General features: G+C 41.6%; 3 long non-coding RNA genes across 4 annotated transcripts; all 3 read right to left on the bottom strand.

Annotated features, from left to right (window-relative positions):
* Positions 1 to 22,919: 22,919 nt before the first annotated feature.
* On the bottom strand, positions 22,920 to 79,904 carry LOC122456254. Its single transcript, XR_006275041.1, has 2 exons — positions 79,010 to 79,904; positions 22,920 to 23,183 (listed from the first exon to the last, which is right to left on the bottom strand). It is a non-coding gene; the product is annotated as an uncharacterized LOC122456254 (long non-coding RNA).
* Positions 79,905 to 86,592: 6,688 nt separating this feature from the next.
* Positions 86,593 to 130,171, bottom strand: LOC122456263. Of its 2 annotated transcripts, XR_006275057.1 has the most exons (4): positions 129,954 to 130,171; positions 129,764 to 129,894; positions 125,392 to 125,509; positions 86,593 to 86,635 (listed from the first exon to the last, which is right to left on the bottom strand). It is a non-coding gene; the product is annotated as an uncharacterized LOC122456263 (long non-coding RNA). The 2 variants fall into 2 exon arrangements; XR_006275056.1 differs by having other exon boundaries at positions 129,764 to 130,171.
* Positions 130,172 to 130,191: 20 nt separating this feature from the next.
* Positions 130,192 to 140,908, bottom strand: LOC119841417. The gene is made up of 3 exons (XR_005288538.2): positions 140,785 to 140,908; positions 139,465 to 139,606; positions 130,192 to 130,871 (listed from the first exon to the last, which is right to left on the bottom strand). It is a non-coding gene; the product is annotated as an uncharacterized LOC119841417 (long non-coding RNA).
* Positions 140,909 to 144,179: the final 3,271 nt, after the last annotated feature.

Here is a 144,179-nt window from a genome sequence, read left to right as displayed (position 1 = left end):
TGGTCTAATAATGTTTGGACTATGGATGGAGAGCCTTCCTTGAGCACTGTCCCCCAGCAAACTCGGACTGCCTGAGCCTCAGAATCAGGGCACTGCTCACTCCAATACTCACTATTAGTTATTTCTTATTCAGTATGTGATTGGTCATATTTTAATGTTTCTGATCCTTGATTGGATGACAAAGTTTTTAACAGGAGAATAGAATTTAGTGAGTGACAGAGTATGAAAAATGAATTAATGAAACTCTTTTCACCCAAAGTGATTTTGTATTCAAGGGAAAATCCACGGTATTTCATAGGATTTTTACAAATTTGGGCTATTTTTCTTTCCAGTTACAGCACTCTAGCACAATGCTGCAATGTTTAAGTCGCAAATTCCGTGGGAAAATATTTATTTATTTGAAGAAAATATGGGATTAGATAGTCAACTTTTGTATATTTGCCTAATTACATGGACTTCACTAGAACTAGCCCAATTGATAAGAACTGAGACTCTGTCCCCATGTTTCCACTAGAATTCTTAGAGTGAATTTGATGAAAATATTCATATTGGATATAGGTTTTTAAAGCAATTATAAAAATAATGTGATTGAGTCATAGATCTCCCATCCATGGCTGTCACTTTTGGCAATCTCAAAATTAGCTTGAGCCAACAATAGCCTAACAAATTTTGTAAACTTTCATTACTAAAATCATCAGAAAAGTAGTGAATGGGGCCTACATTTTGAATTTTGGGCTCAGATATAATTTATACAGCTGTAATGAGCTTGGTGCTATAGTTTCTGACTCTGAACAAGCTCCAAGGTTTACAAGATTATTACTTCCTCTGCATTTTGCAACTGAGACTGCCATTTGATTTCAGGATTAGAAAAAAAAAAGGGGGGGGGTATTGAAGAAGGAAAAAGAGAGGAAAAAAGGAACTCAGTGAAAACAAAAGTTCTCCCAAACCGTTTGGTTTGTTCCCAGAACTCAGACAACAGCATAGCTAAGAAATAGTTGTAAGCTGGAGGAGCACTTTGGGTATTTACATGCAAATGAGCTCACCAAGCACACTCAAAAGAAAAAAGAAAAGGAGAACTTGTGGCACCTTAGAGACTAACAAATTTATCTGAGCATAAGCTTTCGTGAGCTACAGCTCACTTCATCGGATGCATTTGGTGGAACTCAAAAGAAAGCTGGAGATCACAGAGCAATGATATCAGATACAGAAGCATGTGTCTGAATTTGTGCTATTTCCAAGATATTGAAAGTTTATTCTTTCAGAAATTTCAGAAACAGCTCATGAACGTATCCAAAGGCAGCTGCAGAAACAGCAAAAACATCTGTAAAATAGATTAGCCTGTCAAAATTTTCCAATTACTGTATATACCAAATAAAAAAAAAGATACCTGTGTGCATAAGTTTTACAACTACTAGGCACTGAAGTGGACAATGTGCTTTTTACAAAGGGAAACCAGGGGTTGAAAAAGTCTGGTCAATAGAAAAACAGCTATCCTGTTTTCTGTCCTTAATAATAATTAACCCAGTTACAGATCTGAAATGAGCAGCACTATAACCTCATTCAAGCCATTGTCTTCTGAAGAGCTTACCATACCTTCAATAAAAGGTTATTTATTCATACAGTCCTCTTTACAGGTACACTGTAACACTCATTGATTTTAATAACTTCCCTGAGTCAAATGTGGCCTGGGGCATGCAAGGAACCCACCACAGGAGTCGAGCTCTCCTTTTCATTTTATTACTGACCTGTTTAATCTTTATAGTGTATATCCTATTCCTAGGGGATTTCTGTGGAAACCACAATTACAACCCAGATACAATACCTCAAATTAAGTGATATCGAAGTTTAAATTCCTGAAAACCAGAGGCTGAACGTTTTTAAACACAATTTTTTAAAGTAAAAAAAAAGTAGCAGTTCCAAGGACTTCCATCTTTTCATTTTTTGCTGTTGTCTGTCTCAATTCCTATATTGATCTTCAATTACTTCCCAGCAGGTTGCATTATGTAGTAGTGACACACATATATATTTGACAATGCTGTAAACAAACAGGAAAGACATCTTATAAAACACTTTCAAGCACATCCACAGTTAAGGAGGTTTATTTTCAGATCTAGCAAGCTGGTATTGTCTCTTCTCACTGCTGATTTAAAGCTTTCAGATATGTAATGATTCCCTTATGCTACCTTGCAGCATTTACTTTAGCAATGGATAGGGAGTCATTTTTGTTATTTTTTAATATAAAAACAGGAAAGAGAGACAGCAAAAAAACACTCTGCCTTTTGATTCCTTCTGGAAATGTCTACAAATTAAAATAGTATCCCTTATTCCAGCATATGCTGCTTCTATATCATCCTACTGATAAAAAAAAATTGTTACTGACATTTCATTCTATTTAATATTGTTTACAGTACATGTACACAAAAGCTGGGGCTAAATGTAATTTATGCACCCAGGCATAAATTTATGCACAAGATGATGCTTTTAGTTGCCTGAAAAACACTATATTGTTTTCTCTCCCCCGCCATACCTCTCCAAATCTCTGTCCTTTGCTACTCATTCACTGTAGACATTTGTCTGCTGAGAAAATAGAGGCTGACAGGGAAGGTCATTGTGACCAATTGTAAGTCCCAGCATACAAATGTGCCTTTTAGCTATTGGCTCCACAAATAGTGACCGTGTCCCATTATTGATAAATCCTTGAAGACCCTAATGTATCTTCATTCCAGAAAACAACTGCTTCCAAGGCTGCTCCGTGGAAATAAGCAGCCAGAATGTTGAAAAATTCTAAAAGTTGGCATTCTCCTGAAGATTAAAAGATAATAACACTTCTATTAGAATCACTCTGCTACGCTGTATTGATCTCATCAGGGAGGCCACTGCAGGTCTAATATGAACAGAGCAGTTTTAGAATTAATCACAAGGGGGTTTATTACGGTTCATAGGGCTCCTCATTCAAATTGCATCATTTGCAATATTTATGGCCTAGATTGGTTGCCATTATTAAGTGCAAGTGTGCCACATGGCGCCTGGCCTGCTGTGTTAAAACACAAAGTCATTCTTCAAAAGTAAATCTTATCTAAACTAAAAAATCCAATTACTTTTTAATTTACATTTTAATTTCACATTCTACTTTCCCCTTATATACAGAAACCTTACTCAATCTTTGTTTTGGGTTAACCAGCATAGGCATACAACCTACACATCTCAGTTTTAAGCAAACCATTAGAGCATGTTAATGCTCTCTGCTCTGAAAGATATATATTTGGTCAGCTCTGAGCTACAATTTCTCTATGGGAAAAGCAAAGAAAGAAAAGGAAGAAACACAATACCCTGGAAAGGCTATCAACTGACCACTGAGCCTGAAGATAAAACTGCATCATTAAGGTTCACATCTTTGCTTCTACACTGGAAAATGAAATAGGCATTTGGCCACGACACTGCAATCCCTCATGGATCACCTGCGGAAATAATTTAAAGTATTGCTGTTTAATTTCTGCTTGAATATTTTTAGCCACTTTGTTTATGCTCAAATCTATCCGCCTCCCTCTTAATACCTCTAAACACTATTTCCTTGCATGGCAGCAACACAAGCTCTGGTCAGAGAAGAGGTGAGCAATTACATGAACCCCTGCTATTGAGTTCAGTTAATAAACTGTTTACAGTCCTGGCAAAAGTTTGTTTTCTAAACCACTAAGAGCTTTATAAAGCATTCTTATTTCCCAGACCATAAATGCCAGCACAGTCAGAAGAGTTCCAGGAGCCTGCAAATAGGAATAAAGGTTGAGCCCTGCCAGAACTAAATTGGGGTAGATGGATGGATGTTTTCAGTCATGCCACAGTCTAGCTATGTTATTGTCAAATTATATAGAAAACATCCCCAAAAACATCACAAACAGGAACAAGAGGAAGCATGGCAATACAATGCATAGTTCACTGGACTGTGAATCAGGGAACCTGGGTTCTCTTCCTGGTTTTGGACTGACTCACTGTAAGGCCTTGGGAAAGTCACTTAACATCTGTGATTCAGTTTCCCCATATATCAAATGTGGAAAATGACACTTATTCTCCCTTTGTAAAGAGCTAAGTAAGTATTACTAAGCTGGCATAACTTCATATTCTTCCCCCACAGACTATGTGAAACAAGCTACGCACATGCTCAAGTACTTTGCTGGGCAGGGGTCTAAGAAAGAAAATTATAGATAATTAGATGTACAGTACAAAAAAAGGTGTAATGTATTCACATTTTTTCTACTGGAAACTAGTACAGGGCAATGCATTGTGAAACTTGTCTGGAAAAAAAAAAAAGAAATGAACCAGCAAATCTCCCCAAAGGATTAGTGAGATATAATGATAGGCACAAGTTCCCCCTCCTGGAGTGAATGTAAGAGGAAAGTTATGATTAGATATTTTCATACACTGGTCTTACAAAGTAAAATGGCTCCAAAATTCACAGCTAAATGCTGGAGGTAATGCAATGGGATAAGGAATCCCCATCATGTCTTCTGGGATTGTCCCATATCGAAAGGTTTCTCATCAGAGGTTAGAAGGATGAAGCAAGAGTTATTTCAGACATATATTCACCAATTTTCTATTATCCTAATTTTAGGGAAATGTCCTGATTTTCTGAAATTAAGTAAAGACAATATCTGTTTAGAATCCTGTATAACTGCAGCCTGTGCATGTGTGTGTATTTATAGTTGTAAAAATTAAAAAAAAATCCTTGCTCTAGAAATAAGTTTAACAAGAAGAAAAAAATTAAGAGAAATGGAACAACTCACTGGTCGTCTTCATCAATAACTGATCTGGGTGAGGAAAAATGGATCAACTGGGATGAAGTGAAAATCAAAACAATATACATGATTTTTATAATAATACATATACACACACAAACTCCATAACCTATACTGTCTCAGCCTTGCTGTAATGTCTTATCCACCAAATCTAAGACATTCTCATCTCATATTTATGTATGTAAGAAAACAATGTTCTGTAAATAAAAATAAATAATTGATTAGAAATAAATTAGTAATTAAAACTCAAGATAGCTAACCTGCAGCCCCCTTGCCCTACCATAGAGAGGGCTAACACACAACAGCAAGCAACAACAGCTACACATAATACAGGGCAAGACAACATGAATACAGAAGGAATACAAAAAAGAAAGGGAAAAAAAAAGAGTAAATGGCCCATTCATACCACTGCTGTGCCGCTGTATTGTTGAGGGCTGAGAACAAAACCACATGTTCAGCTTTGCATAGCTGATACCACAGAGACCTTATTCACGCACAATGGAAGTGTACTGAGAGGGGGTAGAGTCCCCTGAAATGTGTTGTCCACTTCTCTTTTCAAATCATCTCTGTAACAGATACCTCTGTTTGGTTCATGCCACGTATGTTCCCATGCAATAGTGGCTGACACAGACATGAATTGTCCCTCCTGTTCCTCTGTGTCAGCCTCTTACTCTAGCTACTGGTAGTGATACCCACCTCTCAAGGGAGTGCCACCACTTGGACACTTAAGTCTTCTCTTCTTTCCTTTGCCATGGCTACAAACAGAAAGAAACAAAGCCAAGCCAAGCCAGAAATGGCAGTAACACCTCTTCTTGGCCCAATCACAGTCTTGAGATGCCAAGAGTAAATGTACTTCTCACGTTTTCACATTCAGTTACTTAGTTAATAGGGGATTGGATCTAATGCTACCTTTCTCAATACTGGAGGATATGGTCTTTAGTTGCCTGATGGATTTTTTTTTTATAATGTAAATAGGAGAGTCGCAAAAGTGTTCTCTTTTATTGAGCAGTGTTCTGGTCAGAATAGGACTCCAAGGAGTCTGTTTGGTGGGTCTTTTGTGCACCACTCATTTATGGCTCAGTCAAATTTCATGGATCCTTTGAAAGCCCACTGGAGTATTTTAAGTATTTCTCCACACATGTTGCACTCACTGCCTCTTCTCTCTACTACTATGGTGCTGTTACTATAATTCTCTGCCCAGTGCCATCACAAAGACTCAATATGGTTATGGACCAAAACTTTAGATCCAAATGAGAGTAAAACTTCCAAAGTTTGAGATTTGAACCTATGTTTAACCAAAAGCCATACATTCGTCTCAACCGGAGGGGGGGGGAGGGAAGACGGAGAAGAGGGTATCCCTTTGAAATCAGTACACATGACCAGAGTGACATTCTTAGGGATGACTTGGCTCAATTATACAGCCTTGTCACAGGTACTGCATGTGACATCTCCAGTCTCCTTTCTTTTCTATTGCACTTTTCTGACCAAGCCAAAATATTTTCCAAATAAGAGGACTTCTGAACACAGGTATCATCTGAATCACAGCATCCTCTTGTTTGTTCATTCCTACAAGTTGGCCTACTAATATATCATATTGACTGCCGTTGTCATCTGTGACAGGTTTGAACTTGCATATCCGGAGGAAAGATTAGGTTATTAATCCATTCTGAAACATTGCTCCAAGATATTCAGACTTTTTAAAAAGTGATGGATGAATATCATTCAGGATAAAGAAAAGTATATTCATGCTGAGAAGCCAAGAAATTTTCAGTTCCCAATAACAGACTATAAGCAAAAATCTTAAAAATATGGGCATCAAGTTTGCATTAAAATTTAAATTCAGTCACATATTACTAGCTAGTGTCTGATTTAAGAATATATTTTAATATTAAGAATGCAAAGTCAGTCTATCACATGGCTTATAGAAATGTATTGCCTAATAGACTATGATTTTTGAGAGACAGCTGAGGATAAGAGCAAAACTTTCAACAGGTTTCTCTGGTAGTGCCTACAATATTTGCAGGTCCATCTATGTATGTTCAGAAAACCTCACACTTGTCTACACAAATCAAGTATCTGCATTCCTTATTAACCATCTTCCATGCACAGATGTGGAGTTTTCTGTATGCAGATATAGGTATCTGAAAATACAGACAGAGCAATTTAGAAGGTCCATTCAAAATTTGAACCTGTGTCCAAAGCCATGTATCCAACCTATATTGGTTGTATGTATTTTGCTAGTGATGTCACAACCATGCATTTCCAACTTTGCACAGCAAAGGCCTCATCACTGAAAAGATTTTACATCAAACTGGAAATCACTAGTGTAACTTCAACCCTTGCTATACTTTTCAGTCACATTTGGTAGAGTATGCATGGCAAGGAGAAGTTAAAAGTCCATCAGTTACTTATGTTTTATTTAGTGGAGAAAACACACACACACACACACACACTGCATTGCATAGGACCACTTTCTTATAAGAGATTATTATTTATTTATTTATTTTCTTTTCTGCGAAATAATACTCTTTTGCTCCATGATGTTAGGTAGACACCGAACACAGTCATAGCAAATAACTGTTCAGACAGAAGTAATTTTTCTCTTTTATTTATGTGTCACAGGGACAACTGGTCCTTTAAGGGGATTCGGTACATAGCAAGACAGAATGTGACTAGAAACCTGGCCTGCTGGGAAATATAAGGGCAGAGACTTAAGGGAGAACAAACCTAGGAGGAGATGCTCCATTAAAGAGTAGGAGAACAGTCAGGAAAGGATAAGTGAGGAAGCCATGCTGAGCACAGAGAAAGAGCCATTGGAAGAAAAGACAAGGCAGTTAGCATTATGGTGGCAGATAGCCCAATTGTTTAGAGGCTCAAAGCTGGGAGGCCATAGTAAAGGATGGGTGTAGGTTCCCCCTGTGCTGCCACACACATTTATGGGATTCCATCACAATAGTATCTGGGAGCTATTTACATGGCTTGTATTGGAAACTATAAAATTTACAGATATTCCTGTCTTGTGGCTTTTCAACGATATTAAGAAAAGCAAACAGCCAGTAGTGGACAAAGAAACCCTGCACCCTGACCCCGTTCTAGACGTGGCCACACTAGGGCTTAGATAGATCTTAAAAGTATGAAATTTCAAAGGGATTGGGTCTGTTGCCAGGAGTGTCCAGGCTCCAACTCACAGGAGTTGGGACAGATAGCTCAAGTATATCCAGTGAACAACTCAGATGATATGCTAGGTTGCAGACTGCATTTCTGCAAAGGAAATCTTAATAGCCCAAGTTACTTAAAATACTTTCTAGGCTATTTAAACCTTTGCAGATAGTGACCAGCACCATTAATTTTACCATTTAGCTCTCAACACATCAAAGTATGCCCCAATGGCTCAGTAATGCACAACAGTTGAAACATACTGCTTGAGTGTGAATTGTAATCCCTTGCTAATCTACTTGAATGTGTTATACATCTGAGATCCTCATTAGTGCCAAAACCATTAAACATGAACTGCAGGGGTGTTTTAATAAAATTGTGTTATGGAAAATAGCTATCAGATATGGCAATTTTGCATTTGCTTGGTTGCAGAGCCCTGTACTATAACAATATGGAACCGATGAATGTTCCATTTCGCAGTACCAATCAGAATAAATTTGTTCTTTCAAAGTGTTTATTTAATAGATGTTAAGAGTGGATTTTACAAAGGAATTCAGATTAGCCAGGTCTGACTGCACTGCATATGTTTTTCTTTCAAATGTTAAGAGAGTGGCTGAACAAGAGAATATTTAGGATTCTACATGTGGGAGGAGAGAAACAGTGAGTGATATTTTAACACTGCAAATCCATTTTTCTTTCAGAAAACAGATAAATAATAAAGATAACAGATAACTATTTTAATAAAGATTAAAGTATGGTAAAATGATTGGTTCCTTTGGTGAAAACGTATATGGTACCACTTTCTTTTTAATCATGTTCGGTAATTTTACATAAAACAATGACTGCAGAATAATTATAAAGGTACCCCCCACACACACAAGATAGTCTCTTGATATTTCATCCATACTGTCTTCACCTAAAATTTTGAGCCACTTTCTCATCTGGTATAAATCCATATAGCTCCACTGCTTTTAAAGGTTTACAGATCATCAACCAAAAATTACTGTCAGTCAGTACTTGGCAAAGTCAATAATGCATATAGATTTGTTACTTTATTGTCATCAAAAATAAAAAAGTGATTTAACTATTTTAATATTCAGAGGAAACAAAAAAATATAAAATTTCTCTGGTTTCTGATACCTTTTTGTGTGCTGATGCCATCTAAGACAGATTTATTATTATTTTGTTTGAATTATGGTAGCACCAGAAAGTTCCAAACTAACATGGGCTAGGCAATGTAGAAACATACAATGAAGAGACAGACTAAAGCCCTTTGGGGCAGTAACTATGTATATGATGAAAGATAATAGTTGGATACAATACCAGCCAAGAACTTAATCATTTGTGTAAATTCAACCACCCACATAGTCTTGTTGCATCAGTTGAAATACTCACATGCTTAAAGTTACGCATATACTTACAAGAATTGAATACAGATCTTCTGAGCCTCAAACCAAGACCTTAGCCATAAGACTTCCTTCCTATCAGAATACTCTCTTATGTGGGATACTTCAAGATCCCTTTATTTCTTCCTTCCCATTCAATGTTTACATGAAGGGAAAATGGGTAGTTTATTTAGGAAAATGTAGGAGTGGCTTGGGGCTACCGTGCCACCAGTACATGAATCAAAAAGTCAGACACACCTGTATGACATGACACCATCACACTATAAACAGCTCTAATTACAATATGAGAATCTAATCTATGTAGTCCAGTCCCAAATCATAGCCCCAGGATTCCAGTGATGAAGCACGGGGATGGTCTAAGGCAGTGGTTCCCAAACTTGTTCTGCCGCTTGTGCACGGAAAGCCCCTGCTGGGCCGGGCTGGTTTGTTTACCTGCCATGTCCACAGGTTTGGGCAATCATGGCTCCCACTGGCCGCGGTTCGCTGCTCCAGGCCAATGGGAGCTGCTGGAAGTGGCACAGGCCGAGGGACTTACTGGCCACAGCCCCCATTGGCCTGGAGCAGCGAACCACGACCAGTGGAAGCCGTGATCGGCTGAACCTGCGGATGCGGCAGGTAAACAAACTGGCCCGGCCCACCAGGGGCTTTCCCTGCACAAGCGTGGAACAAGTTTGGGAACCACTGGTCTAAGGATCTCACCTGAGGATAATCCTTCCCCAGAAAGACCAGGGTAATCCGGGCTCAAAGCAGTCTTTACAAGCCCAAGTTTGATGTACTTTAGTGCACAAGACCAAAGTTCAGGATACAGTCCTATATATGCTTACTTCCCAGTCTCTTTCTGCATTTTTAACATTGTATCAGGTAAAGGCAGAACTATAAAACGTCCCATTAAAAAGAATCACATGCATATACCACCATTCACATACTATTTAATTTAGGATAAATTTTTGACCATGCCCTATCTAATGAATGCTGAGCATTGGCCACTATGCTATAGATTATTTATAGATTAGAGATTATTTATCATGCCGTTATTTATCTCATGACATCCTGGTGATTTGAGGCTCGATTACTGTCATTCCCTGTATGCTGGTTTATCAGGGAGCTGATCTGCAGCTTGCGGCTGGTTCAGCGGACCTGCATGATTGTTTATGGGATTGAGCTATGGTGATCATATTCAGAGGTTTTGTGTTCTTTACATAGCCATCTGCTTTTTGCTCTTTACATTGGTTGCCTACGAAGTGGCAGCTTCACTTTAAATTAGCTTTAATGGTTTATAAAGCTGTAAATCGGACTGGCCCTGGCTATATTTGAGATCTCTTCCAAGAGTCTCCGACCTGACAGGTTTTTGTGCTCACATGGCACCCCTGTTGTGCTGGAAGCCAGAAGACGATGGAGCTTTTGCTGTGGCTGCCCTGCCAGGTGGAACTCATAGACTTTAGGTCAGAAGGGACATTATGATCATCTTGTCTGACCTCCTTCATAATTCAGGACACAGAATCTCACCCACCCATTCCTGTAACAAACCCCTAACCTATGTCTGAGCTACTGAAGTCCTCAAATTGTGGTTTAAACACTTCAAGATGCAGAGAATCCTCCAGCAAGTGACCTCTGCCCCACGCTGCAGAGGAAGGCAAAAATCCCAGGGCCTCTGCCAATCTTCCCTGGAGGAAAATTCCTTCCCAACTCCAAATATGGCGATCAGCTAAACCCTGAGCATGTGGGCAAGGCTCACCAGCCAGACACCCAGGAAAGAATTCTCTGTAGTAACTCAGATCCCACCCCATCTAACATCCCATCACAGGCCATTGGGCATATTTACCACTAATAGTCAAAGATCAATTAATTGCCAAAATTAGGCTATCCCATCATACTATCCCCTCCATGAACTTATCAAGCTTAGTCTTGAAGCCAGATATGTCTTTTGCCCCCACTGCTCCAGAACTTCACTCCTCTGATGGTTAGAAACCTTCATCTAATTTCAAGTCTAAACTTCCTGGTGGCCAGTTTATATCCATTTGTTCCTGTGTCCACATTGGTGCTGAGCTGAAATAATTCCTCTCCATCCCTGGTATTTATCCCTCCAATATATTTATAGAGAGCAATCATATCTCCCCTCAGCCTTCTTTTGGTTAGGCTAAACAAGCCAAGCTCTTTAAGTCTCCTTTCATAAGACAGGTTTTCCATTCCTAGGATCATCATTGTAGCCCTTCTCTGTACCTGTTCCAGTTTGAATTCATCTTTCTTAAACATGGGAGACCAAAACTGCACACAATATCCCAGATGAGATCTCACCAGTGCCTTGTATAATGGTACTAACACCTCCTTATCTCTACTGGAAATACCTTGTCTGATGCATCCAAAGACCGCATTAGCTTTCTTCATGGCCATATCACATTGGCGGCTCAGTCATCCTGTGATCAACCAATACTCAAGGTCCTTCTTCTCCTCTCGTACTTCCAAGTGATGTGTCCCCACTTATTACAAATTTTTTTGCTATTAATCCCCTTGCACTTTTCACTATTAAATTTCATCCTATTACTATTACTTCAGTTTACAAGGTCATCCGGATCTTCCTGTATGATATCCCAGTCCTTCTCTGTATTGGCAATGCCTCCCAGCTTTCTGTCATCCGCAAACTTTATTAGCACATTCCCGCTTTTTGTGCCAAGGTCAGTAATAAAAAGATTAAATAAGATTGATCCCAAAACTGATCCCTGAGGAACTCCACTAGTAACCTCCTTCCAGTCTGACAGTTCACCTTTCAGTGTGACCCGTTGTAGTCTCCCCTTTAACCAGTTCCTTATCCACCTTTCAATTTTCATGTTGATCCCCATCTTTTCCAATTTAGCTAATAATTCCCCATGTGGAACTGTATCAAATGCCTTACTGAAATCAACCCACTGTGTTTCCTTTGTCTTTAAAAAAAAATCTGTTACCTTCTCAAAGAAGGAGATCAGGTTGGTTTGGCACGATCTACCTTTTGTAAAACCATGTTGTATTTTGTCCCATTTACCACTGACCTCAAATGTCCTTAACTTTCTTCTTCAAAATTTTTTCCAAGACCTTGCATACTACAGATGTCAAACTAACAGGCCTGTAGTTACCCAGATCACTTTTTTCCCCCTTTCTTAAAAATAGGAACTATATTAGAAATTCTCCAGTCATATGGTACAAATCCTGAGTTTACAGATTCATTAAAAATTCTCGCTAATGGGCTTGCAATTTCAGGTGCCAATTCCTTTAACATTCTTGGATGAGGATTATCTGTGCCCCCCGATTTAGTACCATTAAGCTATTAGAGTTTGGTTTTTCCCTCAGATGTGGTAATATCTACCTCCATATCCTCATTCTCATTTGTCATCCTACCATTATCCCTAAGCTCCTCATTAGCCTCATTAAAGACTGAGGAAAAGTAATTGTTTAGATATTGGGCCATGCTTAGATTATCCTTAACCTCCACTCCATCCTCAATGTTTAGCGGTCCCACTTCTTTCTTTCTTTGCTTCTTATTTATATGACTATAGAACCTTTAACTATTGGTTTTAATTCCCTTTGCAAGGTCCAACTCTACATGGCTTTTGGCCTTTCTCACTTTATCCCTACATGTTCTGACCTCAATAAGGTAGCTTTCCTTACTAATCCCTCCCATTTTCCACTCCTTGTAGATTTCTGCTTTTTCTTAATCACCTCTCTGAGATGCTTGCTCATCCACCTTGGTCTACAACTCCTGCCCATGAATTTTTTCCCCTTTCTTGGGATGCAGGCTTCTGAAAGTTTCTGCAACTTTGACTTGAAGTAATCCAGACCTCCTATGCCTTTAGATCCACAAGTTCTTCAGTCCAATCCATTTCTCTAACTCATTTCCTTAATTTTTTAAAGTTAGCCCTTTTGAAATCAAAAACCCTCATCACAGATCTATTTTTGTTTATCCTTCCATTTAGTTTGAACTGAATTAGCTCATGATCGCTCGAACCAAGGTTGTCCCCTACAATCATTTCTTCTATGAGGTCCTCACTACTCACCAAAAACAAATCTAAAATGGCATCCCCTCTTGTTGGTTCAGCAACTACTTGGTGAAGAAATCCATCAGCTATCACATCCAGGAAAATCTGAGCCCTATTATTACTACTAGCACTTGTCATTCAGTCTATATCTGGGAAGTTAAAGTCTCCCATGATCACACAATTCCCATTAGTATTTACTTCATGAAAAATATTAAAAAGAGGTCTCTATCCATATCCAAATCGGATCCCGGTGGTCTACAGCACACCCCAAGCACTGTCCCAGGGGAGGCTTTTGTATCTTTCTTCCCCAGTGTAATTTTTGCCCAGACGGACTCTGTCTTATCCATTCCATCGCTTCTTATTTCTTTACCGTCTACCTCATCATTGATATACAGTGCTACGCCATCACCTTTGCTTTTATTTCAGTCTTTCCTAAACAGCACCCACTTCAATAACTGTACTCCAGTCATGACTACTATTCCACCATTTTTCTGTTATCCCTATAATATGAAGTTTCACTTCCTGCACCAGTAGCTTTAGTTCCTCCATTTTGTTACCTAGGCTCCTCGAATTGGTGTACAGACATCTTAATTTTTGCTGTTTGGCTTCGCTCACATTCTTTACCTGATTGGGCACAGACATTCTACCATCAGTATCACCTATTAGACTGGTATCTACACTACCCTTCCTCCTTACGTCCATTCTCCTACCCTCGGCTGTATCCTTTCTTACTTCGTATTCTTCCCCCTCAATGTTAAAATCTGGCATGGAGATTACCTGACATCTCCCAACCATCTCCCCAAAATTCCTAATTTAAAGCTCTCTTAATCAGTTGTGCCAGCCTTCATCCTAGAAGTCTATTTCCCTCTCTGCTCAGGTGAAGTCCATCCCAAGCAAACAGTTCTCTATCCATAAATGCTTCCCAGTGACTATACATCCCAAAACCCTTATAGCACCACTGCCTGAGCCATCTGTTGATCATCATAATCTTGTCACACCTTTGTTGCCCTTCTCTTGGAACAGGCAGAATCCCACTGAAGATCACCTGAGCCTCGATTTCCTTAAGCATCTTCCCCAGCCTGGTATAGTCTCCCTTGGTATGTTCCAATTCACTCCTTCCTTAGATCTGGCTCATTGTTTTAGTCTTTGTTTTCCCAACCCCCCTTGTTTGTAATTTTGTCAAAGCTGGGGTTTTTCTTATGCAATGAGAAATTGTTTTTGTGATTGTTGTTCAGCACCCTGAGCATTTGTGTGCATGCGCGGGAGGTGCTTTACAAATAAAAATATTATGTGAAAAGTAACACTAAAATATTTACTAGATATGGACTTTAGACCTGAGGGCGGCTTTAGACATTGGCAAGATGAAAGAAATCCAGAATGAGCTGTCCCCAATCTGACAATATATCATTTAAAGAAAAAAAGTTTTAAATTGTTAGCTCTACTTATTATATGCTTGACTAATTCCTTGAACAGAAGAAAGCCATGCATGACTATATAGGAGATATAGAAAGCAGATGAGATACTGACTTACCCTTGGTGGAATCTGATTGCTAGTTTCTATAAAAATGAAAACTTATTTGAATGATAAAGGCAAAGATGAAAAGCCAGTTAACCTCCTAATTTATTAGAAAATGAAAAGATGTATACAATGAGAAAGGACCTGAACTGTGCTTTGGATGTAATTATAAACTGTCTCCATTCCCTACAATATGAATCAGAAAGGTGAGCACGATTATACATTTCCTTGTTTTAAGTTCTGTTCGGGGGTTGAGGTTGGCAGAAGTTGCTTGGGAATACATGAACTGAGATTGATTTTCATCTCTCCACTGGGAGATGTTCACAAAAGGTGTACTTCTTTGGGGTGTTGTAATCTGCTATTGTCCTTAATTATTTCTGACTCCCTCTGCCCCATTAAGCTGTGATCTTCATCTAGGGACTACATTTAAAAAGCCAGTCTTCTTTATCTTTTAGAAGAAAGTTTGGACTGAACACATTCAAAATCTCTTCAGCAGTATTACTGCAAAGGGATTTATTTTTAAAAAATGTCAACAACAAATATGTTGTTGTACTAGAACCCCTTCATTCATAAGATGATCTAAAAGCCCTTTAGATCCATATGCTACCCTAGGGGAACTGAAGCACAGAGAGGTCAAGTGATTTGATCTATATCATATAAATCACCAACAGAATATATGTCTTCCCTGCAGAGTTAACTTATGCTCTTACTATGGTGTTGTCCCCCTCCCATCTACATACAAAACCCTCTCACCTGAGTTTGGTAGTGCTTTAAACCCTGGCCCAGATGGAGGTCTAGGCAAGCACTTGAATGCTGCTTTCACTTGGGCTAGTAACCCATCCAATTTGCAGTGAGGATGCAAGCTAAATCACTTGAGTGCAGATAGTCCTCCAATGCCTTCCAACAAAACGGCCTTGTGATCACGAGAGCAAACAAGTTCTCCTACAATTCACTGGGATAGGAACAGAGAGCAGCTCAGCTTACCAAAGCACAAAGAACCACAGGATATACCCCCAGAAGTCCTAGAAACAGACAGGTGAGTGCAGCACCAGTGAGGACACAGTTACTTGGGTACGGCTATCCAGTGTGGCTGATCACACTGGAGCTAAGCTAACTCAGGTGCCAATCACCCAAGTTTACTGATCTGCGAAGAAATAACGAGGGTGGGAAATAGGATCCCAGAGTCAGATGGTGTAAACTTATGTAGCTTCCAGTGATTTCTGTGGAGCTATACTATGGATACCAACTGAGAATTTAGGCCCCAGCGGTCCAGCTGTAATCCTAGACAGCACCCTTGATTCATGCTTGATCTACTGTCAACTGAGACACTAAGCCTTGTAATCAAGCATTTTCTAGAAAGTTTGATAAGCTAATTATCTGAGGTAGACAAGTTGTTATTCTAAATCCATTGTTTTGTGATAACAGTACAATTACCAAGTTATTTACGCTTACTGTTATTTATCTGGTATCATGCAAAAAATCCACACTCTACATATGTATTACCTGTCTGCATATGTCAAATTATCAATTGCCAATTTATATCGGTAGTACTCCTTTCATCAATGGTAATGAATCATTAATGCTAGCATATGGGCACACACCATGTGTGTGATTATACTTTTGCCCTTAATAAATAAATCTTCAGATATTTATCAAAAATGTTAGATAAAGAGATTCAACCTCAAACTTTATGCCGACCATTATGTGTTCATATACATCATCTGCATCTTGGGTATGGAACGTTCAGCTGGCGGGGTGAGGGGTGGATTATATTTTTTAAAATTATTTTTTTATTATTAATTGAACCAGTTGAAGCTGCTGGAAGCAGAGCTCCTGTCATAAGTGCTAATGCAAAAAGCATTAGGAAAAATTCCCCACAGTGGAGGAGTGTAAAAACGTTCATACATAAAATGGTGACTTTTCATTTTTCATCAGTTTCATGGGTAGGTAAAAAGCCTCATTTAGGCTCAGGTCAGCTAGATTAGTGGTTCTCAAAGCCAGTCTGCCGCTTGTTCAGGGAAAGCCCCTGGTGGGCCAGACCAGTTTGTTTACCTGCCACGTCCACAGGTTCAGCCGATCGCGGCTCCCACTGGCCGCGGTTTGCCACTCCAGGCCAATGGGAGCTGTGGGAAGCGGCATATGCCAAGGGACGTGCTGGCGGCCCTTCCCACAGCTCCCATTGGCCTGGAGCAGCGAACCGCGGCCAGTGGGACCCACGATTGGCTGAACCTGAGGACACAGCAAGCAAACAAACTGGTCCATTCGGGGCTTTTCCTGAACAAGCAGCGGACTGGCTTTGAGAACCACTGAGCTAGATAACAAACATGAGAGGGGAAAAGGCAGCCTTCTATTTTTACTCATTTGATTTCCATTTAAATTCTATCTAATGACCAGGTTCTGCCACCCAGGACTGACTCTAGGCACCAGCAAAGCAAGCACGTTCTTGGAGCAGCATTCTGGCCATCCTTTTTTTTCTTGGGCAGTTGTTCTCTCAGAGCTTGGAGTGGCAAATGTTTTGCTTGGGGTGGCAAAACACCTAGAGCCAGCCCTGCTGCCACCTTCACTCATTCTGAGTAGCACCTGATTCCACAAATAGTCCCAGTGAAGTGACTAGGGCTGCTTGCAGAGTAAGAGGCCATTCAATGAGAGGAAGAGTATCAATCTGGTTGTGTGATCAGCAAACCCACTACCTCAAGAGTGAAGGAAGGAAAGAAGGAGCCCAGTCAAAGAAGAAAACGGAGGGGGAGGGGGGGAGAGAAAGTGCAGAGAAGGGGAAAATATTCCACACACTGTTACCCCAGAATAAATATAGAGCAACTAAACTAAGACCTAGAATTAAGCCCAAATCCTTTAAAGTGTAGAAACATTATCCTAATTTTTTGGTCTAGTTCCTCAGGTTTACTTTTGTAGAAGTTCTAAAGGGTGAACAATAAAACTACAGACCATGCAAGTGGATAGAAGAATTAGAAAGCTAAAAAAAATGAATAAAATTTAAATGAGAAATATTAATGATCCTTACAATGGGTAAGAAGGGTAATTTTAAGGCACTCATGTAATTCATCCAGGGAAAAGGAAAGGATGCATTTCAGGAAGTCATACTTCAGAAAAGGATGACCACCTATACAACTAGAATTATTGCGAGCTTTGCAATAGCTAAGGTAGGTGTTTGGCACACTAAGGCTTGGACTACACAGTTTTTGTCCTGGCATAAATATGGGGTATGATTTTTAACCAACATAGTTAATATCAGTACAACCCTCTAGTGTGGATGCAGTTATACTAGCACAAGTGTGCTTAGGCCATGTCTACACTACAAACTTTGGTTGACAAGTTACATCCATATAAGGCCTCTGCAGGTAGTATATTGCTTGTGTGCACACATAGTTGGCTCCTTGGGTCGGCACAGCATGTACACATCAGAAGTGCTTGTGTCAACGTACAGAGTGGGGCACCATGTGTAGCTGTCCCAGTGTTCAATCTGCCACTGTTTATAGTGCATTGTCTTTTGGGAAAGTATGCCAGTGCACGATGGGGCAGAAATGAGTCACACAGGGATGACTGGGAAGAGAAGGTCAACTTCCCAACATGCAACTGTTTCCATCCCATGATGTCATCTTCACCCCACAATTTTCTCCTTTTTTTAAAAAATCCCACAAACCCACCTTCCCCTCCTTGCTTGTTACCCTCTCTGACAGAAGGATACAGCCTGCACAGCTCTGTGCTATTGTCATAAATGTTGCAAACACAGGACGCACAATCCTCCACTATTTACAGAGTTGTAAGAGGAACCCAATAAGTGGGGAACACAATGATTTCTTGGAGGACATATTGGGTGTGGGACATAGTGAAAATCAATTCAAGGATGTCGGTAGTATTCAAGGAGCAGCTGCAGATGGCGGAGTGCTTCTGGGCCCAAGATAAAAAACAATGACTGATGGGATTGCATTGTAACACAGGCTTTGGATGAGCAGTGGCTGCAGAACTTTTGGACGTGCAAGGCCACATTTCTGGATCTGTGTACCAAGCTCACCCCAGCACTCCAGCACATGGACACCAAAATGAGAACTGCTCCGACAATGGAGAAGTGAGCGGTGATCACACTGTAGAAACTGGCAATGCTGTCAGTGGGAAATCATTTTGGAGTTGTAAAATCCACTGTGGGGGCTGCTGTCATTTAAGTGTGCAGGTCCATTAATTGTCTCCTGCTATGCAGGACTGTATCTAAGCAATGTCAGGACATAATGGATGGATTTGCAGTAATGGGGTTACCGAACTGTGGTGGAGCAATAGATGTCACGCATATCTCTATTTTGGCACCAGACCACTTCAACAGAAAGGGCTACTTTTCTATGGTTTTGCAAGCATTGGTGGATCATCAGGGCTGCTTCACCAACATTATGATGCTCACTTATTTAAGAACACAGGACTGTTCAGGAAGCAGGGACCTTCTTTCCTGACTGATGAATTACCACAGGCAATATTGATATGCTAATAGTGATCCTGGGGCACCCAGACCCTTGACTCATGAAGCTGTACACCAGCCACTTCAGCAGAACAAAGGAAAGATTCAACTACCGGCTCAGCAGGTGCAGAATGACACCTGAACGTGCTTTTGGTAGATGGAAGGGAGACTGGTGTTGTTTACTCATAAAATTGAATCTCAGTGAAAAAAACATCCCAATGGTTATAGCTGCCTGCTGTGTCCTGCATAATATCGGTGAAGTTAAGGGGGGAAAGCAGCACCAGGGAGGAGGGCAAAGGGAGAGTGGCTGTCTGCTGAGTTTGAAAAGCCAGATGCATGGGTGATTAAAGGAGCTTAACTCAAAGCTACATAACTCAGGAAGGCTTTGAAAGAGCACTTTAACAGTGAGCCATAATAATGTATTGTGGTGTCCTCTGCTCTATCTGTGTTGGGGGCTGTTAGGAATTGTGTGGTGCTTGCTGTATATCTATGAATCATAGAATCAATCATAGAATATAAGGGTTGGAAGGGACTTAAGGAGGTCATAGAATTCAACCCCCTGCTCAAAGCAGGACCAATCCCCAATTTTTGCCCCAATGCCTAAATGGCCCCCTCAAGGATTGAACTCACAACCCTGGGCTCAATGCTCAAACCACTGAGCTATCCCTCCCTCTGCCCCATGTATATAATTTTGTGGTGCTTGCTATACATTTAGGATTATTATATTGTGTCACACTGTACAGTAACAAGTCAGTCAGTGCTTTCAGAACTTAATAAATTAAGAACTTAAAGTGAAAGAACAATCACGTCCATTTTACCTACAGCTTTACCTACGTGGCTTTCACAGGTCAGTGTATGTGAAGCTGTGCTTGTCCTTACTGTTCCCCGGATGCCACATGGAATGTTGGGGGAAGGTGTAGTGATGTAATGCAGTTCTCCATTGACTGAAAAGGAAGTTGAGCCCAGGCCTGTTCAGCTTGTATGTCACAAGAGTCTACAGTATCTGTGTTTGCCACTGGAGAAGGCCCATTATGTCCTGGTGCATCTCCCTCTTCTTTTCCTGCTTGACTAATGGGCCTCTCACCTGTCTTCCCTTTCCTTCTCCATGCTGTCTACAGTGTCCACCCTCCAAGTTCTTTGTTCATGATTTGATGCAACACTGGCTTGCAGGATCTCATTGAACATGTCATCCCAAGTCCTCTTCTTTCTTCTCCTTATGTGGCTCAGGCATTACTAGGGTGTGGAGGGGGAACCCCTTAAGGTTGCTACTGCAGCAGCTACAGATAAAACACAGACTTACCCGTCAGTACAGTCACAACAGAAAGTGAGAGGTAAGATTCAGAACTCCCTTCATCTTGCTCCCCTAAAGTTTTAAGCAAGACATGCTTAGTGACACTTCTGCTTTGAAGTGCTTGTGCATGACACCCCTCACAGTGTCAGCCCTGGTGGGGAGTGAGGAAAATGAGGAGGGAATTTCTTGGTTGCACAACACTTTGAATATAGGGGAATGACACTGAATATTGGCATCATCTTCCACAGGTGGTGGCCACATTAGCTGGTATCTCACTCCTAAGGTTAACCAGGGCACAGCTCTTGCTGGCATCCTGAAGCTGCCCAGGCTTATATGGTGCTAGCCTGTTTACTGCAATAGTGCCTGCTGAAGTTTTTGTCAACTGGCATGGAGCAACGTCCTACTGTGGAGGGAGAAATAAAGCTGCCATCCCTAGATGCCAGGAGGATTCCAGGGACACCACTGTGTACATGAACAAACTGTTCTACATGGCCCTCCCCTTACCTAACTCTACAGGGGAATGAAAAGCAGATAACTGTACCTCTTTGTTGTACCCCCTGCTCTTCTAGTAAGTAATTAAATGAAAAGTCAGTAGTTGTGTCCTGTTAAGTCGGGGACATCATCAATACATCATTGTAATGGGAATGCAATTACATACTCACCCAAGGTTCCCTCCCCTGCATTGGGCTCACCTGTGTCTGGTTGCCAGACTGACTGGACTGTGATGGAGTCTCATACAGGTCCTGGTTTGTGGCGTAGCTAGACCCCCTCACATGTCTCCCATCCTCCTCCTCCACTTTCTCCTCCTTCTCCTTCCCCCTTCAAACCAGGGGCTTGTGACTCGATCGGAGATGTATCCACGGTCTCCAGGAAGCATGGTATGCAGCTCTTTGTAAAAGCAGCAGGTCTGTGGCTTGGCACCAGATGGACTGTTTGCCTCCCTGGCCTTCTGATACGCTTGATGCATGTAGTTCCTTCACTTTCTTGTGGCCCTGCTGCTGGTCCCTGTCATGCCCCTGTTCCTGCATCAACCCTATGCAATCTGCTTATAGATGGCTATGTTTCTACAGCAGGTCCAGGTCCTTCAGAGCCTCTTCTCCCCACAGGCCCAGAGGATCCAATATCTCCTGTCTATTCTAAGCCAGAGCATGTCTGGAACATGTAGCTGGCATGCTCAGCTGGGCACAAAAATGGCAAATTGCTAAGTGTGCTCAGCAAGCTGGACAAATCAGGAAATGGCATTTTTAAAATGTGCAGGGCTTTAAAGGGGAGTGGTGCCTTCCAGTCTCCATGAAACCTGAGCAGCGTTGTTCAACATGGACCACTCTGGTCACAGCTGTAGGCATTGCAGGACAGCTGCTGGAGGACTGTTAGGATCTGTGTCTACACTCTCACTTCCTTAACCTCAATACATCAATCATGGCTCAACGCTGCAGCTTGGGGAGGTGGTGTTTCTTGGTCAGTGTAACAGGGCGCTTACATCAGTGGGAGACAAATTTAAGTGTAGACACATGCACAGCTAGGTCGATGCAAGGTGACTTACGTCAATCTAACTAGACCAGGCCTTAGTCCCCTCCTCTTGAAAGACTAAGCTATAACAGTACAAGGCACCTTGATACTGGTATAGTTGCATCCACTCTAGGGAGATTGTAGCACTTCAATTACATCAGTTATAGCAGCAACCTCTCCCAGGTAGTCGTTGCTATACCAGACCTGATACTGTAGCCAAAATTGTCAAAAGCTCAGCAACCTACAGCTGCCAATTAGGCACCTAAAAACATAGCTAGATTTTCAAAAATATTAGCTCCCATTACGAGCCTAAATGAAATGCTCAGCACCTAACACTTCCTACTGAGAACAGTGGGAACTGCTGAACACTTCTGAAGATCTGGCCACTTTCCTAAATAAGACCCGTGTTTGAAAATCTGGTTCTTGGACTATAGACCATAGGACTGGGCTCACCAGCTAACAAATTTCCTTTGAAATGCAAAAAACCATAATGCCTATGTTTGGGGAAAGAGCAATGTTAGTGGTTTCTTTTTTTAAAAAAAGTTCTCAATATTTCAATTCTCAGTCCTTATAAATGGCTAATGAATTATTTTCTGAATTAAATTATTTTAGAATGAATGAACAAACTGACTATAGCTTTGTGAACTAGATAATAGGATTTGGGGAGGCAAAGGGATTCCTTTCAGAATTGTCTACACATCAAACTTAATTTGAATTGAGGTAGGGTATGAATTTAGGGCACAGTGGCTATTCCTGAATAACTCCACATGTGGACACAATAAGAATGTCTCGTTCCTGTTTAACTTAATCCATGAAATATTATACACACACCCACATACATATATATGCAATAACTCCATGCATAGACAAGCCTTTAGAAAAGTTCAGGCAAGAGAACATTGCCAGTCTGTAGTCTTACTGATGAACTGGTGTATTGATTCTTGATAATCTTTTAGACTGCAGTGCTCAACAAAGGTTCAATCTCCTGTGGGCTACAAGCCTCAGGATTATCATCATCATCATCAGTGTCTTGAAAATGAGAGACCCTAGAAGCACAAGAGAAACAATTGCAATTTATCACAGGTCACTTAATTTACACATTTACTATGCAGATAAACAACCCCACAAACACTAAAATACAATAGCAGAGAGAGAAAGAGTACAAAGCGGTTAGTCCTATGATTGGCATCACCTTACAACTCACATTTCATATCTACTGCTGAGGGACTCGAGTGTTAGTCATTATCTCGGTCATCATCATCATCATCCATGGTTATCATCCTGGCATGTCCCCATGCATTCTCCCCAGCACACAGGCTGACCAACACCTTTTATCCAGTATTACACTTATGCCTACTAAGGTTCACACATACATATGGGTATTAACCCCTTTTTCTGTAATAGCACTTGCACACCCCATGAATTTTAGGGTGCCCCATTTCTCATAGGCTGCCCTAGTTTTCCATATTCTCAATAGCATCTATGTTAATGAGTTACCAGAGCAATTTGGAGGTCCCCCAAAATATTACTATCAGGCATTTTGTGGTATGAACTGGTACATTGCAGCACATTTTCTAGTCTATTGTTGCACAGTTTGCAGAACATCAACACTTAAACATATCTTTTACTGTGATCTTACACTTTACTGGTACAAGAGTCTCTCTCGGTCAACTAGTCATGCCAACCTTGTTCAGGTCAGAGGCCTTTTATGGACAAACTACATATCTTATGGGGACATCATCCCCAAGCCTGTAGACCTTGTATTACAGCCTTATTTTACTTAGATATCTAATACACACTCATCAGTGATACCTATTTAATAGTCCTATCTCCTTGTGGTGTAATCCTATTTGTAATTTACCACTTAAACCAACAATTCTAATCTAATCTATTGCCCATGCATTAGTTACATAATTATATGATTTTCTATATATAATTAGTTACAAATTGCAGCAAATGAAAAAGGTCCATCCTTGAATGCATCCATTTTCATATCAATTGACCTAGATTCCCAATGATTCTTCCACTGTGCAGACAAAATATTAACACCTTCCTTCCACGAATCATCTTAATTTGTTGCATGGACAAAGCTGAGTTCTTGACTCTGCTATAGCTGATGACTCAGAAGTGCAACACACTGGACAAGTCAAGTCTGAAAACAGAATTTGAGCAAGTGAGCAAACTACTAAAAAAAAAGCTGACAGTAAAACCAGAGACATTTCACCTGTACAAATTTAGAGAAAAGTCATTTCTGACTTGTAAATATAAAAGAAGAAGAAGAAAAGAAGAAGACTTGGCCTATAACTATGATTAAATATGTTTGTTATGTTCTGTGACAAAGCCCTGTCCTTGCCTCCATGGATCACGCATTTCCTGGCGGATTTCGCTAGCCTCAGAGGCTGTGACCCTCCATGTAACCCTTCTTTCTCTAGAGACAAAGGTCACAGTCTACTGAGCCATTTTCATCATAAGCCAGGGAAGGAGGTGAGAAGTTATCCTTCCTTGCACAGTCTCTGATGTCTCCCAGTCTCAGCGATTAATCAGAGGGGCAAAGGGGGAGGGGGAAGGGAGCCCAGACCCACCCTCTACTCCAGGCTCAAGCCCAGGGACCCTAATACTATCAGCTATGGTAGCTGACCTTTTAGAAACATGACATGTACAATTACTTGGGCTACTTCCCCCACAGCAGCCCTCACTTCCTCAAGCTCCACTTCACTCTTACCTCCGGGCTTCCTTCCTTGTGCCTGATATGGTGTGTACTACTCAGCCTCTCCAACAGCGCAACTTCCTCCCACAGCTCCTGACATGCACCCCCACCTGACTAACTGGGAGGCTTTTAACTAGTTTCAGCCAGCCCCTGACTGGTTTCAGGTGCCCCAATCAACCTAGCCTTCTCCCTGCCTTCTGAAAAGTTCTTAATTGGCCCCAGGTGTCTTAATTGACCTTAATTGACCTGGAGCAGCTGCCATTTCACTGATCCTGGTACCAGGGATTTGTTTAGCTTGGAGCGAATCTCTCTCTCCCCCACGACTCTCCCATAGCCTTCTAGCTTGGAGGGAGGTGGGAAGCTGCTACTCCTGCTGCTAGGCCCTAAGCTCTCCCTGCTGCTCCAGCTGCTCCCCTGGTTGGGCCAGACACCCCCGCCCCCCGTTCTCTGCTATCTGGTTGCTGGACTCCCCACTCTTGGGTGCTGCTGCTGCTCCAATGCATCCCCGAGGCGGGGGGGGGCTGCTAGCCCATTCCCCAGAGAGGAGGAGTGAGGGACCCCAACCACTGCTGTTGTGGACACCACCACCATCACCACCACCTGAGAGGGGTCCTTTCTGCCTGCCTGGACCACCACCTGGAGTTCCTGGAGCTGCTGCTGCTGTGGAGACTGTTGTCTGGAGCTGCTGAAGCCCTGAGGAGGAGAAGAGGACCATCTGCCAGTGGGGCAGCACCTAGAGACTTTGCAGACCACCATGGAGGGGCCCTAAGACTGAGTAATTTTCAAACTGTTCTCTTGTGGTGGGGTTTTGACTGTGTTTGTAGGGACACAGGGGTGTGGCGTGGAGCTGCCCCCCGATCCATCTGTGTGTCCCCCCCCCACCCCCACCACTACTACCACCACCGCTGCCCCCTCCACCACTCCCACTGGCTGTATACCATCTGCCTCAGCTCCTGCCTCTGGACTCAGCTGCTTGCTTGGCTTGCCACACCCTATTTCCACCCTTTGGGCCAAAAGCAGCAGCCAGCTTAAAAAAACACTTGTGCAAGTGCACGTGGGCATATGTGCCCCCCCAGACTGCCTACCCCCCAACTTTGCCCTTTACTACCTGCCCCATTTGCCACTTGTAGCTTTGCCCCCTCTTTTGCCCCAGCCCCTCTTACTAGCTTCAGTTTGTTTGCCTGCCCCGCCCATTTCCTTCTGCAGCCTTTGTTTGTTTGCCCCGCCCCAGCCTCTGAAGCTAGCCCCTTGGTTTCCCTATTCTACCTCCAGACCGCTTAGCCCCTTGCTCCATGTGCCTATGCCCCCTCCCATGCACTTGTGCAACTCCCATTTTAGTTTCAACCCCTTTCACTGCACCCCGAATGTTGTTGTATCCCCCACTACCCTAGTGCACCAAGAAGAGCCGGAATTCCACCTTGTGTCGGTGACTGACCCCAACCCCTGATTGCCCCCCGTCCAGCCCACCACTTTTGGCGCCCTCCTCCCCTGCCTGCAGCCTAGCAGGGAGGAGTGGTCGACCTGCTTCCCCTCTCCCCTCCTCCTTCTGGTGTCTCTCCTTTCTTCCCTGCTCATGATGGAGGGGGATGAGACGGGTGGGGCTCCTCCAGCAGCCCCAGCTACCTCTCTCCCACCTGCCCCTCTGTCACCCCCCAAGCCTCTACCTCCGCCGCCGAACCATCTGCCATCACTCCCGCTGGGGCACCAGCAGCGACGGGCACCGGGGTGACCTCCACTGCTGCCACATCTCTTGCCCCCTCAGATTCGGGGGGAGTCCCCCAAGCTGGCGGGAAGGGCCAAGGGAAGAAGGGGAAGGGCCCCGCTAAAAAGACCAGGCCCTCCATGGCAGGGGCTGCCCCCAATGCCCCAGCCCCATCTCCAACTGGGGCGCCCCTCCCCGCTGTTCCCTCCACCAGCTCTGCAGGTGTCCCTCCCCCAACCCCCAGAGCATACGCCCAGGTGGTGGCAGCCCCCCCGCCTGCCGCTACGTCATTTCTCAAGCCCACCGCCTCCGCTACCATCTACAGCGGCCGGGGCCCCGTTCCCACCATGACCAGGAAGCACGGCGTCCGTTGCCTCCTGGTGCCCGCCTTGCCCCACGTGGAGACCTATGCGAAGGCGTTGGCAAGGGTGGTGGGGCCCACGGCCATTGTGGCAGCCTCCAAAATGTATGGCAAGGTCGTCTTCTTCTTAACATCGGAGGCCGCTGCCCAGGAGGCGGTGGAGAAGGGCCTGGCGGTGGGGGGCGTTTTTGTCCCCTTAGAGCCGCTAGAGGACCTGGGCGTCTGCCTGGTCCTGACCTCTGTCCCTCCCTTTCTTCACAATGCTGCCCTGTTACCCACCCTCTCTACCCTGGGGAAGCCCATCTCTGTCATCAGCCCTCTCCCTTTGGGCTGCAAAGACCCCACCCTCCGTCACGTCCTCTCGTTCTGCCGGCAAGTGCAGCTTCACCTGCCGCCGGCGGCGCGTGACAGAGAGACGCTGGAGGGGTCATTCCTAGTCCCCCACCAGGGGGCCCGTTACTGGGTGCATTATTCCAGGGGGGAAGCACAGTGCTACCTCTGTCGGGCGATGGGGCACGTCCGGAGGGACTGCCCCTTGGCCCGGCAAGGAGGGGCATCCGGGACCCCTGAGCCCCGGCAGGGCACCGGCCCCATCATCGCTGGCACCCCTGGCTGTCCGGCACCCGAAACCACCCCTTCTCCTTCCCAGTCCACCCAGTCCCCGCTCGGGCCCAAAGGTGACCTCCCCAACTATGCCCAGATGAGCAAGAGAGCCCTGCCCCCGCTGCTTGCAATCTGGTGGGGCCTGTGGAGGAGGGTGCGGCAGGGACACTGCCGGGCATGGGAGAGGGCCCGCCCCAAGTGGAATCTTCCCTCCCTTGTGCTGCCCCACCGTTACCCCCTCGAGTCCCTGAGCCATCGCTTCTGCCCCGACACAATCCCTGCTAGCCAGCCCCCAGATGATGCCATGGAGAGCTGGGCCCTAGTCCAGGGGAAGCGGAGCAAGCGGAAGGCTCGAGCTCCGCTCCTCCCATCTGATGCGGAGGCCCCCCGGAAGACCAGAAAGGGGGGCACTGATGCCGAGCCTTCCGCTCTACCCACGGGTGCGTTCCATCCACCGGCACCGGCTGGGGAAGACGTGGCAGCACTGGAAGGTGGTATCTCCCCTCCACGGGAGTCCCTGTACTCCAAGGCCCCCGAGGCTCCATCTGAAACCTCAGTGTGCCCCGAGGCAACAGTCGCGTCAGGTGGCAGCAGGGAGAATCCTGGGGTGGCGGAAACTGATCTTTCATCAATATACGAGGAGATCGAGGCCCTGGGTCTGACCCCGGTCACCCAGGGGGAGGACGACCCTATGCCAGCGGGCCTCGATATAGGCGACTTCACTCCAGACCCCCTTTCCCCATGCTCCCTCCCCCTAACCGTTGCTTCCGCTCCCACCGCCGAGGGGCCCCTGGACTCCTCCATCAACCTGGCTGCAGATGGCACCCCACTGAGGGCCGCCGAACCTGTTGAGGCGACGGCCAGTGCCACACGGCCGGGACCTAAGCTACCAGGAGCACCCGTTGTTGGTGAGGAGCATTCGACCTCTTTCCGGGAGAGGGTCCTACAGGAGAGAGTCCACCCCCTGATGCCATGGCTGCCAAATCCACCATAGAGCCTGCGCCCAGAATCACTGAGAGCCCTCTCCCCGCCCAGAATCTCACCTCTAACCTTGCCCCTGCCCCTGTCCCTATCCCGTCCACATCCCAAGCTGTTATTGCCGCCCTTGGGGCTGTCTCCTTCCCCTTGCCAACAGATGACCCCCAGGGAGCGGCCTTTGTGTTTCCCCATCCCGACCTATCAGGGGCTGCTATCCTCCCTCCGCCACCCCCTATCGCCTCAGCATTTAAGCCAACTTATCAGGAGCCCCGTCTCGGTGGACCATGGGGCTGTACCAAGGGCCCTGTCGGGGAGTAACCAGACCATAACCCCAGCCCCCCATGCACTGCGAGAGGAGTTGCGGGAGTTTCTAGAAGACATCCATGGCTCCCACAACAAAGTCCAGCTTGCCCTCCAGCGATGGGGGGACTTTCATCAAATCCTCCGGGCCGCAATGGCCCTCATGGGGAAGGGGAAAAGGACTGGGAGGAAGGGCGCTGCGGCCTACCAGCGGGTCCGCCTCATCCGTGACTCCTTACTCACCTATGGGGTGGGTCACGGACTGCTGCGCGGTCAGCCGGGAGCCACGAGCATCCCTGCCGGCGAGGATCCCCCCCCAGCCCTCCTCATGGCACCCTTTACCATCGCAACATTGAACACCCATGGCTGTAGGATGAGTCTCCGCAGGTCCCAGGTGCTCTCCTTCCTTCGAGAGGGGAGGTACTCTTTGGTTTTCCTGCAGGAGACCCATACGGATCCATCGCCGAAGACAGCTGGCGGCTGGATTGGGGGGCAGGGTCTACTTTAGCCACCTCACAGTTCGTACAGCTGGAGTGGCGACCCTGTTCTCCCCCGACCTACGGTCCGAGGTGCTGGGGGTCACCGAGGCTGTGCCGGGTCGCCTGCTGCACCTCCGGGTCCGCATGGAGGGGCTCGTAGTCAACCTCATCAACATCTATGCCCCAGCAGTGAGCCCGGAGTGGCTGCAATTCTATCAGCAGGCGTCCGCCTTCCTCGGCACCTTGGATCCTCAGGAGTGCCTGGTCCTGGGAGGGGACTTTAACATCACCCTTGAGGAGCGGGACCGCTCGGGGACCCAGCAGAGACCGGCCACCGTCGCCGTCCTCCAGGAGATAGTCGACCACCACCCGGATGACACTTCCACGTTCACCTTTGTCCGGGTGGAGGCCCATCGGTCACGCCACTCCCGGTTGGACCGCATTTATTTATCACGCTTTCATCTTTCACAAGTCCACTCCTCCAGCATCTGGCCGGCCCCATTTTCTGACCATCATATAGCCACCGTGACAGCCTCCCTCTGCGCGGAGAGGCCGGGGCCGGCCTATTGGCATTTTAACAACAGCTTGCTGGAGGATGCGGGCTTCGTGGCGTCCTTCTGGTAGTTCTGGCTGGCCTGGCGAGGGCAGCGGCGTGCCTTTCCCTCGGCGCGGCAGTGGTGGGACCTAGGGAAGGTGCGCGCCCGGCTCTTCTGCCGTGACTACACCCAGGGCGCCAGCCGACGGAGGGATGCGGTGATAGAGCAGTTGGAACGGGAGGTCTTAGAGCTGGAGAGGCATCTGGCTGCCAGCCCCGAGGATCCACCCCTCTGCGGAGCATGCCCGGAGAAGCGGGAGGAGCTCCGGACCCGCGAGAACCATCGGGCCCGGGGTGCCTTTGTTCGATCCCGCATCCGTCTCCTTCGGGAGATGGATCGTGGCTCCCGCTTCTTCTACGCCCTGGAGAAAAAGAGGAGGGGCTAAGAAACATATCATCTGCCTACTGGCAGAAGATGGCACCCCCCGCACGGATCCGGTGGAGGTGTGCGGGAGGGCGAGAGCCTTCTACGCAAGCCTTTTCTCCCCAGATCCGACCGATCCTAACGCTTGCAGAGTGCTTTGGGAGGAGCTCCCGACGATCAGCGTGGGCGACCGAGACCGGCTAGAACTGCCTCTCACTCTGGCCGAGTTCTCGGAAGCCCTCCATCGCATGCCCACCAATAAATCTCCGGGCATGGACGGCCTGACCATGGAGTTCTACCGCATGTTCTGGGATGTCCTGGGCCCAGACCTAGTCACCATCTGGCCCGAGTCTTTGCAGAGCGGGGTCCTCCCTCTTTCGTGCAGGTGAGCCATGCTCGCCTTATTGCCGAAGAAGGGGGACCTCCGCGATTTACGAAACAGGCGTCCCATCTCGCTCCTCAGCACGGACTACGAAGTCGTGGCAAAAGCCATCTCGCTGCGGCTAGGGTCCGTGCTGGCGGACGTGGTCCACCCACACCAGACCTACGCCGTCCCGGGCCGCAGCATCTTCGACAACCTATATCTGGTCCGGGACCTATTGGAACTTGGGTGTAGGGATGGTCTGTCATTCGCCCTCCTGTCCTTAGATCAGGAGAAGGCGTTCGACAGGGTGGATCACGGGTATCTCCTGAGCACTCTGCAGGCGTTTGGCTTTGGACCGAGGTTTGTGAATTTTCTCCGGGTGCTGTACGCTTCCGTAGAGTGTCTGGTCAGGCTCAACTGGACCCTGACCGAACCGGTCAGCTTTGGGCGAGGAGTATGGCAGGGGTGCCCCCTCTCGGGCCAGCTGTACGCTCTGGTGATCGAGCCCTTCCTCTGTCTCCTCCGAAGGAGGTTGACAGGGTTGGTGCTGCGGGAGCCGGAGCTGCGGCTGGTCCTGTCGGCGTACGCTGATGACGTGCTCCTCATGGTCCAGGACCCGGGCGACTTGGCGCGGGTGGAGGCTTGCCGGGCCATCTATTCGGCAGCCTCCTCCGCGCGGGTCAACTGGGTCAAGAGCTCTGGCTTGGTGGTAGGGGACTGGCGGCAGGCGAGCTCCCTCCCACCCACGCTTCAGGCCATCCGGTGGAGCACAGGTCCGCTGCTCTATCTGGGCGTTTACCTTTCTGCCACGCATCCCTCTCCACCGGACAACTGGCAGAATTTAGAGGGCGGGGTGATAGAGGGGCTCCGGAAATGGACAGGACTACTCCGGTGCCTCTCCCTTCGATTAAGCTGGTGCTTAATCAACTAGTCCTGTCCATGCTCTGGTACCGGCTCAACACCCTGGTCCCAGCCCCGGGTTTCCTGGCCAACCTCCGGACATCGATTCCGGATTTCTTTTGGTCATGACTGCACTGGGTCCCTGCAGGGGTTCTCCATCTAGCTCTGGAGGAGGGAGGGCATGGCCTAAAATGTCTGCTCACTCAGGTCCATGTCTTCCGCCTCCAGACCCTGCAGAGGCTCCTTTATGGTGCAGGTAGTCCGGTGTGGAGCATACTGGCGCACGCCTTCCTGAGCCGCTTCCGAGGGCTCCGATACGACCGGCAGCTCCTTTATCTCCATCCGAGAGGTCTTCCGCGAGACCTCTCCGGGCTGCCACTCTTCTATCAGGACCTCCTCCGAACCTGGAAACTCTTTACAATGACCAGGTCCGTGGCGGCCACCGAGGGGGCAGATCTCCTCACGGAGCCCCTGCTATACAACCCCCAGCTCCGTGTGCAGGTGGCGGAGTCCCGCTCGGTGCGCCAGAGGTTGGTCCTGGCAGAGGTCACAAGAGTCGGAGACCTCCTGGACTATGACCGGGGAGACTAGCTGGATCCCCTGACCTTTGATCAGCGCATGGGGCTTTCCAGACCTTGTACTCCCCGGCGCATACTTCAGGAGGTGAAGGCCGCTTTGCCGCCCGCTGCTCGGGTTTATCTCTACCTGGTCCTGCACGAGGGCACGCCCCGCCCACTCCTTACCCCAGGCCCGCCGGACCTTTTAATTGGACCCCTGCCCCATGGACCCAACCGACCCCTTCACCCCTTCACTAGACGCCGGCTGCACAAGACACAGCCGGTCTGCTTTCAAACCGCGCCAAGAAGACATTTCTACACACTCGTGCTCCACCCCCGATACAAAATGGCGGGACCTCCTGCCACCTTTGGAGGGTGAGGAGCCCCGGTGGGCCAGCCTATATTCCACCTTAGTCCCAAGGCCCGCCGGGGATGTCAGTTGGCGGCTCCTTCACGGAGCTGTGAGCACGGGCATGTACTTGGCGCGGTTCACTTCAATCCCAGACACCTGCCCCTTTTGCGGCGTGAGGGATACCCTGGCACATGTATACCTGGAGTGTGCCAGGCTGCAGCCCCTATTCCGGCTCCTCACCAATATTTTAGTACGTTTTTGGTTGCACTTCTCCCCTCACCTTCTCATTTATGCACTCCCTATCCGTGGCCCCACAAAGTCACGGGATCTCCTGGTCAACCTCCTCCTGGCCCTAGCTAAAATGGCCATCTACAAAACCAGAGTGAGGAGGTTGGCCGATGGAGTCTCCTGTGACCATGGGGCCTATTTCCGATCCTCTGTCCGTTCACGTATCCGGGCAGAGTTCCTCTGGGCGGCGTCCTCTGACTCCCTTGATGCCTTTGAGGAGCAGTGGGTGCTGTCCGGGGTTCTCTGCTTGGTGTCCCCGTCTGGTTCCCTTCATTTGACCCTCTGACCGCACTCCTGTCCCTGTTATTTCATTAGTTGTCCCCCGGAATTATTTGGAATCTAGGTTCTGTGGATCCCCCTTTTAGGCTGCGGGGGATCCTTTAGCTTCGCCCGCCCACTTCCCGGTTCCCAATAAGACTACTCTTCCATAGCCATCTGGCCTTGCCCCGTCACAGCTCTTACAAGTAATTCTGTGCACTGCGGTTAAAAGCACTGATACACCATTTCAACTAGTTCACCATTGCCTAAATATTATGGCATTGTTTATTCCATCATTATTAAGCTAGTTGAAACCAGAAGCATTTCATTATCTTATAGATTCTTTTCATCATGCTATGAAAATCAGGAAGGGGGGCACTGAAACAGGCTGTCTTTTTATTAAATGTTGATTTTCTATTCTGGTCACATCTACTGAATTCCTCTGACAAATTATCTGGTCATATAATGAACCACTGATGTGTTTTTTGGATTTGTTTTTTTGCTACCCAGTTGGCCTCTCTATGGTTCCTATTCATATTGATATAAAATGTGTCCATTGCTGCTTTCAAATATGTATCTGAAGAGCAGTGAATTTGAGCAGAATGATTTTTATTCAAATGCGACATGGATCAATGGCAAGAAAAAATAAAATTAGCTGAAGAGTAATTGAGATAATTGAACAAATTTGGCTACCAACCAGAGAATTTATTAACTATTAAACTGAACATTGGCCTTTACAGATCTGAAAATCTAGGGGTAGAGCACCAAACAAACACAAAAGTATCTGTTTATATGCAATACTTCAATGTTGCTGATTGGAAAATACTGCTCCTGAAAGGCATTATGCCCTAGATTTATTGCAAAGGATGGTGATCATAACAGAATACCCACTGAACCCATGGTTCTATGAGTATGCCAGTGTTTGATAATCTTATTGATTTTCTACTCCAGCCAGCAGAAATTTTTTATAGGATATACCCCCATAGATGTTCTCTGACACAATCTGATCCTCAGTTACTAAAGTTGCTAAATATGATTATAGCAAGAGGAGCAAGGAGTAAACAGAAATATGATAATTAAACATGCTAATTCAAGGTGATCCTTGCCTTTTTCCAACAAAAGTGCCAAGATGAGGTACTAACATTCAAAATAAGACCTTTAACTAAAAAAAAGTGAGTTAAGAAAGCAGTTAATGAGTGAAAAAGGCTGTCTATTTACTTATTTATACCTTAAGATACAAATTACTAACCATTAGCATACAGAAGATCTTCTGTTATGCCCTTCCTCAAAGACAATGCTTTCTTTTTAAAAATTCATGAGGGCTATCGGTATTTAACAACCCAAATTTTGAAATCAAATTGGTTGCATTGGAATAAAGGAGGACAGAACTCTTGTTAGGGACCAAACTCTGATTTCTGTTAATACTGTACATTTATTAATTTTATGCACTTGATATTTTTAGTGGAATCCCTCCGTTCAACATTTACCGTGTATGCAGCTGATGAAGAATTTGTCCCAATCATGTAAACATAATTATTCCCTTCCTTTTCTGCTTCATCCTCCAAGGGGTACTTCAGTCAGAAGTATAGTGCTGCCTTCCCCCCCCCCAGATTATTTTTCATAAAATTTGAGGCATTTATTGTCTTTTATAGAGCAGGTCTATTAGTCAGTGATAATTCTACTAACAGCACTAACCAGCATTCTTTCATTAGCAAATGTTACCAAACCTAGCAACACTCAGACAACTTCTCATTTCCAAGCATATTAAAGGGTTACATCTTAGACCAATTTTACCATTATAGATTTAGACTGAATCTGCCTTGATAGTGCTGTCCCATTCTGGGCTGACGACAAAAGCTAAGCTATCCATATGCACTAACAGTTTGTAGTAGTGATGGTGTTACAGTTGCTGTTTATGGAATCATTCCCTTATTCCTCTTTTGTAAATTGAAATATTTTTTCCTAGAACTTGCACGTATTCTGATTGAGAATGGTATTTTTCATGAAATGTACTTGGCCTGCAAACAGAAGCAGAAGGGAAATGGAAGAAAAGGTAACTTTATGCTACATATTGGAGAAAAACATCCTAATTGTGGGCTCAGTTGTGGCTTTGCCCAAATTCCATGCAAGGAAGTGTTTGCCACAAGTGTTCCATGCACTACGACATGCCAAGAGCAGCCCAGGAAGCAGGATGTGACCTAGAATCACAATTTGACTCTTGGTATCCCTCTGCTCCAGGGAGAGACATCCTATGCCATTCCTACACCTGACACAACATACATACACCAGTGTGCCAGCGCAACTGTTCTACTCTGAGTGCTCTGGGACAGAGTGAAGGCTCTACCCAATCCCCAACTCCACCTCACAGGAGCACCTTACTGTCCTGGATGAGCATGGAGATGGGCCACCAACTGAAAACTAAATAGAACCTAGCTCTTGAGAAGATACCATAGAAAGCAATCCCACAATGGTCTAGGGGGGACCAAGTGACCTGATACATCTAATCTCTATGATTTTATGAGTAGAGGGAAAGAAGTAGATGATATAATAAACTTTATTTATACCACCACCATTCTTCTAGGGGGTAACATAGCCAACCTGAGGGTCAAATGTGGAACTATATGACATCAATGTTTGTATATTATATATTTAGTACCTTTCCCAGAACTTAGTTTAATGTTAATCTCTCCTGATTTATTGCCTACTCTTGCACACTCCTCCCCATATCCATGCATGAATTCATCCTTAATCTCTCTCTCACACACACATACACCTTTTTTAAAATCATTCTGCAAAGTATAGTTTTTGGAATAAGAGATATCTGGAAAACCTGTTTTACACTATTCTGACACTCCAAAGTTTTTTGCTAAAGTCCTTTGAAGAAGGATGGTCGACAAATGTGGTCATGAAATTACTATAAAGTAGGTGCACAACTGTTTGAAAAAACAACTTACTCAAAGAGTAGTGATTAATGGTTCATTGACAAACTGGGAGGATATATATAATAGGAACCCCCAGAAGGTGTCGTCCTTGATCTGGTATTAAATATTTTCATTAACACTTGGATAATGGAGTGGAGGGTACACTAATAAGATGTGGGATGACATGACGCTGGGTGCAGTTGCATGTACTTTGGAAGAAAAGATCAGCACTAAAAAGAACCCTGATAAATAGGAGATTTGGTCTGAATCAACATGATGAAATTCAAGCAAGATAAGTACTACAATCAGGAAGGGGAAAAAAAATCAAACTGGGTAGGTAGTGATACTACTGAAAAGGATCTGGAGGTTACAGAGGAGCACAGTTTGAATATGAATCAACAAGGCTAAGGTTCTGTGGTGTCCTATGTAACACATGACTGGAGGTAATTAATCTACTCTACTTGGCCGAGGTGAGACCTCAGTTGAAGTACTTGTCTAGTTTTGGATGCCACACTTTAAGGAAGATGTGGAGAAATTGGGGAGAATTCAGAGGAGAGCAACAACAATGATACAAGGTTTAGAAAACCTGATTTATGAGGGAAAAACAACAGGGCATGTTTAGTCTTGAGAAAATAAGACTGAAGGGAGACCCCATACTAGTGTTCAGACCAAATATGTTAAGGGCTATTATGGAAAACAACAGTGAATCAACTGTTGCCCAGGTCCCCTGACGGTGGGGAAAATAGTAATGAGCTTAATTTTCAGCAAGGGAGATTTAGGTTAAATATTAGGAAAACCTTTAAAACTAACATTTCTGAAGGTGTTGGCAGCAAAAAGGGACCGGTTCAATTTTCTAGGGGTCCTTCTAAAGACACTGGCTCAAGCCTCCATCCAGAAACCTGGGAAACCCTATATGCTGTCCTGGGCACCCTTGATGGGCAATACTTTCCCCACTTGGCAAACACTGAATCCAGGGGTGAAAACAAAGAGAATGCTATTGGGGAGGGAGAAAGGGGGGACAAGAGAATGAATTTGGAAAAAACAGTGATGAATCCATTAAAGTATTTGATATAAGACTCCCAACCCACATGGGGACATAATAGTCCCAGCCTCAGTACTCTTGGAAATTGAGAGTAGCTGGTACATTATAGCCACTTTCCTCCTCCCTACTAGCTGTCCTGCATTGGAGACATCCAAGGACGCTGATTGGCCAGTGCTGACTAGGATGCTGTGGGCACTCTACCTTCTGGGTCAGCCAGGATAATTTCAGCTTTAATTGCTGGGTAGGGTGGCCTACACCAGAGTCTCTTAGGTAAGCTGCTGATCTCTCTGTGGCTTCAGCCTAGGCTGCCTAGCTCTGCATCAGCCACTGCCACTCTGTCACTGCTCCTCTATGCTGTCCATCGCCTCAGAGTTGCTACCATTGTGCACGATTTGCTGTTTTGCAGTAGTCTCAGCTCAGCTCTTTACAGTGAACTCAGTAGCAGCAAATCGCTTAACTGAGACTTCACCTCCAGAGAGGCCCTAGAAGATATTTACCTCTTTCCCCTCTTAGCTCTGCCCACATTCCTTTACCCAACTGTGCCTGACAGCAGCCTCTGTCAGGGCGATCCCAGGTATATTCCATGTCAGTGTCTTGCTTTTGTATTTCCCAACAACGGTCAACAGCAATTTATTGCCCCCAACCTCAAAAATTCAACTGCCTTTTAACAAAAAAGTGCCCCAAACGGTCAACTATCTAAAATGCAAATGATGCCTCAGCCAGTCCATCAATTCCCTTTGCACTCCAAAATACGCTGACAGAGTTCCGTCCGCACTGGAGCCTCTTCCATCTGCGGTTCTCAAGCAGCTCTGGCCAATCTTCTCACTTCACCAACAGGGGACAATAGAAGTCTCCCTACATGCTAAGATTTCAGACCACAGTGTTTATGTAACTCTAAGGATAGGTAAGTATAGGAATGGGTTACCAAGGGAGGTCATTCCCATCCTTGGAGTTTTTTAAGAAAAGATTAGGCAGACACCCATCAGGTATGGTATACTTGGTGCCACCTGTGCATGGAAAGATGGACTGGGTGCCCTCCTGAGGTCCCTTCCAGCCATACATTTCTGTGGTTCTAGGATATTCATTGTTTAACAGAAATTCTGAACTGAACACAATATGATGAGGATTCTTTTCTTTCAGACAATTATATTATTTTTCCTCATTGTAAAACGGCATAGCAAGCAAGGATTACACCTATCAGCCTATAATTATAGTTATTTCAGGTGATGAATCCAAGCCAGTGTTAATGTTAATTGTGAATGGTCCCAAAGTAATAGCAATGACATTTTATGTCCTATGATGCACTTGATTCAGTATCACATCTCACAGTAAGCAAGCCAATTAGTGGTGATTGGCCAAGGTTATCTTACATATACAAACAAAGTTATATTAAAGTTTCATTTTTCCATTATGAAGCAGCATAACTGATGGGAGGCCATTTGATATTTACCCATCTCAAAGTATTCCACCCTGTCAATACAACTGTGAACTGTCAAATGGATATCATGGTAGATACATTGTGGCATACCTGAGGTCTAAGTGTTTTAATTATTTATAAACTGGGGTTTTAAAGCACTCCGACATGAATTAAACTATGTCTAAAACAGAGCTTGAAGTCAATTTTTAATTGATTCTGTCTAGTAAGTGCTGCTTAAGTAAAAAATGTACAGTGTCTTTTCTTTTCTTTTTTTCTTACCCAGAATGCAGCAGTTACCTAGTAGCATATAGCCAATACACAAACTCTATATTATATTCCCCAAAATGATTATACTATTCCCATAACCAATTTTTCATACTTGCCACATTACTAAAGTAACCTACATGTAAAAATTAGCTTACTAAAAAGAGCTAAGATTTATTTCTGTACAACTACCATATTTGCACCAACCAGTTTAATTCCTTATCAACATTTCACTTAAGTATATTTTTCATTTCTCAGACTTAAGGCATATCTGTTAATGAGGAATAGGTTGGTGAGAATCAAACAGATTATTATATGTAAAGAAAAAATCTGTCTATATTCTGAAAGATTGCAGTCTTATTTATTTGAATGTTTTTCACAAGTGTAATATCAATTCCTTCTAATTATTATACTTTACTAATGAGCTCATTACAAGCCAGAAAGACAAAGTTAGTTTATGGTATGACACATTTGTGGTTCATTTATCAATACCAATAAAACATCATATGTTTTAAGGTATAATTTTTATTTCATTTAGATATGATTGTAGTTCATATGCATATTACTTTATTGATACAATTGATATAGCTGCTGTAGATGGTAGAATCATACCGTACATGTAAAATACATATTTCCGTAACCATTTTAAAACCAATAGGGCAAGCTATATTAAACATACCTGTGAATTCAACAGAACTAGGAGAGGTACTGTGCCTAATGGCTAAATGCCAGTCTATTTGCCCAAACGCTGTCCAACCTAATATAGGGACAATAGTGTTCAAAACCAAAGCCAAAGCTTTTAGAGCAGTCACCTAGATTGCCAACTCTTGTGGCAGGAATCCCAAGATTGTTATCAGTACATACATGCATAGGACTTCAGAAGATGCACAAGATGAAATCCTATAACAACTACATATCTATCATATCGATAAAAATGACTCAATATAATGTTTTCTTAGGGAAAGTTGGACAAATTGAACATAACTGTACTGCCACATCATAATCTGAATAAATAGGCTTGATGCGCTTCACTTTTGAAAGTTTGGGCACATACAGCGTCCATTTCACTTGCATGTTACAGATCTTACAGAAGACAAACCCATACTGCTACTCCACAATGTACTTCAATGTAATTCAAAATACCACACACAAGGGAGGGGTTTTTTGTCATATTGGACTCAAATATATTTCAATAAATCATAAATTGCATATAGAACCAATTTCAGATATCCTTTAAAAAGTGGTACTTATTTGACAGTTATTTGTAGTCCAAAAAAACCTTGCAATTCATTTCAACTCCATGGCCCTGATCCTGCAACAAGATATGTTCACATGCATTCCTGCACAGATCTTATTACAAGATAATGGCCCATATTACTATGATCTATTCTAACTAGCTATGCTTTTTGAATTATATATAAATAAAAGAATAGGATATATATAAGGACTGATTCAACCAGTACAGATAGTTGGAGGAATTTCAAGTCAGTTCTGTTAAAGATTTTTTAAAAAAATATATGGATTACCATTTCCTTTCCTTTCCCTTCCTTTTTTATTATTTCATGTGAACTCACTTTTCCTATTTCCATCCTGAGTTGAAGAGGAAAAAAAAACAAACACAAAACTGTCAATTTTTTTTAAATCGATTTTGCATTGTCAGGAAGGTTCAAATAGTTCAGCTAAGGTTCAGACAACCATTGTGACTCTGGAAATAAGTCTAAATATCACTAGTAATATCTTAAAGTAAGTCAGCAAATGTAAAAGCTAAAGAGTAATTGTTAGGTCACTGGGCCATTTCTTGATAAATTCTTAATAGATACCTACCCATACTAAGAAATACTATAGTAGTTTATTTTAAGGATCTGAAACTTTACAGGTCACAATAAATGGATAGCTATATTCGACCATTACAATAGAGTAGTATATTTTTTTTTTAAATTTGAATTTCCTTATTGAGATTACAATCTGGTCATTTTACTAGATAGCACATATGCAAACTTGCCTCAACAAGTGGGGGAACTTGATGAAGCCAGCAATGACCGGAAACAGTCCCAGCAGCAAGGGAGGGAGACACTTGCTAAAGGGAAACTAGTTAGCTGCTTCCCCCAGGAGTCTCTGGCTCCCAGGGGCCAGCTGGGGGAGGAGAGTGCTGACTGGCAAGCATTCCCCAGCTCCCAGCATTTAACATGGAGCGGGGGCCATGTGGAGTTTCTTATGGTGCCATTTCAGAAGCCCAGCCCCACCCACCCCAAACTAGGAATGGGAATCCAGCCTGACAGATGCTTCAGGTCTAGCTGTTCACACATCAGAAAGGAATTTCTTCTCCAATTAGCCAATTGGCAGAAGACCAGGGGATTTTTTTGACTTCAAGACACATCGCCTTCAAGCCACAGTGGCTTAAGTAGGAATGCATTTAGTACCTAACTGAGGTACTTGAGTTGGGCTGTTTATTCACTGCAGGTTGCAGCTGGTTTCCAGTGTGGTTAAGAGAATAAAATGAATGGGACTCCGAAGTAAAAGACCTGGGATTTTGGTGATGGGCCTTGGGGTCATGGGATAGGATGAGACCTTGTGGTCCTCATAGGCTGAGATTCCCACCCTTCTGAACCCTCTGTCCCCTCAGGGGGAAGATGCTAAAACTCAAAGCTGAGTCCTGGGCATAGGCTGAAAAGAGCCTACCCCAAGTTAGGATTACATGATAAGGAGCCCTATAACCCCAGTACTGGAACCAGTTAAATGCCTGGTATAGGAGTATGGGAGATGGGCAGCTAGTGCCCCTCACCAGAGTTTAATAAGAGCTGTGGCCTGCCACTTAATTTCATGCGTCTGTCCTCATTTTGTTGTCCTGTCCACATCAGTGGGTATTTGTATACTCAAATGTTTCATCTGCTTTATTACTCTCCCATCTTTAGTGCCCGTATATTACAAAAAAATGTGAGGGTAATGGATGAAAACTCACACAGTCGTAATTCTATTGGGGAGCAGACATGCCATCCATTTCAGACTTTCTAATATTTGTGTCTGTTGTGAAGGATGATTTGCCCCTAAAATGAAATGCTTATCCTGGATAGTCTACATCACAGCAGTATCTCTTCACTACACTCCTCAAAAATACTTTCATATGCGATTTCATACTTATTCCTTCCTATTCCTTCTTTCCCTCCCCTACTAGATTCTAGTCAGCAATATTCTATCTTTTTTGTGTTTGGTATGGATAGACTGCTGATGTGAAAAATTCCTGATCTGCACATTATACAGTGCAAGAGGCTCCCTGATGAGTCCTAACATCGAATTCCATTCAGCACCGCAGCACCTGACAGGCTAGCTACAATACTGCTGCTTAACCAAAAAAAGAAAGTAGGTAATAGTTAGCCTTAAACTCATTTGTGTTCTATATTATATGGCATAGGCACCCAGCAAACCATCTAACAAAGTCTAATATATTATTGCTCTTTACCTACCTTAACAAAAACTGCACTTTTATCCTTTCACATAACTTAAAAATATAAGTCAATGCATAAAAATATACTTCAAATGTTATTCATATTGTTTCAGACACCTCCGCCTATGAAGAGCTGAAATATAAAATTCACCATGTAAACACAGTGCTATTCACCAAGTGCCCATCCCAGTGAGTTTTAAAAAAGGGCCCACATTATGACCTCACTTACCTACAGTGCAAAACATTGGTTTTCCTCCAGCACAGGTTCCTGGCGCCCAAATGTGTAGTTTTCTATATTTTAACTAAATGGTTGTCCCCTCTCCCTCTTTCTTCCCTACCCCTACTTTCACTTTTAGCCTTTTAAGCACATATCTGTCTTGGGGGATATTAATTATGGCTCCATTGATCTTGCAATCTGCCGCTTGAGACCATATTAGTATTATCTATCTTAGGCTTTTTGTATGGTACCTATCACTGCCACACCATATTATGTATCCAGAAATTATGGAATATGTAATCAATACATATAGGGACCAGATAAAGATCCCTATCTCCATTCTCTGTTTAATAGAAATTGCATACTCCTTGAGGCAGGGTCTATTTACTCTCTACACCGTCAATAAAAAAGTGGACAAGGAAGAAGAAAAGAAAAGAGGTGTTTTGTGCCGAGATGATTTACTTATTGATACAGCAATTGTGAGTAAACAATCATGAGCAAGCATGAAAGTGATCAGTACAGTCTGTGACAAATGTATAGTGACTTGCCCAAGGTGATATAGAAAGTCTGTGGTAGAGCTGAGAACAGAACACAGGCTTCTTGACTCCCAGGCCAGTTTTTTATCTGTTGGACCATGCTCCATCCCAATGGAGTAGTATGTTCTAAACCAAGGAAACCACTGTAAATGATTAAATATGCCATCATGTCGCGAAGTCTTATATACAATTCACATATACATGTGGTTAGTATTATCCACTTCCTCCCAACATAAATAAAATGGGAGGTCTAAGATATAAGTCCGAACCATTCGGCATCTCTTATTTTTGTGATACATATTCTTTATTTCAGAGATTAAACATGAAAAGGCCACTAATATGATCTTCTTATTAAATCCCTTGATGGAATTAAGTATTACTCTTTCCCTTTGTTTATGTGCCATTGTAAGAATGTAGATGAACACTTAAACTGTGAAAAAAAATCCTGTTTAATGCTCTAAAGAAAAATCTACTGAAAGTGACATGAGAAGTCAAGAGTTGGTGCAAGTTACTGAAGATGACAAATGACAACAATGGTCCAAATTGTGTCTTCATTTAATCAGTGCCCTTTGAGGCATCAATACAATTTCACCACTGGATTCAGTGAAGAATTTGGCACCGTCTCTTTGGCTTAAGTGTTACCGAGAACTTTTCTTTTTTGGGGGGGGGGGCGGAGGGAGTGTCCACAGTCTACTCAGTGGCAGATATAAGCCATATTTGCACCTCATATCGAATATTACATACATTGTCAGTGGTACACAGGTGACATTTATATAGGCCAAGACTGAACAAGTTCACTATGTATGTTCATTAAACAAAAGGCTACTAGCAGTATGAGAACTGATCAGTTGGCATTGATTGAAATTCTTGACAAAAATGAAGCATGAGTTGTTTGAAAAATAATTGAATGTATTTATGAAATCCATGAATTATCCCTAGAATGCACATTTATTAAATCAGAATTCACAACAAAGGTATTTTGTCTAGCAGGTTTTTGTACATTTTGGAGCCTCTACTGGTGGATAAAAAAAGCCAGATGTTCCTTCAGTTAAACTGAAAAGAACAGGCATCAAATAAATATAACATGTAGCAACATAATATGATTTAGAGTCTTAATATATGAACTTATTTTGAAATGACAAACTCAAAGGAATATTTATAACAAGGAGAGATCTGAAAACTCAACATATTTGGATAGTTTTCTGAATAAAGAGAGAACATTGACTCTTGGGATTATTTAGGAAAGTAGAATATATCATTTCTTGTACTAGGTTAATTGGCATTACAAAGGCCTGAAAGAGGTAAAACCAAAATAAATATAGAGTTAGGTTTTTCATTCCGCTAGAACAGAAAGTATTAGTATTAGAACTGAGTTAATATCCATTTAGGTCTCGCCTCTCACGTGCGTGTTCCTATACTTTTTTCCTGGAACAATACATAAACACATCAGTGTCACAATTCTAAATCATTGTCATAAGTATTCCTTTGTACAGTGAGTACTGATTTAGACCTGTATGAAGTTCTTTAATTCTTTCATCTATCAATGACTGTACATTGATGGACCAAGATGACTAAGTCTCCCAGTATTCAAAATTGCTTTAGATCTTATGAAATATTTATAAAAAGTTAGACTGTATACATTAAAGATAACCTCATTTTCTGAAGATAATGCAGATAGTTCTTTTAAGCTATTTAGATTTTTAGAGGCTAGAACACAATGCAGTAATTCTGTGAATTTCTCTAAGTTCTTTTTAAAAGTCCTAAATGGTATTTAGTACAGCCATTAGTTTGCATTTTATTATTTATGTCCCACCACTTATGTCATATTGATCAATAGTCAACTTACTACCAACTTTGTCCTGATATAACCAACAGGTCCCATTACTTGTATTACTGGAAATATTGCGACAATAAGTACCAATCCCAAGTGCTAAATTAGACACAATCACATACTTGGGAAAAATAACTGGATCTGAAACAATCTGTATACTTTAATGGTTTAAGGGCATTTCAACAATTGTATGCTTCTCTTCTTATTTAAGAATAAAATATTTATGAATCTAAGTATTTGGTTGAAATAAAAAGTGTGATAATATCTGAATGATGCAAATAAATGTGTCTTATAAGGTGCTGCTCAACTTGTTACTTCACAGCCCATCATAAATCAGCACATACAAAGTGCACAAATATTTCAGTTTTCAGAGCAGCAGCCATGTTAGTCTGTATCAGCAAAAAGAAAAGGAGTACTTGTGGCACCTTAGAGACTAACAAATTTATTTGAGCATAAGCTTTTGTGAGCTACAGCTCACTTCATCGGATGCATGCAGTGGAAAATACAGTGGGGAGATTTTATATACACAGAGAACATGAAACAATGGGTGTTACATTACACACTGTAATGAGAGTGATCAGGTAAGGTGAGCTATTACCAGCAGGAGAGATAAAAAAAAAAAAAAAACCATTTGTAGCGATAATCAAGGTGGGGCCATTTCCAGCAGTTGACAAGAACATGTGATGAATGGCGGAGGGGGAGGAAATAAACATGGGGAAATAGTTTAGTATGTGTAATGACACATCCACTCCCAGTCTTTATTCAAGCCTAATGTAATGGTGTCCAGTTTACAAATTAATTCCAATTCAGCAGTCTCTCATTGGAGTCTGTTTTTGAAGTTTTTTTGTTGAAGAATTGCAACTTTTAGGTCTGTAATCGAGTGATCAGAGAGATTGAATATTTCAGTGGCAAGGAAGCATGAATATCAGCAAATCTTTTTAATATACTTGCTCAGATTTAATATTTCCATGTCTGCATATAGTGGAGTAGTTTAACAAAATCACAGGAACAATTCTCTTTTCAAACAACACACAGTCACTATGTGAAACGAGATTAGGCTTACAGAAAGACAGTGACTGGAGGACTACTTCAATTTTTCTTGGAAGTGGCATTGTTTTGGTTGCGACACCAACTCATTTATTCACTACAACTAGTGCTTTCATTCACTAAATCATTCTCACTTATCTGTGGCCTGTCTGTAGGGCCCTACCAAATTCACAGTCTATTTTGACCAATTTCATAGCCATAGAGTTTTTAACTTGGTCAATTTCACGTTTGCATCTGTTTACGTCTGAAATTTCATGGTTTTGTAACTATGGGGGTCCCAAATCAAGAGGTACCCGGAAGTGGGTCTGACCTCTTTCCTGCCCCCGTCCCCACAAATGCCATGCAAGGGAAAGACCCTCATTCAGCTGTCTCCAGCCCAACAGGCACTCACAGCTAGGAGCCCCCGGCTGGAGCACTCCCAGCAACAAGAGGGAAAATCAGATTTTGCAGGGAAGGGCTTATTTCATGGTCCGTGACACATTTTTCACAGCCATGAAATTGGTAGGGCCTTACCTATCTGATCAGAAAGACTGAAATATGCAGTGGGTTTTTTTATACCTACAAACTTATTCCAGTACCCACTGCATTTAAGATTGAAAGCAATGCAGTTCACTGTAAAATCTCAGTGCTCGATTCTGCTTTACCTACGCTGAACCTTGTCTTGCAGAAGCCACTGAGTTAAGTTTTAAAAGGGTCCGACTGCCATCCTTGCTGCTGAGACCAAAATGATGTGCTAAAGTTATTCGATGGGGATTCAGCTGCTCTATTCAGCATCACCAAGCGGCGGAAAGTGGGGGGGGGGCGCAGAGTAGAGAGGAGAAAAGGATGTTTTGCAAAGTGTTTACACCAGCTGATGATTCAAAGCTCTTCTTCTTTCCTTGTTATAGAATATCATCTATACTGGGGGATCAGCATTGTTCTAAAGACATTCATCAAGGGTCTATTGGATAATGCAACAAAGGCACAATGCAGCTGGTGTTATTGTTCTACTTTCAGCCTCCTTTTCTTTGTAGAACTTTGTTCTCTGACAGTAGTACTTATAGCAGGAAGTGCTGAGCTTAGTTGGTACAAATGAAAACAAGAGGAATAGTTGTCAGTGATTATATTAAATATAAAAGGATTACGTCACAATATGTTCACTTTAAAAATCTGAAACCCCACTAGGGGGTAAAAAAAACAATACAAAAAACAAAAACCCACCACTAAACCAAACAAGAATGAAAATAATGCCTAACCAACTAGCAAAAAGGCAATGGGGTAGATTTACTACCCAGCTTTTATGTTGGCGGTGCAAAGACTGGGTGCATTCTTCCTCTCATAGGCTACACCTACACTGCAATTGAGAGTGTCATTTGCAGCTCTTGTAGATGTAACCTTACTCTAGCTTGCTCGCTAAAATAGCCATGAGGACACATACCCTGTGTCAGAAGCAGGCAGAAGAAGATCAGGATGTGGAGCCTATGTGGTCAGAGCCAGGGGTGCCCTGAGTTTAATCAAGTCGCTGATAGCACATTATTAGAGCTGCTCCTGAGGACAGGAAGAGAATTAAAGAGCCATGAGAAGTTACCTGACACACCCCTCAGCCCCATACTTATGCCATGTGTGTGCCTGATTGTCAAAGTCCTTTTGGCCCACACCTCTCGTTACAGGAGAAGAATATAAGGTGAGAAGGAGTAAATCTATTTTAGGTATAGCTAATTAACATTTGTACTGTTCTCTGAACTCTTGCCTACTCTAAACTTCTTTTGGAAATTCCCCACTCTTGCCCCATCAGCATGGTGACAGCAATGGCAGGTGGGCGATGTAGACAGTATGTCTAGACCTGCTCAGAGCAGGGGTACCTGACTATTAAAGACACTAGCAGTCTGTTTACACTAACACTCCTACCGTTGCTATGATTGGTGGATTGATGTCAAGGATAATAAAATGGTGCAAATTTCCTCCTAAAGGCTAGTGTAGACCCGACTCATGATTTCCAAATGAAATGCAGCACTGCATAATCACTAAGAAATATTCTTTTGTGGAAGTTCATCAAATAGATGGATTTCTGTGTATTATCTATGTCTGCATTTCAGCAAAAGGGTCTAATCAAAATTAATTAGAGCTTTTGTACTGTATATTTGTAGATCACTGCATATGCACTGTTTTGAAATAGCTTTATACAGTAAGTTCCAACTTTGTATAGACAGAGATATTCAATAATTATAACTAGAATGATTTATGCAGATAATAGCAAATAGACACTGTTCACTTGTTTAAATCTTACAAACACACAATTTCTTTCATTAATCTGGCTCTGAGTAATGAATGTGGATCTTTATTTTGATTCTGTCTGTTATTGTTTCTAGTTTATTCCATTGACTTTAGAGATGGAGTGTTATGTAGCATTAGAGAACAATGAAATAGTTCGGAAATTAAAAATAAACTTTTGAGGGTGCTTCTGGATTCAGAAATCATGAGGATTTAATGAAAAGTCCTCAAAGACTTTTGAAATAGTGTGATAATGCCAATTATCCCTTTACCTCCTCATTGATACTCTCTCCTGTCCTTCAATTGTCACTTCATTCTTATGTTTGTATGGTTCAAGTTTGAGCCCAACCCTGTAAATGCACATGGCCCTCATCCAGCACAGCACTTAAATACATGTTGAAAGTACTCCTCTGCTTGAAGTTAATCATGAGCTTAAATGCTGTGTTGGATCAGGGCCAGAGTACTCAGCATCTTGCAATGTCAAGTCCTTACACATCTGAGCTGCCCGACAGCCATCAGCAATGCTGCTCAGGTGAGTAAGGGATTACGAAATAAAGTTTGCAGGGTCCACCTGTTATACAGTGCAACTCCCACCTAATGTCAATAGCGATTGTGTCCTTGTAACGGAGGAAAGAATTGGCCCCTAAACCTTAGTGCTGTGAGGAATGACCCAAGTTAAAATGAGGGTCAGTGGCATGGTTGTCTTCTTACTGCATCTACTGACAGGGTTTAGAATTCGCCTCTGCACTTTTGTGGAGACAAGTGGACTTTGGTGCCATGGACTACAGGAATTATTTTCAGGATTTGGAGTACTTGATAACAAATTCTTGATCTTGGTTTGCTGTGGCACATGAAAACTTTTTCCTAAATGGTACAAAGTCTTGAGATGGCCATTAAGGAGAGGACACAAAATCAGACAAAGACAAAAGAAAATATACACTGACTTCCTTCAGAGACCTGGACAAATATAGCCTTTGCTATGGCTCTGTTTATATTAATGTTTACACAGTATGGGTCAGATCTTCAGTTTGATGGTGCTTGCTCTCCAGAGCAGGGAACAGAGAGGAAATGTACCAGGGGCAGAGCTTCTCAATTCTTAACTGGAATGGAACCACATCAGTCAGTGTAACTTGGAGTTGTCCTTAGAACCTATTCTACTCTAAATAATGCTCAGGGCTGCACTGAATCCCAATGGCTACAGGGAGTGGAAAGATGGCCTAGAGATCTTTCTCTCTCTTATATTCAGCCATACCAAGTGTGAACTTGACTATTAGTCAATGTCTGGGCCTCTGCCTAATACTGGCCCAGACAAACAAAGAACCAAGCTGAATTCAAAGGAAGAAACTCAAGATTAAGGCACTGGAAATTTAACTGATGAGAAATAAAGGGGGGGGGGGGGAAGGAGTTGTGTTATAGTGCATTTTGTGTTATAGCATAATCCATTGCATTGTGTAGCAATCTGGCCCTCATGTAGTGTATTATAATGGAGTTATACTCTAGCTATCCAATAGTCAAAATATTTTTAAAATGGGAATTTAAATAAAATTACCACCATACATTTTTCTTGATTTGTTTTTCCCTTCCTATCCTTAAATCATATCTTTCCTAATATGAGAATCAGCAGAAGGTGTTTGATGGTCCATATGTAGAATATAAATAACCATAAGGAAAATTTATTGCAGGATTCTAAACACTGGTGTCTGTTTTCATAGAACAACATCCTCCTACATTATTGTCCTTTAAATTGCAGTCAGCATAAAACATGTCTAGTAAGGTCATATCAAATAGGGCCAAATCTGTGCTGAGTTACACCTTATGAAATCAGATCAAGAAAACACAAAACAATTCATATACTGTTGGATTTTGCAGATTCCTTTCAAACATATTGGGCTAAAAACCATGCCAATTTACATCCCATGCATCACAACTGATTTCATATAGTGCCACTTTATGTAGCACAGCTAAGGATCCCTTAGGTGACTGAGTAGCCGCCTCCTCTTTCTTTATTAAAACTGGGAAGAAGATGTTGGAGATACTGCTTTAAATTAACTGTCTACAGGGGGCAGACACTTAGGGCAGCGTTCAAGTGTTCTGTCAGGGATGGCACTTTCCTGCAAGTTGAAACTAGATGACAGGTGGCAATGGAAAGAGAAGATGCAAGGGGGAATCTGGGATAAGCTTAGCAAAGTGAAGAGAAATAAGAGCCCAGCAGTGAGAGGAAGAAAGAGGAGAATAGGTAATTCTGCTGTAGGATGTTCAGACAGTACATATGGAGCTCAAGATGTTTTAAAAAGGAACCTGTAAGACAGGTATTATTGGAATTATTCTGTGTGCTTTTTCTTCTAAGATCTTTGACAAAAATATTAAAGGTAAATGGGGTTCTGAGGCTTTAGAAATAAAAACCCGCCATTTCCAGGAGACAGCTGTTGGTTTTTTGTCTTGTAATATTCAAATGACAAAAGAGCCACTGAATGTTTAGAACACCTGAGAGTGGACATCTACTACCTATTCCAAGTGTCCCCTTTTGCATTTCAAGGCAAGGGTTCCATTTACTCTCCTTCCCTGCCCATATAATCTGTCCCCTACATAATGGGCATTTCAGTTCTCACTGTCACTCTGACAATGCCTTCAGGCTGATCACAAGCCAAGAAGTGCTGTTTCCATAACCAATGCATTATTCTCTGCTACCTTGGGGTGAGGGGCGGGGGGGGGGGGTAAGGGGGAGGATGGGATGCTGTGCTAAACAGAGCTACCGTAATGTCATATATAAAGTAGGAACCTGACACGAGTAAAACAGGAATGGAAAAACCTGGTGTATTTGGCACTTAACTCCAAGATTGGCTCTCCCTTAGGCTAGATTCCCTCCCGCCTACTTTAGGAGCCCTGGCCTTCTTTGCTTTTGGGTTAACCCAGACTGTATTATAATCCTACATCAGCCATACAAAGCAACAAGGAAACATGACCTACCATACATCTCTAATATTTGTATTTAGATTAGTAACAAATGTTACAATAAGTATAGATACCACATATCTCAAAAGAGACTATTGTGGCAAGTACAGAATATGCAGTTCATATTTAAAATGTTGTCTATAAACAGCTGGGGATCACAGCAGGAAATTATAATGTTTTCCCCCCTCTGCTAAAGATAAACGTTCTCCTCTTGAAAACTTCAGGGGGGAATGACATTTTGTCAGTTTCATATGCCAGATTGTTATGTGTAATGTAGTCTAACTACAAGCACATAACACTCCTAAATGAAGAACATCGGGGCTAAGCTAAAATTGTGAAACAAAAAACAAAAGTTACTTACCATATAGTAAAATGTATGTACTTTACAAAAACAAAACAACCCCTAAAACTCACCAAGAAATATCCTAAACCACAACTTGCAGACGTGGGGAGAGAAAAGCCTTCTTCCCAGGTCTAAGTATGGTTCTTTAGGGCTAATCCTACTGCTGAACTCAGCCACAACTCTTTCACTTAAAGGGAACTGTGCATTGGTAAGAAGGGTAGGATTGTGGCATTTATAGTTATTGCTTTAGCGAGTTTCCTCATACATTTCATTTTCCCATAGATGATTGGCTGTGAAATCATTCAAGGTGGGAAGTCCTCCTGACTACCTGCCAGTAAAGAGGTATTGCTCACAAAATTGCTACCTCAGCTGTCTTTGGTTGGCCCTGAACTTTCACCAACAGAACACGTATAGAAACTCTCTCCTGTTGTTGAATCTGTTTAATGCACTCCCAGTTGTTTCAAAGTTCCTCTAATAGAGTCATTACAGTTCTCTTCCATACTCACCAAAATAGAGTTTAATGAACCCAGTTCTGTTTATTGTTAAAAAATAGGCAATCCCTTTGAGTACAATAAAGGTTGCATAGATGCAATTGATAGTAGAATTTGTCCCACTGTATATAAAGCACAGCTGCCACATTTAGATTTTTTTAACCAGTTTCAAACACAGGTGAGGGAAGCCCTGTCATGCTTCTACAGTTTTGTTGTTGTTGTTTTGTGTGCAGAGGGAGGGTTGTTGGTTTGTTTGGTTTCAGAGTAGCAGCCGTGTTAGTCTGTATTCGCAAAAAGAAAAGGAGTACCCGTGGCACCTTAGAGACTAACAAATTTATTAGAGCATAAGCTTTCGTGAGCTACAGCTCACTTCATCGGATGCATTTGGTGGAAAAAGCAGAGGACAGATTTATATATATACACACACACACACACACACACACACACACACACACAGAACATGAAACAATGGGTTTATCATACACACTGTAAGGAGAGTGATCACTTAAGATAAGCCATCACCAGCAGCAGGGGGGGGAAAGGAGGAAAACCTTTCATGGTGACAAGCAAGGTAGGCTAATTCCAGCAGTTAACAAGAATATCAGAGGAACAGTGGGGGGTGGGGGGGGTGGGAGGGAGAAATACCATGGGGAAATAGTTTTACTTTGTGTAATGACTCATCCATTCCTAGTCTCTATTCAAGCCTAAGTTAATTGTATCCAGTTTGCAAATTAATTCCAATTCAGCAGTCTCTCGTTGGAGTCTGTTTTTGAAGCTTTTTTGTTGAAGTATAGCCACTCTCAGGTCTGTGATCGAGTGACCAGAGAGATTGAAGTGTTCTCCAACTGGTTTTTGAATGTTATAATTCTTGACGTCTGATTTGTGTCCATTCATTCTTTTACGTAGAGACTGTCCAGTTTGGCCAATGTACATGGCAGAGGGGCATTGCTGGCACACGATGGCATATATCACATTGGTAGATGCGCAGGTGAACGAGCCTCTGATAGTGTGGCTGATGTGATTAGGCCCTATGATGGGATCCCCTGAATAGATATGTGGACAGAGTTGGCAACGGGCTTTGTTGCAAGGATAGGTTCCTGGGTTAGTGGTTCTGTTGTGTGGTGTGTGGTTGCTGGTGAGTATTTGCTTCAGATTGGGGGGCTGTCTGTAAGCAAGGACTGGTCTGTCTCCCAAGATCTGTGAGAGTGATGGCTCGTCCTTCAGGATAGGTTGTAGATCCTTGATGATGCGTTGGAGAGGTTTTAGTTGGGGGCTGAAGGTGATGGCTAGTGGCGTTCTGTTGTTTTCTTTGTTGGGCCTGTCCTGTAGTAGGTGACTTCTGGGTATTCTTCTGGCTCTGTCAATCTGTTTCTTCACTTCAGCAGGTGGGTATTGTAGTTGTAGGAATGCATGATAGAGATCTTGTAGGTGTTTGTCTCTGTCTGAGGGGTTGGAGCAAATGCGGTTATATCGTAGCGCTTGGCTGTAGACAATGGATCGAGCGGTATGATCTGGATGAAAGCTAGAGGCATGTAGGTAGGAATAGCGGTCAGTAGGTTTCCGATATAGGGTGGTGGTTATGTGACCATCGCTTATTAGCACCGTAGTGTCCAGGAAGTGGATCTCTTGTGTGGACTGGTCCAGGCTGAGGTTGATGGTGGGATGGAAATTGTTGAAATCATGGTGGAATTCCTCAAGAGCTTCTTTTCCATGGGTCCAGATGATGAAGATGTCATCAATGTAGCGCAAATAGAGTAGGGGCATTAGGGGACGAGAGCTGAGGAAGCGTTGTTCTAAGTCAGCCATAAAAATGTTGGCATACTGTGGGGCCATGCGGGTACCCATCGCAGTGCCGCTGATTTGAAGGTATACATTGTCACCAAATGTGAAATAGTTATGGGTCAGGACAAAGTCACAAAGTTCAGCCACCAGGTTAGCCGTGAACGTATCGGGGATACTGTTCCTGACGGCTTGTAGTCCATCTTTGTGTGGAATGTTGGTGTAGAGGGCTTCTACATCCATAGTGGCTAGGATGGTGTTTTTAGGAAGATCACCAATGGACTGTAGTTTCCTCAGGAAGTCAGTGGTGTCTCGAAGATAGCTGGGAGTGCTGGTAACGAAGTGCCTGAGGAGGGAGTCTACATAGCCAGACAATCCTGCTGTCAGGGTGCCAATGCCTGAGATGATGGGGCGTCCAGGATTTCCAGGTTTATGGATCTTGGGTAGCAGATAGAATACCCCAGGTCGGGGCTCCAGGGGTGTGTCTGTGCGGATTTGTTCTTGTGCTTTTTCAGGGAGTTTCTTGAGCAAATGCTGTAGTTTCTTTTGGTAACTCTCAGTGGGATCAGAGGGTAATGGCTTGTAGAAAGTGGTGTTGGAGAGCTGCCTAGTAGCCTCTTGTTCATACTCCGACCTATTCATGATGACGACAGCACCTCCTTTGTCAGCCTTTTTGATTATGATGTCAGAGTTGTTTCTGAGGCTGTGGATGGCACTGTGTTCTGCATGGCTGAGGTTATGGGGTAAGCGATGCTGCCCAGGAACCTATCCTTGCAACAAAGCCCGTTGCCAACTCTGTCCACATATCTATTCAGGGGATCCCATCATAGGGCCTAATCACATCAGCCACACTATCAGAGGCTCGTTCACCTGCGCATCTACCAATGTGATATATGCCATCATGTGCCAGCAATGCCCCTCTGCCATGTACATTGGCCAAACTGGACAGTCTCTACGTAAAAGAATGAATGGACACAAATCAGACGTCAAGAATTATAACATTCAAAAACCAGTTGGAGAACACTTCAATCTCTCTGGTCACTCGATCACAGACCTAAGAGTGGCTATACTTCAACAAAAAAGCTTCAAAAACAGACTCCAACGAGAGACTGCTGAATCGGAATTAATTTGCAAACTGGATACAATTAACTTAGGCTTGAATAGAGACTGGGAATGGATGAGTCATTACACAAAGTAAAACTATTTCCCCATGGTATTTCTCCCTCCCACCCCCCCACTGTTCCTCTGATATTCTTGTTAACTGCTGGAATTAGCCTACCTTGCTTGTCACCATGAAAGGTTTTCCTCCTTTCCCCCCCCCCCCCCGCTGCTGGTGATGGCTTATCTTAAGTGATCACTCTCCTTACAGTGTATATGATAAACCCATTGTTTCATGTTCTCTCTCTGTGTGTGTGTGTGTGTGTGTGTATATAAATCTCTCCTCTGCTTTTTCCACCAAATGCATCCGATGAAGTGAGCTGTAGCTCACGAAAGCTTATGCTCTAATAAATTTGTTAGTCTCTAAGGTGCCACAGGTACTCCTTTTCTTTTTGGTGTGTTTTGGTTTTTCGGTTTTGTTTGGCATATTTCCGTCATGGGCAGAGAGTACAGGTAGGTACAAATTTTGGGCCAAAATGTTTGATGACATCTCAATCTTGCACAGTTCCTCAGATTTGTCACCTAAAAAGAGTGACGCAGGTGTGGTAATCTCCCTCACATCCTCTGTAGTGAAGACCGATGCAAAGAATTCATTTAGCTTCTTTGCAACAGCCTTGTCTTCCTTGTTCCTGGTGTATCTCAATCATTCAGTGGCCCCATGCTTGTTTAGCAGGCTTCTTAACATTTTTTGCTGTTAGTTTATGTTTTTAAGCTAGTTGCTCTTGAAATTCTTTTTGGCCTGCCTAATTATACTTTTACATTTGACTTGCCAGAGTCTAGGCGCCTCTCTATTTTCCTCAGTAGGATTTGACCTCAATTTTTAAAAGATTTTTTTTTATTTCTAACCACCTTTACTCTGTCCTTTTTTTTTTTTTAATTTAGGGTTTACGTAGAGTTTGAGCCTCTATTGTGGTGTTTTTAAAAGTTTCCATGCAGTGGGCAAATATTTTACTCTTAACTGTCCCTTTTAATTTCAGTTTAACTCGGCTTATTTTGTGTAGCTCCCCTTTTTGAAGTTACATATTGCTGTCATGGGTTTCTTTGGAATTTTACCCCTACAAGGATGTTAAGTTTATTACATTATGGTCACTATTACCAAGAAGTTCAGCTATATTTATCTCTTGGACCAGATCCTGTATGCCACTGAGGACTAAAGCAACCATTGCCTCTCCCTTTGTGGGCTCCAGGACTAGGTGTTCCAAGAAGCAGTCATTAATGTGGTCTAGAATTTTTATCTCCACAGCCCCTCCTCAGGTGACATGTACTCAGTCTATATGGGGATAGAAAATCCAATAGTAAGGGATTTCAGCTATTTTTCTGTAGCCTCTCTAATCTCCACAAGCCTTTTCCATTCACCATCCATGTTAAGGTGATGAATAGTACATTCCTACTGCTATACCAGGGATCAGCAACCTTTGGCATGCGGCCCACCAGGGTAATCCCCCTGGTGGGCCTGGCCCGTTCATTAACTTGCTGTGTCCACAAGTTTAGCTGATCGTGGCTCCCACTGGCCGCAGTTCACCGCTCCAGGCCAACAGGGGCTGTGGGAAGCGGCGGCCAGCACATCCTTACCCTGGCGGGCTGCATGCCAAAGGTTGCTGATCCCTGTGCTATACTCATATTCAAGCACAGAATTTCATCCATAGACACTATATAGTACTATTTGGTTCATTTAAGATTTTTACTTTATTTAACTTTGCTTTCTTTCATATACAATGACACTCCCTCATCAGCATAATCTGTCATTTCTATATATTTTGTACCCAGGTATTACCATGTCCTATTGATGGTCATCATTCCACCAAGTTTCTGAGATACCTCTTATATTATCTTCATTTAACACTAGGCACTCAATTTCACCCATCTTAGCATTTAGACATCTTGCATTTGTATTGACAAATTGATAAAAATTGGTCAATTTTTAGTTGTCTGCCTTCATGAGATGTAATTGAACTCTTTCATCTGACTGTTTCTTTTCATCTGTTGATACTTTATCATCCTCTCCTCCTTACTAGGAGATAGCATATCCCTTTAATAAATCTTCCCGAGGGACGTTTGTCCAAACGATTTGTTCCTGCCCCCATTGGCTTTCCCCCAGCCTTAATTTAAAAACTCTACCATCTTCTTAATTTTACATGCTAGCAATCTGGTTCAGTTTTCGTTTAGGTGGAGCACATCCTTCCTGTACAAGCTCCTCCTTTCCAAAAAGGTTCCCTAGCTTCCTCAACCTCAATGAACAATGTAGCTATTAAGTATTATTTTGGTTTATAATTATTTTGACCATGTTGTTCATATATATTGGAGGGCAACACTAAATTCCGATGAAAAGGTGGTGGGAATCTTACATGCACAATCAGGGACAATGGCTGTATAGTGGGAGAGGTTCAACATAGATTCATAGATACTAAGGTCAGAAGGGACCATTCTGATCATCTAGTCCGACCTCCTGCACAGCGCAGGCCACAAAATCTCACCCACCCACTCCTATGAAAAACCTCACCCATGTCTGAGCTATTGAAGTCCTTAAATCATGGTTCAAAGACTTCAAGGAGCAGAGAAGCCTCCCTCAAGTCAACCATGCCCCATGCTACAGAGGAAGGCGAAAAACCTCCAGGGCCTCTCCAATCTGCCCTGGAGGAAAATTCCTTCCCGACCCCAAATATGGCAATCAGCTAAACCCTGAGCATATGGGCAAGATTCACCAGCCAGATACCCAGGAAAGAATTTTCTATCGTAACTCAGATCCCATCCATCTAATATCCCATCTCAGGGGATTTGGCCTATTTACCCTGAATATTTAAAGATCAATTACTTACCAAAATCCCATTATCCCATCATACCATCTCCTCCATAAACTTATCAAGTAGAATCTTAAAACCAGATAGATCTTTTGCCCCCACTGCTTCCCTTGGAAGGTTATTCCAAAACTTCACTCCTCTGATGGTTAAAAACCTTCGTCTGATTTCAAGTCTAAATTTCCTGGTGGCCAGTTTATACCCATTTGTTCTTGTGTCCACATTGGTGCTGAGCTTAAATAATTCCTCTCCCTCTCCTGTATTTATCCCTCTGATATATTTATAGAGAGCAATCATATCTCCCCTCAACCTTCTTTTAGTTAGGCTAAACAAGCCAAGCTCCTTAAGTCTCCTTTCATAAGACAAGTTTTCCATTCCTCGGATCATTCTAGTAGCCCTTCTCTGTACCTGCTCCAGTTTGAATTCATCCTTTTTAAACATGGGAGACCAGAACTGCTCTTCCATTTCATTTTGGTTTCAGATATATATTCCCTCTGTCTCCCAGTGCATGCATATTTGGTTCTCAATCTCCTGGGAAGGTAGATGTTTAGGGGGAGTACTTGTGAACATTTCATGAATTCAAAAATTACATTTCACTCCCACTAAGTTTTCTCCCCTTTTCATTTGCTTTACTGTAAATATTAGTGTAGGCAGGTTTTGCTGGAATGAATATTTGCGGAGCTTCTATCCTTGCAAATATGTAAGTGTATACCGTTTTTTGTCTGGCGATCTTGTGTGTTTTGGTTTTAAGAGCTAATAAAGAAAGGTCTGCTGTTACAGCTAATAAATCTTGCTTTCAGGAGTTTGTGTCTTTGTAGCCCTCAGCAGGAAGAAACCCAAGTAATTTACAATCTGGGGTCCATGTACTTTGCCACAATATAGTACTATGGAAAAGAAGAGTTTCAAATATCCTGCAAAATTGCCTAGGCCTGCTTATCTACTTCCTGACTATTGTAGAAGTGCAAACTCCTCCTTTCCCCATAGAGAGAGTCATAGCCCACCCCACCCCACCCCGAGTTATTTAGACATGCCTGCTAATTAAAAGTTAGAACCTCCATTCAGGGAGCAAACACAAACTCACATAATGATTCACCAAACTTGAGCAATTTTGAATACTCTCAAATACTCACAGGGAAATTTCCTAGCAGTCCATAGGCTGAAATGTATTTCTCCAATATATTCAAAGAATACCAAATATGTACAAATAGTAATGATTGTGGGAAACTAGGTTAAAAAAGAAGATCAGAACATCAAATGCTTTACTGCACATAAATTCCACTTCATCAGGGACATTCCATTTTAATAGTTCTCAGCTATTACCACAGTGACTCATGTTATCTTCCCCAGTGTTACAATATAGGAGCTTATTCTCATAACAGTGTAGGAGTTAACTCTCCCCACTTGTCAGTTCTCTGTGGGTTAACATCTGGAACCAAGCACCGTGACTGCTGAATGCTTTTTTTGCTACCATTAACTGCAGTGTTTTAAACTCTTCTCCGTTCAACTCCACTGCAGTGACAGCCACAGTATAAAATAAAACCTTTATATTCTCTTAGTGCCATCTATATATTGCACTTGTAAATATTGCTAGCAAAGGACTTCAGCTTGCCTCAAATTGTCATTGTGTATTCTGCTATGCAAGACTGTATATACATACACATTGGCAGACATGCAACATCAATTCTAAATAAATATGAGGTCACAAAGCTCACATTCTCAAAGCTATTATAGAAAATTGCAGGGTTCATCCAATTCCAAAGCTCAATTTAAAAGCTCTAGCTATATGATTAAATGTGGGTCATCTTAAAAGTGGACAATTCTTGTCAGGTTTTGTATAACACTCCTTAGCAAAGCCTTCAAACAGCCATGTCCTTTTATCTTGGCTGGCGGACAGAATGTGGTCAAATTCAGGGTCTTCCTAGTAAGGAGTCCTAACATGCAGAAAAGGTACAATGTAGGAATTGATTCCTGAAAGCGGACAAATCTCTGGATTTCTTTCTTCAAAGCTGGAGTTTTTCCCTTGTTGGGTTAAACTCATCCCTGGTATAATACCACATGAGTCAAGGGATTTACACAAAAAGATTTTCATCTAAAGTCTGAGCTATCTTTGGGGGGGGGGAAAAGTCTCTCCCCCTGCCAATCCTGCTATACAGAAGAAATTTTGTGTGTCACTCCTTTTGGCTCTCTTTTCTTGAGTTTTGTCTAAAAACTGACTTTCTTCACCCCCAAGAGTCATTTTTCAGGGGGCCTAATTATCTTATTATTCACTCCAGTTTTGCTTCAGGATAACTCCACCAACTTGAATATTTTTTACTCAGACACCAGTGTTGGGATGTACACGTTTGTTAATATAAAGACAGTAGTATAAAATAATGTAAGAATGAGAGAATTATTGGTATTACAGTAGCAACTAGGAGCACCAATCATGGACCAGGATCCCATGCTGCTAAGTGCTATACAAACACAGAACGAAGAGATGGTCCCTGCTCCAAAGAAATCCTTCTATTAAGATTTCTAGCCCAGTTTTGAATACCCAAGAAGTATAGATAGTTCCATTAATTTCTGAGGCTCAACTGTTTATATGTTCCAAAATGAAGAAAAAAAATCACTTTGTGAAGCTAAGTTTTGCTATTGGCTTGTTGATCTGAAAATTTATAAAATGAAAAGCAGCATCATTTCCAGTCTATACAACATGCGCACACAAAGTTGTCACAGGCAAGAACTGTAACCGAAGACAATAGGAGTTTCACCTACAAGAAGGAGCTAAAAATAAGAGATGTCCACATACAGTTATTTTAATTTAAAATACATGAAGATAGAGCACCATCACTGAACCTCACTAGTTAAACTAACCATGATGATTTGGTTATAGATCTCTAAAAGCATCTAACCTAACATTGCAAACACCTGGACTGGGCAAGTCACTGACCTCTGTGTGTGCATGAAGGATGCCCAACCCAATTGTTGTGGGAGGTTTTGATTGATTATTTTTTATATAACCACAGCTCTGCAAAGATGATTGTTTCATTATCTATGATAAAACAATGCATCACAATGCTTTGTTATCAGACCTTACCTATCATTTGGTACTAGTTTTTAGTGCTAAACAATGCTGCATTTAAGAAATATAGTATCGCATTGTTGTACATACAGTATAAAATATATTTCATACATACGCATGTATGTCATATACACATAAACATACAATTAGAAAGAAAAAATAGCTTAAAACATACATGCTATTGGAAACCAAATCATATTGGAAAGTTCTGAAGTTATAGGTATAATTCATTTGAAATTCAGGTTTTTGGATGACATGCTTCAGAAGGTTAAACCAATTATTTTATCTCAGTATTAAGAAGTACCTTTGATGAGAAAAAACAATGGCTTGTAAAAAGTAAAGCTTCACCTGTCTTTCCCGTATATATCCAGGTAAATTAATGGTAATCCAAGTTTCTGAATCTGGAAATTAAAGTTAATTTGAATTGTATCCTCAGCCTGAAGTTAATGATTTAAAATTGGGTTTTTGTCTGCTTGGCTTCTTTATTTGCATTTAAACAGGAATCTGTCCTCTCTTTGGGCCTAATTCTCCACGAGATGCTACATTAGGAAACCTAAGCTTTTTCTAAACAGAAATAGAGTCATTCCTCATTTTTGCCAAATTGCATACTAGCTTTTGTTAATGCACAAATGTCCACAAGATTTTTAGATAGAGGCCAGATTTTTAGACGTGCAAGCTCGTATTTTTGAGCGCAAAACTGTCTGAGCTAATTTTCCATGTACAGCTACTGCAATTGCACATACAATTTCAATGAAGGCATGCACAAAGAAATGGACATCTAAGTACCACCTGTGCATGTAATTGGTATAGCCACACAATCAGGGCTATAATCAATTCATATGTTTGAATCCAGTCATGGAAAGTTAGTGTATTTATCTACTGCCCCAGTTCTGATGTTAAATGAATTAAGTGAAACAGCTAACAGACAAAAGAATGGTATTCATTTCCCCCCCCCCCCCCCGTAACGTTTCTGCATGTGAATCTAAGTAGCCTGTATTGTAAGACCTTAAGCTACTCTGATTTCATGTTTCAACACAAAATCAGTGGGTGTTTTTAAATTTCTTCTCTTATTAGCCCATACTTTTAGTGACCATTTTAGGATGACAATATAAATTACTAAATCTCTTTATTCACACATATTCATTATAAACTTATTTTTAAGGAATTGCAGTTGCAGTCTTTTCTTATGCAAAGATTTCACATTTAAGATTACTGAAAATTAAAGACTGTTTAGTCTAACTGCAGCATAAGGCATGAAGATTGCTAAATAAGAATTAGTTTGTATCTTCTTATGTGTAAGTACTAAACCACTGATTTATTAGATTCTAGGAAAATCCCAAGCTGAGACGACTCAGCTATGTACTTCAAATCAAAACAACTGAAGCCCATGTAAGTTGGGACCCTTAATAAGCTTTCTTTAGAAATTCAGTTTCAGAATGTTGTATCACTGTACAGTACATAATGATAGCTCTTGCCCAGCTCAGTAGGTAGAAATTATTTTACCTAACACAAAACAAGATCATTTGTGCTGGAGAGCTTCCATTTCCATGTATAATTCTACTGTTATGGAATCTTACTAGACTTTTGAAGTTTGCAGTGTGGTTATAACAATGTTAGTTCCAGAATATTAAGACTCATAGAAACCATCCTCAAAACCACTCAACACACAAAGAGCCAGCTTCCCCCAGGGGATAGCCTATTTTCTCCAGAAACTGCACAACTTTAAAACCTCCCTCAGAACAACATCCTTTCCACCATGGGATATAGGGAGGTGACATCCCACATCCCCCACAATGATGGCATCACTGTCTGCCTCAAATATTTAAAAAGACAGGGACTACACTCAAGATATCCACCCCCAAACCCATTGCCAAACTCATACATTCAATCCTTAGCCAGAACAATTTTACATTTTCCAAACACTTTGTCCAAACCATGGGAACAGCCAGGGGTACTAGGATGGCTCCCCAACCTCTTTGTGGGCCCGCTTGAGGAAGAATTTCTGGGCAAATGTACCACAAAAGCAATTGATTATATTGTCATCCTTTGGACAGATGACCTCAATGCCATCATCAATTAAATTCTCTCCAGAATACTCCAGCACCAGCATCAGAGCCCTGGACACTTTGTAGGGTTCTATTGTCAAAGCTGATCAGACAATGATAGACATGAAACCCATAGATCACCACACCTACCTTCACATAGCCAGCAACCACTCCACACACATCAATAAATCTGTTATCTACAGGCAGGCCCTCATATACCACAGAATATGCTCCAACGAGAAAGTCCAGGATATAAACCTTAACACACTTTCAACTGCCTTCATCAAATAAAGGACACTCCACCAAAGAAGTAGCTACCCAAAATTAGCTACCCAAATACCCTGAGAAAACCTGCTTCAAGACAGTAAAAATCCCTCTGGGTACACATCCCTAGTTGTCACATACCACCTGGAATCCTATGAGGTATCATTGACTAGTTAAAACTCAAGCTCAATGCGGTCCACATACTGAATAATCTTGCCCAAAAGCCCTCTTCTGGCTTTCAAGCATTCCCCCAACCCTGTGAAGCTCATCATCATAAGCAAGCTTCCCACTGGCCAGAACCCAGTAACTCAAACCAGGATCAGACCCTGCCAAAACAGATTCAAAACCTGCAGACTTATCTCCACTGCTACAATGATCAGTGCCCTCCCTGCCCCACATGCCAAACACACCTTTCAAGATCCATGGGTCCTGCACATGCCTATCACAACATGTGGTGTACCTCATCCAGTGTACTGAACATCCCAACAACTATGTCTTTTTCACCCAAAGTCACCACTCTTTCAAATGAACTCAAAACAGAAAAGTGATGAAAGACAAAAGCCATCATTTCTCCTAGGAACAAGCTTCCCCCTCCACTCCCCCCACAAAATGATCACTCCATATCGGACCTCTCTGTCCTCATCCTCAAAGGAAATCTGCACAACTACTTCAAAATGAGAACTTAAATTCATAACTTTGCTAGGCACCAAAAATCATGGTCTTAAGACACTAGATTTATGGCTTATTACAACAATCTGTAACCCACTAACCCCTCCCCCCATCCTCTGACCACAGGCATGTTAACAGGCCACATCACCTTAGATGGTCCCTTAGAATGTGCGTTAACTATTTATTCTAAACTATCTGTTCCACCTAGTATTTAGCTGTGACACGGAGTACTTTTCCCAGACCTGAGCTCTGTGTAGCTCAAAAGTTTGTCTCTCTTACCAGCAGAAGTTGGTCCAGTAAAAGATATTACTTCACTCAGAGGTGCCAATTTTGTGGTTTCCCCGAGGGGTGCTGGACCTCCACTCTACCCCAGGCCCCGCCCCCACTCCACCCTTTTCCCCCAAACCCCTCCCCCCTCTTCCTGCCCACTCTACCCCTCTTCCTGCTTCCAGTCCTCCTTCCCCCCGCCCTGCATTCCACTGGATAGCTGATCGCTGCAGACATGAGGCACCGGAAGGCAGAGGGAGGAGCTGATTGGTTGGGCCCACTGGCAGGTGGGAGGTGTCGGGGGGAATGGGGAGGATCTGATCTGCTGAGAACCCACTATTTTTTCTGGGGGAGTGTTCAGCCCCAGAACACCCACAGAGGCAGCACCTATGACCTCACCTACCTTGTCTCTAAGACTTTTAAAGACAATGGAGTTATTCTAGATTTACAACCAAAAAGAGAATTTGATCTGGTGTTGTTCTCTCTCTCTCAAACATACCAACTCATACATACCAGAATACCCTACCTCAACTAATCCTCGTTTCACTCAAAGACTACTGAATGAATGGAAATTTTTCCATTTAATACAATAGGCATTGAGTCAAAGTCCAAGTTATCTGTACTGGAGTGACTATGCAAATAATATTATGTTAACAGACATGCTAATAATTCTGTTAAGCCTCTCAGCATGCCAACTGATTGGTTCTTAATGTCTTGCGCACATGCTTTCTCGAGTGAGGAGAATGCAGTTCCTAGTTGATATGAAAAACTGGATTACTAGAAGGACCAAAAGAACCCTCATCATTTTCAATATTAATTTTAACTAACCAGTAGAAAATAAGTTTATATACCTTGCTGAGCCTGGGAATTGTTCATTGAAAAGTCTTCTCTGTTCACTTCAATGGCTGCTTCTGTTTCTTATTCCTTCCCTGCTTTTCAAAAACCACTCAAATAAGGCTGTCTCCTTGGTCTATGCTCTGCCTCCATCTAAAAATCTCTACTAAAGCCCCAGGCTGGAATGAACATTAGCGGTGAGATAGGGAAAAGGCAGCATAGATTGACAGAGAACTAATGGGAGGCAAAAAGAGGGGATCAGATGGAGAACGCATCAGATGTAGTCTCTCTCGCTACCATTTACTGAACAATATCAGCCTCCTCACACAGCCATGAATGTGGCTCTCCTTCTGGATCACAATGTCTGACAATGAAGTTGCCTTAAAGTATTTTGATTTGTTTAAAAAAAAAAAAACCCACCACACACAGAAATAAGTTACATCTGTGTGCATAGTGGCAGCCCAGGAAAGTGAAAACTTCTGAAGTTTTTGCTTCAAGAATGTCCTTGCAGTGCAGGGTAGCTATGCTAATGGAAATTAGTTTTAGTAACTGAAACTTGTTACAAGAATTTAAAATATATATATATATATATATATATATATATATATATATATATATATATATTGGCTCTTTGAGACTCCATTCAAAAACAGAGCAGCTCCAACTATAAAAACATTGAATAGCAGCACAGGGCTGCACCTAAGTCCCTAGCCTTGCTAGTGGTATTACGGTTGATTAACTACAGAGTTCTCTCCATCTGCTGCTATATCTCACTGGAATTTTCTTGTGACCACCAGGAACTTCAGAACATTAGATATTTGGCTTAACATTAAGTCTCAAAAAAAAAAAAAAGGACAAGATGTGAGTTTATATTTCTTTGTGTATTACATTGCAACCAATTTCAATTTCGTCTCTTCATGCTTTTTACAATGAAGACACCACACATTCTGTTGTCTGCATGTCTGAATCAGCTGGACTGATTACAAGTTATACCACACATGTTCGAAGAGGGGGAGAAGTACTTGGCCTCCTGTTGGGGGAAGCTTCCCACTTTTATTAGAGGATGATTCACTAACTAGAGTCCATTGTCGGTATTAAATTCTGTGAAGTCCAGTAATCTCCACAATTTTATGACAGAGAATGGAGAAAGCCTTACTAAATGGCCAAAGATTGGTTATTTTGGTACAATAGCTGACCCAATTTAAAATTATAAGACTTTGGGGATGGAATTCTTTATTGATATACTGTATTTTTAAAAACCCTCTAGAATACTCAGTAAGGGCCATATTCTGTAGACCTCATTGGCAGTTTTGCCTGACTAATGAGTAAGTTAGAAGTGCTAACAAAGCTTGATGAGATGAAAGAGGTGAAATCCTGCTCCCCACTGATCTCAAACAATGGGCCAGACGGACTCTGTTCTGAAACCTGACTTTATTCCAGATGTGCACTTCTGAAATTGAGAGCAGAATTTGACCTATTGAATTCATTTATACCAATTTTATTCAGATGAGACAACCTTTTGCAACTATTACTAGCCAGTTACTCTTCCAACCACAAAATAAATGCAGTACACCTTTACAGGAACAGGATTCCAAGACAAAATTATCACCTCTGATTAGAGTACTAGACTCCAGAACCACGGCATGCAACACTACCAAAACAAAAAACAAAACAAAAACGAGTCACCTCACTTAATCTCTACATTCCCTACAACACACAATAAAAACAAAGAAAAATTCCTTGTTATTCTATTTTCCTAGAAAATATATATTGTAAATTGCCTTCATCTGATTTTAACCCTTAACTTTCAACATAGGCACCATATCTACTTCTATAAATAGTAAGGATATAATGATTATGGGTAACAGTGTCACTGCAAATAAAATTTGGCCTAAGGTGTTGAGTCTAACTTTTCGTTACTCCTTGTCCTGGTTTCAACATTTGATACAAGCATGACTGACTTTTCCATTTCTGTGGCATCAAGTCTATAACACAATTTAAACATTCAAAGTGAGGAATATTACATTTTCACAGAATATTATTAATATGAAAGACAGATGCAATGTTTGAGTCACTGCTGGCTTTGCATTTCTCAACGTGTCATTCAGTAATATGAAATCTGGAGTTCCACCTGATCAGAACCACCTGTTTGAATAGATACAAAGTGTAAACATTGAAGGTCAGATTTTCAAAAGAGCTCAGCTCCCATTTAGCCATCTGTGTAAAGTGGCCAGATTTTCCAAGTGTTTTGCACCCAGCAACTACAATTGTACTCAGTGAGAACTGCTGGGTGCTGAGGACTTCTGAAAATCTGGTCTTAAAGACACCTATAAAGGGCCTTTACTGCAATTACTCTGGCTGGTAACATACAAAGAATCCCTTTGTCAATGGAAGTCAATGTAACTACTTGCACGAGTAAGTGCAAATGTGAATAAGGGTTCCAGTACTCAAACTCTGAGTGGCCATGGGCTTTGCGTGATGTGGCCAGTAGTTTCTAGATTAGGAAATCATAAATAACCACTTGCAAACCCAGTGTGAAGTAGAAATGAGCAAGTATTGCAAGAGATAGTTTCTGCAACTGAGTTTTTAATTGAGTTCTTTTGGTTTCCATTATCATGGGAAACTCAGTTTTATTGGTGAAAGTGTTCACAGAAAACAAGTTTTAAGCTATAAAAGAGAATTTTAAATTCTTGCATACAAGTATCCAACTCAGAAGTGCTTGCCCTTCCTCTCCTCATGTGCATTATATAATCTGGTCAACTCCACTATTCAGAAAAAAGAAAAGGAGTACCCGTGGCACCTTAGAGACTAACAAATTTATTAGAGCATAAGCTTTCGTGAGCTACAGCTCACTTCATCGGATGCAGTGAGCTGTAGCTCACGAAAGCTTATGCTCTAATAAATTTGTTAGTCTCTAAGGTGCCATGGGTACTCCTTTTCTTTTTGCGAATACAGACTAACACGGCTGCTACTCTGAAACCATCCACTATTCAGTTATGTTAAGTACTAGAGTCAGTTGGGAAATTTTCAATTAGACATTTTCCTGTAAAAATAGGTCAATCAAAATCAAAACTGTAGACGACAAAGTCATTTCAAAATAATTTCTGGCCCCAAAGAGAAAAAAAAGTTGAAAAAAGTTCCAAAGTTGCCAAAACATCTTGTTTTGACAGTTTTGAAACCAAAAAAATTAGTTTTTCTATTTCTAAACAACTTTTCAGAATTTAAGGAAGTAAAAAGGTCAGAAATGAAACAAAGTGTTTGAAAATTATCCAGATGAAATATTTTTGATTAACCAGAACTGAAGGGTTTTTTTCATTTTGTCAGTTGCAAAAAATCTTGCAATTGCTTTATAATCCTAATTTTGGACAGGAAAAAGTTGATACCTCAAATACTTTTCTGGGATGGAAAAATAGTTACCTTCCTAATGCTAGTACACACTACTTGCTTTGTACTTGCTTACACCTGTGTGAATTTTGGCCCAATACATGTAGTTAAAAGAGGCTCCAAATATTTGGAGCAGAATTTGACCCAGTAACTTTATAACATGTGTGACAGGGCAAGGCCAGATGGCTATAGAAAAGTAGTGGGAGATAGATATATTAGCTCCAGGCTAAACAAATCACTGGTACCAAGTTAAGTGAAATAGAAGCTGCTCCAGGTCAACTAAGACACTTGGGGACAATTAAGAACTTTCCAGAAGGTAGGGAGAATGTTATGTTGATTGGGACACCTGAAGCCAATCAGGGGCTGGCTGAAACTAGTTAAAAGCCTCCCAGTCAGTCAGGTGGGGGTGTATGTCAAGAGCTGTGGGAGGAAGTTGCACTGTTGGAGAAGCTGAGTAGTACTCACCATATCAGGCACAAGGAAGGAGGCCCTGAGGTAAGGGTGAAGTGGAGCTTGAGGACGTGAGGGCTGCTGTGGTGGGGGGGTGGAAGTAGCCCAGGGAATTGTACATGTCATGTTTCTAAAGGTCAGCTACCATAGCTGATACTTTTAGGGTCCCTGGGCTGGAGCCCGGAGTAGAGGGTGGGCCCGGGCTCCCCACCCCACCTTTGCCCCCTGTTTAATCACTGAGACTGGGAGACAACAGAGACTCTGCAAGGAAGGATAACTTCTCCTCACCCCCCTCGCTGGCTTATGATGAAAATGGCTCAGTAGACTGTGACCCTTATCTCTAGAAAAAGAAGGGTTACATGGAGGGTCACAGTGAGCCTCTGAAGCTAGTGAAATCCGCCAGGAAACATGGGACCCACGAAGGCAAGGACAGAGCTTTGTCACACATGCTTTTCTGTAGGATCCCTATGCCCTCGGTCTTGATCATGGCTCTCTTTGCTCTTTCCTCTTATTGCTTGGATTTTGATGTTCTGAGTTATAAATTATGCAGAAGGATCTCCCATTCTGTTTACATAGTTATATATCAAGTGTTTCCTATGACAGATGTTCCCTCAAAATCTCATATGTTTACACTCCTTTTCCCTAGGGAGCCTCTCCTTATAGTTTTCCTGCTGTTTTCCTTTAGAAACAGAGGAAAACTGTTACTTACTGTAACTGTTGTTCTTTGATATGTTAATTCCATGTAGGTGTGCATGCATCCAGTGCGCCAGAGCCAGAGAATTTTGCCTAACAGTACCCATAGAGACAGCACTCACATCTCATGACCTTAGCCCCCACTTGTATAAGGATGGTGTTGCCTTAACCCTCTTCCCCTCCACCCCATCAGCTCCTTTGCACCAAACATCAGAAGCAGAGATGCCCATGGAGAGGGGATGGATGGTGCGTTGTGGAATACATGTCTGTATCACATCTTGAAGAACAGTTACTTAAGTAATTGTGTTTCCTTCAAGTTCATGCAGCTGTGCCTTCCCAGAAGGTGACTGGAGGTGGGGCTCTGAGTCTATGTAAACAAGGACTGCAAGATTGCCTTCCCAACATTTGCATCTGAGCGACAGTAGTAGTAATGAGAGGGGTTTATAAATGTATATATCTGATGGACCAAGGAGTAGCCTTGCAAATGTCTAAAGTGTGAACGTCACTTAGAAACACAATTAACATTGCTTGGGCTTTTGCAGAATGAGTTTGTGCCCTGGGGATGGAGCGTAGTTTGAGCTACTATATATGCTGTCATAATGCAGGAAATTATCCACCTGGAGATTTGGGATGAAGCTGCTCGACACTTCATTCTATCTGGCTGTGACAAAACAGATGAAGTGAGGAACAAACAGTTTAGTCTTATCCACATAGAAAGCTAGACACTGCCAGACAACCAACGTGTCAAGACACTGCTCCGCCAGTTTTAAATGTGGCTTATGAAAAAACAAAAAAACCCACCTCGTATAGATATAGCACTTAGATCAAGTGAAACTGAGAACCCACTTTAGGCAAAAATTTTAGGGTGTCTTTGGAAAACTGCATTTAAGGAGAGTCTGTCATCTCTTCACATACTCTTTCAGAGGTTATTGCTACCAAATTTCTGACACAGAAGGCAGGTTTATGATACAGAGAGGGAAGAAGTTGCCCGAGGCTGCCAGGATAAGATTAAGGTCCCACAAAAGGAACCAGTTCTTTCTCTGGCAGTTAGAGACAAGAGACTCCTTTCAAGGATCTCACTCCCATGGCATTTGAGAACACTGACTTCCCCTGAATGGATGGATGGATGGATGAAATGATGACATTGCTGCCAGGTGCACTCTCAATTAATTTAGTATGAGTCCAGAAGATTGAAAGTGTAACAGATACTCCTAGACGTCCTGGATATAAGCCTAGCCCAATGATCACATCAAAATCTGCTTTCACTTAGCCAAATAGATCACTCTGGTGGAGGGTTTCCAACTAATGAATAGGACTTGTCAGACTGCCTCTGAACATTGTTCCTCCTCTTCATCTAGCCATCTGTGCTGTAGGATGCATGGAGCTAGATGCAAAACCTGATCATGGTGCAAGTCAGGAGGCTGGGATGAAGAGGAAGGAATATGGGAGGTCAGAAAGAACCAACATTGGATTATTTCAAGTTCATGCTGGGGCATTCAGAATGACTGAGACAATGTCTACTTGAGAATGACTCGGGTGGGGCAGGGGCGGGGTAGAAACAGGGATGATTGTGATAGGAGGCAGTGCATACAGGAGTGCTGATTCCAAGCTTAGGTGAAAAGCATCAGTCAGGGAAGCCAGATTCAGACCCTCATAGGAGCAAAACAGCTGGAATTTCTTGTCACCTCTTGTGGTAAATAGGTCAAACATTGGTATGTCCCAAACCTCAGAAGTGGAAAACAGGATGCTGGGCTTCAGAGAGCACTTGTTGTTCAGGGAAAACTTTCCACTGAGGTCATCCCAGGAAGAGATTACCCATGGGGGCAATGTTCTCCCCAATGTAAAACTGCCAGAGCCTGATCACAACACAGTGCAATGTCCTCTCCTCATTTGTTCATATAATTTATGGAGATATCGGTCAGTGAGTATGAGAACTGCTGAGTCCCTGATGTGATCTTGAAAGGTCTGATGGGCATTGTAAATGGTACAAGGCTCCAGGATATTGATATGCAGAGAAGCTTCCTGTTCAGACTACAGGCCTTCAACTTTCAGCGACCCCAGGTGCTCTCCTCAATCCAGTAAGGAGGAATCAGTGACAATAGTCCTGGTCAGTGGAGACTACGTGAAAGGAATGTCCTGGCACACATTGTCCTGTGCCATCCATGGTCATAAGGAGTTCAGGATCAGTAGGCTATATCAGACCAGTAGATTTATATGATAGACTGAGTTAGCCATATCTGAGGAAGACGTATGTGCAGCCTGGCAAATTGGACTACCTGTGTCGAGGCAGCCATATGACTTAGCCCAAGTATGCCTGAGATGAGGGTTAAGACTCCAGTTTCAGTAGCCTAGAATTGGTCAGTCGGCAGAAATGCTGTCTGTCTATCAGGGCCCCAGTGAGCTCGGTTCTTTAAGTTGGCATCAGTGTTGACCTTCTGCTGCTCAGGATGAGGCCCAGATGATTGAGAAAGCATAACATAAACTGAACACAAGAGAGAATTTCTTCTGTGGACTTGCCTCTCATCATCCAGATATGAAAAGATATGAATTCCATTCTTCCTGAGGTACACTGTTAGATATCCCTCTGAAACAGGTCGAGGAATAGGACTACAGGGACTAAGGAGCATCCCAAGGAGGCAACTGGGTTTACAGTAAGGTACTAGTGGCCAGTAGGCACCAGGCCAAGAGCCCCTGCCCCAGCTGTGAGCAAGGTGCCAATCTCAGTAACCATACTGATCCAGCTATGGCCTCCTGACAATTATGAGGGAAAGCGTGATCCTGGCCTGGATCTTGAAGAGTCTGAGAGGTTCCCCAGTGACAACAGGGGAGCCAGCCCCAAATTTTTGATCAGCGCTACTCTCAACCTTCAAACCTGCCAATGTGCAAGAGAAACCATTGGAATATGTGATGTGACAAACTGCCAAAGAGCGTGGACCACCCAAGTTTTGTTGCACATCAAGATACAGCTGGCTTCTTCACTACAGAACCTGTTTTTAAGGCTGGTTCCCCACTGTGTGAGTTAAACAAGTTATTTAATCCATTACATGCCCCCAGCCACTCTCAGTCTTTGCCCAGGCTGCTCCTGCCCGCATTACGATTAATTCACTCATATTCTCTCTCACACACACACACACACACCTACCTTTCTCCCACCCTTCTTCAGCAAGGTCTCCACAGCATCTTCCCTCAAGAAAGTCCTGACTGCTGCTCCTTTTCCCTCCCCTCTGTGGAGCAGACAGGGGAGGTACCAGAGCTGCTGCTGCAATTGCCTAATCCTCCTAGGGGACAGCAGCTGCAGAACCTTGCAGAGGAGCACAGTGTGGGAAGCTTAATTATTGTACTGACCCTCTGCCAAAGCCCACCATTCCCTGAGTAGGACGCTTCTCCCATTATGTGAATGTAGAGCTCCGTGAGAGCCCCATACTGAATACAGGCAGAAAGGAGAGGAGAGTTTTCCCTGCTTACAGGCAACCAGGCTGAACACACTCCTGCTCAGCTGGAAAAACTGCCAGTTGTGGAGGCACTTACCCACAGCTGTGACCTATAAAGAAAACAAGCCCAACTATAATAGAGACAGGATAGAGAAAGAAGAGGAGACAAAGTCTGGGATAGCAGAGGGGCAACAGTCTCATGCCAGGCTGCCCTAAGAAACTGACCAGGAGACAAGAAGACTGCAACCCCTAGAATTTAAGTGCTGATAGACTCAATTTAAGTTAAGAATTTGTAGACTGGTCTATTTGTAGGCACATTGGGACCCCTAGAGAGATTTCCCCCAAGAGCAGCTGACAGGCTCAAAGGCAGTACTCTGATGTGCAATACATGAAATTTATGCATAACAACAACTCCCATTTACTTAAAAAGGAAACTGCGTGCACCAACTCACTGTGCATTGAAAGGAGCTTACAATGGTATTTCATTCTATACAAAAGACTTCTTTGGGGGGAAAAATATTTTTTCATTGTATACCTTTGTGTTCATTAGCTTTGGCTCTATTCCCCTCTTCCTCCCCCCCCCCCCAACCCACACACTCAGTGGTTTCCTTCTCATATTACAAAAGCACTGTTGACATTTACTAAAATTATAGATATCCTTGTTATTAAGAACAGTATAGGAAGTGATTTTTCCATTCCTTGTTGTTTAAGCCATATTAACAAACAGAATTTAGATGCACTTTTAATGTTAATAAACTGTAAAAGCTGACGCAGGAGACTGCAGTAATTATTTTCTGTAAAGAGATAGAGCTGTGTTATATTTTTACAAGGTTCACTTATACATGCATTATGGACTCATTAGTATTTGTCCTTTCTCCTGAATAGTTTTGCGTCCTATACCTGCATGTGTCAAATGCTTTTATTTGATATAGTCTATTAATATGTTCTAACAGTACGGCAATCTAGGAAGTGTTTGGAACTTAAGACCTGATTTTTCAAAAGTTTAAGTACGCAAATACATGCATATTTGTGTGCCTACTGTTGTGCACATAAAAGAGTTGTGTCCCTAGCTAATCATGTACATAGCCCGTCATAGTAGCTGCACACACTCCGTAGGTGCATGGTTTTTGTGTTTGCATCTAAATGTTTGAAAACCAGGCACTAGATGTAATTATTTACTACAGTATATGAAGTTTCCCCATCTATTCAAGTGTTTCTTGCTCTAATGATAGTTCCAGCGAGCAACATACTCAAACATTTTATGGAAGCTCTTATCTTTATGGCCATCAGCTATCCATCGATATGAGGATAATGTCTGCCAGGGGGAAAAGTCATTGATGAGTCTTAAAATGGCTGATGAGTCCAATCCATGCTCTACAGATTTTTCCACATACGAGACAGGTAGTTGCTTGGGGAGAGCACAACTGCTGGTCAGAATGCTATACACTTTCCTTCCTCCACTGCCATTTCTCAGCCTCTTGAGCAAGGCGATTCTCCTCAAAATGGGCTGATGGGTCATGTATGAAACTGCAATTGCAGTTTATTGCCAGCCAGCTCTTCCCAATTTGTGGGGTTAATGCCTCCCTTAGTAAGATATACTTTCAGAGTATCCTTGTAGCATTTCCTGGGTCCTCTTCCCATGATTAAGTTGAGAAAAGAGGATTTGCTTTGGAAGATGAGTATCAGCTACACACACACACACACACACACACACACACAATGGCCAGCCCAGCAAAGTTGATGTTTCATAATCTTCGCCTCAACACTGGTGATGTTAGCTACAGAGAGAATGCTGGCATTGGTGCAATGGCCTTGCCATCTGATATGGAGAATCTTTCTAATGCAGCACTGTTGGGACCATACCAGACTGTTAAGATGGCTTCAGTATGTCACCAATGTCCAATGTCTCATACCCATAAAGAGGAGTGGGAATGACTACTGCATTGTAAACTATGATCTTCATTTCCATCTGCAGATCTCTGTAAACAAAGATATGACGAAGCAACTTTCCAAAGGATGCACTGGCACAATGGATCCTATGTTCGATCTCCACCTCAAGGTTGGCTGTCTGGGAGAGGTGGCTACCCAAGGTAAGGGAAATGCTTAAAGTTTTCCAGGAGTTCATCACTGATGACGAATCTTAGAGTTGCCAGCCCTCCAGGATTGTCCTGGAGTCTCCAGGAATTAAAGATTAATCTTTAATGAAAAATTATGTCATGCAATGAAACCTCCAGGGATATGTCCAACCAAAATTGGCAACTTTAATGACAATTTGTGGGAAAAGGGGGACAACTTGTGCTGGGGCAGGCTGATGGAGCACCTTAGTCTTCCTGATGTTGAGGAAAAGTCCCAGGCTACGATAGGTGCCTGAGAAAAGATCTAAGGTCAGCCTCAGTGTGCACAAAGATAGCACAATTGTCAGCATACTGAAGGTCAGTAAAACAGTCCTGGTGACTTTAGTTTTTGAATGAAGACACCGCAGGTTCAAGAGCCAGCTATCCACGCAATACTAAATCCCAATTTCAGGAGAAAGGCGGTCACGAATAAGAATCGAGATCACATCAAGATAGATGGAAAAAAGGGTTGGGATGATAACGGAACCATGCTCGACACCAGTACAGATGGTGAACAGGTCCATCTCCAACCCATTACAGAGGACGGTGGCAGTCATCCCATCATGAAATAGCCTCAGAACGCAAATGAACTTCAATGGATAACCGAACCTAGACAGCATCTTCCATAATGCTTCACGATTGATGGAATGAAAGGCCTTATTTAAATCAATAAATGCCATAAACAATGGCTGCTGTTGTTCTCTACACTTCTCTTGGATCTGTTGTGCAACAGAAATCATGTCGGTGGTGCCCAAGACAGTTTTTGAAGCTACACTGGGATTCTGGAAGGGAAGAGATGGTTCAAAAGGATGCGAGCAAGAACCTTCCCAGCAACGGAGAGGAGAGAAATGCCTCAGTAATTCTCACACACTGACTTGTCCCCTTTCTTAAAAATGATCACAATATTAGCATGCTATCTTTATGGTATTACAATGGCGTGTCTCAACCCTTTACAGTTGAGGAGTGAACCCTCCTGAGCTACCCCATTCCAGGAACAATACTCTAGGGATAGAGCACAACAAGACTACACCTCCCCACAGAACAAGGCAGACAGGCAGATGTAGTACCCAGGGCAACTGGAAGTCTGGGACTCTGGCAAGACCTTCTGGGAAAGGGAGTTGGGTATATAAAAAGCTCCCTTCCCTCATTACAGGAGCCCTGGAACTGCTGAAAGATTTCTCTGTATTTTGTTCCTACATAAACTCAGTTGCATATGGATGAGAATCCGAGATCGATCCCTCGGAGATGTAGATCAGGTAGTAGGCTCTGAAATTAAATAGGGACAAGATTTTTCAAGTGGGAATGAAACAGAGGTGAGGGAAGACAAGGGTGGCAGGAAGAAGAAATAGGAAGTTGATTGTACACAGTCAGAAAGCTTCATTTTTAATTTAACAAGATATATTAATGCATCACTAACAAGCAACCTGCCCTTTCATGACACCCAAGTAACCTGTCAGGTGATGGACAATGCCTTTTTAATAAAGAAACAAACAAAGCCTGTAATGCACTGTGAAGGAAATACCTACTAAGTGATGCAAACTGGCTTCTTGTTTTTATGTGTTTGAATTTTGCATATTTTTTTTAAATGGGCAGTTTTTCAGGTGTCAATTCCACTCAAATGCCTCTCACTTCTTCAGACTATAGAAGGGACTGGATAGCCGAGGGCTTACTGTAACAATATATTTTCCAAGACTGTTCAAACAACTATCCTGTAGGGCAGGAGTAATACTGTTTCCTTTAAAAGTTAGCCTCCCTTACACATACAAAAGGGGTCTGATCATGCATGGTGTTGAGCACCGTCAAATACCATTGACTTCAATTGTAAATACACACAAGAGCCCTTTTTAAAAATACCTTTAGAGGATTGTTCTTCTGCCCCCATATATTTTCATTCTCACTCTATCTTTGTCTGTAATACTGCTTGTCATTCAACATCAAATAAGCTGTCTCAACCATTTGACAGCTGCAAGGGGCTCTAAAACATATTTTTCCTTCCTAGAACATTTTAAGAGAAACATTAAAATATTAGCTTACTTACTGCTTGCAAAGTGACTGAAGGGACATCATGAGCACAATTTACAAAAGTAACTTATAAAAGCTTTATGTCAACAAAACCGAAGATGTTTGCAAGCTATAAAAAATAGACAATCATGATTGATGACTTCATTCCAGAGAAAAATTAGAAATTGCCTCAGAAGTCTGAGTGACTTTATTCTAATCTGGTCTTGTCTGGTAATGTAATGTGAAGTAATGCAGTTTCTTCTACTTCAAAGAAGGACAGCTTGCATCCCCATAGTACTTGTTATCTAAGGATCTCAAAGCATTTTGGAAATATTAAGATTTATAGCATTTTATGAGTTATTCAGGGATTATAATTAGAGCTGGCTGGAAAATCTTGTTGCATGAAAAAGTTAACATCTTTGGGGAAAAAAATCCTAAATCAGGATGAATAGTCAAATGCAAAGAGTTATGTGGGAAAGAATTTCCAGAAAGATGGTGTTTCGGGAGAACCAAAATGGAATTTTTCAGTTTGCTAGCTGTCTGCCAGGAAGGGTCTTGGTAAATTTCACTTTATGCCTCCCTCCAATAGCTCTTCAACTCTCCACCGGCCCCCAGCCCAGCTGCCAGAGAGACAATCAAGCTACAAGAAAAGCAGAGTGCCAATCTGCTCAGCCTCTGGCAGTACACCAGGAAGGTTCTTGTCCCCTTCACTTTCAGCATAGAAGTGAAATCATCAAGAGCTTTCAAAGCAGGCGACCAGAGAACAGTTATTTCGACTTTGTCAGGCAAGTTCTTTGGCCAAATTGAAATTTTCCTTTGCAAAATTTTGGTTTTGTGAAGAGGACATTTTCCATTAGAAAGTCATTCTCTCAGAAGATTCTCAATCAGCTCTAATTAGAATATCCATGTTATAATTAGGTAAAGTGAGGCATTATGATTAAGGCCCAGATTTTTAAAGGTATTTAAAGATGTGGTAGCCAAATCCCATTCACAGTCAATGGGATTCTGGCTTTTAAGTGCCTAAATCACTTTTTGAAAATGAGGCTTAAGCTTTACTATGCTGAATGCAGCAATGCTTAAATACCTTTAAAAATCTGGGCCTAAGTGACTTGCTCAAAGCCACAGGGAAATGGGGAACAATCTCACTAACTTCCTACAGGCAATAGAACATAGGAAGCTGACACAAAGTCCTTTTCATAACTACTGGAAGTGAGCTGTAGCTCACGAAAGCTTATGCTCAAATAAATTTGTTAGTCTCTAAGGTGCCACAAGTACTCCTTTTCTTTTTGCGAATACAGACTAACACAGCTGCTATTCTGAAACCAGTCCCTGCATAGCTATTTGCCTACCTTCTAGTTTCCTACCTACATAACCCCACTCTCATCACTGTAGTATTTGAGTTCCTTGGTTCTGTAATTTTCATCCCCCTAATGCATGAACATTGTCAAACACATAATTCTATGAGTTTGCACAAACAACTATACAAAATGCTTCAACTTCAATAATTTAAACACGCTGTCCATGTCGGGCCTCTTTTTCCTTTTAGTTGTTTAGGGTTCTGTAGTGATTAGTGACTAGCTTATGAAAGATCACAACAGAACCTTATGCATTAAATATTTCTCAACAGTTCTTCTGGCAGGTAGGCTGCCAAATTTTTAGCCACCAAGATGCCCAGTAATGTCTTTCTGTATTGTCTTAATTCCACAGTAACCCATGGACCTCTGCATCTTAGTCACCCCTACCACCTTCACTCCTCATCTGTATACAAAGCTTTCAAGCTGTTTCAGAGAGAAAATAAATTCTAGGAGAAAAGCTTCATGCAGCTTAAAATGTGACATGCAATTTCTACCCTGCCACTCCTCTTTACATTGTGAAAATAACTTTGCTAAGTGGGGGTCTTAAATTTCCAAATGTGTCTGGAAAAAAGAATTAGCTAATGTTGTTCAGTTATGAGGAATACAGCTATTCTCACAGCTGAATTTTATTTCTTTCTGCCAAAGGAACTTGAACAAACACCCCTAGCAAGCACACTTCTGCAAAGCCAGCCTTTGAATATCTGAATACTGTAGTATTGTATAGTGATATTTCATTACTATCAACAGCTCACTACAGTTCAAAGACTATATTCAAACATTTTTTCTTTTCAACATGTGGAAAAATACATTGTAGGAAGTAGGGGAGAAAAGGTGCATCTAAAGACATAATACTCCAAGCAAAGTGTTCATTTTCCTGGCAGCATTAGGTGTAGAGTCAAATACTACATATCAGTTGGACAGCTTAAAAGGAATGTCAACAACACTAAAGAAGTTACTATGACAGGACCCATGTCAGTGGTGCTTCACTGCATCCCAAGGGGCACTACTCACCTTGTCACAGGGTCTCCACTTCTCACAGGTCCAGTATAGTGATGCTTTGGCCCTCTGAACAAGGCACACTTAAGTTCCACCTCTTCCAGAGTTTTAAAAAATCCAAAAATAAAGGAATACTGTAAACTCAAAATGGGGGTTGTCTGGGGATTCTTTGACAGAACCCTGCCCTACTACTCAGAGCTTGTTTCCATGAAGCCAGCCCTTTCAGCCAGTCTTCCTCGGTCAGGTTGTCCTGTACACCAGGAGGCTCATCATGGCAGCAAGCTGTTGGACACTTCTTGGCTGCAGCCCTCCTTCCCTCACCAAGGGAGAAGCTGAGCTCTGCTCTCCTTCCTGACTAGCCGTAAACTGAGCAGGCCCATCTCTTTTTAACTCCCCACCTGCCATCTGCTACAGGCACAGAAGGGTGGGGACAGCTGGGTCCTGAGGCCCTCATTAACCCTCCTTATCAATGTGGGGTCTGTTGCCCTCCCATCAGATATTTATTTTGAAAAAATAATGAAGGGGTGTCACAGGGTTCTCTATTCACTGATGTGATGTGGCTGCATCTGGGGAAGAAGCTCTCAACCAGTCCAGTTCCCTCTTCTACCATTCATTTCCCCTGCAGCCTTTCTCTGTGACTCAGCCCTCCAGGTAGGTCATTATGTATCCCCCTGCTTCCAGAGTATCAGAGCAGTTTGGCATCTCCTGCAGTACTACGGCACTTCCCCGGGTCTGATAGGAGAACCTGGGGCCCATCCACTATCCTGGGGCCTACCCACTATCCAATAATCAGCGGCCAAGTTCTGCACAACCTCAGTGCTCTTTCCCTGGTCTGCTTCCTACTCTGCCTCCCACAGACTTTCTCTTCCAGACTTGTGGGTGAACACTTCCTTCATGGCTAGAGAATGACTTCCACACTGCAGCCCCTTTTTACTGGGAATGTAATGGCTTTATATTTTAAGCCAGTTTCTCCCCCAGCTGAGCTTTATCAACTATTTCCACAACAGCCAGACTCTCCACCAGGTGTGGCCTATAAGGTTAATGGGCCCTATTTGCTCCTTAAACACTTCAGGGCTGGGCTGGGCTGAGCGTCCCATCACAAGAAGTATTATGATTGTCTGTTTCAAAGGGCCACATCTTCAGCTGCTGTAAATCAGTCTAGTTCCAGTTGATTTATGTCAGCTGAGGATCTGGCCGTAAATGGTTATGTACATTTATAGCTAAATGGGGAGGATTTTTGCAAGATACAAAAGATACCAGTTCAATGCTCATTTACCATCCCATATAATCTTGTTTATGTTAATGGATTGGAGGGGAGGGGGTATCAGCACAAATTTGGCCTGAGATTTGTGTGTAACCATTTAAATATGAAATCAGTTAAAGCTTTACAAATGCACAGTAAATCCTTACTAAGTACAAATAAATGTTATCTGCATTGGGAAAAAAGTTGTTCCCTAAGTCCTCCAACTTCTAAGCTAACGATCACTACTAAGGAGTGACATTGTCTTTTACCATTCATAGCACACAGCTGCCCATAATAGCATTCTTTTATGAATTGTAGCCATGACTTAAGGAGGATTAAACTTTTGACATGGAAAGTATTCAGTGAGATCAGAGTTTTCTAAAGAGAGAGATACCTGAGGTAGAGGAAAGAAAAATTTCAGACTTCAGACTCAAATGGGTACATGCCTAATTTAGGCATGTAAATCCTCCAGAGAACATGTGCAAATAGAGGCTCTGCCTGTGGCCATGGGATCTAAATATCCCAAACAAAGCCAAATGGTAAGAAACAGAGACCCAGAAAAAGGCTCTTTCATGAGATAACTTGTCCCTGTGCATTCAAGGGAGTAGCAGCAGTTTTAGAAATTTACTAGGAAAGAAGGTTTAAAAAGCTTCTCTCTTCAGGGTTCAAAAAGATGATGTCCTCATTTCAAATGAACTCCTAGTTTAAACAAGTATCAACAAATTCCTATTACCTAACAGGTAAATAAGATCAGATAACATTCTAAACCCTATAACTGACATATTTGTCAATGAACTAGACTAGCATGATAAACTCTTTAATTATGGCTAGCTCAGTGCTGCACACACAGTGAGTTACATAACAGGCAGTTATACTAATTCTCATAACTGTTCATCTGAACTGGCAGAGTTCAGTTCACAATAGTTCAGATGTTTTCCTTCATCTTTTTAGTCACATAGGTTCTTATCTGTTGGTTGTCAGTTGGCACAAGTGTGCTTAAGTTCATTTAGAAGCACACAAACCATGGTAACCTTTCACTAAATCTGGACAGAGTTTAAAATTTGTAATCAAACCTAAAACCAAATAAGTTACAGATGGTTTTCAGTTTCATAGACAAAGTTTCACACAACTCTAGAATTCAATGTGATTCCGTTTGACTGTTGTATGGCATTCAGTTTTAATGTTTCATTGGCAAGGAAAAATATGAGTAATTCCAATAGACTAATTTTATTTCATTGATTTTCTTATTCCATTATTCTATATTTCACACCTATATCTTGCATATACAATCATCTGGGACATCCCTCTGTAGCTATCATTGAAAAACATGCAGTTGCTAACCTGAATAAAGCAAAAGGAGTGTTAGGCATCCAACTCCTACTGAAAGTCAAAGATGAAAGTCAACGGAACTGGGCTATTGCTTTGGAAATCTCAGAACCTGGCTAGATGGGAAGCCATCGAATAGAATGGTAGATCTACCACAACAGCAATCTTGCCTAAAGCAAAAAACCAATCCTCACACAATTCCTATTCAATATAATTTTTAAAACACCCACCTTCCATATGGCCATGCAGTAAATTTCATATATTTTAGAACTGCTCCAGCCTTATGCTACAGTGACTAAATACCTGTAATTGTATTTAATTGTATGTAATTGTACAGAAGACAGAATATATGGCAATCAGGCTGCATAGATTAGCAGCTCCACTCCAGTAAGTGTGGCAGAACAAAATCTCTAAGGTAGAGTTCTGCATCCCCCGAGGACTGGGAAAATGAGCAGAATCATGAATGGCCTGTACTACTGCAGAGCCCTCAAAAGCTCATGAAAGCTGCTGTGGCCTAGCAGCTGTGGAGGATATTTATCTTATTGAAATGAGCCCCATGCAAGCATGTTTAAGTCCCCAAAGTTAACACCATTAGAAGACACATTTCCTTGATGATTAAACATTAAATGCATAAGTATTTCAAAGCATTTGAAATAATTCAGAATTAATGACGAATTAATTGATTCTGTGTTTCTTCAAATAATGATGTATAAAAATAGTGTGTCAACTCTGTCTCGTGTCAACTATTGCATCAATTACACATTTCCCAACAGCTATCTCTAGTCGTGTTTAAAATGTATGAAAATATCATAATTAGTTTTCAGTTTCAAATAAATAGATAATTGAAGCCAAGAAGTAAGTGTGAAAATTTATAGAATTTTTTTTATTAAAGTCTGTACAATAATTACAGTGTCATTGGAAATCATGTCCCTGGCTAGTTGGGTTATAGTTACACTTTGGGGACTTGATTCATCACTTCATTACTCCTGTTTTATGCTGATGTAACTCGACTGATTTCAATTAGGTCTTTGCTATTTTTTAAATTCCACATGCAGCATCAATCACGTGAGGTGTGCTGTCATTGTAGCGCTAAATACTGTAGTATCTCTTATTAGCTGATTAAGGGCTCTGGACTTGAAGTTGCTACACTTCCTTCACTCACATTGGTCCCATAGGAGTTAAGGATGGTCAGAACTACACAAAAAGTTCACAACCCCTTCTCTTACAAGGAAAAGATGCATTTCCAGGCAGATCAGGGGGTTGGCTGGGTTGGGACGTGCTGTGTGTGGTGGACATGAAGCTGATATGTAATAATAATATGAATATTGTATGTGACCTTGTCAATGAAAAAGTCACTGTAAAGCTATATTAGATTATTAGGGTTTCTTGTATGAATGTATTGATTTACCTTAATAGGAGGCTATTGAAAAAGAAGCAGGAAGGCAAGACAAGAGGTAAGCAGGCTCCTAAACAAACTCTAGAGAGCTATTACAAGTCAATGACCAAGTTATGAGCAGTGAAGATGCTCCTGCTAAATTCCAGCCAAACATTACACCACTATTTTGCCAAGAATGGGATCCCAGAGTTCAACTAGATACTAAACTGTTGTAAAGACTCTCTGGAGCAAGGAGGAGGAAGTTGTCAATTATCTGTTTGCTGGGGAACAGACTACCACAGAAACAGGCCCTGTGGGAATGTCTGAAGCGGTGGAGGCCTCCCCAAACTTCCAGGAAATGGTAAGCCTTAGGGACAGCAGGCATAGCACAGGCTATTGATTATTTTGAAAATCTCTCGATCTGAAATGCTTTAGTTCAAATAAACTATGTTTGGCTCGAAGAAGGCTGTTTGGTCACTGGATGCTACTGGTGATAGCTCCTGGAGGAGCAGATTCGAACTCAGGCCTGCTGAAGTAATAACAGTTAGATACTACGGCCCAAAGCCCAGGCAGAGAGTGGGAGAATCACATGATTCCACCCTGAGGGTGGTGACAGCTTGAAAGACTCAAAGAGAGCAGTAGGAGTAAGAGGTGCAGTCAGTCTGGTTATTGTGTGCAATCTTTTGGGGTTTACTACACTACTGTATGTTTTGGGGACCACCCAGACCAGTAAAGGGTTCTGTAAGCAACTGCCCTGTAACTTTATGCTGTATAGCTATGGTTCAGTTCTCTGACACCAGCAGCATGCCCACCATAAGGTCTTACCAGGGCTTTCACCAGCCTAGCTACACCTTGCAGAGTACCACCAATGGCCCTTCCAGTCCAGAGTCTCCCCAAATACATCCTCCCAACATTCTTAATTACCAGACACTCGGACTAGTCCATTCTGGTCTGTCACCCTCAGAAGGCATAAAGCTAGCCTTCCAGATAGCAGATTACTTTGGCATATGCATTCCACACAACTTACACACCAAATACTTGCTCGGGATGAAAATAAACAAAAGTTTAACAGAAAAACCACAGATTCAAAAATGAAATAGCAAGGAAAAGCAAACATTGACAAGTTACACAGGAAATAAACATAAGGACACAACTTCAGGCTTCACACATTCATATTAGATAAAATCCCTGTTCCAATTAGAGTTATCTATAGCCTTAAAAGAGTTCCCCAGCATACCCCCTAGCTATAGGAAGGATCCAGTATTCCCAGACAGCTTTCTTTCTCAAGATTGTCCCCAAGTTCTGCATGAAAAACCTTAGTTCCAAGCATGCTTTTAAAAGGCTTTTTCCTTCCCCCCTCCCCGCCCCCGCCCCCGCCCTTTGCACTCCATGGTGACTCATGGTTATTCAGAGTGGGGAAATTCCCCCCTGACTTGATGTTTGGTAGCCTGGATGTTCTTTTCAGTTTCCAGTTGTCTTAATGTCTTTGCATTAAGTCTAGTGGCCCACCATTGTCCTTTGCTGGGCTGGACAATGGATAGTTACTTGCAGCTAGCTTTGTGTAAACAACTGGTTCAGGAGGTGCCCCTGCCTGTATAACTGCTTACTATACTGCTATGAAGTGGAAATGTGCTTATTAACTGAAGGTAATGAGCACTATTTTCCATATACACAAATACATACATTCATAGCCATGCTGTATACACATATCTCATAGTGACCATCAAGTTCAGAACAGTACAAGCTTTTATAAAAGACCTTACTCAATATATTTTTATAGTACAATGACACTGTATCCAATGTTGGTTTAATTGGTTGTTTATGGGGGTTAAATCTTCTGTTCTCCCCTTGGGTTTGCTGGACCCTGATTGTCACACTTTAGCAGATTACTTTAGGAGCAAGTTCAGTCCCTGGATGTTCCTAGGATTAGAGCCACATTTCCACTCTGCAACTCAAGTCCTGCACCAAACACAGCATACCTAGGCCCTGCAATCTGTCTCACAAACTGCATATGCATTTGTTTCATTACTCATTTGAATGGCTAAAAAGTACTCAAAATCGCAAAAGTAATTATGTGATTGTATCTGTATATGTGTTTCTTTCCTGTTGTTGCTCTTGTTGTTAAAAGTTCTGATTTTAAAAAAAGTAAAATCATTGGAAGAAGAGGAGATGTGTACCTAAAAAAACAAACAAACAAAAAACCCAGCCCTGAACTAATATTTTACTTTTACAAAAACATGCTAATTTTGAGGCACATAGGAACTTTCTTCTAAATCCCTGAAAATTAAGGGTTAGAGTTTAAGACCTGATGTACTATATGCATTGGCAAATCAATCAAAGAACAGACCTACTATTAGCACCTAGTGTTTCAAATGAAACATTGTACTTCTCTAACAATTAAACCCATCTGATCCCTTTGTTAGCCTGCGCAAGTGCTGAAAAGTATTAATGATGGGGGACGGGGACACCTGTCTCTGCAGAATTGCTCTCTCCCCTTTCAGAGCTTTTAAAAAATACTGCTCTGAATTCTTAAGAATTTAACCTTTTCAAATGCAGTTTAGTTCCACTGAAAGAACTTGAACAATGATGGACACAAACAGGAATAATAAATGAAATGAATATTGTGTAGCTATCGAAAGGAATTTGTAGGGACAGAATCCTGACTCTCTCTCGTGCTCTCTCTGTATCCTCCTTTTCACATTTGATGTTGAAGAATGGTTCTTCTGGATGGGACACACTCCAGAAGACCACCGCTAGCCCATTTCTCTATTCTGTTTACCAACTCTTGTCTTCCAGAATATGCCCTTGTCCTCTCTCAGAGAAACAGAGCTTCTCTTGGTATAATGTTACAATAGAGGAGCTGCCCTCTTCGGGATGACTCCAATTATTTTTGATGAATTTGCCAGCAGAAGCCACTCTTGAGGCAAACACTCCATATTCCACCCTTCATTCCTCCAATCATGAGTGCTAGTTATTAATAACAAAACAATAAATTATTACAACCATTCAACACTCACTACTCCAGTCCACAGCTGTTACTTTTGTGATGGGCTGGAAACTCATTAGAAGTGGAACATGAAGTTCAGGACTCCAAGGGAAAAAGTAGCATTGCTGCAAAGTCAAGCACCGGAGAATCCTTGCATTCTTTAAATAGGCACTCGCTGCTATTGCTATAGACATCCACTGTGCCACCCAGAGAGTTGTACTGTGATTTTTAATGTTAATGTAACAAGAAATGCCCAATAGGTATAGAACAAAACAGTCTCTATTAGTCTTTCATAAACTGAGACAACAGACCCTGTTTAGGGACATGAACTTTCCTGCATATGGTAGATTACCACATTGAAGTTCTGGAAATTTCAATTTAAATGGCATTTCCGTCTTACTAAATCATAATCAATACCTGCCATTTCTAATGGGTAAATAATCATTCTATCCAATACAAGCAAATGTTATCCTAAACTATAAATTAAAGGAGTAGAATACTTACAAATTAATTTTAACCAAATGTATATTTCCCTACAGCATGGGTTCCAGGCTTGCAGCAAATGAAAAAAACAACACAGAATAATTGTACTTCACTTTTGAGAGTGTAAATCAAGCATGACAAGGCTCATGCTCTGAATTATTGTAATACTTTTAACATTGCACATACAGAAAACAGATGAAAAATTCTTAGCGAGGTTGTCCAATCCTTCTGCAAAAATGAATAACTTCTATCAATCAAAGAAATCACCATATGATGAAATCATAGAAATTCTGCCTCCTCTTATTCCACGTAGAGAAGCACAGCTCATTACATTCTGCTAGCTGCTCAATTCCTGACTCATGTAAGAACCTTAAGCATGTGACTAGCAATATGAGACTGAAATGGGACAAAAAAAGACCAATGTAAGAACTCCCTCTTCACTGTAGGGCCACTAGATTTCTTTTGAACATTTATAGCATTTTTCCTCATCATTTGGCTTACACCCCGACAGTTTTAATCGACTTTCCACAAGTCCAAATGCCATGTCATAATATCAACTTACATTGCAGAGAAAATTGCTACTATAGGTTTGAGCCATAAAATCTGGATTGGATGAATGAATATTGATTATTACAGTAAGTCTAAGGTCATGTGAGAGAATTATTTGTGTTATTTGAAAAAGGTTCCAAATCCACTAATCTGCATTCTACCATGCCAGTCACTTTAATTGGAACCTATCTTACATTACCACCAGTGTCTTGTCATCCCATGCTACTTTGTTTTACTTTCTGACTTCTGATTATATTCATTAGAACCAGGATAACAAGCATTAAATATTTTCCCATTTCTAAAGGGATTTCAGTAAACCAGAAAGGCAAACCTATTTTGGAACTCCCATATACATTTATATTTACCAAATGTTACTTCTTAAATCTGGAACTGCACATATGGTAGTTTTGCATCCAATTTCAAAGAATGTGGGGCTGAAGGAGTTACTAGGATCAAACTAGGTTTTAAAGATACAGTGAGCTTAATTCTCCATTTCCTTCAGCCTTGTACAATCATTTACAATAGTTTAAAGTGAAATTAAAATGGTCCCATTCTGATTTGGTAACATTTTACACACACTTTACACTTGGTGCGGGCTAACAGAGAAAAACAGATAGATTGGGCAAAATAGATATAATAAGAACTCCCAAAACCAGTATAAAGATCAAGGTGCATACTGACATGTAACAATGGTACAAGGCTATTTTTGAAACAAGGTAAGTTTTTACATTTTAATGTTCCCATTTTACCTCTGGTGGAATTAATTTAAATAATTATGGAAAGCAGTCAAAACAAACTGATATTACAGGTGACAAAATACCCTCATGTGCCCCAGTGCACACAACCTCTTTTTTTAATCCAAGATCTTATTCCCAGCCCCACCTTTATACTTTTGAACATGGAAATTTGCTAGGCCAATATTTCCTGTTGAGCTTGAAATGCTCTTCCATAAGCCGGTGAAGATCGAGAGCAAAACAAGTCCCTGATATAAGTGGGTGTATAACACAGGGCTGGTCCTTTCAGGGTAATCAGGGACCAGCCTACCTGTGACAGGCTCCTATAACGGAGAATGAGGGTTGGTCCACACTGGGAATTTACACCAGCATAACTATATCTCTCAGCAGTGTGAAAAATCCACATGCCTGAGAGATATAGCTATACTGACAATTACTCCAGGCTCAGGGAGGTGGGATTATCTACTGAGATAGGAGAATCCCTCCCATCACTGTCATGAGTGTCCACACTGAAACACTAGCATCTTTCCCTGTGACAAGAGTAGATTAAAACTCACTATGTCTAACAGGCTTCTAAATTGCAATTTGCTGTTTTAAAGAGTGATATTATATAGCTGTCAGATTCTACTTCAAAAGTCTTTCAATTAACTTAGGAACAGACTAGCTACAACTACACATCTCTTCAGAGCAAGCAGCATGGTTTTTGCACAGCCAGCTAAGAATCCACAGTACATGGTTTGTAAAATATTGTGCTACTGGGTCATAAAATGGTCAGCCATAGTCTGATTCTGATCACGAATGGTAATCACATAAAGCAACACATAAACAAAACAGAAGAAGGAAAATGGCTTCAGTTCCTTGGTTTAGTAAATTGGAGTGTTTTACATGCAAATTTTAGAGATAGGCATTTCCACTGGGAGCAAACATTAAAGACTGGTTTGTTTTTCTAGGGGTCACCAAATGAAATTAATAGGCAGCAGGTTTAAAACAAACAAAAGGAAGTATTACTTCATATAACGCATAGTCAACCTGTGGAACTCTTTCCCAGAGGATGTTGTGAAGGCAAAGACCTATAGCAGGGTTCAAAAAAGAACTAGATAAATTCATGGAGGATAGGTCCATCAATGGTGAAAAGCCAGGATGGGCAGGAATACAAAACCATGCTCCAAAGTGTCCCTTGCCTCTGTTTGACAGAAGCTGGGAATGGACAACATGGGATGGATCAATTAATATTACCTGTTCTGTTCATTCCCTCTGAAGCATCTGGCATTGGCCACTGTCAGAAGATGGAATACTGGGCTAGATGAATCATTGGTAAACCCAGTATGGTCATTCTTATGTAACTCTACTGGGAAATTCTCATATTTAGGTTCTGATCCTGTACCAATGAAGTCAATGGAAGGTTTGTCCCTGACTTTTATGAACACAGCATCTAATCATCAACTTCTAGTGCCGGCTCCATAGAAGTCCCACCAGCAGAGCTGCCAAAGGACTATGCTGACTCACCTACTTGTCCATGGAAGGAATATGTTCTGTACTAGAAATGGTAGAAGGCTATTAACTGACTACCTTTGTTCTATGCAAACACTACACAATTCTACAAAGCTATACAAATTCATACATTTGGTTCTTTATCTCGAGAGATACCTCATGCCACCACAATCTGCATTGTTTAGATCAGACATCTTATTTGGAATCTAAGGAAAGTTACCCTTTTAGTGACAGAGTACAACCTTCAACTTCTAACTGAAGAAAACAGAAGCAAATCCAACAAAATGTTTGCTTGCATCACCTGCATGTATACTAACAGTACATGCTATTAAGGTTATATGTCACATTTAAGACCTTGCAGAACTAAAGCAAAAATATCCCTATATTGCTACCACTGGCTCAGCTCAGTAACAGGAACATTGAAAACACTAGCACAAATGGTTGCTAGCATTTTAAGCACCATGTCATTTTAAGCACCTAATTTTGCTCTAAGCAGGGCTACCTGTCATGGTACTTAAAACGTCAGTACCAGCTAGTGCTTCGTCTATAATCGTACTTCCACAATTGCTACCCTTGGTGGAGTTGCACTGATAGCGGTGAGAGATGGAAACTTTAGAAAAAAAAATTCCTTAGTGTTCATGATGCCACAGAAAACAATTTTTTAATTTCAGCATACAAGTATTTGGGCTGAAAGAGATTGTTTGCTCAAGCAATCATGTGACTTATCCAACCACTCACAGCTAGGCACTACTCAACATCAATGTGAGTAGTAAACATTTCTAAGAGACAGTAATTTAATAATTTAAACAACTAACACATTCTAGGGAATCAATCAGTTCATGGGTTTCAGAGTAGCAGCCGTGTTAGTCTGTATTCGCAAAAAGAAAAGGAGTACTTGTGGCACCTTAGAGACTAACAAATTTATTAGAGCATAAGCTTTCGTGAGCTACAGCTCACTTCATCGGATGCATTTGGTGGAAAAAACAGAGGAGAGATTTATATACACACACACAGAGAACATGAAACAATGGGTTTATCATACACACTGTAAGGAGAGTGATCACTTAAGATAAGCCATCACCAACAGCAGGGGGGGGAAGGAGGAAAACCTTTCATGGTGACAAGCAGGTAGGCTAATTCCAGCAGTTAACAAGAATATCAGAGGAACAGTGGGGGGTGGGGTGGGAGGGAGAAATACCATGGGGAAATAGTTTTACTTTGTGTAATGACTCATCCATTCCCAGTCTCTATTCAAGCCTAAGTTAATTGTATCCAGTTTGCAAATTAATTCCGATTCAGCAGTCTCTCGTTGGAGTCTGTTTTTGAAGCTTTTTTGTTGAAGTATAGCCACTCTTAGGTCTGTGATCGAGTGACCAGAGAGATTGAAGTGTTCTCCAACTGGTTTTTGAATGTTATAATTCTTGACGTCTGATTTGTGTCCATTCATTCTTTTACGTAGAGACTGTCCAGTTTGGCCAATGTACATGGCAGAGGGGCATTGCTGGCACATGATGGCATATATCACATTGGTAGATGCGCAGGTGAACGAGCCTCTGATAGTGTGGCTGATGTGATTAGGCCCTATGATGGTATCCCCTGAATAGATATGTGGACAGAGTTGGCAACGGGCTTTGTTGCAAGGATAGGTTCCTGGGTTAGTGGTTCTGTTGTGTGGTGTGTGGTTGCTGGTGAGTATTTGCTTCAGATTGGGGGGCTGTCTGTAAGCAAGGACTGGTCTGTCTCCCAAGATCTGAGAGAGCGATGGCTCGTCCTTCAGGATAGGTTGTAGATCCTTGATGATGCGTTGGAGGGGTTTTAGTTGGGGGCTGAAGGTGATGGCTAGTGGCGTTCTGTTGTTTTCTTTGTTGGGCCTGTCCTGTAGTAGGTGACTTCTGGGTACTCTTCTGGCTCTGTCAATCTGTTTCTTCACTTCAGCAGGTGGGTTCAGTTCAGTTCATGGATATTCCGTAGATAGAAAAAGAGGCTAAATTCTTCAGATAAATTACTCACTCAGCTCTCATTACATATTATCTTATACATATATAAATACACATTTATATCTATAGATACAGATGTACTGTACATATGCAAATTTAAATAAATACAAATGACAATAATACAAGTTGTGATATAAAGCATAGTCGTAGCCAATAGCAGAGGTTTTCTGGTTTTTTAAAATAGTGAATCGTTGTGAAACAAATGTGATATAATTTTCAATCATGATTTGAGGTTCTTTAAGTTCTTTAAGCATGAGTTGTGCTAATGAGAATTGTTTCAAAAGGCAGAGAAGCCTGAAGAATTGCTTATTGTTAATGGATAATAAACTGAGAAGAGATCATAATATATAAAAAATTCAAAAGATACAACAAGTGTATGGTTAAATCCTAAGGTTTTTTCCCCATTAAACAGAGATACGAGCAATAAAAAACAGTTTTAAAATTTACTGATTAGTTTTCAAAGTGGTAAAAGAACTTCGCAATATTTTTATCTTGTTGGCTTTTACATACCTGACTACGCTGGCTGCCACTTTTTCAAAGGAACATCTTGTTCATTGATGTCTAGAACTGAAGTGTACAAGCATAAATGCTCCTATCAAGGGAAGCGGGGCTGTGAAATTGCAAGCTTCTTCTTAGCAAGTGTCTTTTGGACATTGATATGCAATTTTAAATTACATTTTTAGCATCCTGCTATCAAGATAAAAACCTGCCAGTAAATACAGAACCTGAATTCCGATAACACCATTCTTGTATAACACAGTCTTAAGTTATGTCTTCATTGCAGGTTAGCCTAGCATGTGATTTTGCATCTGCAAAAGGAATTGTGCTACTAATATCCTAATTTGTGCCTGCATACAGGAGGTTGGGGCACAGGGCTCCATTTATATGGCATCTTAATGTTTTCTTGGGAAGCTGCTGCATTTTTGAGGCACACCCACACAGAGAGCTGGGCTCAGAGTAATCATTATCAAAAAATAGAAAGAGCAATACATAAGGGCACCCTGGAAATCTGCATGTTCATAAAAGGGTGTTCCATCATTTCACAGTTTTCTCCCCCCAAAAACCACTAACAATTTTATTTACTTTAAGGCTAAGTATCATGAACACATGGTGCATAATGCTGTAGGAACATATTACATCACATATGTTTACATTCAGTGCAGCATTAAACTTAAACAGCACTGGAAGAACAAGTAAAATTTATTTGACTAACTAATCATCATTAAAATGGGTAGGCAGATGTCTCTCAAGCAGCAAAACCCCTAGATATTCTGTTCCTGATTCCTCCAGGGTAATTTCTTGACCCCTGCTGAAACGCAGTAATGCAGCGAAGTTAGTTCTAGTATAACTAAAGATTATACAGTACTGCATAAGCAGAAAGGATTCAAATTAAGGTTACATGGGCAGCCTTAATTCTGCCATTTCCTAACTTTTGAGTGCTCAACTTTGCAACGTTAATGTTCTTTTAATGTGGAGTTTTTGGATGTAATATTATGAATGTTTTATAGATTTCTGTAACACACTTTGGAGATAGAAAATACCTACATACAAGCGCTATCCTGTTCAGCAGCAATATAGATGGCAGACAGGACTTTCTATACCCTTTGGACACTGATGTTCTTGAGGTGAACCCTGGCAAAACTGAACAAAAATGGACAAATCACAGAGTTCAAGGTATTAGATTTCATTCTTGTGAGAGGAGTGGAATACCTAAAAGAAAGTTGAAATACGCGTTGATAACTGACAGAGACGTATCGATTCAAGGTATTGCTTCAGACTTTTGTAATTAAAAAGGCAGACAGCCTATCTAGCTGCTATCATTTGAGGAGACAGAAGCCCAATTTTTAATAAAATATTTGTAAAGTTTTGTGTTCAGCTTGAGAACATTTGCTTCTCTGGAAATGTTTGAGCTGCACTGCAAATGTCAAAAGAGAAAGACTTATAGCTGACTAGGGCAAGATTTAAAATATAGAAATAATATAGGGTCAGATTCTGATCCTTGCTCTGGGAGCCCTTATATGGGAGTAAGGGGTCATAAGATGCTTTCTTACGCCACTGCATTTGCTACCCATCCACTCCACAAGTAGCTGTGGAGATGGGGGGCACATTTGCTACTCCCTTTCCCCCATAGGTAGCAGAAGTCCCATCCCCTCGGTATGTGGCTAGCACAGATGGAGTAGGAACTAAGCCATGTCAGAGAAAGGGCTGATACTGATGCTTAGTTCCCCTTTGGGGTAAATGGGAAACAGCAAGTGAATTGTAAATGAGTCACAATCTGGCACAACTTGCTGCCTCTTACTCAGTGCAAATTGAAAGGTGCTAACCCCACAGTAATTACTGTATTTGTTACCCACCCCTCTCTACACTCACACCAAATAAACTCAGACGATGTAGATCAGGGATTGGCAACCTTTGGCATGAGACCCACCAGGGTAAGCCCCCTGGCAGGCCGGGCTGGTTTGTTTACTTGCCACATCCACAGGTTCGGCCGATTGCGTCTCCCATTGGCCATGGTTTGACGCTCCAGGCCAATGGGGGATACGGGAAGTGGCGGCCAGCAAATCCCTCAGCCTGCACCGCTTCCCGGTGCCCCCATTGGCCTGGGACAGCGAACCGTGGCAAGTGGAAGCCACAATCGGCCAAACCTGCGGATGCAGCAAGTAAACAAACCGGCCCAACCCGCCAGGGGGCTTACCATGGTGGGCGATGTGCCAAAGGTTGCCAATCCCTGCTGTAGATCATTCTCCTTAGTATAATAATCTATTAAAGAACTGGAGTCATGTACTGAGGTCTTATGTTACTTTGCTGAGAAGTGGGGAGAAACCATCATTCTGTATGGGCAAATTCGAATTAGCCATGTATACATTAGCAAGGTTTTAGCTTACAACAGAAAAGAGAAAAGGCAAAGGCGAGAATAGAAACAGGGGGCCAAATAGTTGCTTCACTGATCAGGGAAAGTCTAGCCCTGCTCTAATTCTTACCCATTAGCTGAAATCTCCAACTTTGCTTTCTCAATTATCTCTTTCCATTTCTAGCTTTCAACCATTTGGTGGTCTTGCCTGGAATGCAAGGATCCTGTATCTCACTGGAATAGTATTCCTTTAAAAATTCAACTTTCAAGGGCTCAGTATGTCTAGATGATTGTGCATTCATATATCTTCTGCCTTCCTAGAGCCTGTTAAAGTCTAACATGGTACAACATTTAGATGTGAACCATCTTGTCTTACTGGCCCAGAATCCACTGTCAGTTAGGTAAGCCCCGTTTTCTTACTTAAATTCACAGCCCCACCATTATTTGGCTTTTTGTAGAGGGATGTAACGTGCTTTCAGCTACCTTATGTATGACAAGCCAAATCAAATTCTAGATTTTAAGTTGTAAAAAATAAAAATGTTCACATCATGCAGATGTGAAAACGAAAACTATAATTTATCTCTCCCCTGCCCTAGAGTAACCTAATTCAGTTAATCTTTGAAAGTGCACGCTATTTTGGAGTTTTAATCTTGATTTGGGTTTCTGCCGGCTGAATTTAAGATTAATCTAGTATTAGAATTCTGATATTTACACTACTGTAAACAAATAATAATATGGAACTAAGCAGCTGCTTTCTCTTTAGTTCCTATGCAAATGAGAGCTAAGAGTTTATCCATGTTAGACTTCTTGTTCAATCACACAGCCCAGAGTTAGAGAGAGAGTGAGTATTTGTTTTTTAAGGTAAAACTGCCTTCAATTGGCACTAGTCCCAGTATCTTATTCTGGTTTTATGGGACTTTGATTGCTATAGCTGTCAAATGAGTGACAATACAGTATGGTTTGTTGATGTACGCTCTCAGAAAAGTAGGAACACGACTGAGACCATGTGATCTCATTTTTTACTTCTTACACTGTTCTGAGCTGTCATGCTAGATCTGTTTCTTTCTAGCACTTCAAGGTAGGATGAACTCCACGGTGAGTTTAAGAGGTTCAAGGCCAAGTTCATTAAGTCGACCTGTTAATCCTCTCCATGAACTGTGCTCCTGTTTCTTATGAGACTTTGTGCAATAGATTTTCTAAAACCTTAATGAAAATCTAATCTGAGTTTAAGGTTTTTCAAAGATTTTGATTTTAAAAAAAATCATCAAGGGGTTGGGAGGGTAACTGAAGGCCTGAACTTGCAGCAGTTCTAAGCAGGAAAACTTGCTCTGACACTTTGTCCATACAGTTTTCACTTCAGATTTCCCACAGCTGCAGCTCCATCAGTGACAGTAATGATGGGCACTTTAGTGCAGCTCAGTTGCTGGACGGCTGATGGTGTTTTTACCTCTGTGTCATCTAATATTTATTCAGACCCTGGTCAGACAACCCGATGGTAAAAGTGCTGCTGTCTTGTCTATACTAGTGCTCCACTAGGAGAGCTGCAGTAGTGGTGGTGCATGATGGTTAAAATGAAGGGTAAGTATACAATACAGTGACACAGCTACAGCACTGCAGCTCTGCCACTGTAGTGTAGATACTACTTACATTGTCAGAAGGGGTGGGGAAGGGCGTAAGTGTATGTCATCCACTTCTCTGAGATGCAGTAGCTAGGTTGACAGAAATATTCTTCCATCTACCTAGGTCTGTCTACAATGGGGTCAACCCCACTGTAAGGTTTTTCACAGTTCTGAGTGATGTAGCTAGGTCGACCTAATATTTAGGTGTAGACCAGACCTAAGAAAACACTAAGTGTAGACATAGCTTTAGAGGCTGTAGGATGAGACCCTGAAATTTTGCTAAAATTATGCATGATCAATCTTTCAGTAGCTTAGTCTTCAGCACCTGGTATACTCTACCCAAATTGCTCACCATCTCTCTCTCTCTCTCTGCTCTTATATTTACTTAAGCTGCCAGTTAACCATTCCCAGATCTTCATAATTATATGTATTTTGTTTGAGTTATACCACACATCAGCAAAGTACCATTGTATATGGTGGGGGGGGAACCTTGTATAATACTAAATAAGTGAATACATTCAAAGCTTTTTGTACCTAAATAGTATAACACTTAGCTTACAGAGCCAGAAGAGTACCCAGAAGTCACCTACTACAGGACAGGCCCAACAAAGAAAACAACAGAACGCCACTAGCCACTAGCCATCACCTTCAGCCCCCAACTAAAACCTCTCCAACGCATCATCAAGGATCTACAACCTATCCTGAAGGACGAGCCATCACTCTCACAGATTTTGGGAGACAGACCAGTCCTTGCTTACAGACAGCCACCCAATCTGAAGCAAATACTCACCAGCAACCACACACCACACAACAGAACCACTAACCCAGGAACCTATCCTTGCAACAAAGCCCGTTGCCAACTCTGTCCACATAGCTATTCAGGGGATACCATCATAGGGCCTAATCACATCAGCCACACTATCAGAGGCTCGTTCACCTGCGCATCTACCAATGTGATATATGCCATCATGTGCCAGCAATGCCCCTCTGCCATGTACATTGGCCAAACTGGACAGTCTCTACGTAAAAGAACGAATGGACACAAATCAGATGTCAAGAATTATAACATTCAAAAACCAGTTGGAGAACACTTCAATCTCTCTGGTCACTCGATCACAGACCTAAGAGTGGCTATACTTCAACAAAAAAGCTTCAAAAACAGACTCCAACGAGAGACTGCTGAATTGGAATTAATTTGCAAACTGGATACAATTAACTTAGGCTTGAATAGAGACTGGGAATGGATGAGTCATTACACAAAGTAAAACTATTTCCCCATGGTATTTCTCCCTCCCACCCCACCCCCCACTGTTCCTCTGATATTCTTGTTAACTGCTGGAAATAGCCTACCTTGCTTGTCACCATGAAAGGTTTTCCTCCTTCCCCGCCCCCTGCTGCTGGTGATGGCTTATCTTAAGTGATCACTCTCCTTACAGTGTGTATGATAAACCCATTGTTTCATGTTCTCTGTGTGTGTGTATATAAATCTCTCCTCTGTTTTTTCCACCAAATGCATCCGATGAAGTGAGCTGTAGCTCACGAAAGCTTATGCTCTAATAAATTTGTTAGTCTCTAAGGTGCCACAAGTACTCCTTATGCTCTAATAAATTTGTTAGTCTCTAAGGTGCCACAAGTACTCCTTTTCTTTTTGCGAATACAGACTAACACGGCTGCTACTCTGAAACTTAGCTTACAAGGTTGCCGATGGATAAATGGTAGAGTTATTATTCAGAGATATTTTTCAAGATTGGCTCTAAGTTACTCTGCCTGTCAATGGCCTAAGTAACTGATGTGTCAGCAGGGGTACATCCAGTCATAAGCTCTCTCTTGCCGTACACCCTATTATCTGACCTTGACTTCTATGCTGGCAGCAGGGTGGTGACATAATAGGCAAATACTAACTATAGCCACCAGAACATCCCCCTGCACTTGTACCATCCCTACGGGATGGCTTACGGGTCATAACATGCTGCTGGTCAACTCACTGCACTAGAGGATCTGGGCCCTGGTGTGAGCAACTGTGGCTCAGATTTGGTGTTATTGTTTAGCAAATACCCATTAGCAGCAAAAGAGTGGTTCTCTGCCTTCAAGGTGATGATTTTTTTTTTAAATGAAGGCATGAACAAGGTTTTGGGGGGGGTTTTCAGCTCAGCAAAAAAACACTCTGACTTGTGGTAAGAATTTTTGTTCCCCATGTAGTTCCTCCAAATACAACTGTACCAGACCAATAAAAGACATCAAAGAAAAGTACACCTTAATTACAGCACACACTTTGGGTCAAATTCAGCTGTGAATTAACTTCATGGAAATCAATGAAGTTAAAAAAAAGTTACATTAGGGATGAGTTTGAGCTCTTGACTTTAGAACTTATTAAGAGAAGTGGTCAGGAAAACAGTGTTTGAAACTCTTTGATTATGCTTTTTATAGCTTTCCTTTGCAATCTGTGTACACAGAGGATTTTTGTACATCTGTTTATTTGTGACGAGCCACATCTAATAAAGAAAAAAGCATGCTGATAAAACACCACCTGGGTATACACTATCCCCAAGAAGAGCCTCAACCATTTGCCCCAGATGTTTGAAAAATAAAATCTGCAAAATAATTATCTCAAACACAATTAGTTTTGCCAATAAAGTACAGCAGCCACCTTGTAGTTTTATGGGACTTTTCCCCAAAGCTCATTTTGGAAGCTTCCCTGAATACATTTTCAATTGATTTTAATTTCATCCTATCATACAATGATTCATTGCTGCACATATGCATGCACTGAAGCGCAATCAGTTCAAATATTTGTAGGCTTCATGCAAGTACTGCAGGGAAATAAGATACAGTATATCATCTGATTCAAGTACATGTACAGAGGTGGTATCTGATTAGATTTTCAGACTTATCTCTTTTTGGCCTGATCCTTTCATTTTAACTGAAAACCATGTGACACATTGGCCCTAATCTATGCCAAAGTACCAAATTTATCTCCATGACTATCTGCATATGTAAAATGATTTTTTCAAGAATTTGTCCAACATGCCATCTCTAGCACTTCAGACAACTTTTCATGGGGAAGATGACACAATTTGGCTACTATGTATATCCTGTACATTTTTAAAAATAAAGGTATAATTTCACAATTTTTATTCATGAAAATGGGGAAAGAATAGCCTGCTATGACATTTAACCTACTTAAACACTGTGCAAGATATGTTAAAGATCTTGATAAACTGGAATGATTCACTCAAATCAATATATAGTGAGATTCAGTAGAAAGAAATGCCAAATGGTTGATGTAGCAAAGAATAAACAAATGCACAAATAAAGAATCAGATCCAGAAGTCTTTGTTCAATCCTTAATCTGGAAAACTCCCATCGAAATCCACTGATTTTGCTTGAGTATGGACTGAGTTAAAATTGAGGTAGACCCTTAGGATTTTCCCCATGAATAGGCTGTCTATACAGTAGTGCCACAAAGAAGGATCTGCATGTCATAGTGAATAATAAAGTGAATATCAGATACAGTCACATAAAAAGCAAATGCTATTTGGGTCGCACCATAAGCATGTAAAATAAGCAAAGTTATCCAACTCCACTCAGCACAATTAGACCTCAGTCAGAGCTGTGCATATGTTTGGAGCAGCACACTTAAGAGACAGACAGATTGGAGAATGTTCAGAGGAAAGCAACTATAGTGATAGAAGATTTGGAAAATAAGAGCTGCAGTCTGAAGAAAGGTTTCAGAGTAGCAGCCGTGTTAGTCTGTATTCTCAAAAAGAAAAGGAGTACTTGTGGCACCTTAGAGACTAACAAATTTATTAGAGCATAAGCTTTCGTGAGCTACAGCTCACTTCATCGGATGCATTTGGTGGAAAAAACAGAGGAGAGATTTATATACATACACACAGAGAACATGAAACAATGGGTTTATCATACACACTGTAAGGAGAGTGATCACTTAAGATAAGCCATCACCAACAGCAGGGGGGGGAAAGAGGAAAACCTTTCATGGTGACAAGCAGGTAGGCTAATTCCAGCAGAACCACTAACCCAGGAACCTATCCTTGCAACAAAGCCCGTTGCCAACTCTGTCCACATATCTATTCAGGGGATACCATCATAGGGCCTAATCACATCAGCCACACTATCAGAGGCTCCTTCACCTGCGCATCTACCAATGTGATATATGCCATCATGTGCCAGCAATGCCCCTCTGCCATGTACATTGGCCAAACTGGACAGTCTCTACGTAAAAGAATGAATGGACACAAATCAGACGTCAAGAATTATAACATTCAAAAACCAGTTGGAGAACACTTCAATCTCTCTGGTCACTCGATCACAGACCTAAGAGTGGCTATACTTCAACAAAAAAGCTTCAAAAACAGACTCCAACGAGAGACTGCTGAATTGGAATTAATTTGCAAACTGGATACAATTAACTTAGGCTTGAATAGAGACTGGGAATGGATGAGTCATTACACAAAGTAAAACTATTTCCCCATGGTATTTCTCCCTCCCACCCCACCCCCCACTGTTCCTCTGATATTCTTGTTAACTGCTGGAATTAGCCTACCTGCTTGTCACCATGAAAGGTTTTCCTCCTTCCCCCCCCTGCTGTTGGTGATGGCTTATCTTAAGTGATCACTCTCCTTACAGTGTGTATGATAAACCCATTGTTTCATGTTCTCTGTGTGTGTGTATATAAATCTCTACTCTGTTTTTTCCACCAAATGCATCCGATGAAGTGAGCTGTAGCTCACGAAAGCTTATGCTCTAATAAATTTGTTAGTCTCTAAGGTGCCACAAGTACTCCTTTTCTTTTTGAGAATACAGACTAACACGGCTGCTACTCTGAAACCTGTGATTATGCAAGGCACTGAATTTAGCCGTATAGAGTGGAAATCTGTCAACTTCATGAAAAAACTCGCACAGATACAGACAGACATCATCTTCCTCTCCAAATGCAAACAGATGGACATCATACCGAAAGGACTGAAGGTAAAAAATCCATTACAATCTACATACCACACAGACTATGCTGACAGCTTGTGCCACACACTCTCAAGGAAACTGCGGAACCACCTGATCAACATCCTCTACAGCAAACAGGGAAAGATTAAGAATGAGCTCTCAAAACTGGATACTCTCATAAAGAACCAACCTTCCACACAAACTTCCTCGTGGCTGGACTTTACAAAAACTAGACAAGCCATTTACAAAACACACTTTGATTCTCTACAAAAGAAAAAGGACACTAAGCTATCTAAACTACTATATGCCACAAGGGGCCACAACAATGGTTCCCGTAACCCACCCAGCAATATTGTTAATCTATCCAACTATACTCTTAGCCCAGCGGAAGAATCTGTCCTATCTCGGGGCCTCTCCTTTTGCCCCTCCACCCCCACGAACATGATACAGTTCTGTGGTGACCTAGAATCCTATTTTCGACGTCTCAGACTCAAGGAATATTTCCAACACACCTCTGACCAACATATTAACCCACAGAGACCTTCCTGCCAACACTACAAAAAGAAGGATTCTAGGTGGACTCCTCCTGAAGGTCGAAACAGCAGCCTGGATTTCTACATAGACTGCTTCCGCCGACGTGCACGAGCTGAAATTGTGGAAAAGCAGCATCGCTTACCCCATAACCTCAGCCATGCAGAACACAGTGCCATCCACAGCCTCAGAAACAACTCTGACATCATAATCAAAAAGGCTGACAAAGGAGGTGCTGTCGTCATCATGAATAGGTCAGAGTATGAACAAGAGGCTACTAGGCAGCTCTCCAACACCATTTTCTACAAGCCATTACCCTCTGATCCCAGTGAGAGTTACCAAAAGAAACTACAGCATTTGCTCAAGAAACTCCCTGAAAAAGCACAAGAACAAATCCGCACAGACACACCCCTGGAGCCAGGACCTGGGGTATTCTATCTGCTACCCAAGATCCATAAACCTGGAAATCCTGGACGCCCCATCATCTCAGGCATTGGCACCCTGACAGCAGGATTGTCTGGCTATGTAGACTCCCTCCTCAGGCCCTTCGTTACCAGCACTCCCAGCTATCTTCGAGACACCACCGATTTCCTGAGGAAACTACAGTCCATTGGTGATCTTCCTAAAAACACCATCCTAGCCACTATGGATGTAGAAGCCCTCTACACCAATATTCCACACAAAGATGGACTACAAGCCGTCAGGAACAGTATCCCCGATACTGTCACGGCTAACCTGGTGGCAGAACTTTGTGACTTTGTCCTGACCCATAACTATTTCACATTTGGTGACAATGTATACCTTCAAATCAGCGGCACTGCGATGGGTACCCGCATGGCCCCACAGTATGCCAACATTTTTATGGCTGACTTAGAACAACGCTTCCTCAGCTCTCGTTCCCTAATGCCCCTACTCTACTTGCGCTACATTGATGACATCTTCATCATCTGGACCCATGGAAAAGAAGCTCTTGAGGAATTCCACCATGATTTCAACAATTTCCATCCCACCATCAACCTCAGCCTGGACCAGTCCACACAAGAGATCCACTTCCTGGACACTACGGTGCTAATAAGCGATGGTCACATAAACACCACCCTATATCAGAAACCTACTGACCGCTATTCCTACCTACATGCCTCTAGCTTTCATCCAGATCATACCACTCGATCCATTGTCTACAGCCAAGCGCTACGATATAACCGCATTTGCTCCAACCCCTCAGACAGAGACAAACACCTACAAGATCTCTATCATGCATTCCTACAACTACAGTACCCACCTGCTGAAGTGAAGAAACAGATTGACAGAGCCAGAAGAGTACCCAGAAGTCACCTACTACAGGACAGGCCCAACAAAGAAAACAACAGAACGCCACTAGCCATCACCTTCAGCCCCCAACTAAAACCCCTCCAACGCATCATCAAGGATCTACAACCTATCCTGAAGGACGAGCCATCGCTCTCTCAGATCTTGGGAGATAGACCAGTCCTTGCTTACAGACAGCCCCCCAATCTGAAGCAAATACTCACCAGCAACCACACACCACACAACAGAACCACTAACCCAGGAACCTATCCTTGCAAAAAAGCCCGTTGCCAACTCTGTCCACATATCTATTCAGGGGATACCATCATAGGGCCTAATCACATCAGCCACACTATCAGAGGCTCCTTCACCTGCGCATCTACCAATGTGATATATGCCATCATGTGCCAGCAATGCCCCTCTGCCATGTACATTGGCCAAACTGGACAGTCTCTACGTAAAAGAATGAATGGACACAAATCAGACGTCAAGAATTATAACATTCAAAAACCAGTTGGAGAACACTTCAATCTCTCTGGTCACTCGATCACAGACCTAAGAGTGGCTATACTTCAACAAAAAAGCTTCAAAAACAGACTCCAACGAGAGACTGCTGAATTGGAATTAATTTGCAAACTGGATACAATTAACTTAGGCTTGAATAGAGACTGGGAATGGATGAGTCATTACACAAAGTAAAACTATTTCCCCATGGTATTTCTCCCTCCCACCCCACCCCCCACTGTTCCTCTGATATTCTTGTTAACTGCTGGAATTAGCCTACCTGCTTGTCACCATGAAAGGTTTTCCTCCTTCCCCGCCCTGCTGTTGGTGATGGCTTATCTTAAGTGATCACTCTCCTTACAGTGTGTATGATAAACCCATTGTTTCATGTTCTCTGTGTGTGTGTATATAAATCTCTACTCTGTTTTTTCCACCAAATGCATCCGATGAAGTGAGCTGTAGCTCACGAAAGCTTATGCTCTAATAAATTTGTTAGTCTCTAAGGTGCCACAAGTACTCCTTTTCTTAGTCTGAAGAAAGACTATGTATTAAGAAAAGCTTTATAAAGACACAGGAAAAGAGCAAGCTGCTAAGGGAGTTTTTTGCATCAAAGTCATTGGAGTAGTCTAAGTTAGATTAGAAAAAATTGTATTAGGGATGGCTTAAAGAATAATAAAAAGCTGTCCTGCCATGAGGCAGACATACAAAGGTGATTCACTACCCATTCTTTGGAACCAAATGATTAGACTCCTAAGCAGTCCATGCATTTTAAAAGAGGTTACAGCACAATTCAATAGCTAGCTTCTCCACCCCTCCCCAGACAATAATGCAATCTCCACAATGAGCCCCAGCAATCTATATAGCATTTATTTTCTGGAAATAATGGGACAGATCCTCAGCTGGTGTACATTGTCAGATGCCTTTTGACATTGGTGTCCCTATGATTATTTACAGCAGCTCAGGATCTGCCCTAATAATTTACTTAGATCCAGACTTTCAGAGCCTTGTGCACTGGTAAAAGCTCATTTGAGTGAGTTGAGTTGTTTGTGCACATGCATGGGAGGCACTGGAGTAGAGCTGGCCAGGAAATGAAATTTCACGCTCACTATAACATTCAAGCTTTTGAAAAAAATAAAAGTGCTCTGACTCAATATGAAAGGTCAAAAACTCAAAATTTTTCACAGGAGTGAAATTTCAAAAGCCAACTGCCTGGGCATCAAGAACATTGTGGTTTTTCCCAATCAAAAATACCATCAGAATCCCCTTCTCCCCAGCAAGCTGCCAAACTCCCAGGTGTCCCTGGTTGCTGTCTGCCTACTCACCCCTCAGATGGGAAACCCAAGAAGCCAGCCATCTGGGCAGCCAGAGCTGTTTGACACCTTTTGCTTCAGGGTTGGAACAGCCTTGGTAGCATACATAGAGCTGACTCAGGTGCTCTTTAGTGAAACACTGCTATTTTAGCACATTCTGATATCTTATTTCATTGAAACCAAAACTGTTTCTGGAAAAGGATCAATTTACACAAATTTCCCAGTGCAATTAAAAAAAAAAGACAGCCTTTCAAAGATGTCAAAATGTCCCTTTTTGACATTTTTGAAACTCAACTTCTGGGTGTGTTTTTGTGTGTGGGGGGGGGGAGGAGAAACCGTTGAAAAATATTTTTGATTTTTGAAACGTAAGCTAATTGTCATACAAAATTTAAAAAATCATAATCAAAATGTTTCTGAAAATGTCAAAATAAAACATTTTGATTCATTCAAATCGAAAGTTGGTTTGTGAAAAATGTCAAGATTAGCTTTTCATCCTGATTTGAGACAAATAAATTTTTCAAAATCTCAAAGAATTTTCCTAGAAGAGGAAAACTATTCCCTGACCATCTGAAATGCCTAGGTCTCAGAAATAATAATTGTAGCAATTTCTTATCTCTTCTTCTACCCTAGGCAATGTTGTTGCTACCTATTCTGTGTACACAGGTCATAGGAGGGAAAAATTTATTCACTCTAAATCAGATTTCAGTGCCTGTGCCCAGTTATCTGCCTCCAAGGTGATGGGGGTGATGGGTTTTGGTCTGAGCAGGCAGGGCCAGATTTGGGGGCAGGTGACCCAGGCGACCACCTGGGGTGACAGATTGGGGGGCACTGGGCTCGGAGTGCTGTTTTTGTTGTTAGCATGAATATATACAGATTTACAGATCCTAGCGTGAAAATTTATCTTCTTATATGACAGAGAAATGGGCTACAAATGCAATAAAAAATAAGTATTCAAAAGGTTAGCAAATGGAGGGAGGCACCAAAGACACTCCCCACCTGGGGCACCATTTGGTCTAGGGCTGGCCATGTGGCTAGTGATTAGGGCACTTAACACATCATGTAGTTTTGGGTGGTGCTTCCTATGAGAGGGAACCTGCTGAGCTGGAGAGAAGCTGCTGCAGGAGCTGTTGGTCTAGGAAAAGCCTGGGAGGGGGGTCAGTGCAAAGAGGAACAGGATGTTGAGCCAGGCAGGTTATGCTCCTATTGCACAGAGGGACCTTGGAAATTGCGAGGGAGCTGGGGCCTGATGCAAGAAGTGAGAGTGGTGGAAGAAGCCTGATAACCAGAGGATTACGAGATTCTGAGGAATGACATCTCTAGGAGGAGCATCTGGACAGGGCAGTGCAGATGGGTGTTGGAGTGAGTTGACACTCACAACCCAGGAGGAAGACTAGAAGAGGAAGTTGGATCCGGGTTGGGAACATGTTTGAGGGGAAGGGTGGGGGGGTGTTTTCTCCCTGGCTAGTTGGGGCAGGAGAAAGCCTCTGAATTTTTCAGTTGAGCAGTTGTATTTATGTTGTACTATGTATAACAAAGGACAAACACAATAAACCATGCTGAGGAAAAGGCCTTACAGAGGAGTTGGGGCTAATGAAATACCCCACCCAGGCTACAGAGGGGTAGTCTAACAAAAGGCCCAAGAAATCTCTGGAACAGAATTCTAATAGAAATAGGAATTATCAGAGCAGAAACCTCTTCTGAATTCTGATGGGGTGGAAAAAACTTAGCTTGGGGTACCATATCCTGGAAATCAGTGACTCTGTAAGGATTTAGGGATCACAGTAGATAAACCGAACACCAGCTTCCAGTGGGATGCTGTGGCAAAAAGGTCTGATGGGGTATATAAACAAGGAAACAGCAAGTAGGAGTTAGGAAGTGATTTTTATCTTTCTATGAAACACTGGTGAGACTGATACTGGAACACTGCATTCAATTCCAGTGTGAGCATTTTTAAAAGGATGTTGAAAAATTAGAAAGGATGTAGAGAAGAGCCAGAAACTGATTAGAAGGCTGGAAAAATAATGCCTTATAGTGAAACTTAAGAGACTCAATCAATTAAATTTATCAAAAGATCAAGAGGACTTAAGTATAGTGTACAAGTGCCTTAATTGGGACAAAATATTGGGTACTAAAGGGCTTTTTAATTTAATGGAGAAAGACAGTGGCTGGAAGTGAAAGCCAGACAAATTCAAATTAGAATAAGGCATACCTTTTTAATGGTGGAGGTGATTAACCAGTTGAACAATCTACCAAGGTAAGTGGTGGATTCTCTCTCTCTTGAAGTCTTCAAATCAAGATTGGATGCCTTTCTGGAAGATATGCTTTAGTCAAACATAAGTTATTGGGCTCAATATGGGTATACCTGGCTGAAATAATATACCTATATTATACAAGAGTCAGACTACATTTAATGGTCCCTTCTGGCCTTAGATCTATGAATCCAAATAAGAAATGCATTCAAGATTATATTGCAAGTCTGGAAAACACACAATTGCAGTAATGGGTGAATTGACATACTGCTTTCGAAATGCCCTTTAAATTTAGTACAACAATACTGTTTAGTGTGGGAGGAAGAATGAGAACATTGCACTACGCAAGCTAGGGAATAAACAGCAGTTGTCTCTACAGAAAAACCCACACCAAATCAAAGTACAGGATAGCAGGATCCATTCGCCTGCTGTAATTTGCTCTTTGTGTCTGGCAGCATGAAATGAGGGTGTATTGTAGGACACAAAGCTGGCAGTGCACATGTGAAAGCTTATTTCCTTAGGTGTGGATGAAAAATTGTATTATTTAGCTAGAAGTGATGACACAGAAGACATAGTGGTAAATAAGAGATTATTTTAGGATATATGCAATCCAACAGGAACTGTACTGCATCCATCCTCCTTATAGCTACTTCAATGGAGCCTATTACATTTTTCTTAGCACTGCAGTAAGTATTCCCTCTTTATTTTGTGTAATCTTATAATGGCACCCCCACTAGGGTTTTAATTTGCTGTGTTAAAGTTGTTTGCCTGTTAGGTAGCTTTTGTGCTTTCCAGGCACCTAACAAGCACAGTGAAGTCAGTGGGGGCTGGACACCGAATTCCCTTAGGTACTTCTGAAAATCCTACCCTTGGTGCTTTGGCTTCATCACTAAACTAGAACTTCTGCAGTCAGGGGACTCAGCACAAGTAGAGTCCTGAAATAACACCTTGCACCTTTTCCTTATTAGGAGGTTGGAAAATGCCATTCTTCTAAATGCTTTGTTTCAGGGAGATTGCTGTACTACAAAAAAAAGCAGAACAAGCTCTGATGTCTTAGCAGATAGTTATGAACGTGGGATCAAATGAAATACTAAGAAAATTAAGAACAGAAGATTCAATGCTCAATGCTCCCAAAGGTTGAGACTTCCTTCAAATTTATTCAGAAGCCATTCTTAAGTTTTATCTGTAGATTCTTTTTTTTAGGAGGAGTATTCTTCTCTGTTGCAACACTCTCTGTGATAACTTTTGGAGAAGGTCCAGCCACTTATTGCAGTGGCAATTTTTCAGTGGCAAAATGAATTACAGGTACAACTTGGAATACTTGAAACCGAGACCCTGATTTGCACCTGAAATGTGGTAGCGGTGAACATACCTACGCTTCAACACATTATTCAGTTGCAGGCAGAGGTGACAGTAAGCCGGTACGACCTGATACGGTGTACCGGCAAGTAGCAGAGGCGAGTTATATGGGCTTGTGGCTCCAGCAGTATTGAGGGCCCAGGGGCCCAGCTGCACCAATGTTCGGGGCCGGGTCTCCCCCCTGGTCCCACCTGCTGCCCCCCAATACCTCCCCCAAATGTCCCCTGTCCCCCCTTGCTGCCCCCATGTGCCTCACTGGGTCTCCCAGCAGAGCATCCCTGTCTCTCCCCTGCAGCTCCATGCTGCCTCCCTGCACCAACTGCCGCTGCAGGGTCCTAGTGCCTGCCATCCACAAGTGGCAGGGCAGGCTGCCTTTTCCCCTCAGACCCTTTCATTTTCCGGTGGGACCCTCCACCAGTACAGCCGCCCCCCCCCCCCCCCCCCGCCTGCAGTCACTGCTCCTGCCCCACCTTGGGCAACGGGCAGCCCATCCTCTACCCCCAGTGAGGCTACAGTGAGGGGTAGCAGCAGGGGATGAGGTGCACACGTGATGGCAGCCCCTGGCCCATGGCACCCACCACAGGGAAGGCGAGGGAGATTCCTGGACCTGAGAGGGGCCCTAGGAGCATGTGCAGTGACAGCGGTGGGGGTGCGTGTGCTGCTGTCGGGGAGAGGGGGGCCCCTACCCCAGAGCTCGCTGCTGCCGGCGAGGAAAGGGCTGGGGGGAGTCCTCCTCTCTGGCTCCAGTCCCGGAGCAGCCTGCCTGCATCCCAAACTCATCCCGAGCCCTGCCCTACCCCGAGCCCATAGCCCCACCAGAGCCCTGATCCCTCTACCCTAGCCCTGAGCCTCTCCAAGACCCCAAACCCCTCATCTCTAACCCCAGCCAGAGCCCTCATCCTCCCCGCACCCTAACCCTCTGCCTCAGCCTTGAGCCTACACCCCAAACCTCTCATCCCCAGCCATACCCCAGACCCATCCCCAGCCTCACCCCACAGTTCTCACCCCTGCACCCTCTCCCATCCCCAAACTCCCTCCCAGAACCTGCACCCCCTCCCTCTGCATTCCCTCCCATTACCAAATTCCCTCCCAGAGCCTGCACCTGCACCCCAAATCCCTGTCCCAGCCAAGGGCCTGCACCCCAGATCTCCTCCCCCACCCAAACTCACTCCCACAGCCTTGGGCAAGTGGGGGGTGTGGGGGCAGAGTTTGGGCAGGGGCAGATTCTGGGCACCACCAAAATTTCTACAAACCTGCCACCCCTTCTGGCAAGAGCCAGTGCGCTGTATCAGGGTGGATCAGCTTCCCCAGGAGGCATTTTAAAAGGCCTGGGGCTCCCAGCAGTGGCTGGAGCCCCAGGCCCTTTAAATTGCCACCAGAGCCCTGCTGCTGGAGCCCTGGGATAGTGGCAGAAGGGCTCAGGTGGCAATTTAAAGATCCCAGGGTTCCTGACACAGGTACTGCCCTGGGCCCTTTAAATTGCCACTGTAGCCCCACTGCCACTACCCCAGGGCTCCAGGGATGATTTAAAGGGCCCAGGCGTTAGAGGAGGAGGGAGCCCTGGGCTCTTGAAATAGCCTCTGGAGCCTGCCGGAGTCCTGGGGTAGTGACGGTGGGGCTCCGGTAGCTATTTAAAGTGTCCACGGCTCCCATTGCCTCTATCACCCCGGGCCCTTTAAATAGCCACCGGAGCCCTGCTGCTGCTGTCCCAGGGCTCCGGGGATGATTTAAAGGGCCCTGGAGGGTAGCAGCAGCCGGAGCCCCGGGCCCTGCTGCTGGACCCCTGGGGCTCCGTCAGCAATTTAAAGGGCCCAGGGCTCCCAGCTGCTGCTACCACAGCCCTAGCTCAGGCCTTTAAATCCTGATTTAAGGGGCCAGGGGATTTAAAGTCCCCACCTCTTCCGGTAGAGGTCACGCCTCTTCCAGTGGAGGCCCCACCCCCTCCTCAGGACTCTGGAGTACCGGCATGTCCTTTAAGTTAGTTTCACCCCTGGTTGCAGGTTCCAAAAAAACCCAAGTTCTGCAGCTGCAAACTGCACCCACAAAAGGGAGCAATCTTGAAAATTTGCTCCAAAATCTTAACTAGAAATGGGCTTGGGAAAGCAGGAATTCCAATGTCTATCTTTTCTTGGATTAGCATTAGGCTAGAGCAGGGATTGCAGCTCCCACTGACCTATGCCACTTCCCATAGTCGCCATTGGCCTGGAGCGGCAAACCACAGCTAGTGCAGGGAGCTGCAATCGGCCGAACCTGCGGACGCTGCAGGTAAACAAACTGTCCCGGCCTGCCAGCAGATTTCCCTGATGGGCCACATGCCAAGGGTTGCTGATCCCTGAGTAAAGTGATCAATTCATGTATTATACTAAATCAGAGCTAGGGTTCAGATTCATATTAGATTGTATGGATATCTTGTGAACTATTATTTTAAAATTGCAGTCATGGAGGAATACCAATAAATACGATTGTGTCTTCCAAGTGTCACCTCAGGTGTTCAAACATGTCTTGCAAGGCCTCCACGACTTTGTCAAATGAATTTAGGCTAATATACATACCCCACATATACTAAACATACACATGATCAATTTAACATACTGTGCAACTAAATTTACATTTTCCCTAAGTAAATAGCATCAAGACAATCAATTACTACATTATACAATATTACACATAATGGCCAAAGCATCAATGTGGTTGCTCAACTCCTTTGAACGTTAGCCTTCTAAATTAAGTGCCTAAATATGAGATTAGCTACATAATTTAACTGAGACACAAACATTTGAACTACTTCCATGATTTTGCAAACATATGATGCACATGCTCAACTTCGCACATGTGAGTAGTCCCAATTAAGTGAGTAATATGCACTCTTATTTAGAATGTGTTTGCTGGTGGTAGGATATCAATACTCTCAATGATTTGTGGCATTTTCGGAGGAACTGACTTTATTTTAATTGAGCAGCGGACATGAAATAAATATTCAGGAGTTTTAGGGAATTCCTCAGTCATATATGGTGGCATTCTAAGCAGGAAAGTTTCAAGATTTCAAACAAGTTCTCTGCTTTAAAAAGAAAAATCCAGAGAACCAGCCACCAAAAGCTATAATTGCAACCTTTCCTGTTCACTTTCCCTTTCCAACTATAAATTACGATATGCTAAAACTGAGGCATAACTGTATTTAGAAATCTGATAGCACTGTGTGATAATTGCTGGTAAAATTTGACTTTTTAATTAAAACTGTACACAGTAATACTTAGAAAACTATGATAATTATAGTGATTATAGTTTTATCATTACTTGATTTTAGCAGTCAAGATGATTTGTTTGAAAAAAAAACTAAAGCCAATTATAAAATACACTTCTTTATACAGAGAGATAATTTTTAGAAAACAAAACTGTACAAATCTGTAAGATTCTTGATGGCATGTTCTAAGCAAGGACAATGCCACCCAATGGTATGTGGCAAGTCCATGTGACTCTCGCTTTTTCCAAGCAGTGGCACTGTATAACTCAACAAAACACATGCCCCATCATGTCTTATTATTCACTGTCTATTTTATATTGTAGATGTGCAGCAGCCTGAAAGACCATCTGCTTTTAAGGACTCTGGTTCAATCTCCAGCGCTACATCATGTTCACACTTCACTGACAGGGACTTATGTTGAGTTTTCATAAACTTGTTTCATTTATGGTTATTTCTGAGGACCAACAATTAGAACTTCTGGCATTTCTAGATTTGCTAAGTTCTACAACACAAAGAAAATTAGTGAGGGACATTTTAAGATGGGGAATTGTTTAAAGTAATAATGTGAAAAAATAATTTTAAAAAACTTGTACAGATGTTAAAAAGAAAGTAATGGAAAAGATCTGCTTTTGCATTTGTAAGTTTGCTTCCTTTGAAAAAAGGCAAGGGGAAAGTACAGCACCTAACACTTTCTGGTGATATAGAGGGATCTGAGACAATGTTCAGATGCAAATCCGATCTGGAGCCAAATTTCCCTGAAGTTCAGAATGCATTTTGACATATATCAGAGCTACATGCATCCAGACTTCTGGGTAGTTACTGCTTTCTGAATTACTCACATTTTGGCCATATCTTCTCTGCACATTAACAATTCACGTTAGTGTGAACTTTACCTGAGCAAGAGTTACAGTGACCCAGCAATGAAAGGACACGGGGACAGCTAACCAACATTTCCTGGAAAGTTCTCTTGAAATCATTGTATATTTTATAGAATACCATGAATGTACTAAGTATATTTAAGATATCGCTAAAAATACTACTTTCATAAGGCATAGAATGAAGTGTCTTAACACATTAACTAGGAGATTGTTAAAGTCCTTGCTGTTCTATAGAGACCATAATCTTCACAAGTCAGATTGGATGCTGCAGCCACAATAGTTTGAAACGAGTTTCTGAAACTTGACATATCATTGAACTGGAATTCTGTTGTTAAGAAGAGGGAGGGAAAATACAAGAAAAAATTGGGTAGCCTTGCTTGAAGAGTGCCTATTATAGCCAAAACCAAACTTTATGTACCGTTATGTACTAAATATGGTACTAAAGGAGTGGGAAAGTACTGTAGTTAGAGACTATGTAGGGCGAGGACGTTGAAATTTAGGAATCACCATGGTAAAGCTGTGGTAGATTTAGCTATATAGTTAGTCACTTTTTTAAAAGTCCCAATTTTAAGTTTCAATTCACCAAAGTGTACAAATCCAGATATTGCAAATGGAGGTCACACACTGTAACTGTTCAGAAGGCAGGTGACCCCTAAACACTAGGAATCAATAGGATCCAGGAGTTCACAGCATTATTACATTTTCAATTTCTGACCAAGTGTAAATATGTGACCTCTGACCCTGTAGACTTGAAAAAGTCATAACATTAAATCAAAGACAAAAGGGGGCCCATTTAATATAAACAATGAAGTATTTCAACTGAATTCTGAGGAAAAGGCAACCGTGTCTTTAAGTGTTTTGGTCTGACATGTATGTTCATAAGGCTTTACATCTACTCTTATGGAAGAAGCAAGGATACTAACAAGAGAATCAGATGCAACCGATGAAGTGAGCTGTAGCTCACGAAAGCTTATGCTCAAATAAATTTGTTAGTCTCTAAGGTGCCATAAGTACTCCTTTTCTTTTTGCAAATACAGACTAACATGGCTGCTACTCTGAAACCTGCCACTTAGAACCAGTTATTCAACACCGATTCTTTCCAGTTATAAAGTCAACATGTAATAAGCTTGCACTATACTTCTCCTTCTGGGCCACAAGCCCCTTTTTTTTTTTTTTTACTTATTGTATTAGTGAAAGCAAGTGCTTTGTATTCTCCTGACGTAAGCAATACATTGTGACATGTATGCCAAAGCTGTCCATTGGGCTGGAGCTACATAGCACTGGGGAATTTGTTCCTTCCTGAGCACAGGAGTTCATTTACTGCTCCATCCATTAGGATAGGGCAGATTGCCTCCTTGAATGCTGCCCCTGCTGTATAAGCTGGTGTGGAGAAGAGTGGGATGATGGCCCTACTCTTTCTGGACCTCATTTGGTTGAGTTGCTCACTCGAGAAAGCATTTTGCATTTTCCCCTCTTGTGTGGCCATCTAACCACTTTCATAACCTAGCCTTAACAGGGCATATATACAGAATACTATCGCAAAAGCTTGAGGACCAAAAATTGTACAAGAAATCAATAAATATATCAATTTCCAGTGCAATGTCTGATTTATATGTAAACTAGTCTACAAAGTTAGGGTTTCTCCTGGAGGTGTGTCCTCTTACAAACTGTTCAGATTATCTCAGATAAGATCAGAGTTCAAATTCTTGTCATTTCCCCTGAAAACCAGCTGTTGGCTTTTCTAAAACAGCAGAGTCCTTTATTGCTTCCCTCCATAAATCAGTCCTTGTGGGGATTTCTAACAGAACGATATTGTATATTGGAAGCATCTGTGAGATAAAATCTCCCTCTGGTTTTAAAGTCTTCATATCTCTCCAGTGTCCATGTCCACAGAAATCCTTTGGATTGTAATCCTTTCTAGGAAAATCCTAATATCTTTGTCACAAGCATTTAATACTTTTTCACAATGCTTGGGTTACAAGTTATTCCTATCATGCATGAAAAGGTGACCCTGGCTGCTCATAACCTTGTCAGGACTGAAATAGATTTTCAAGATTCATTCCACTATAGAAGATTTAAGACCTGATGGAGCATTGCTGAAACCTACCCAAAAACTCCAGACCATTAGCCATTTTAAAGTATATCTTTCTTTATTGTCACACACATATACAGTTAATTTATTTCTGGTTTATTTTAGTGCCAAACTTAATATTCATAATAATGTCTGAAAAAATTATAGGCTACAATATTCTCAAATTTGTTTTGAGCTGCCATCATCCACATTTTAAATACTAGGCATGTTCTTAATATATCTGTTCTTTATTGTATATGGGTTGTATAATGGTTGTGTACTGAATGTAATCCTTTCCCCTTGATAATCCTAGTCCTGTTTGACAGGCTATGAAGGTCTTACCTCATCCTCAGGAAGCAGAGATCTGACACTGTTTTATGCCTCACGCAAGTGCATAGTGTGGAATAATGAAGCAAGACTGGGCACTGAAGGTCCATCAGTAAACTCAACCAAAATGTATCCCATGGAGTTTTATTTCCTAGTTATAAGAGCTAGTTATTATTTATTATTTGCTTGTTGTAAAATAATGCACTCAACTCTCAAGAAAAAAACCTTGAATAGGAAACCTTGCTGAATGAAGGATTGTCCTTTTATTGCTGAACCAATTGACCCACTCCACCAATTTACATCTATGTCAAAATATTTCATACGTTGAGGGGGTGGGAAGTGTAAAATTAAACATTTTCCTTAAACACTAACATGACACAGAAAGCTGTAGCACAGTTGAGACAAGATATAAAATACAGAGCAAGACAATCAATATTGTTTCTTCAAGAACTCTGCATACTAATTATTTTCTGCATTCTCTTTGAAATGATTTACAGAAGTGTTGATGGGAAGAATTCAAAATATTGTGGCAAATAACTGCTAGACCTTCATAAATTAAGACTGCAGTGACATCTATCTTTATAGGATCTAACTCAAACCTCAGATCATTACTGATTATAACACTATTATATATTTTAATAGAGTGTACCAGTCTCCTATGCTTTAGTACCTTATATATGCCTGTCTAAACTGCTGGACAGGCCTAAGTGCTGTTTCCTCAGCACTACTTCATCTGCATTCAAATTTAAATCATTTTGACTGGCTTTTCCTTTCTTCTCATATCTATTCATAAAATGACATTTTTAGAGCTGTAAACTTGGCAAAACTATCCAAAGCTTTTAGCATACAGGAAAACCACTGGAGTAAATCCAACACACAAGCCAGGCCATTGGTTTGCAATGATATCAGTGACATTAATACATTAATGTATTAGAAATCCTGATAATGTTTACATTGTTACTTGATAGGTTTAATCTGTTTCACAGCAATGAGATCCTGTTATCTTCCATAATATATTTAGTCTACAAGGACCTCGTTTTATCAAATGTTTCATCTTTTTCTTAACCTTCAAGCCAGCTGGGGCAGTTTCATTACAGATAACCCTTTGTGCTCTTTTCTTTCCTTCGTCTAACATAGCATCCAGGATACTCAAGTCAGCCATTCCAAACAGCAAGGATTCTTCATGTTTAAGAACAGAGCAAACAAAATAACTAGATAAAAGGGATAAATCTCTTGAGGCTAATGTCTCAACTTCACTTTGCTCTACCTGGAGAATGGCCAACATGTGCCCCTATAGATTTCTCTGTAGGATGTTTTGAAGCATTTGTCTACTCTTTTAAATTTGTTCTTTACTTTTAATTAGGAGGAACAGTATTTCTTATGAGTAATTTCCTCAGAAACCAGACAGATGAGCTCCTGCCTATATTCTCAGTCACCTCAATTGTGTCAGTTTAAGATTTTACTACAATCTTGGTAATGTTCTTTTTCATTATTTTCTCCCTAAAACAGTGATTAGGCTCTTCATTTGATGTTCTAATCCTCAGGGGTTTAGAGAAAGTGATAGAACTGGGTAAAAAAAAAAAGTACATAAAAAGTTGAAAAACAGTGAATAGTGATGTAACAATATGTCTGATTTGAAGTAATATTAAATGGCTTTCACCATGGTTAATCCCTGAACAATCTTTGTAACTGAACATACATTAAATACAGACCAATGGGAGTACAAAATATACTTAGAAAGAATTTAGTTAGTAGATATATTTTTAAAGGCTTGTTGGTAATTCAGTTATCAGTTCAGGAAGTCCCTGGGTATTCCTACAGAAGAGAAACTATGTACTATGGTCTATATACTGTGCAATGAATTGTACAATAGTCTTTTATATTTCATGGGTATTTCAGTCCAGTCTGAGTTTCCCTTGGGATCAGGCATGGAAGGCGTGCAAGGGACTTCGGGGGTGAAAGGAAACAAATTATACAGCCTGGATGCTAATAATTATGACCCCAGTTAAGCTCTCACCCAACTTTAAGCACATTAGTTCAAATGAGACTAATTGTGTGCTTAAAATTAGGCACTTGCTTAAGTACTTTGCCAAAGTGGGGACCAGTGTAAGAAAATCCTTTCACCTGAAGCTAAGAATCTCTTTATATTAAGCAGAAATGGCTGGTGTGCAGATTCTGATTAGATTGCCTCTTGAACCTGCTTCCAAACCCTAGCCTCAATCAGGGCTCAGGCGAACTGTTTTCACAAATTTTAGGCCAAAAGGGCAGAAATGTCCACCTTCCTGTCTCAATAGCTCACAAAAACAGACATTTTTCATTAGATTTTGGGTGGTTTCTGCCACTGGATCAGAGTTTGACAAAGGATGGGTGATCAAATGTCTTGCATATATTTCTGAACCTAAATCACTGGATGGGGAAATACATCCTGACTCTAGCAATTATAGGCCAATCTCCAGAAGGTCAAAGGGGCAACTGATGTTCAGACATGGATCGTGTTCAGGTGGTTTCAGCCTCTCTCTTACATTAAGTTTTTGTCAGATTCCTTCCTGCAGCCCCATTTGGAGCCTTAATCTCCTCTACATTTTCCCTCTTCCTGCCACATCCCCTGTGGAATTTCTCCCACCTCCTTCCTTGAAGGACCCCTAGCCCTTTGGGGGAGGGAGAGGGAGAGAGTCCCTTCCACACTGTCACTAACTCTCATGTTTTTATCACTACTCATGATATTTAATGTTTTTTTCTGAAAGCCCAAGATCCTGCCATCAAGGGTTTACCTGACAATCAGAACTTTAATTAAAAAGAAACCCTCACTGTGAAGGTTTCAGAGTAGCAGCCGTGTTAGTCTGTATTCGCAAAAAGAAAAGGAGTACTTGTGGCACCTTAGAGACTAACAAATTTATTACAGCATAAGCTTTCGTGAGCTACAGCTCACTTCATGAAGTGAGCTGTAGCTCACGAAAGCTTATGCTGTAATAAATTTGTTAGTCTCTAAGGTGCCACAAGTACTCCTTTCCTCACTGTGAAGATACTTTTTCCAGCCTAGCCCCCTCTCCACTCAAAGAATCAAAATACAGGAGGCAAATAAAAGAAACAAGAAATTATTTCTAAAAAATTCAATGACTTTTAAGCCACTCTTTTTTAAACTGAGACAACGGCCTATCATGTTAACCAATGTTGTCTCGCTACTCCATGTATTCACCCATTGGTCTGTCTGTACCCATCTGTCGTCTCTTGGCTTAAACTTCGATTGTAAATTCTTTCAGGCAGGGACTGTCTTTCTGGTATGTTTTACAGCATCAAGCACAATGGGAACCAGGTCCATGAATAAGATACTAGGTACTATTGTTGTATAAATAATAATAAAATGTCATGATTTTGTGAGGCCTAACTCATGTCAGAAGGCTAGATCCAGTGCCTAAGGCTCTTTCATCCCGGAGCTGCAGGATGTCTGGACTGAGTATTTCATATTGCTTCCCTTCCCTGGGGCCAGAAGAGGAAAAATAACTAGGGGGGTGAGGTATGATAGCAGGTAGCATGGGTGGTGGGGGTGAAGATATTTCTTTCCTGCAACTTTGGGTCATTATAGCATCTGAACATGGTGCAGAGTGGAAGATATTGATCCTATGCCAACTGTTATAAGTGATCCCTGCAGGACTCTATGAGTAAAATGTAAGGGTTTGCACTTCCTAGCCTACACCCCTCACCTGTGTCAGACTGTTTTTTATAATGGCTGAGGGGAGACAGTGGAGTGAGGATGGCAGACAATGATAGATCTGAGCAAGTTCCCTCTTTCCTATGTGTCTCATAGCTGGGAAAAACAGCCACCGAAACAATGCAGCCCTGAGCCCCCAACTGTACCTCTCCTTCACTGCTGTTTCTTCCCCAGGCAGTTTCCTTGTGTCTCAAATCATTTGGCGGCCTTTTGCTTCTCTGCAGCAGTACCACAGGCCCCATAGCCTTCCCTCCACTGTCTCCAGAGGGTTTCCTGGCCTCACAAGGTCAGCTGTGCTCTGATACTGTCTCTCTTCTGCAGCTCCCTGCTTGTGTTGTAATGTCCCCTGGGAAGACTGATCCACTTATAAACTAACTTCCCATATAGTGACTGGAAAACTAAACCAATTATTTAGTTTATAGACAAGTTTATACAGAGTTTGACAAAGGACAGTTCATAAAATGTATCATGTATATTTCTGAACACATATAATATTAAACAGATTTCAGTTGCAGGATAGCATTTCACTGTTATGTAGATGACATACAGATACAACAGTGCTATCTAGTTCTGTTGCCACTGAAACAGTGTTAACAGATTGTGTGATGTTCAGCCATGGATGATGGGGAATTTTATGAGATTTAAACCTGAGCAAGACTGAAATGTTACTGATTGGTCCTGGGTACATGCTAGGCATGACTACTTCTTTGGTGATTAATTCTGACAATAATTCAGTTTTAGCATCCTTTAATATAAAAGTCTTGGTTGCTGCAAATGTTCAATAAGAGATAAATCCAAGGAAACGTATCTGTTACTAAATCTTTCTTTTATCACCTTTGTAATATTGCCAGATTAAGATCCTTGCTTAGAAAGCACTACTTTATATGAAGACGTTAATACCTTTGTCAGAATATAGCAAATGCCTTTTGTGTTTTCTAGGACAGATTGTTAACTCTGTATTTTCTGATTATGGAAGTTCAATCTGTTACCAAATCCTGCTGTTTAAAGAGTTCAAGTAGTCAACACCCCAGACACCCCATAGGATTTTGGAAAGGTTTGAATCTTGATCCAGATCAGAATTTCACTGGTGGCCAGAATGTAAACAAAATTCAGATCCAGAGTCGGTTCTGGCTCTTGTCCCTTGGGCCCACCTCTAACATTTACAGTCTTTAGTTATTGCATGTAATTGGCTTTCACTGGAAATTTAACTTGACTTTGTTGGGTCCAGTGATCATTCAGTGCTTAAGGAGCTTGCAAGAGATCTATTTTATTGTGTGTGTTCCAATTGGCTGTACACTACACCACCTCGCTACTGTTTTTACCACATTGCCTAAGTATGTCTGCTCCAGCTAAGAATCACACCTCTTGCTCCAAGTGTAGACATAGCCATAGAGTGAAATCCTAGATCCACTGAAGTCAATGGGAGTTCAGTGGGGCCAGGGTTTGGCTCCAGTGTCAATGACCAAAGATTAAATAGACTTTGGTGTGCTTGACTCCACCCTCCCACTGTAATTTTTTCTCTCTTCATCCTTCTCTGATATTTTCTTCATAAACTCTGGGCATGCCCCCCACCCTCCCAAAACAATGTTGACACTTGAATTGACCTTCCAAAGTCATCAACAGAAAGGGAGTTTGAGTAGGGCAGAAAGAGAAAAATATCCAATAAATTAAAACACAGAGTGACAACAAATTAGACAAACAAACTGCGAAAAGAAGTGGCAGAGGAAAAAACAAAAAAGAATCATTATGTTTGGAGGTAGAAGAAAATGGAGTTATTCTGTCTAAGGTGCACTGGTACCATTCAGCATGTCATCCTGGTTATTAAACTCTGGAACAAAAGAGGGAGGACGAAATCTAAGCTGGAACTTGTCTGCCATCCTTCAAAGAGCAATTAAATACAAAGACTAAGCTATCCATGCCAGAAACAGCTCAGTTTCAGACATTACGTAGGACTAAATCCTCAGCCCCAGCCTTGTAGTAGGCGGATGCAAGGGGGCAAGTGCCCCACCCCCAACAACTGTAGAGCCTTCCTGTGGGCACTACTACAGTCCAAAGGCGGAAGTGGCTCTAAGATCCAAATATTCACCATAATAGAAACAGGCACTGAAGGGTCTGTGCAACAGACAGTCCTATGTTCTTGTTCCTGCACATGCATCCTCCACAGTTTGCATCATATAGGGTATATCTACACTGCAATCAAATGTCTGATTTCAGCTTGGGTAAGCTCACCCTCTATGCACCCTCAGATCTTTGTGCAGTCAAGCAAGGGACGGGATGATCCCTTTTATGAGCATCTGGTTAGTACTGATAAATTGTCCTTTTTCTAAACAGTGCAGCAGGTACAGTAAGGTACTGGCTATAGTACAATGTCAGTTTACAGTGGGAGAGCATAGCTTTATATAACCTAGAAAAGAGATGATTGTGGAGCAATTAAACTGAATCATATAAAATTTGAAATGGAACAGATAACATCAAATTGAACTACTCTTTGCTGCTCTATAAAGATAATAGAACAAAGAGGCATAAGTACAGAGTTAGAGAGAGATTGATTTATAATAGACAGCAGGAAGCAATTTTTCATAAAGAAGATCATAAATGTATAGAAGGCTCATCAGGAGAAATTACTGAGGCTGAAACACTAAGGCCAATTAGGAATTTCTTGGTTTAAATCCTGGAGGCTAGGAGGTACTGAGAAGGGAATTAGCACTAATAGTTTCCTACTAAAGAAAAATAAACGCTATACTAATGTGTTTTAAGCTTTATTTTTGAACACACCGTATAAGGATAAGGGCTGGTTTATCATAACAACAAAGTATTTGACCCTTTTACTAGGAATAGTGCAGTGTATGCCTTTAAACCCAAATAGAGGCAAATGAGGCATGAGTCATTGTCAAAAATAAGCCTTCCAAAACATTAAGTATTTTATGTTGGTAGCAATGAACGTCAAAAGGTTTGAACCTTCAGCGTTGAAGTGTCTGGTTTATCCACAGGGTATGAGAGCAGGTCAAACTATTGCTGTCTTCTAACTCTGGCTATTTCCCCCCACTTTCATTTCCTCATTAAATTGCAGATGAAGAGAAACAAAGATAGTTGATTTCCCTGTAAATGGTGGCTAGTAAACTAGAATATTTCTGCTGACATACTCCAGGAAGGGATGAAAGTTTGAAAAGGGCGTAAAAATGAAAATAATTGCTAACTAACTGCTTTAAATACAAAAAGGTTTTAAGTTCCCTGCATAGTCTGTTTGTGCTTGTCTATATTCTGGATCCTACTGTGCCTCCAGTACTCAGGGCACAGCAAGTGATGATAATGTGATCTGTAAAAAGACAGTTTGCTGCCAAAAGATAGAAAAACACTGAAGAACCTGTACGAAACATAAACAAGAGAAGTGAATGATTTTCCCCCTCTTTAAGGTGATTTGAAGAATCCTTGGAAAGAGAGAACAAACAAAAAGAAAAACAATAACTAATTTTATTTTTTTGGCAAGCAGCATAATTAGAGCCATCCATCACTTATGCATTCAAATCTTATGCATCTGAGCTAAATTTGAGGAAACAGGCCCTCAGTTAAATTTCAGTTGAAAAAACATCTTTTGAAAAATAAATTAACAATAACTTTGGTTTAGTGTTATGACTACACCCCTAGTGTTTAGGCATTTCTCTGTTCAGAGCTCAGAAGGAAAGCAGCACATTGCACAAAGGAGTATAATTTTGGTGGACAAGGAATGGGAAGAGCAGACTGATGGATAGGGAGATATTATAGGGAGAGACAACGCAGAAACATTAACATACTTGGGCAGCACCATTAGCCAGGATGATGGAACAAGTCAGGACATCCGGAACAAAATCAATAAAGGTAGGAACACCTTCAGGAGCTTAAATACAATCTGGAAATCATCAAAATACAACACCAAAACCAAACTCAATATTTATCAGAGCTGCATACTTTCAACATTACATTCTAAAATGCTTTTCAAGGCTTTTACAACCAACAGAAACATTGTCATTTAGTTGAATTGTGATAATAAATCGACACAGTGGTTCAGATTTCTTTAACAAATCATAACAACGCTGAGAATTTAAAACTGTCAAGCACCCAAAGTAAGGCACATGGTATGGATTTTAATTTCCCAGAGCTGACTGCATATATTAGCAATTAATCTTTATACAAAAATATCAGCCATTTTGTTAGATATATATTGATGACACCCCACTCTATGCCTCTCTCTTGCTGAGTCCAGTTTCCAGTCTCTGAGTAAAAATAGGGACATTGACAGAAATCATGGATCCAGTGAACTCCATGGGAGTTTTGCCATTAATGTAAACGGAGCCAGGGTTTCACCCATGGATAGAAAGCAGTTGGTTCAATCATCATAGATCAGAAGGGATGCTCGTTAGCAGAGGAGAACACTGGCAAACTTGATCTCAGTTGATGGCATCCTTCCCTTGATAGTGACTGTAGTGCACAACCTTAGGGATCTGGTGGACTTGTCTCTGCTCCTGAACTCCCAGTAGGAAGCCTGTTTGGCTACCTAGCTATCTGTGACTGTCCAAAAGAAAAAAAACTCTTCCCTGGTGAATGAGAACATCATCATAATGCTTTTATCACCTCCAGGCTAGATTTTTGTCATACATTATACCTTGGATATCCCCAGGCAGCCAGGAAGTGCTGCTGTACAGCACATTGCAGCCTATCTGCTAACTGTGCACCACACTACTCACCAACCCAGTACAGAACCCAAGTCCTGGACCTCATTTACAAAGCCCAAACCTGGCTGTCTCAAACTGCCTCTCTCCATGCCCTAGAGCAATGATTTCAATCAAAACAGACACTTCAATTGATGGGGCAGGCCACACCTTGCAGGGACCAGGAATGCCTGATAGAGAATCTTAGTGATGAACCCACGACCGTGGGTCTCTTCCACCAGAGATTAGATTCACTGTCATCTTGCCATGTTCGGAGGATGGTGCAAGGCTCCTTTTCTTCAGTCAGGCATTGTCATAATATTCAGATAAAGAGCTTATCATGGGGCCTGAACCTTCAAGTTATGTGGTCTGAAGGTAGGTAAAGGGGGAGAGGAGCATTACGTAATTCATGGATTTCCAAAGAATCAATCACAGCTCTGCAGAACACCAGGAACTATGGGTTATTAAGAAATATATCTCTCTCTATATATATATATCACTCTTTAGAAAAGAATTAGTTGTCTACATCCTTTCTATGTTTCTGTTTTAAATGCATAAAATATCAGTTATTTTTTCAGTGATAGATTATCAGAGGTATGTAAAACTGATTGTATTCATCAGCTTTTTATCAGGCACAGTGGTCATCACACTGCTTATTTGTCCCACACAAATCTCAGTTGTAGAGTATTTCATCTTGTATTGGGAAAGGCAGTTAGCTGATCAGTCTTTTCCTGGTGTGCATTTAATTTCTGGCTCGGCTTCTTTGGGTAGGTGGGTGCAGTTCATTGCCTTCTATGGCTTCTGCCCACTATATGAGAGAATGTACAAATTACAGAGAGTAGGCTTCACACTATAGCAACAAGCATCTTGTATGGGAGTGAAGCTGCAAGGGTCCTTTGCTGCAAGGAAGATATTCTGAGATCTAATAAAAACTGCTGGTGTTTAATGATTGGCTTGTTGCAATTGTTTTGTTCTCAGAAAAGTCAGATAAGCCAAATAGGAGATACACTGAGGGAATGAACCAAAAGATAAAAGACTATGAAGTTCTCTAGGCTGCACGGGGGAGAATTAAAACTAAACAGCTCCTACTACAACCTACACTTTGTGCTTCCTTCCATTCCTGGCAGGCTATTCTTTCCAGAGGGTGCAAACACACACACACACTCCTCCCCCAACATCCCCAGCTGTATACTCATCTTCCTCTGACTCCTTCACCCCAAATATATCAGCTCAACCTACACCAGCAATCAGCTGTGCTGCTGCCTATTGCTAAAGCAGCAGTGGTTGGGTCCTAGGTCTTGTCCAGTTCTGCACAGGGCTGACTAATATATTAAATAAAAAACAATACTTCATCTCAAAAGACAGCTAAGGTTGATAAGTGACAACAAACTAGTTACCCAGATCATTCACAAAAGCCAAACACTTAACATCAAAGAAATGAAGAGCTAAGGCCAGCATAAAACATGCACCACCCACATAAGCAGAAACAGGTTAATCTTACAAGGGACAAACAAATGCAAATTTCGCGCGACCTTAATTCTGGCTCATGGACTGACTATGTGCATGTATGTGTGTGGATGCGCACATTTCCTCCCAGGCTGATATACTTTTCGCATACAAAGTGGCCCTGCACATAACAAGTGCAGCATCAGAGAAGGGCAAAAATGTGCTTTATGCCAGCTTGGCATCATCCCACCCATCTCCACCTTGACATGCATAGTGTTTTTCAACCCTGACCTGTACAGCTTTCTCTTCAACCATAGCCAAAGGTCTATAGACAATTAGTACAATGCTTTCAGTCAGTTCCACAGGAGATGACAGTACATCCTACACTTAAAAGTGTAAGCAGAGTTTTCTACCTGACCATTTTCACAAAGAGTCAATGAATCCACTCTTGCTGCCTCTCTTTTTTTGTATTGCGTGTTTTTAATACCACTTCCAAAAACCAAAATGTGCACTTTATATCTAGAAGTCGTCCCTGGAGAAGAGAATCAAATGCTCAAGCTCTTGATAGCATTCAGCACTTTGGACACAGAGTCCTGATAAAATATTAAAACTAGTATAGTTTTAGTCTAAGGTTGTCTCTGCCAAGATGCCACCTTTCGCTAAACCTCACAAGTAACTGACATTAATAGCATGGTGCCAGAGACACTACTTGTGTATATACACGTACACATTACTTCAGAAATATTGCTTTGCCCTTGCTCAGATTTGCATCCACTCATTAATCATTAAAGCATTGAGGTGCAATAAATTGTGCCTTATGTAAGCAAGAGCAAGCAACAGGGTGTGTGATTACAGCAGGAGGCAAGCCTTCCTCTGGTATGTTTCAAAGCAAAAGGTAGCTCTGAAGTGTTGAAACAGAATTCCTTCAAAATGCAAGGCCAACAAAATACTTTTGTACCGCCAGCCAATTAGACTGCAACTGCTGAAAATTTAATATTGTAGACATACAACCTGTTCGTGAGCAAAACAGTTTTACAGAGCAGCTTGACATTGCTTATCCTGAATTATCTGAAGCAAAGATAGTTAATAATAGAAAAGGATTGATATGGCTAAATGCCTGCAAACACCTGCCAATCTGCTCAAAAGATGGGTGTTTTTCCTACCTGCCCACTGGCTGGAGATGACCTTGGCAGAAGGAAGCTTCTTCACTTTACTTTAGAAGTCGCTCTTGCTGTTCCTGCCTTTTCTTTGACATCCTGAAAATGCTTTCAGTTACTTTCACTGAGAAAAAGGAAACATCATTATAGCCACTTAGCATCTAATGGGAAAAAGTAGCTGAAAAAAATACTCCAACATCCTGCTACTATGTGGGGGACCTTAGCTTGCATCTAATAGCCAGTTTATCCATATATCCACAGGTCACCAGAAGCTGGAAGTACTACAAAGGCAACACACTCAACACTCTGCACTGAGGAACAGCAGCCCACTGTAGCTCAGAAACATGATGCTGGCTTATGTTATATAGAAATGTGTTGAAGCATAAGTAGGCCCAAAAATCTATTTTCTAAAAATAAGCTTGACAATAGCCTAGTAAAGCCTGGTAAAATATGAATAAAGTGAAGTAAGACTATTCAGAAACAAGTTAGATTTAAGTTAGGGCACAAACGCATGTAACGTTGTTAACGTGTTTTGGTCCTAACCTAGTTGTTACAAGTATTTTAGATAAAATGGAAAATTTTGGAAAATGCTACCTATACTGATAGTTATCGATATCACCAAAGACTTTTAAGCAAAAGTAGGTAGTCATGGGATTGGAGGGAAGGTTCTCTCATGGATCAGTAACTGGTTAAAATATAGGAAACAATAGGTAGGAATAAACGGTCATTTTTCACAGTGGAGAGAGGTAAATGGCAGAGTTACCCAAGGATCTGTACTGGGACCAGTGCTGTTCAACATATTCCCAGATGATCTGGAAAAGGGGTAAAGGTGGCAAAGCTTGCATACAATAAAAAATTACTCAAGATAGTGAAGTCCAAAGCTGACTGTGAAGAGTTCCAAAGAGATCTCACAAAGCTGGGTGACACGGCAACAAAATGGCAGATGAAATTCAGTGCTCAGGAATGCAAAGTAATGCACATTGGAAAACATAATCCCAGCTATACATACAAAATGGTGGGATCTAAAGTACCTGTTACCACTCAAGAAAGAGATCTTGAAATCATCATGGCTTGTCCTCCGTAAACCTCTGCTCAAAGTGCACTAGCAGTCAAAAAGCTGACAGAATATTAGGAACCATTAGGAAAGGGATAAATAAGACAGAAAATATCACAATGCCACTATATAATTCCATGGTAGTTCTGGTAAAAAAAAAAGATATAGTAGAAGTGGAAAAAGTAAAGAAAAGGGCAACAAAAATGATGAGGGGTATGGAAGAGCTTCCATATATGGAGAAGTTAAAAAGTCTGGGACTGTTCAACTTAAGAAAAAAGCTGACTAAGGGGGATCTGATAGAGGTCTATAAAATCATGAATGGTGTGAAGAAAGTGAAGAGAGTTATTTACCCCTTCACATTACACAAGAACCAGGGGACACCCCAACAAAATGAATATGCATCTGGTTAAAAACAAACATCAGGAAGTACTTCTTCAGACAATGCGTGCTCAACCTGTGGAACTCATTGTCGGGGGATACAGTGAAGGCTAAAAGTATAATTGGATTCAAAAAAGAATGAGTTAAGTTGATGGAGGATAAGTCGATCTAGGGCTATTAGCCAGGGTGGTCAGGAACACAACCCCGTGCTCCGAGTGTCCCTAAATCTCTGATTGCCAGGAGATGGGACTGGATGAAAGGAGATGGATCACTCAATAATAGCAGTGTACTGTTAATTCCCTCTGAAACATCTGACACCAGCCACTGTTGGAAGACAGGATACTGGGCTAGATGGACCATTGGTCTGACCCAGTATGGCTATTCCTATGTATGGAGTTTATGCAGATATTAAGATTATGCTAAATATTAAGTAGCCAATAAGAAAGTAGAAAATATTTAATTATGGTGGCAGAAATGTAGCTATGGTAAAAGGTGGATTTAATATTAACTAATTAGGGAGTGCTATAAATTATTATGAAAAGGGTAGCATGCTAATTTAGATTAGGGGCACCCATCCACTCTCAAGGTACCAGTAGAGAAAGGATTATGCCCATTCTGCCCATCCAAGGACCGATCACCTCTGGATGCATCATTTCACTTAGCATGTGAGTATCAATGCAGTGTATGGTTCCATTGTAATGTCTGTTTGCTTAACTCACTATTTTATTTTAAATGAATTCTTTAATTTTATCACTCATTGTGTCATTCACAGTCCTCCACTAAATTAAATTATCTGTAGCCACCCTGGAGGCTAAAACCATAAAGAATTCAGTTTAGTTTTATTCCTTATCTTTAAGCTACTAATTGTGAATACATAAATCAAAGGTTACACCACTAGCATCTTAGAGTGTGAAACTAACAAGCATTGAAGAGCGTCCAGTTAAGTCGTCTGTTTATATGGAGCATCAACAGATGACAGATTTAAGTGTAGAAATCCTGGGGACTTCTGAACTCCATCAAATGTTTGGAGGACTCCGCCGGGGCAGTTAGCCCATCCTACACATCTCTTTAGTTGGAGTCTCAGGGCTTAGTGGGTTGGCGTTACATTGTTAGTGCAACCAAAAATAGAATTGAAATTTTGCATTAAAGATTTTCAGTTGTTGGGCACTATCAGGTGGTCTAGTTCATGTGAGGTCCCTACAGTTGGGACACACTGAAGTAGATGATTCCCATGAAAATTAATAAACCTTTGGGCTCATTTCAGATCAGATGCAGACATTGGAAAATATCATGCTTTGAGCCACACCAAAGCTGACAATGTAATGATACTGCTGACACTGAGATCGTATCAGTTGGGTGCATTTAACTTCAAGAAGTACTTTTAATATATCAAGATGTTGTTCAATACATTTTGAAAACTTTATTTTATGCAGTATGGGTGTGATTTACTCCTGTGCAGTGGGACCACACAAGAGCTAAACACCACTTGAGCTCCACTTCAATCTTACACTAAAAAACAAATTACATTTTACCCAGTTTTCTTGCCCAATAGCTTAAGTAGGAGCTGAGTGGCGAATTGTCCTTTGGCAGGCTCAGTGCACAGGGGTGAATCTCATCTCTATTATAAGTAAGGTTTTCTCTTAGACTCCAGATTTGGACAGAAAACATTCTGGATTCTCTGTGATACTGTAAAGAATCCAAATTAGAAACTGCAGTAACATTATGTTTGCAATTCAAGATTAGATTATTTTGAATCTGCTTTGTTTTGATTGGTTAGAATTTATTTATATTTTTTTATCCTGTTAGAGCCCATTAAGTTTGATTCAAACCTGGATACTTTTTGCTCCTCTAAGAATTTATGAGCACGAATCCACCTCCCATCTTGCTAACTCTGTCTCTACTTGATGCTTTCTTCTATGCCTTGTTGGAGATGATCTTTAAAGACAGCCTCCCCAAGACAATTAAGTTTAGAAAAATAAATATATGCCTTTGTCTATCATTTATAATTTGAACTGTAAAATTGAACTTAGCACACTTGAGATATAAATGTTAAATGGAAACATCAATGGAAAATTTTATTAGGATTGATTTGTGATAGCATTGCTTGTGGTGAGAATTTGAAGGAAGATAACATAAGAACGGCCAAAGTAACCATATCCGTGTACTGCTGTGAGATGGCAAATGGAAGAACCCATATATATATATATATATTTTTTCCTACATTGTCCCCTACAATAAATGCTCCTTATTATGAAATGGACAATGTCAATTCTGTACCTTTAAGCACCTTTAGTGTTCATTGTTTCCCATTCTAGAGTCCAGGCTTTTTATCCTGGAGCCCAATTTATTCATTTTCAAGACCAGCAGATCAACTTCCAACTCCATATTATCCATTTTGCTACCAACTCCATCCAGTAAGGAGTGAAAACCATTCATGCACAGAATGGTTGGATGGGAGCAAGATAGTGCATAGCATTGTTCTCTGAAGCTAATTGTGAATAGTTTGAAAACGTTGCTAGTGAATATCTGGTAACGGTTCTTTACTTCTTGGGCATATTTCACAAAAGTTAGCCTTCTAGTTTATTTCTGATAAACTGGCTAAATCATCTTAGTGTCACCTAAGCACTATGATGCTCCAGTTCTAGGTGCTACATAAACCCCTAGAATAGATAAATCTGGGAGTTAAAACACTTTACACAGCAGCACTTCTATACTCCCAAAATGCTGGACAAGCTTTGCTCGCACCACCAATATATCATAAGGTAAAGATTGTGCAAACTAAATTAAATCGAAAAAACTTTTTCAGAGAAGCAGTGAAGAAAAGGGAACTACTGAGTCTCAGATGTCATAGTGCATGATGATTAAAATAAAGTTTCAGTGTTGAGCACTAACTCCCTCCCCCCAGTACTATTTTAAAAAACTTTTAAAATATGTTAAATAACTTACTGGGCTATATCCTCCTGTCTCTGTACTGCCGCAAACTGGGAATATTTGAATTCTGAAGGCCAGATTCTGCTCTCAGTCACACTGATGTGAACTCAAATTAACTTTAGTGGAGTCACTCTAGATATACACCACTGTAAGTGAGAACAAAATCTAGTCCAGAGAGCCTAACAAATAACTCATAATACTGTACATATGGCCAAATTCTGCCCTGACTTGCACCCTTTGCTACACCAGTGATTTCAGGACTATTGCATGGCATTTAAAAAAAGGGCAGATTTTGGCCCATTGTATTGAACTATGCACTAAAGGCTCAGATTTCTGTTTATGGTTGAAATTCCACTGGCAATTAAAACTGCACAGTGGCTGTACATTGGTAGGGATTGAGCCATGACTCTTCTGTACATTCAGAAAAGCCCTAGACCCCTATAAATTCTATGCAGAAATGCAACCCTGAATCCTTCATAGAAACTGAACATTCAGCTTTATTTGATTTAATGAACTCATATGTATTTAGGCAGGTAGTTTTCATTTATGCCTACCTTATATAATAGAAACAATAGACTAAAAATATCCCTTGACCAAGTACATGATTGAAGCCTTATCAATAGAACTTAAATCTTAATAAGACAGAAGGCCTTAAAAAAAAAAAACTTCTTAAAAACTCAACTAAGTGTCCATTTTAGCATCAGTCAGAACCTCCCAACTATCAGATGTTTCAGAGCCAAAACATGTATGCATCTTGGTCAGTTTTGTTGGGCTGCTGCCTTTGTTGGTTGGTTTGCACAACTGCATATTACTGCTTTGGAAAGAACTAGCTAATTTAAAGTTAACTATCACAGCATTATAGATAATTTGGCAAAAAGCAACACAATGCACTCTTTTAAATTACGTTATTTAAAAATGAATTGGGTTAGAACAGTGATACTGTGCACCAAGTGACAATTGCTGTTATACAGAGACTGACGCTGCAGTGTACTGGCAGCCCCTGTTGAAGGCATGAATCCTCTGCCCTGAAACCATAGGGGGTCAGGTTGTTCAAGTAGCCCTTGAAAACAAAGACAGCATTCATCTTGATTTTCATTTAAACTTCTAGAGCAGCGGCAGACTCCTGGGTAAACAGAAGGAGGGCGGGGGAGAGAGATAAAACAGCAGAAGTGATGAAGGATGAAGTGATCAAAAGTTCTCTGATGAACTTTTATGCATTGCATGTTGATACAAGCTAAGCAGTCTCTATTCCACAATTCAATCCTACCCTGGAGAGTTGCCTGTACTTTCTTTTCTCCTCTGGCTGCCCACACAATTATTCTGCCTAAGCAGTACCAGCTTTTGCCTTAAGCTTGTTTTCTTTAGTTTTGGATCTCACTGTGTGTCTTGTGCTATTTCAAATGTTATTTCTGATTTTTGAAATATTATGTTAAAAAAAAAAGCACCTGAATGCAGAGCTCACACCAGACTGAGACTACACAATCACTTAATCTCAAAAAGAAGAGGACGACTTGTGGCACCGTAGAGACTAACAAATTTATTTGAGCATAAACTTTCATGAGCTACAGCTCACTTCATCGGATCTCAGCAATTCTTTGGTTTTACAAAATCCTGTGCTAGATCTAATACAGTGCATTTGCAATGCCTCTAAGTAGAAGTAATCCAGGATCAAACTGATACCTGTTTCATTTTATATAATGGGCAAATCTCAAATGACTTGGATAGTTCTGTTCAGCTGGGATATATACTTACTGATTCAGATGCTGATTCAGAATTTATGTGAAATACATGAACCTGTTGAGTCTATAAAACCTGTGCAAAGAATAGCCCCTCACAGTATTTTGGCACCTCTCTTCCTGCTCTTGAGAGCAGAGAGTTGTGAAAAGGAAATAAATATTTCACAGTGTCTGATTTTCAAGAGAGATCAGCATCCACAATTGGAACCAGATTTTTGAAAATGCACAGCCCCCCAGCAGCTCACGAAAGTTTATGCTCAAATAACTTTGTTAGTCTCTAAGGTGCCACAAGTACTCCTTTTCTTTTTGCGAATACAGACTAACACGGCTGCTACTCTGAAACCTGTCAGGAACTGTTTTCCAGCCACTTCATTTCGGCTGTTTAAGAAAAATCTGGCTCTCAGAGTTTATCCAAACATTTTTGAATGAGAAAAGTTTGGGGTCTGAATTCTCTGAGAGTTTTGAGCTTGTTTTCATTAGGGCTTCCATGGAACTACTCACAGACTTAAAGTTAAGCAAATGCTTAAGAAATGAATCAGGGCCAAAGAGTTCATCTTCTTGAAACCTTGATTCAACTGCAGCAGTTTCTATAGACCCTGAGTATTCCTTGCAGGTCTTCCATCAGAAAATTCATGCAGAGGCTGACCCTTCTTAACTGATGAAATCACAGCTTTAGCTGGCATGGTTGCAATAAAATGTCTCACCACAAACCTCATCTGTTCTTTAACATCCAATTTATATATATTTTCTGCTCACTGAGGTCACACTGTTAACTCCAATGAAAATCAGGTTAAAAGACTCCCTTTGGCTTTAATAGTAGCTATGTCAGGCATTCGATCAGTACAATGAAGAGATGCCCAACCAACCCATAACTATATCAGTACTCCACTAGGGACTGTAGTGCCCAAGTTGGCTCAATAGCACAGCAACAACCTCAGGTGTCTTCAGATATTTTGGGAAAGAGTATGTTGAAATTTCTTGTCTTGCTTGGAGCCAAACCACAAGTTTGCCTGTCTCTGAGGAAGGCACAAATTAAGTTTATAATCTTGAAGCCAGGAAAAGCAGGAAATAGTTTCCCCAAGCAAAAAAAACCAACATATTTTGTTGCAGTCACCATTCCTCTTAGTGGTGGAGAATAAGTACATCAGGCCACTGACCCATTTTATTAAAAATTGTATCAAATTAAATGTAAGAACACAAATATTAATCTTCTCCAAAGCAGGTTTTTTGCAGGCTAATGCTGCAAATAAGCACAAATTCAACCACTACACAACTCTATTAATACAGGAATTATTACATACACCAGCAACTTAATCTTTCCATTGTTAACTTACATTGTTTACACTGCTTAGCTCTCTTAAATGATGCCTTAATTTAAAAAAAACAAAAAAACACCTCTTTGGGCAGATTGTGACCTGGACTATATACTTGTATTAGAGAAAAATAATTCCTATTACACCCCTTCCTGGACTATCCAGAACTTGCTTTGCACAAGCGAACCTACATGGACACTTCTCCTGCCCCTGAATGGGTGGGCAGTGACTGCACAGAAATAGGTAGATCCTTTGCTCCACACCCCTGCTTATTGGTCAGCTTACTGAAGGTGGGTAAAGGGGAGTGGGGAATAATGACTTACAACTGTATAGGCTTGCAGGAAAGCCAGGAGACAACAGAGGGGGAACTGTAATCAGCTGTCTGAGGCATGACGACTCCCTGGGTGAGTCCTGGGGTGGGGCAATTCACACACAACCCTTGGCTGAGGGCTGTGCCTTAATCTACCCCATTGTGAATTTCCTTGTGGGTTTTTAAACACATTTTCCAATTGTTATTCATACCATTAAGCAGACCTTGAAATAAATAAATACACTTGGCCTGATTCTTCACTCTGCTTCACCAGTTGTACATTTGTTATACCGGCACCTAAACTGTGAGCTCTTTGGCGCAGGGACTGTCTTTTTGTTCTGTGTTTGTACAGCATCTAGCACAATTGGTTCTGGTCCCATAACCGAAGCTCATAGGGACCACTGCAACACAAATAATAAAAATATGCAGTGAAGCGAGTCATACATAGTATTGTCATCATTTGTGGGTTTTGCAATAGTTAAAGTTCATTCTCTATTGGGGATTATTGTTCTATATTATTTATTATTTTAAAACAAGCCTGTTCTTAAGTTATAGGGATGCACTAAAGGCTTGATACAAAGTCAATTGAAGTCAGTGGTAGATCTCCCATGGACTCCGGCTCAGGCCCTAAAATATCTGAATTCATTAAGCTCTCTATTATTTTAACAGACACTTTGATATATATTTTGTACAAGAGTTAAAAAAACCCTCAGGATCAAATTTTTATACACCAGGCAGGAATATTTATCATCAAATTATATAAAATTCTTGAGAACGAGGGTTTATAATTGAACGGTGTGCACAGCTATAGCTAAAGTAGCATTGCTGGTCACCCCACTCCAATGCAGAAAACTCAAATTAAATCCAAAATCCAGGAGAAAAGTTTTGTTCAGTTCAGCCAGAGGGCTCATTACATTCTTGTACAGATGACATGGAGCTTTTTGATCTGAACTTACAAAGATCCACCAGCCATTCCCTCACCCATGTCAGAGGGGCATGAGAGAAATAGGGGCTACTATGGCCACAGTGCTACTCCTTTACTTCTCCATGGAGATTCCTTTCCTCCCAGCCATTGACTGAGCTGTAGCAATGAACAGGGTCATTGGCATGAGCATCTCTAGAACCCAGTACTATCCAAAGCAGACGTTCCCTGACACCTCCACCTCCTGGCATTAGCAGGATCTTACTTCAGTCAGTTTTCTGAGAACCGGAGATATACAGAGTATGCTACACTCATATATTCCTCACTGCTTGTTGGCTAATTTTGTTCTTATTGTTAACCCAGAGGCTGTTGCAAAAATACAGCCATATAATGGCTCTCATTATACAGTGATGATTGTTGAAAAAGTTTCTTTCTATTGCACAGTAATCTATAATAAATCACTCATGTACCTGTCAACTTAATCTTCATTACAATCCATTACTGCAAAGATTTCTATAATCTGACAGAAGATTTACTGGGTATAAATGTGTGCCTGAGGGCTGACTGTAATTAGAGATGGGACAGAATCAACACACCCACAGCTTGTTAGTGCTATTATACAGAAAAGTGTGAAATTCTCACAATTTGTGAATCTCATGAAAAAAAATGGATTTTCCTCACTAACTCGGCAGGAAGTCAAGACCTGCCACATCCATCGCACATTTCACAGTAATATTCCCTGCTGATCCTGTGCAGACATCTACTTTTACCTGTAAAAATGGCTGAGAGTTTGCATTCTACAGCAAAAATGACTTTTTTGCAAAAATTAATGGAAATTCAGCCCATTGTCCAAGTTCCGGGATTTTTTTATTTTTTTTTTTTGAGGTGATCAGTCTGTGAAGTTAAAGGTATTTTCACATAATTTCCTTTCAGTAAAGTGAGCTAAAAAGAGAAACAAAACTAAAGAACTCCAAAGTGATCTGAACATGTGGATGATCAAGAAAGCTAGACATTTAATGAATCTGGAAATCAACTTTAAACCTTCTCACAGCCCCTGTGCCCCACAGGAAAGATTGCTCCATTCGTTATAATCCACAAAAGCAAATAAAAATATTGCAGAACTATATAATAATTTTATGGATCTTCCTTTGGCTGGTTACAGGGTCAAATCACTAGCACTCATCCTACTACAGAGGCAGCATAGGCCAAGTCGCTGGTAGTGTGTGAATCTGTAGTGTGTTAACTTTGTACTTGGTTACAGGAAGTGAGGGCAGAGGTGATGACTCCCAGGTTCAGAAATGAATTTACATCTTTAATAATTTAATTACAACTAAGCCTTTGGCTAAGAAGCCACAAACTGAGTGCCCCTAAAGAAGTGAACACATGACTGGGAGGGGGAATAATCTCATTTCCGTATCGGTTAATATACTGGTTTAAAAGAGATGGAGTTTCACAATTTCCACTGAAAAAGCTGCTGGTGCCAATATCAATTTCATGTGCAAACCTGAATGTTTCTGTAAGTGCCAGTGAACTAACATATTTAATCCATTTTACTGTGGATTAAATATGCTAGTTCACTAGCATTTACAGAAACATTCAGGTTTGCGTATGAATACTAAAGACACAAAGATGTTGTATTTGTGCTCAAATCTAGCTTCTCACAGGCCCTGTCCATCTTTGAGGTAGGCTTCATTTATTGCTTCAGAACTCAGACTTTCCTCTTTGCCCCTAACCTATTACCTCCTGAAGGTTACCGAATGGTTTTACTACCAGACATTAAAAACTGCACTTAGTTTTCTCACCTCTGAACTACCCAATTTTCTTTGTTTGTTTGAACTGTGCAATTCTCCTTCAATCTTCCTTACTCTCTTGACTTTCATGGTGGCACTAGTACATACCATCATCCACTTTAAGGGGTTATGTCCTTCCCTGGAATTCCTATCAGTACCACAGAGATTTCTTTCAAATCCATCATTTTGACATGGATTGTGAGTTTCTCAGAATACTTCTCATCCTTATTCATCAGTCTAGGTCACTGTCTGCATAAAGCATATAGAGAGGCATTGCTTCCTGCTCAAGGGATGTACTAAGCAGACAAATGCAATCTCCCTGAGAATGCCAAGAATCGCCTAGTTCTGGAATAAGCAGTCATCTTTTGTGGGGGAGCAGATTTGTAGGTGACCTGCAAAAAATCACTCAGAAAAAACAACACTCTCTCTTCTCATCTGAGCAGAAAGTTTACTGATATGGGGCGAGGTTTATTGCTTTTTAAACCTACTATTTTTGCCATCATTTTCTGATAAACTTGGCCTGTTGGGGTGGGGAAAGGACAGTTGCTCAGGGCAGTTGACTTCCTCACAATCTGCAGATGGAATTTGTCTCCTCTGGGCACACAACCGAAACAGCCTAGATATTGACAGTTCAAGAATTCTGCAGCTATGCCAGCAAGCTGATTCAGCCAACTGCTAATCTTTTTGCTTCAAGATTCCACACTAACACAAGATAACATTCAGAATTCCATTACCATTAAGAATTTCAATCACTTTCTCCCGACAAACAAAAGTAAAATAAGATCTAGTTATTCCCACCATATTTGTTCTACTTCAGCTGTATTCTTCCTCTAAATCAGAATAATCCTTTGTTTATTAAGGCATCAAGTTCTTAAATAAGAACTTATTCCTCCAAAATGCAAAAATGGTTTAGTTATTTTCAATTTAAAGAAAGACAGACATGGAAAATAGTTTTAAAAAAGAGTAGAAAATATTCCATTGGCTATGCTGAGATAGAATATATTTTCTGTGTTGCCTACTCTATTAGGTATTACTAAAAATGTCTGTCGTTAAAGAGGAATTTTGCTGTAAGAATTATCAGATTCTTCTTTATTCTGTTTTCCCCCACCCCCATTAAAATACAAATTATATATTTTTTAAATTTTAAATGCCTAGGCTCAGCCCTACTCTAGCAAATTTCTGCTCATGCAGAAGCAGATTGAAGGGCATACTAGGGAGACACAAAGGTAGTATAGGTCACCTTTATCTCCACTTCTCACTGAACATTAGGTGTGGTGCAACTTAGAAGGGTTGCTTTAACTTGTGCCCACTTGTTATTGCCCCACAAGAATTTGTAACACCAGTCAAGGATGACCAGAGCATAGTAACACTGTGGCTATGATGACCTCTCTCAACATGCTCCCTGTGCTGGGGTCTCTGAGGGAGGGATTCCCCTATGTCAGGAAAATTCTCGATATGGTCTTTAAGCTGCCTTTATAGCCTCTTTGTGACTTCAGGGTGTCATAAAAGGTTGCCTTATTAGTGACCAGAATCTGACTCAGGCTCTGTACTACATGATACATGTGTAAGATAGAAAAATGCATATAATAATATAAACTAAGGAATATAAATATAAGGAATGGGTATGACTACTTTCATACATATGCACCACGGCCAATGTTTAGGTTGATCCTTACTTTCTAATGGCCAAATCTTCAGCTGGGGTAAATCAATCTAGCTTGATTTAGTTTGTACCAGCTAAGGTACATACATCCTTGTCCTGTGATAAATTTCTCAAGTTTAAATTTGCATTATTGTCTGGGTTTTTGCAGGAATACATATGCAAATGGGTCAATATAAACTCTGGACATCCTTCTGCCTCTGCTGATTACCTGTTCTCCCTAACTCCCCCAACTTGTTCTCTTCACTGCAGCCTCAATCCACATGCCCTCCATATTTCCCTTCAATCCTTCTCCTTGTCCCCTCCTTCAAGTCCCCGCTGCCCATCTTTATGTCTTTATTAAGCTAATTCCCTCCCAACAAAACCCAGTCAAAAAAAGAAACCAATCAACAAAACTATTGTGGCACTAACATGGGATTTGCAACTGCCATGTGGTTCACTCCATACGTTATATCCCTTCCCCCACAATTCTTAGTCTGTCTTGTATATTTAGACTATAAACTCTTTGAGATGGAGACTGTCTTTTACTCTTTGTTAGTACACTGCCTACCACAATGGGGCCCTGATCTCAATCAATCTTAGGATCAATTGGTGCTCCTCTAATACAAAGAATAAATAAAAATATGTATGTATTTATGTCTAGACCTACAAATACTGTAGAACTGTTTATTTTAGTGCATGTTTATTTCAGCACAAAGGATGCTGGCCATACATGTGCATTACATAATATTAATGCTCCAGGCCAGTCTCAGCTGGTCACTTGTTCGAAATATTTGCTATAAAGTAAGATTTCTTCTTTTACACCTAGTAACTAAGTAAATACAGTGTAAGAAATATACAGGGGCTGTGCTCAGCTCTTTCTGTTGTGGCCAATGCATGCTGCACCCTCTGATAGTTCAGTGTTTTTGTCATGGGAGCCTTGTTCTAATTCAGCTAGATTGAAACACACAAATATCTGTACAGTCTAAATCCCAATCCAGCTCCTATTAAAGTCCATGATAAAACTCCCAATGACTTTAGTAAGACCGGGTCCATGACATTTAGCTACAGCTTGCTGCTGAGGATGTTGTAACAATAGTCACTAGAATCAGAAGGTACTGCTCTTATCATCCCCCTTTTGTAACCCAGATTCAAGTTAAGTGACTGGGGCCAGGAAATACAGATCATTCTCCTTCCAGCACGATTGCACATCATATTACCATTACATAGTCTGTTACCAGCACTCCTGATCTCCCAGGGTACACAGGTACTGCACAATCCTCCTGGTGGGTTGAGAATGCATCCCCCTTGATAGACAGCCTGCCCACCCACCCACTGGCAGAAAGAGGTGGGAGCAGCCCCATGGCCCCACTCTGTCCCTTCCCCTTTGCACAGGCTGCCTAGGTGGGGGCACTGGCTCTCTGAAGCCCTTGTGGTCCCAATTGCAAGGTTCTTCCATTATGCCCAGCTTCTGTACTGGTGAAGGGTGCAAGCAGATTAAGGCTTCATTCCCCTCTCCCTCTCTTTGCACATCCACACAGAGAGCCAAGCACAGTCTAGCCCTAAAACATAGAACAGAGAACTGTATCTTGGAATGAATGCTTTGTAGGCACAATGCAATCCTCACACTTGCATCTGTTCATTGGGGTGCACCAACATTTTCACATCAAACATACCATAGCTGTGCCTAGCAGTTGTCTAAAATGTAAAGGCCCGTTTGTGTTCTGGGTTTCCTCGCATGTGCCAGAATAAATACAAGGGAAAAAGAACACACTTCTTTCTCCAAATTAGAAATTAAAAGAATTAGTAAAAAAAATTAAAATGCAGATACTTCACCATTTGGAAAAGTTTGGGATTTTTCAAAGCAATGTAAATACCTAAGCTGCACTGGTTCCAATCTCAGAAATATCACTGAAATGCCAATGGAAATGTTTCTTTAGAGATGTAATATTAAGAGGCAGAACTGAACTGAAGAGATGATAAAAAGCAAACTGTGTAGCACTTACTAATCTTGATAAATGGCTGTCCATGCTGCCAGGAGGAATTCATTGGGGATCATATACGAACCTTGGAGTTTCTGATGCGATAATTTAACTGTGGAATCCTTCTCTTCCACCTTGGGTAAATGAAAGTCAAAGCCAAGTGCACCTTTGAGAAAGAAAAGGATAGGGGTAGGTTGGTTGGAATGTGAAGAATTACTCAAGGATGTCCAGGACACACTGAAGCTTCTTTTGGGACAACTTCCTTTCTGCCCACTTCCAAAATGAAATATGAAGTAGAAAAGCAAATATTTTCTTAATAGTATCTGATGGGCCATAAAATTAAAGTGCAGTATGTAACTTGATGTGAGCTCAGAGGCAGATGATCGCATAAAGGTTTATTTCTCATGTGGCCTTCTTATCTATATCCTTCCAAATAAGTAGGACTGTAGTGCACATCCTGTACTCCATAAATTATAACTAAAGTATTGGAGAAACAATATTGTTTGTAGGCCAGATTCACCAGTCCTCACTAAGTCAAAACACCCTTTCAAGTCAATTTGCAGGAATTCACAATAATTATTTTAACTACTTGTTTCTTATAAGGATATAATTCCTTACTCGAGAAATATGCGGCTTCTTCCTTCAAATTCTCATCTCTATTAAGCAGCTGGCACTCCATAACAGGGAGGTGTGAACAACTGATGTTTTGGTTTGGATCTTTTTTTGAGCTTTTAAAATGTTTCTAAAACTAAAACTAAAATAAAGTTTGAAGTGCAAAAGTATCAAATAAAAAAATTGAAAAGTTTAACTTCACACACATCAAAACAGAAATCTTTTGATTTTTCAGGGGGTTTTTTTCCCTCCTTTACCTAAAACAATTTGGCAAATTCTACACAAGTTCACAGAAGGTTTCAGTAACCCAAGTTTGAACTGAAAAATTTCACCCCTCTCTACTCAGAATGTAAAGGGACTTTGGGAAACTAGTATGATAGAAAGTTTCACATAAGATGAAGTATGTGGAATAGATCTGGTTGCTAGATGGCAGAGCTGTGCAGGATGAATTAACAGGGCTAGTACACAGTATCCTAATAGTATGTAAGATAGTTAGTTGACTCCCGAGTGCCCCTTTTCTGGGGGAGGTGCCTCTGCAGGGCTGTGCTATCAATTTATCCCCTCTTCAGGGCCCCTTAACAACTGACAGCCCACAGGTAATTAAAACATTCCCCTCCTGGATCCCCATTATTTACTGGCACTCTAAGCCATAGTTTGATCACTTGTTCCCTTTAGCTGGGCAGTCCCTAGCACTTCTTCTCAGAGCTAAGTCCCAATTCTCTTGGGCTTTACCTGACTAGAGCTCAGCCTTCTCGCTTCCAAGCCCCCAAACCCTTCTGTCATTCAGGGTCCTCCTGGCCACTGCAGCCCCTCTCTGTCACAGCTCCTTTGATCTCTTTGTAGGAGCCTATCATATCCTCTGCAGTCTTGCTTTTATTTCCTGAAATTGCCCTCTCCTGCTGATCTTTATAGGGCAATCACCCTGCTCTCTCCCAGGTGTAGCTCATTCTGAAATCACGATTGGCAAGCCGCAGCCCTTAAGGGGTAAGCTACCCTGTTACACAGTATACTGAGGAGGCTTAGAACTTCCTTTTGGTATAATGGAGACACTTCTGACCTGTTAAGTTAGTAAGAAAATCAGAAGGAAAATGGCTACAAGAACAACATAATGGTGAGGCGGGTAATAGGCCCCTTCCTCAAGACCCTTCATGGAAGAAACTCTTAGTTTTGTCTATAGAAAGAAAAGAGGAACAGAATGCTTACTAATTTGTTACCTGCAAAACCACTGAGGGGGGAAAAAAAGCTCTCTCTTCTCATCACTTATTACTTCTTTGTTACCAGAGTTCTTTGAGGTGGACTCTGCATATTTCCACATCCCACCCTCCTTCCGTGCTTCTGCAAAGTCCAAATTAAAATATCTTGGTTTTTCCATACTAGCAGTGAAAGGACCTGCAGCAGCAATGGTGACATACCCCCTTTATACTCACACTCAGAATATGTTTGAGCACTAGATGAGGAGGGCATGGGAGCATTGGTGCTTAATGTGCACTGCTACTAGAAGCTTCTACCATCCTGCTGCACTGATTGGCATGAGTCCGAAAACCATGAATATGCAGAGTTCATCTCAAAGAACTCCAGTGACAAGTAAGTAACCTTCATTTTCTACTTTTTGGACACAGGTTACCTTTTGTTCAAGGTATCACAAGGGTGTGTTTAGAAAGAACTGTTTTTACCCAACGTAGTCAGCATACCTAATAAAGAGATGCAAAAAAAAGACCCAAATTGGGATGCTCACTTCTGTGGCTGGATAGACATACCCGGAGGCTATTAAGGCCACATTTAGGCTGCAATAAAAAAGTCAGCTAACTCTCTAGAGTGCTGAGCACCTAGCAACTCCCATTAAAATCAATTGTCTCACAGAACTCTGAATAGTCAGGCCACTTATTTAGGATTCAAAGCCCACTGAAGTCTATAGTAATCTATCCATTGACTTTGAAACAGGCCCCAGTTTAGGCTCCTATTTTCGAAAATTTTGATCCATGTGTTTGAGATCTTCTTGCCACCCATAAAAGTTATGTATGTGGCTACAAACTGTAGACAACAGGTTGAGAGTGATTTTGTCACCCTCAGAAAGATGTTTTAATTAATTTACATTTTTTGTAAAGTATATAGCTGAAAAAGGTCTTTTCAGAATATCTTTTTTAACGGCAAAATACTGCAGGAAAGCAAACAAACCACATTAATTACACTACAGGCTGTACAGGAGGCTTCCTTTGTGGGAGAAAGGTATTATTAAAACATAACCTATATTCATGTTAATGACAACTGCTCATTAGTTTAATACACAGGATGTTTCTAAAACAGTTTTCCCACAGATTGCAGTGCTAGTACTCTGGGAAAGGGCTTCATTGCTTTTCTCTTCTGTTCAACTCTAGTGTGGGGGTTAACATTTATTCGTTATAAGCAACAAGCCCTATTTTCTTTAATGGATTGGCATTTCCAGGTCAGATGAGATCAATCTACACCAGCAATGTTTTTGAGCTGTTAGTGTGTTATGTAATCAACTAAATGCTAGTTCAGCCTGGAGCCATTTACTTTGTAGAGCCAGAACTTAGCTGACTTTAAAGAAGAAGCAAGCAAGCTTGCAGAAAGAGACTGATTTCAGTGAAAGATAAATTCATACTTACTAAAACATTAATACTTCTAAATCAATTAGAGTAAAATAGAGAGGGAATGCCATGCGATGTCTGCGAGCAAATAGCTTAAAACTATTATTCTGGAAGGATTATTTCCCCCCAGTATTTGTAAATAATATCTGCTTTCTTAGGACTAGTTTGTACCAGCTCGCACTGCTCAGCACTAAGTAACACCAATAGTTCCAATGACCTCAATGGGACTATTCATGTAAATGTACACCAATGTGAATAAGATATTCACAAGCTAATCCTTTATTAGTAAGAATATGTCTTCTTCTTCATGAAGCCTACCTTGTGTCAACTATTCTTTTCAGTTTATTAGGGGTAGTAGGTTTGTCTAGGTACTGGGCTGTGTCTCAGGAGACCTGGATTGTATTCACAGCTCTGCCACTGACTTGCTTTGCGACCTTCACATCACTTCACTTCTCTGTGCCCTGTTTCTCCTCTCACCCTTTGTCCTTCTTGTGTAATTAGGATCTAAGCAATTCAAGATGAGCAGCAGTTATTTTACTGTGTATTTGTACAGCGCCTAACATAAGGGGCCCTACTCTAAGTGCTACCATAAAATAAATTATAAATAATATTAAGTGTATTCTTACTAGTTTGGATTTTTTAAATGAGTGTTTTTCACAGAGCTGGTTTAAAGAAAGATTCCTTTCTTCCTTGTCTTTTCACTGCAGCCTGATTGTCATGCAAAAAAACACTGCTGATTATTCATAAAGTTAGCTTTGGTTGAGGAAAAAAGTTCTTCCCTCCAAAGGCATTCAGAAGGAGTTTTGACTTAGTAATAAGCCATGTGTGTAAGTATCAAGCTAGATAACCAAGATAATAAGACACAAAGTAGTAGTCATACTCCCTAAAAGCAGAAATCTGCCTAGTTCCCCTCTCCTGCCCACCCCTCAACCCTCTACCTCATAAGGATGTTATGAAACAAGATTCAAGTTTAACCTTGAATATATATTTGTTTTAAGCTTATTAGCATAGTTGTTGGTCTGTACATTCTCTTGTTCTTTTCATTCAAATATTTCCCCTTTTTATTGTTTAGTTTAAGGACCCAGACTCTTGAGGTGTTTTTACCCTCAATTTCCACCAACTTCAATGGGCCCTAAAAGATTAATAAATAAAATGAAGGAGACCAACACAAACATTTAGGCCTTCATTTTTAAGAAGCCTCCAGAAATAAATTGATTCCTCTCATCTGTCACACAAAAGCAGTGATTATTTTCAACAGTTTGTTTTGAATAAGACTCCCCTATACACAAACCCTATCTCAAAAATTCTGTGTGCTAAAATCCTAGAGGCCAAATTGTAGAATGCAAAGATCTCCCATTCCACCCCAAATTATACCTCTCAGTCAGTAGAATTTTATGTTACAGAGAATATTAACTTAATCTGATCTAATGTAGAGTCCAGTTTTCCATTCTGTTTAGAATTCTACAGGTTTTCTTCATTTCCCACAAGTAAACAGCTCAGACAGGTACATAAACTTGT

The sequence above is a fragment of the Dermochelys coriacea genome, chromosome 12, assembly GCF_009764565.3.
Source record: "Dermochelys coriacea isolate rDerCor1 chromosome 12, rDerCor1.pri.v4, whole genome shotgun sequence".
In the NCBI taxonomy this organism is placed as follows: Eukaryota; Metazoa; Chordata; order Testudines; family Dermochelyidae; genus Dermochelys; species Dermochelys coriacea.
This window is presented reverse-complemented; position numbering and strand designations above follow the sequence as displayed.